Source organism: Ammospiza caudacuta, chromosome 6, assembly GCF_027887145.1.
Source record: "Ammospiza caudacuta isolate bAmmCau1 chromosome 6, bAmmCau1.pri, whole genome shotgun sequence".
Taxonomy (NCBI): Eukaryota; Metazoa; Chordata; class Aves; order Passeriformes; family Passerellidae; genus Ammospiza; species Ammospiza caudacuta.
In genome coordinates, this window is record NC_080598.1 from 8,825,303 (window position 1) to 8,968,776 (window position 143,474).

The 143,474-nt window shown below is 43.9% G+C and overlaps 3 protein-coding genes across 12 annotated transcripts; 1 reads left to right on the forward strand and 2 right to left on the reverse strand.

Moving 5' to 3' along the window:
• Positions 1–19,441: 19,441 nt before the first annotated feature.
• Positions 19,442–72,159, forward strand: BMAL1 (basic helix-loop-helix ARNT like 1). Of its 6 annotated transcripts, none has more exons than XM_058807799.1 (20): positions 43,820–43,986; positions 44,709–44,773; positions 45,664–45,787; positions 46,460–46,607; positions 49,363–49,383; positions 50,270–50,308; positions 50,656–50,697; positions 52,245–52,402; positions 54,149–54,228; positions 55,224–55,316; positions 56,296–56,413; positions 59,173–59,322; positions 61,117–61,363; positions 65,431–65,537; positions 65,879–66,029; positions 66,599–66,687; positions 67,478–67,586; positions 69,245–69,338; positions 70,332–70,434; positions 71,505–72,159. In XM_058807799.1, exons 4-20 carry the CDS (start codon positions 46,468–46,470, stop codon positions 71,663–71,665), a joined length of 1,902 nt encoding a protein of 633 aa, XP_058663782.1. In that variant the 5' UTR covers positions 43,820–43,986; positions 44,709–44,773; positions 45,664–45,787; positions 46,460–46,467; the 3' UTR covers positions 71,666–72,159. The 6 variants fall into 6 exon arrangements, with proteins under 6 accessions (XP_058663783.1, XP_058663782.1, XP_058663787.1 ...); XM_058807804.1 differs by having other exon boundaries at positions 61,117–61,312; XM_058807801.1 differs by having other exon boundaries at positions 61,120–61,363.
• A 299-nt stretch (positions 72,160–72,458) lies between these two features.
• Positions 72,459–102,866, reverse strand: BTBD10 (BTB domain containing 10). Of its 5 annotated transcripts, XM_058806987.1 has the most exons (10): positions 102,688–102,806; positions 102,172–102,205; positions 95,683–95,841; positions 80,754–80,947; positions 79,800–80,085; positions 78,108–78,210; positions 77,282–77,402; positions 76,122–76,319; positions 75,414–75,524; positions 72,459–73,510 (listed from the first exon to the last, which is right to left on the reverse strand). In XM_058806987.1, exons 3-10 carry the CDS (start codon positions 95,781–95,783, stop codon positions 73,200–73,202), a joined length of 1,425 nt encoding a protein of 474 aa, XP_058662970.1. In that variant the 5' UTR covers positions 95,784–95,841; positions 102,172–102,205; positions 102,688–102,806; the 3' UTR covers positions 72,459–73,199. The 5 variants fall into 5 exon arrangements, with proteins under 5 accessions (XP_058662970.1, XP_058662971.1, XP_058662972.1 ...); XM_058806988.1 differs by lacking the exons at positions 95,683–95,841; positions 102,172–102,205 and having other exon boundaries at positions 102,688–102,866; XM_058806989.1 differs by lacking the exons at positions 95,683–95,841; positions 102,172–102,205; positions 102,688–102,806 and adding an exon at positions 90,398–90,538.
• Positions 102,867–107,199: 4,333 nt separating this feature from the next.
• On the reverse strand, positions 107,200–109,244 carry PTH (parathyroid hormone). Its single transcript, XM_058807842.1, has 2 exons — positions 109,159–109,244; positions 107,200–107,449 (listed from the first exon to the last, which is right to left on the reverse strand). The coding sequence occupies exons 1-2, from the start codon at positions 109,242–109,244 to the stop codon at positions 107,200–107,202; spliced, it is 336 nt and encodes a 111-aa protein (XP_058663825.1).
• Between the last annotated feature and the right edge of the window lie 34,230 nt (positions 109,245–143,474).

The following is a 143,474-nucleotide window of genomic DNA, read 5'->3' on the forward strand; positions in this document are numbered from 1 at the left end:
TAAATAATTTTATTATGATTAATATTTTTAACTTTATGTAAAAAAAAAAAAAAGGAGCTGGAATAATACCCTTTTAAATGTTTTAAAATATTGCCACAGAACTGTTTTTCAGTAAATATTACTAATCAGGAATATGCGTGCCAATATTCAAGATTTGCATCTGGCAGTAAAATCAGATGTAGAGGCTGAATACGAAACTTCTGATTTCACAAATCCAATGAGGAATGCTGCTGTCCACATATCTCAAGATAAAATCAGATATTTAAAAACTGCAAACATAGAGCCTTCAGCATAGCAAAGTTTCATATAAAATGCTTACATTAGAAGCAATTCAATACTTCTCTCCAATTTCTAGACCAGAAAAGATTCCCAAGGAGTTAAAAGATTTCACATTATTCTGATTATCACAGATACAATCTTTAAAAATTACAATGTAAATAATACTCATTCAACTTTTAAAATAAAGATCATCAAAAAGCAAAATTAAGGTCATTAATTTTAAAATCATATTTGAATAAGAATGAAAAGCAGAGACAAGGGAACAACTTCAGCAGTTTGGCATCCACCATCCATAAAATACATAATCCAACCTTACAGCAATGATTACATTTGGCTTTTTTAAAGTAGATAACACTTGGTGTAAAAATGCTTGAGAATCCAGATGAAAATTTAATTATTAAAAAGTAATGTAATTATTTATCTTTAAAGAAACATCAAGCTCAGAAAAGTGGTTTGGATATTAAATAGTGTACATACTATATAACTGAGTTTCAGTTTTTATTTTATTCATAGCCTTTAAAAAATGTTTCAACATTACAGTAAACACAAACTGTATGATTCATAGGGAGTTATTGAAATAATTTAAAAATATTGCATAACTATTTCTAAGGTTTGGCCATCCCCAATCAGATGACAACACAACTTGGTTCTACTATTTTACCCTAGTTTGAATGCCTGTACTTTCAAAGAGGAAGAACTGGCTGAAGGAAGTTACCCCAAAATTCAGACAAGAACAACTTGAAGGCAGTTTTATGAAACTATCAATTCTTCAAATACTAGCTCATGGGGATTTTCAGAACAACAAAAAAAAAACTCTTAATAAGAAAACAATTTATATTTTCATGTGACAACAGACAACACCAGCTACTGTCTATTGACTACTTATTTGAACCAGCTCTTGAGCTACTGATTCAGAAAGAAAAATCCACTCTAAATCTAATCTGCATTAGGTTTGAAGCAGTATTCAATGTGATTGCTGTATTTGAGAACAAACCCTGCAATTTCCACTCAGTCAAGAAGCATTTCCGGGCTGTTTTGGAAGAAGTGACTGAAAATTGGGAATTCATAGTCACTAGTAATGAAGTTTTTACCCTAGTGGAGAGACCAATGAGTTTTATAATTCATTGTAGTACAAATCTTGAGAACTTTGAAAGAAACATGTTCTCAGCAAGTTAATTTCTCTAAACTTTATTAGTTTACATGGCAATTTACCTGACAATGGACAGTATGAGAAGAAATGCTTGAGGCAGTTCATAAAATGGCAAAATTCCAAGCAGGTAATGTAAAATGTCCCAGATTACAGGTGAAAGTAAATGGAATAATCTACCACAATTCTTAATGACTTCAAACATTGTTCATTCACTAACCATTAATAGCAGGAGAGCATTTTGAATGAGAGTCATGAATGAAAAGATTTACATAGGGATATCTTTACTTGTATGCTACTAAAATTATAGTCAGACTGAAGGAGACTAAAAAGCCAAGAGAAACTTCTATCTTGTGTTTTTTCTCTAAATAAAGTGAAGCAGAATGTAGAAGATAAGACTCTAAAAAATTAATCAGATTCAATTCTCAAACTAATATTTTTAGGCAATTACAGCCTTGGCTTCATGTGTTGATCCGAATCATCCAGCAAGTTCATCCTGACAAGTAAAGCTTGTATTTATTTGCATTTCAAACAGCTAAAAATTAGCTCAAGATGCTCTATTTATCTGGATCCTTACATGCAGATTTTAGTACAGGGCTATTTTGGCCTTCAGAGCACAATTCCCTGCTGAAAATGTTACACAGGAAGTTGGAAGTTGTGTCAGATGAATTTGCCAAGGAACAGAGTTAATATTAGAAGCACTTTTAGACTTCAGCTCGCTGTTTTTGTTCAAGTGAGTTAAGTGAAAATGAGTGTGGGCACAGGAATAGTGAGGTTTGGGATGCCAAGTTCTCCTGCTGAGAACCAGGGGAGGATGTCCTTTCAAAATGTTTGGCTTGCAGATGCAGAAACACAAATTGCATCAGCTCACACTCAGGTTTTCAAGATTTGTCTCCCACATGGGAACACTGTTGGACTGAGCAGCTGGATCCTGAGGCACAGGAAAATGGGCATTCTGTGCCTGCAATACATGAAATATCTGAATTGTTCCACATCACACAAGTGCTGGGTTTGTGCTTCATAGCCACACATGTTCTGTAATGGGGCTGGTACAAAAACACTGCACAACTATGCGAGTTTATCACCTGAATTCCAACAACAGAGGCCACATCACTCATAAAAAGTCAATTTATATCAGGAGGATGTAAGTCACAATGCTAGCAATCATTTTATACGTGGGAATTCCGGCACTCCTCTAACTCCAAATTATCAGATGGCATCTTATAAAACAGCAAGGCAGTCAGAATTGCTCATATTGCTCATACAGATGGCACAGCAGTGGCCCAAGAGCCCAGACGACGGGCTCTGAACTGAGAACACTTTGAGAGATTCTGGGAGACCAAACTTCCTTGCACCTGGATGAGGAGACAGCTCATGGGCTGAGACAGCCCCCTGTGATCTGCAAAGTGTGCTGCACGTCAAATATTGCATTGTGAGCCACAGCCTCAAACAAACCCCAACCCTCTCTTAGTGCAGACAGAGGCCAATATTGATTATAGTTCCTAAAACAGCCCTTCTGCAATAATATTGGTATTTTTTGCCTGCAAAAAAATAGTTTTGCTTTTACTGTGAATGATTTAACATCCCCCAAATCCTTCTGCCTGCTTACCCCCAGACCATGACGACACCATTTTAGCCATTTCATTTTGATGACATACTGAGCCAATTACACGTTATAAATCTCAAGAACTTGCTTAAGCACACTCCTGTCACCTTTTAAATGAACAAAATAAGGCTCAAACCCAAATTAATTATTAAATTAAATAATTTTTAATTATTACCCAGATTAATTATAAAATAAGGTTTATTACAGCTACTTACCATTAGCATGAATAATTTTTATTGCAGCACAAATATTAATATTATTACCTTAAATAATATTAACATATAATATTATTAATATTACATAGTAATAGTATTTAAATATATAATATTTATATATTATACATATTTATATAATTTATATTTATTTATTATTATAATATTTATATATTATTAATATTTATATAGTATTAATTATATATATTAGTATATAAATAGATAATATTTATATACTAATGTTACAAATATTAATAATTATTTAATACAGTAAATATATTTTATTAAATCGTTAAAATATTAATTATTAAGTATATAAAATTTAATAATAATTATTTTATATATTAGTATTGCCAATATTAATAGATAATATTATTATTAAAATATAATAGTATTATCTTTTATTATATCTTTGACTCTTTAATTATATGTTGGGGAGAAAAAAAAAAAACACAGAAAAGCTAGCAAAAGTCCCTACAATAATAAAGCAAAAACTGTATCCAAACAAACAGTGAGAGTCCCTGTCACCTCAGTTGTCCTTTGCCCCCTCATTGTCCTCTTCCCCAAGTCCTGCTCTGGTTCTGTCCCTTCTCTTTACTCACCTGCAAAATACTGGGGAAGAAAGTTGGCTTTTGTTCTGAAAAAAGCACTTTATCCACAGCCCAGCTTATCCAATGTTCATTGATTCATTTAAATCACTCCAACGGAGTGGACTTTAAATCAGGTTCTCTACAGAAAATAGAATTAATTCTCTCATTCCATTCAGGTTTTCAAGGGAAACATTGGTTTTAATCTGTTTTACACCTAATGTGGCTAATATTTTACAGTAGATATTAAAAATAGGTGCTTTGGGTTAGAACATTTTATTCTAAACTTGAAGAAAGGAAAAATATAATCAAATGATAAACCAGACTATAGTTAGGGGGGGAAAAAGGGGGGGAAAAAGCAAAATAAACTGTATTTACAGTAACAATAGGGAAAATGATAACTCTGTTTCAAGTGGACTCTGAATAACCCAGTTAAATGCTGCAGCTCCCCTCACAGTGCTGTTCATCCCAAAAATTTTTTCCTTCAGAAACATTCCTTGGCATCAGAGCAGCAATGAAGCACTGGTGCAGAAAACACACAATTCCTGAATATCCCAGTAATTGATTTTAGGTGAACATTAAATAACAACTGCCTGCAAAGCTGTTCACAGACCAATTTCAATTTCTCCTTCACCCAAACCCCTGTGTAGTTCTGCCCTCTCCTGGTGCACCCAGCCCATGCAGCAGACACTGCAAACGCACAGAAAAAAATAAATTATTGTGCAGCAGCACCGAGGCAGTCAGGATGAGCCCAGGAGGGGTCACCTGCACTGAACTGTCCTACAATCCCCACCTGGGCTCTCATCCATCACTCCTTAAGAGTTTATGGATAGAAAAGGATCTTTCCCAACACAGGAGAAACTATATAATTTATTTACACAATACAATATAATGCAAATTTGGCTTTGCTCTCACTTCATCTGCAGAAAGATCTCAATGAATGCTTTACTTTAGAATTGCTAAGTATTTTTGCTCTTGAACCAAACTAAGTTTCTCTGTTTTAACAGCTATAAATATTTAGATAATGAGATAGTTTTGAGAGACATGCTCAGGTCTGAGTGGTGTCTCCTGATTGGGTGAGTTAAAAATCTGAAGTTCCACTTAATTTGATATTTTCTTTTATCCCAGCACTATGATACTGCCTTGTCATGTTCTTTATTTTAACACACTTCTTGTACACCCTTGACAAACTCTAGCCTTGCTACCCAAAAGTGCAAACATTCAAACATAAAAACGTTCCTCATTAGTTAAAAATCTTAAAAACTTGCCAGAAACCTCCCTTGTGGCTTCTGTGATGGCTTTTCCACCTTCAGCACCAGAAATGGAACTCTTGGTAAGCACTTCAGGCATTTTTAGGACATTTGTGCAGAGTGATAAGGGAAACTTGCCAAAACATTGCAGAATAACAAGAAAGCTTATCTTTTTAATTTTTTTTTTTTCTGGTAAGAAAATAATTCCTTATTTTCTGCTCCTGCTTCCCCGAAAGTAACCCTGCACAGGGATCATTTCTGGGCCTCGGCCTCTCACAGTGCTCCAAAGGCTGCAGCTGAATTTAGAACCTTAACAAGATTTTACAATAAAATACACATTTGACCCCCCCTAAAAAGTTTGCTTCCCAAACAATAATAGCTGGAAAAGTGAAGAGAGATTAGAACAAATGTTCTTGTGGGCAGCAAAGAACAAATTTCTTCCAATTTGTAATGCAGGCACTCCAGAAAAAGGCTTATAAACAACTAAACAGCTCCTCACGGAGGGACTTGGCCCAAAGTGTTGGTAGAATCAAAAACTGCAAGTCTGTAGAGCCCAGGGAAGGATCAGCTCTAATCTCCCATCCCTAATAGGACTATCTTTGTTTTTCTATAAAATTCTTTTTGTCTTATCCTTGCCAGCACTATGCTAGCATAGTCTAGAAAGGAGTATTTTCTTAAAACCAATTTTTGTCATACAGAAGGGTCAAGGATCTTTCCCAGGCAAATAGCAAAGCTACTGCTCTGAGAGGAAAATGTGTATTTATACATACACATCCACAAGCTGCACACAAGTTCTACTGCAGTCAGTAAGAGTTTTGGAAGCACTGATGTAAGAATGTGGAAATACCAGAATAAAATAAAATGAAATAAAATAAAATAAACAAAAATATATAATCTATATACAAATATATATTTATTTATTTTTATATTTATATATATTTGTATATAAATATATATACAAATATAAAATGTTATATTATATTATATTATATTATATTATATTATATTATATTATATTATATTATATTATATTATATATAAAATAAAATAAAATACCAGAATGCTGTAACCAAACATGAGGATATTCTGGTTTCCTGATACTAAGTTTATAATGATTTCATTTCCCATTGAAATTCCAAAAGGGTGGTTTTCTTATTCTGGAGACAGAAGAATTGGTTTGACATGTAATTTGCATTTATCACGCCATTTTACAGGAACCCAGAACAATTCCACACTAATTATGCATCTACCTAATATTTTCCTTTTCTACCTTTGCCACCTTGGCAATGACTGCCTGGAACACTCTGAGTATCCTGCTCTGCTGCTCTTACAAACTCCCCAAGAGTTTGGAGCAAATCACTCTGTTTCAATAGAAACACAGGCATAGGAAAAGTGAGAGGACATTCTCATTGCTTTGTGACTGCACTGCTAGGAGGAAACTCTGTGATGAAGGGAGCAGCAGCCACCAACTTTAAATTGGAAATTTAAATTGAATTATTACTTGAAAAAGGCCCAAACATACCTTGGGAGCAAGCAAGCTCCTAAGAATTTTAAACCTGCCAGAAAGAAAATCCTGAGGTCCAAGAGCTGCCATGTCCTGGCACCTGATCCCCCTGGAAAAGTCACAGGTGGGTCTGAAATGTGCTGTACTATTAAAATATAATTTTACTCTGTTGCCTGCTCCTTTACCACAGAACAGCTTATGCCTCTACTGGCTTGGACACTTGGCAAATGTAGCACCTCCAGCTGAAAAGAAACCTGCCAAAAAGAAAGGCAAAGGAGGCATCTTCTCCTCTTCAATTAGGAAGATTCTTTTGCTGCGTGCATTGAAGCAGTACCTCTGTAAAGGTGGTAAGAGAGTCTCAGAGCTTTCTTTCACCCTTTCTCCAGTTCCAGCCAGTGCTTCTATCACTGCACAAAACCTTTTCAACAGACAAGATATTCTCTGCCCATTAGAGACTTTTCTCCAGCTTTCCTTTATCACTCCCTCTCACTTGCCTGCCCTCACTGCCCGTTCTGTCCGGGGAAGATGCAGAAACCTCCCTTTGATCTGGAGCCCTTCAGCTCAGGATACCATAACAAATCACAGCTCCCTGAGTCCATTCCACAGAGAAAAACCTGCTACAGGTTCAGTCTGGGAAAGCCTCTCAGGAAAACACTGCTCCTGGCAGCTGCCTGCTCCTGTTAAGGGTTTCTAACAGCTCTTGTCCACTCACAGAAGGTGCAGCTCTCTGCACTTCATTTTCTGGGAAGGATCTAGGCTTTAACAAGCGGTGAGATCAGAAAGTCAGAAGGAACTTTCTGCCAGTCTTTTGTTAGAAAGAAATGCAGCAATTTGAGATCCGAAATGCTGATGTGGATGTGGCTACATCTCTTGGATAATGCTCTTTTCCTGACCCAGAGCTGGGGCAACTGAGAGGCATTTTAAAAACTTTTATTCCATTTTCACTCTCATGAGAAGGGTGAGACAATACAGATGTTAAAATTCATGCCATCACAATCAGAAGCCAATTATTTCCTAATAACAATGCACTAGAAGTGTTTCTGGGCCTGTCAGCTTCTTGTCACACCATGCTGTAAATGCCTTAAAGCCAATCATCTAAAATTACCTCTTGTGGGTCCCACTACAATGCACCTTTCACAGTTCTATCTCTCCAAAGTATCTTGTTTGCAAGGCCATCTTCTGAAACTTTTTTCTATCTCCATTTCTCTCTCAACAGTATCTGTTCTATTCCATGGCATTTCTAAGTCAGAATTTCTTGTCTCAAAGTCTGCACGTGGATGCATACCGTGTGAGCCTTCTGTCAGGCTTTGAGAATTCTCTACAAATCCATTTCCCACATTTCCCCCTCTCTCTTGAACTGAAAAACCTTCTTTGATGGCTTTATTCATCATTCCCTGTGCACAGAGAAGCACACGAGGCACTATCACTAACAATGCCACGATAACTATCAATGCATATAAACCTACTTTGCAAAGCTCCATCCTTCAAACAAGCCGTCTAACCATGACCCATCATTTGTTTTAATTTGATTTGTCAGATCTCAGTTTCTGAAGTTGTTTGTGGATGGACACAGCTCTTTTCCCCTCACAGAAGGTGCAGCTCTCTGCACTTGATTTTCTGGGAAGGACGTGGGCTTTAACAAGAGGTGAGGTCTGAAAAGTCAGAAGGGATTTTCTGCCAGTCTTTTGTTAGAAAGAAATGCAGCAATCTGAGATCTGAAATTCTGATGTGGATGTGGCTGCATCTGTGCTCTTCAGCAAGCTGAAATGCTGCTTCCCTCCACTTGTTCTGCTTTTAACAATCAGCAATAGCACACACAGTGATGGCTAGTGGTCACTGCTGATTATTTAATCACAGCATAGCTCTGAACCTGCATTGTTTGCTCTAAACCCACTGCCTTCAAAATGGGCCGTAAACCCAACCAGAATTAAAAGGGAAAGAAAAAAGAGCCTTCAGGTTTTCACGTAAAAACTCATCTTTACAAAAAGTGTGACGTAGCCATAATTGTGGCAAAAGGCTCCAACACTTCTGGAGCGAGTGAAAATTAAAAGTTTTTATTGAAGTGTCTTAAACAATCTTTTCATAGCAACAGTCTACTTTGTTCATTTTATGCTTATGACAAAAAAAAAAAAAGAGACATAATCACTCTGCCTTTGGGGGTTAACAGAACCCCTGTGACTACTTGTAACCATGGAAATATGAAGAGCTACTCAGAGCCGAACATCAAACTCACAGAGGTGCTGGGAGACAGAAAATAGATATATGAAGAATTTGCTACACATGAAAGCCCATTGAATCTGTACCACCTGCATTAACAACGCAAAAAACAAAGTCAGAAAGCCTTTAAATTGCTTAAAAGCACATGGCATTTACCATGGCTTCTCACAGCAAATGAAGGGAAAGACCTTTAAAGGTTTGCTTTTCAAGCACCGAGCACTCTGAACCAGTTTAAAAGCAGAGACAAGAGGTAAAAATGGTTACTATGCGAATAGCAAGAGCAACAATATTCATGAAAAGACTGGAAAAGGCCCCTTTGGAGAAGCAGGGTTTTCATGGATTGCAGCTGTGGAGATTATGCAAGCCATGGCCAGTGACACCTGAGTTAGTCTGGACCAGCACCATCACAGGTGTTTGCTCATCCTCTGCTGGCAGCCCCAGTGTAACACACACTCAAACACCTCACAGAAGCCAGCACCTGGTGCTTTACTGACCCATCTGCCCTATAATAATCAGGCATGTGCATATTTAACTGCCTTGCCTGGCACAAGCCACAAAACACTGCTTAACCAAGCACAGCGGCAGTCCCCAAACGCAGAACGAGACACCCTTGGGTAAAAAAGGAAAACACAGGCTTTCCTTGAGGCAATCAGCAAAACAGGACCAACAACAGGAAAAAAAATCACTTAAATAATGAATGTAATAGGAAAAAACTCTACAACCTGTGTGCACACTGTGTGCATTACCCAGGTGTACTCAAAGAGTCAAAATTTGCCAGCACAATCAGACAGACACTGTCTCACCCCTGTAGCTTTGGCACCATCAGACAAACTGCTCAGACCTCGCTGTGTGACTCCTTTTCCTTTCCCTTTTCCTTTTCTTTTTCCTTTCCTTTCCTTTCCTTTCCTTTCCTTTCCTTTCCTTTCCTTTCCTTTCCTTTCCTTTCCTTTCCTTTCCGATTAACTTACATTGTTATTTGTGGTGTTTTGGCCTTTTACCCTCTGAACCTCAAGCTAGTACCTAAAATGACAAACAAAAAGATAATGTGAAACATTATCTTTCTTTTCTTTAGCTCACTTCTTCTCTTTATCATGACTCTGATATCTACAGAATCAGAACTGCCTTCCAGCACTAATTGTAGGTCAAAAGTGAGACATTCTGGGTCCATTTAGCTGAATGAATTACACACTTACTGTCTCTCACAGCTATGATTTGTTCATCATGCCACCATCTGTTTTCCCCATTTGCCACAATTGTTTTTCAGGTCTTCACTAAATTTTAAATTCAATTTTTAAAACTAAATTTAAATTTCAGGATCAGGTCAATGCCATGAAAAATGAAGATACCATCTGGACAACATTTTCTTGCAATTTTTTCGTCATTTTATTTGTACTTTTATTTTTGGAGCTACCTTGCATACCTTTGCAGATATGCTGAGTTAGGGTACATTCATTACACAAACCCACAGATTATCACAAAATCCAAATGGATCCCACAGGGTTACATGAGATATGCAGAAAGCATTTTGAGTGTGCCAAGAGAAGCTTGGCTACCCATCATATTTCCAATAAGTGTGTGATTTCTTTTTTTAGTCATGTTTGGGAGCTCAATACTCATGAGAAATACCAAATGCAACAGGTAGAAATGTCTGAATAGAGGCCAAGTATTAGAAGTCTGTGGTTTTTTATTAATGCAAAGTCTTCACATTGGCCAATTAATATAATTACTGATTAACTTACATTGTTATTTGTGGTGTTTTAGCCTTTTACCCTCTGAACCTCAAGCTAGTACCTAAAATCACAAACAAAAAGATAATGTGAAAAAAGAATTAGGTGTACCACAACAGAACCAGCAAAAAGAGCAATGATTTTCATTTTTATCTTGTATTGCAGTGGAGAATCCTGAGAGACTTAAAAAATATTTAAAAGAATGCTTTATGTTGTTTTATGCCATTGACATAATTCAGCATGACACAGCATAAGGGTTATGGAAGCGAACCTAAGGAAACTCAAAATAATTGGCTACCCCAAGCTGCTACTTCCACCTTGGAGTTAGAATTAATTAAAAGATCAAGTGTAAAATAACAGTAGAAAGCCACACACCTAAAAGGGTCACCCTCCTGAGAAGGCAGGAAAGAATTGTAACATAGATTTTCTTTCCACAGAACAAGAGAGCTGCAGGTATCACACCAAGGCTGGGCTCTGGCCGAGCAGCCTGCAGGAGGAGCGGGTGAGGAAGCACAGAGCAGGGCTTTGTTTTGTTGGGTGTTGCATGCTTGTCTGTCATTAAGTTGTTAAGGCTCCTCTGTAATCTCAGGCATCACTTCTCCATCTCTGTTTCAAACATTGGTTTGTAGGACATAAAGCTTATAAATACACAACCTCCAAGGAAGCAAAGGAATGGACAGGGAGGCAAACAGGGTAAGTGCACACACACAGGATCTTAAATTTCATTGGCATTATGTGAAAATCACTGAGGTAATTCTGGACAAGAAGTGCAACTGCCCACTGGCATTTCTTATTGAAAAAAAAATGGATTGTTTTGGTCATTAAAATGTTCCTTTGATGATCATCTTTTTGCTCACCACGCTGAGAACTACTGGGATTTTTTTCTGAAGTAAAAAGAAAAAAGTAATTGCTCACAAAGCATAGAACAATACATCACATGAGTCTAAATCATTGTATAAAGGCCCTAATTTTCATTGCTGTGGTCACAAATGGAAACATAAACATCCCATTGCTATCAAAGAAGTGCAAGAACAGTTCACACCGGTGCCACGCCCAGCGACGTGCATGTAATTAATGAGCAGATTCATGAAGCCATGGGGTGGGTGTGGAGAGGGTGGGACCTGTGTCAGAGGTTGGAGGGAGCTTTGTAGCTTTACTTCAGGCTCCAAGTGTTTGGGCAACCGCAGGAGGAACGAGTGGTGGGTACAGTACAGCACAAAAGCAAAGCTGGAGGACTCCAGTGGTGCAGAACCTCCTGGCCACCACTCATGGGGAACAAGGAGAGGTTAGATCCCCTTATTTTCCTTTGTCAAATCCCTCCCTTCAAACCCAGTCTGGGTGAGAATACATCTAGTGGGACACTGGTGCTTCAGATTTCAAGAAGCAGTTGAAATCTTTAGCTGGCCAAACACACAGAACACAATGGATGCCAGGCTGCTCACCTGGGAAACAAAATGCGTGAAGAAAAGGAGCTTTCCACCTTTCCTAGGCAAGTTTTGCTGCTGAGAAGAGTTAAACCATCCTTCCAGCACCTGAAGCAATCAGTGGGACATGCTGACACCTCCCAGCTGCAGTTTGCAGGGGACAGCCTCCAGAGCACAGCTCTGAGCAGGCAGGGCAGGTGATGGCAGCAGGGTCCAGGGACTGGGGGGCCAAGGGAGGGTGTAAAATGTGTGGGATTCAGGGAAAAACATCACAAGGGAACCCCACTGGGTGAGGGTCCAGTGCCTGCCACCCTCAACAGTGCCTTATTTTGTTCTTTCTCCTCATCAGTCTTGTTCCCAAGCATCTCCAGGAACAGGTAACTTCAGCTTCTCTCAGGACTATTCTGTCATTTGTTTAGAGCTGACTGGGATTTAAAACCCACAAAGATGGAAAAGACTTTTCTTTTTGAATGAACAGATAGATGAAGTCCTAGGACTTCATGGTAAGAGGCAAACTACTTGATAATTGTTGGATTTTGGAATTGGATTGCAACTTGGCATTTGTTTCATCCTTCCACAATGTAAATATTTCCAAGTGAATCTAAATCATGCATGTAGCTCATCTTTGTATTTAATTATTAATACATACCATCTTTTTTGTTATTTGTGCTGGTTGCTGGAATTCATCCCCAACATATGTTACTATGGATTTCTTTTCATTGCCTTTTGCAGTCATCAAAATGGCACATTCATTTTATGACAGATGCTGTATATATATATTTTTGATCACATCACCACAAAACATCCCTTTAATGCTGTTGATACATTGACCATTTTTTAACATGAAATGGACAGAAAATGTCCATGGGGAAAGAGAAGACACTAAGATGAAATATGAGTGACTGAGCACAAATATGAGAATAGGTTTTACAGGATTATGTTAAGTATCATTTCGATTGTAAAGATGTCAGCTAATGTAAAACTCTAATGTGCCAGCTGCTGTCCAAATAGATCACAAAATGAAAGCCCTCATGCTGAGCAGGGCTTAAAATAGAGCAGCTGATGAGTAAGACACTCTCTCTTACATAAACTTCACATTTCATGCACTAAGACATTTCATTGTCAGATATTCGTGGGGTTGCTATTTGCCATGAAAAATCTGCAGCGGAACAAAAGCATCAAACTGTTTCACTTCTCAGGCTCCCAGATTGTTATTTTCATGCCACACAGAAACTCCCTTCTAGTCTGCTTTGTGATTCATGTGTTTGGCTGAATAACTTTCCTGGAACTCGGAACAAGAGGGAAACCTTCCCTAAGTACTTCCTGTCTTTCTACATGTACTAATAACAAGACAGAGTCCTCCCACCTTCCCCATTTACAACACTCCAGGCACACCTACTGCTTGATATACTCATAAGTCTCAGAATTAGTTTGCTTCTGCTCTGGTTTTTAAATAGCAGCTTTTTCTCTAGCAACAAAACTGGTTTTTGTCTAACATTAGTATGTACCAAAGCACTATTAATAGATTGCTTAATTAATAGACAATGGCGAAGTTGTAGCTTAGCATCAAACATGAAAGATTCATTGCTGTTTCCCTTTTCTCCTGGCTCATGGCTTTGAAAGCATCTTAATCTTGGAATCCTGGACAGAAAGGTGCCATGCTGAGGGGAAGAGCAGCCTGTGCCATGTGTTTAACCCTGAGAGCTTGAGCCCCCACTGCAAGCACGAGACCAATGCTGAATTTTGACTGTGTAAGAATGAAGTAAAAATTCCAGAATAGGGTCTAGAACATTTGCAAGATGAAACACCAAAAAAATCAAGTCACTGTCCCACTGTCCTCTTACAGCCTGTGAATCTGGAAATCCATCCTCCCACCATGGATTGTTATGCTCCTATTAGAGTCATCACCACTAACTGAAAAGAGAATCAAGCCCCTAACTTTTATAGTTTGCAAAGCTTCTTTTCAAAATATGCCCTAAGCCTCACAATTTCCATGTGAAAATAAAATCTTTTGTGTAACTGCTATGGAAAACCAAGTGGAGGTGCTGAGTGACTCCCCAGACTGTTCAGAAGGCTGCCATGAGTTGCTCCAGTTCTAATTGTGGTTTAATAGGTGGGTGTAATCCTGACCAACTCATTAATCCCCAGGCCTGTTTTCCCAATCTGCAAAAGGGAGGATACTATACTTATTTAATTAATACAGTGTGTGACTGTTTAGTTAAAAAACACTATTTAAATGACATTTATAATCCCAGCTATATTTTTATTCAACTGTTTCTGCTTCTTATTTACCCCTTAGAACAAGCAAAATTAAGCTGGTTGAAATCCATTCTCTGTTCATTTCAGTACCAAAAGTTTTGGTGTTTAATGGAACTTAGAAAATTTTAAGACCCCTACAAATAAAAGGCAGCAAAACTCTACCGTGAATGTCCTCAGTAAATCCTGAAGAAACACTGTCAGCAATTTTTAAGTGTGTCTTTGGTGCAATCCTCTTCTAACAAAACAGCTTCGGGGATTCCTTATTATTTTTGTGGAGGGAGGGAAGAATCTCACAGCAGCCAACTCTAGGTTTGTGTGTGATGCATTAAAAAAATCAAAGCAATAAATATGGTGTTGACTCAAAATTACTCCATGAATGAACTCTAGGAAACATTTTAACAAAATCCCTAGAAAAACAAAACAAAACAAAAAGTGGTTATTTGAAAAGGTTGTAGCCTTTTAGAATTTTCAACTTAATATTTTATATTCACTAAAATTTTCTTAACATATTTACAGTTTACCATGTCTTCTTCGAGTTCAGCCTTCCAGACTTTGAAACACAAACTCAACTCCATATATTTTTAATGAAGTAGAAACTCTGAAGTGCTTTTAACCTTCATCAAGGCCAAATCCACATAAAGATAGAAATTCTTTGTCCTGAACCTTCTGTAAAGATCGAAAATATAATGCAAAGAAGTACTCAGAACTTCTTAATTCTCTGGCTTTAGCCTCATTTTCCTCCTCAGATTCTTTTTCCTGTTCTGCTATGCTGCCAGGCAGTGGATTGCCAACTCCTGGGAATTCTCATGGAGTCTCTGAATATTAAATGGTCTTCTCATAGATCACAGGGCTGAAATCAATGGTTGGATAAGAATCTTCTCTTTTTGCCTGAAACAAGCTTTTAGCCCTTTAAATTGTGATAAAGGCCAGGAGGAAGAGGGATGGGTTTAAAAAAGCTCAGAAGGAAGCAGGCACATGAAAAAGTCAATATTTATTGCTTTATATTTATGGAATTAATGCTCAAATGTGGAAACATTGTGGTAGGAGGTACACCCTTTAAAGCAGCAAGTGTTTATTCAAACAAAAGCAGGAAAACGTAATATTCCCCTGGCTTAGGTTTTGTAATAACTCAAGAATTTGATGAACTGGGAAAAGAATGAGTCTGCAATAGAATATTTTGATAAAACCTTTATTTTGAAGAGATCTGAGCCAGCCACACAGGAGCTGTGACAGACCACAGTCAACAGATCACCACTCTGTGATTTTTTGCACCAGTCTGCAAACAATCCAAGCCAAAGTTTGCAGCTTCTTCTACCCTCACAACTGGGTTGAAGCAAGGCACCAACTCTGTGTGACAGAGGGTCAGAAATAACCCCAATAATCTCTGGAGTTTTTAATGTACAGACAGAACAAGAGATCCAGAGATTCAAATTAACTCTCGATAATTTTCTGTGAGCTTTGACTTCTCAAAGAAGATACAGGATCATAGCTTGTATGTCTAGAGAGAAATGGAGGAAGAGGTTGGATAAAAGGGTAAGACAGGTTAATTAATCAGTATTAATCAGTATTTTCAGTAATTAGTCAGTATTTCCATGGCTGGAAACCTATAAACAAAGAGCAGCTGGTTAAAATGCTCTGAAGCAGTTGTATCCACAGCTAGGTGCTAAAATAGATATCCTATCTTGCACATATTTTGGAAGACACTAAAAAAACAAACACATATAATTGTATCTTCAAACCACTTCACAAAAATTCACCCTCCAAAGACTCAGAGATCTGTGTCCTCTGTGCCATGAACTGGGGTCATGAATCTTGTTTGAGAGAAAACAAAATAAAAACATCAAAGCACTAATTTGGCTGGTTACTTCTGAACATCTGTGGGTGTTCCAGAGATATATCAAGACTGCCTGAAGACAACCCAAAAAAATCCAAACACAAAAAAATAAAACCTATCAGTTTTTGGGTTATCAGATGAGAAACCAGAATCCTTTTTCTACAGGGAAACAGTTATCTAGATTTAAAAACTTGCAGTTTCTAAAGTGAAACCACTGATATGGCCTTATCATACCTTAGGTAGGCTGCATTTAACGGAGATCATATCTACCACTCTTCTTGACACAAAGTCAAAATCCTAAAACCTGGAAAGCTTTTACTGTAGCATTCAAATGTCAACACATTAATCAGTTGGAACATGAGCTACATTCTCCAATACTCTATTAATAAACCACAATTTGCAGTATAAATGCCACATAGCACACCCTTTTCCTGCTTTTAAATTGTCATTGTAAGCCAAGCATGAGTGTAAATGTTGGTGTTTAAACATGGTGTAACCATTAACATATTAACATAGCTAAGCAGGCAGTTCTGCCTAAGATCTAATGAACTACATTCTTAGAAGGAAAAAGCATAAATTCTGAAAATGAATCAGGTGAGAGCTGCATGGATGAGGAAATGCTTCAGCTCTTGTGTCAGACACACAGTGCACAGTGCCCTGAGCTGAGCACACAGCTGAGCTGGTCTGCCCAGCAGCTCCCACGATTTTTGGGGTGCTCTTCTTCAAGTGCTCCCTCAAGTACCTTGCAAGGAGAAAATGTTCTACCTTTGGTCAAGCCTCACCTCTCCTGTTTGCCTTTTGTCTCTTGAAACGTGTGGTAGAAGGGTGGTGCAAACTTTTTTGGCGTCAGGAGCTGAACTGGGTCTTGTCAAATTTAAAATTGTTGTTTCTTAGCTCCTCACCTTTAAAATTTCAAGGTATAAGATGCCTGATTCACCTGCAGATAGAAACTGCCTGCACTGACCTGACAATCTATTTCAAGGGAAGTCACAGAACACAGGACTGATCATTATATGGTGAAATTGGGAATTTGATGAACCAGATGCTGTTATTTCCTTTAATATCTCATGAGCAGAAACTACGGTGTGAAAACAACTCAAAACAATGGCTCACTGGGAAATCTGACATATGGCCTGCTAAGCTGCTCTCCCTCAGAAATAGCAAAAGATCATTACTCTTGGCATCATTCCCTACAACAGGCACTGGGCTCATTAAAACAGACACTATGTGATTGACTCCATAAGGAAGATTATTTCTACAGATGGGTGGAAACAATGAGCAAAACTACAAAGGCTGAGTTGACAGAAGTAGTCAAGGAGACTTCTCCACCTCCATAACTTCTGTGCGCTGAAACAAATCAAAGCAGCACCATTTTGCTGGAAATAAAAGGATGCATCTTCTCCTCTCTCTTCATGGTGCACATTTCCATCCTGCTCATGTACGGCGTTTCACTTATCTCGCTCTGCTGGAGGGTTTCTCCCGAGTAGGAGTGCCCTGATGTGAACAGTTTGTATCCAGCAGGGGCCACTTGTTGCCTGTGTTTAGTCCCCACTCAGTGAGGTGGAAAGGAGCTGTTGACGCTGTCCCGGCTGAGCCCACATCCCGTGCAGGCGCATTGGGATAACCACAACCACGCCGTGCTGCAATCCACTCTGCCCCGGTGATGTTACCCTGGGAAACGTAAACCAAACCTCTGGGACGTGGCATCACAGCACAGGAAATGTTAAGACAATGAGGATGTGGCAATGACAATCTGATGCAGCGATCACGCAATCACGTTTAGCAAATATTTGCATTTGAAAGCAGCAGCACCGCTGTGATTACGCTCTTGCAACACATCCCCTGCACGCTGCTGTGTGGATTGGCTAAATTTAGACCAGAGCATGGTGAGGTGGATGGCTTTACACACTCGCTGCTGGCCTTTTGCGCACCTGAACAGAACCGATGCCCTGAGCAGCTCCGGCAGAGTGCCCCATCAGTGCCAGCATCACACACCGAGCCCAGCTGGAGGCCGAGGGCTCCAGGGTGCGCTGTGTGAATGGCCTGGGGTGACGTTGTGACGCTTGTATCCCCATTTGTGTGTTCTGTTTGCGCTGGATATCATGTTCTGTGCCTTCAGGACTGGCTCTGAAGAGCGAATGTTTTGTTTTGGTTTTGCTCTCAGCCGCTCCCCTACGGCTGGCAGGACACACACACAGGGCAGTGCATTGTGCTGCTTTTGCTTTTTGCTTCGCTTTTCACTTTGCTCTTGCTCTTTGCTTCTGCTGGTTAGTTTAGCTAAGCAGCCCGAATTTTCCCTGGACTATTTCTCCTTTCCCTTTTTTGGGCCTACCCAACCCTGCTCCGGGCTGGGCCCTGGGAACACCGAGAGTTTGCACCGTGTGGCTGCAGCAGCTGCCCCAGCAAGGATGGACTGATAACAGAGCGACCATCCCCAAGAGAGACTTTCTGAATTTGTCATCTTTTTTAGAGCGGTGACAGAGTGGTGTCACCTGGTATTGTTCATTCTGTGTGCTGGGGGTGCTTTGCCTGCTAAATAAACAGGTTCTTTCCACTTCTATCTAAGGAATTCTTCCCGACCCGGTTGGGGAGAGGGGCTGTGTGGGTTTGCTTTCTGGAGGGGCCCTTTGCGTTTGCTTTCTGGAGGGGCCCCTTCGGGAGGTTTTCTCCCAAATTTGCCCTAAACCAGGCCAGTGACCCAGCACGGCGCCCCGGCAGGGTGCTGTGACCCCGCACACCCCAGGCGGGGCTCGGCAGCACCGGGGACCGGCGGCTGGGCTGAAGGGCCCCAGGGCCACGCTCAGGCAGGGCGGCTCGGGGGCCGGCGAGTCCCAGCACGGCACCGCTCCCCGAGGCACCGGGCCGGTGTCCGGGCCATGTTCCACCGCCGAGGGAAGGAGGGAGCGGAGGCGCGGGCGCGGCAGCCACGCTGGGGCAGCGCCGCCATGACCTTCACACCTCGGCGCGTGACGTCACGGCCGCGGCTGACGTCACGCGGCGGTGACGCAGCGGCACGGGCGAGCCCCTGCGGAGGGGCGGGCAGAGGACGGGCGGCGCCCCCGGGGCAAGCAGCGCGGGCCAGGCCGAGCCCTCCCCGCCGCCCCGGGCACACCCGCCCCGAACCCTCGCCGACCCGGCCGCCACCGCCACATCCGGGTCCCGGCGGCGCCCCCCCGCCGCCCCTCAGCCCCGCCCCCGGCCGGGGGGCGGGACCAGGGCCCGGACAGCGCTCCCCATTGGCCGGGGCCGCGGGGCCGCCCGGGGATTTGCCGGCGCTCGGGGGGGCGGGCGTTGCCCGCTCGGCGGCCGCCCATTGGGCGAGGCGGGCGCGGAGCCGCTCTGCCGTTGGCGGGCGGGCGCGTCCGGTGCGGGGCCGGGGGAGGGTGCCATTGGCTGGAAAGTAGGTTAGTGGTGCGCCGTCGGGTGGCAAGCCAGGCGGAAAGTAGGTCAGGGACGGGGGCTGCCTGCGCCGGGCGTGCGGGGCTGCCGGGGGGCCGCGACCCCCGCCCGCCCTCCCTTCGGCCGGGCGCGGCGCGGCGAGGGGCGCGCGGAGCCGCGGTGAGCGCCAGGGGCGGCGGGCGGGGGGCGCCGGGGGCCGCGGGGGGGGCGGGGGCAGCGCGGCCCCGGCGGAGCCGCCGCCCCCGGGGGCCGCGGGAGTCCCGGGAAGGGCCGGGGGCGGCGCGGGGGGACCCGGCCCGGGGAATGGCGGCGCTGGGACCCCCCGGCGGCCGTGCCGGGCTGTGTCTCCGGGGGCCGGGACCGCGGCGGGGGCCCCGTTACGGAGCGGCCCCGGGGCGGCTGGCCCGGCGCGGTGGCGGCACCGGGGTACGGGGCTGGCGGGCGGGCCCGGGCCCGCACCCGCGGAGGGCAGAGCCGGGCCGGGGTCCCGCTCGGGCAGGAGCGGTCGGGGCGCTGGGGGGGCGTGCCGGGCTGTGCCCCCTCCCGGTGCGAGGCTCGGGCCGCCTCACGGAGGGCACGGAGCCCCTTCCCGGGCCTGCCCAGCGGGGCCGCGGGGTCTCCGCCGCCGCTCCGGGATGGGGAGGCCCCGTGTGGAAGGCGGGAGGATGGCGGTGCTCGGGAATTCCCCGTTGCTGCGGCGCCCTGGCCCGTCCCGGCTGCGGGCAGGTGCCGGCCCGGGGCCGCACGGAGCATCCCGGGGCTGTTGCCGGCGGTCCCGGGCACACCTGTGCGCCCTGCCTGCCGCAAGGGAAGGAACGGTGTCCTCCGGCAGGGAACGGAACACCGGGGCGGCTTCCCGAGAGCGGCGTTTTGCGCTTGGGGAGGCAAGGGAATCACTTCGCGTTTGGAATTGCTGAGGTCTCTGTTACTCCAGTGCCTCGGTGCTGACAGTTTTGGGAAGGTTTTCGTGCTTGAAAAACAAGGGTGAAGGAACAAGTGGGTGTGTTTTCTTGCCTTGGAAGCGAGTATACCTACTGGAATTTTAAAGCATTTCCTTAGTGCGTGAGATAGAAAGGGTCAGCTGCAGAGTGTGATCTAATCTCACAAAATTCAGTCTTTCAGTAGATTTTTTTTTTTTTAAATTCTGGAATTTCAACATTCAAAATACTATGTTTCTTTTTTAACATACTCATATTAAAAGTACCTATCCTGCCTGTTTATATCTTCTTTTATCAAAAGGGCTTTTTTAATGTGAGTGACTGATAATACACAGGCTGCAGCTAAGTCTGTAAGGGAGAAAAGAGTGTTAGTTCCAATTAAGTATTAATTCCAGCTAACTGTCTCCTTAAACGTTCTTGCAGAGGGCTGAGGTTAAACTCTGCCCTCTCCATAATGTATGTTTTGTATCCTGCAGGAATATGCAAATGTAAATAGCTCTTTGAAGCATCAGGAACTCCAGACCTGTCTCTGGTTACTCTAAACCACAGCTGCTTATTAAGGAGAAAGGCTTTACTCCTCCTGACTTCTGTGGCTTTGTGCTTCTCATGACCATTCCTGGGCTTTTACCCCTTCTTGTAGAAATTGAGTGTGTAAAATAATCTACAGCCACAGCATTCCTTTGGGGTTTTATGCTGTTTTATCCCATATCCTCTTCCACACCGTGCATTTCCAGTGTCTCTCTGGATGCCAGCTGTGGAGGATCAAGCTCTGTAAAAGAAGTTCCTTGGGAGAGCAGACAAGTGAGAACATGAGGAAAGCTGCTTGGTTTGGTGTCGGGAAGCTCAGGTGGCTGGAGCTGGGGTTCCACCAAGCCAGAGCTGGAATTGGGGGCTGCTGCCGCGTCCCTGTCACCACGTGCTCCTCTTGGGGAGCCTTGCTAGGGATGTGTTAGGAAGGTGATGTTTGTAGGGGGGCTTTAAAGGAGATTTGTGTTTCTCCTGCTCTCAAGGGTTCTTTTGGGCAAGCGGGAGTGAGAGTAGAGAGCATTCATTGGGTTTGTTTGGTGGAGCTTGGAGTTGCACAGAGTCCTTTGAGGCTGTGCAGGACTGATGGCAAAGCTGAGACTGTGAGAGCTGCAGGTGAGGAAGGCAGGTTTTCCAAGGGAATTGATAATAATTGGTAATTGAAATCCCAGGAGACCTGCAGGTTATTTAGTTTGCATGAGTACAGAAGTGCTGTTCCCATGCTCAAATGTAACATTTGAAGCTGTTTTCAGCACCGGGCCGTTGCCTGTGTTGTTATATTTTGACAGAAGCTACAGAGCTACAGGAAAACCTGAAGGAATACATCATTGTTAAGTGAAACAAAGTAAATTTGGTGCATCCTGTAGTGACTTTCAGTTCTGTAACCTGCATGCTTTTCATTCTTAACCTTTACCCTCAGTTTTCTATTTCTAAAAAAGGGAAGAAAAGTAGCAAAAGGCAGCTGCTTGTGTCCCCAAGTGTCAGGAAGTTCTCTGAAGTTAGTTGTCTTCAATAAAAGCTGTATAAAGGCATATCATGTGCAAATGACTGCAAAGAGAAGCCCAAAATAACTACATATTTTTAATCTTGTGTGGCTTTTTGGTTCTCTCTAAGTTTACAGAATGCAATATTTAAGCTTTCTCTATTTACTTTGATACAGTAAACATGTTTTGAAACTTTAATTTTTGGCTGTCATCATATTTTGAGAGCTTCAGCCTGAAATAATTGATTTTGATAAATGCAGTTGCTGACTGGATGATGCTGACTGGAACTCAGTTACCAACTGTTGAAATTTGGTTATTGAACATTTCTGCTTCTGAACTCACAGAAATTACAATCTGGTGCTCAGGTGTTACATGGTTAAAAGTCAAGACACTGAAGCAGAAAAATTCTGCACTAAAAAAATCAGAAGGCTTTTCTCTCTAAGAGTTGGTGTATTGGGTTATTTAGAAAGCCTGTTTAAGTTTTGAGGGTTTTTTTGTGTGAGGAAGAAATCTCAGTTGTGATTATGCAATTGGTTTTATTCGTATTTAATGCCTCTGAACCTTGTCAGATAAGCTGTGATGTCTGTTACATGGAATGGGCTGGGTATCAAGGTAACTCACTGCCATTAACTGCATATGGCACCTGCCTTTTTAACCTAATTTGTTGGAAATGTGCAGTAAGGCTACTTATCCAAGGCCCAGACTTCATCTCCTTGGAAACCTGATCTTTCACCAGATGTTGAGAAATGGAATTTCTTTTTTAATCCATTCTGCAGAAGAATACAGATCAAAACAGCATCTCTAGGCTTTGTTAGTCTGGAATATTAATTACCTAAAAAAATAGTCTGACATTTCAGTCTCTGCCCCAAAGAAGATTGATAGTTTCTGTTGTGTTTGGTATTATTTCAAATTTATTTTAGCTGATGCTCAAGTTCCTGGTTTATGGTTTAATTTGATTCAAGAGCTGCCTGATAGTGGGTTCTTCATGAGAAAAGTACAGGATTGTTTGAAGAGCCATGCCTGCAAGGTTTGTCTTTCTTCACTCTCTGTTCAGGTCACTTGCAAAAAGATATTTCTTAGGCGGCACATGGAGAATTTGTAACCTTTTCAGTCTGCTGCCATTTGAGAAGCTGTTATTCAATGTGTGCTGTGTCAGATGCACTTGTGGGTCAGCTGCTGATGCCAGAGCAGCTTGCTGGAGCTGTGCTGGAGTTTCCTAGGCTGGCCTGTGCAGGAACGGTGCCAGGAGGCTCTCAGAGAGCAGGAGATCTCCTTGGCAGCATTGGGAGGGGAGAGCTCTCCAGCCACTCTCCCGGGGCCCAGGGTGCTGACGTTCCCTGCTGGCTTTCAGGGGACCCAGTCATGAGTCCAGGCAGCTGGGGCTGATGCTTGGAGTGTTTGGGGTGCTTTGGGTGGGATTTCCTCGTGTTTGGGGTGCTTTGGGTGGGTGGGATTTCCTCGTGTTTGGGGTGGTTTTGGGTGGGATTTCCTTGTGTTTGGGGTGCTTTGGGTGGGATTTCCTTGTGTTTGGGGTGGTTTTGGGTGGGATTTCCTTGTGTTTGGGGTGGTTTTGGGTGGGATTTCCTTGTGTTTGGGGTGGTTTTGGGTGGGATTTCCTCGTGTTTGGGGTGGTTTTGGGTGGGATTTCCTTGTGTTTGGGGTGCTTTTGGTGGGATTTCCTCGTGTTTGGGGTGCTTTTGGTGGGATTTCCTCGTATTTGGGGTGCTTTGGGTGGGATTTCCTTGTGTTTGGGGTGGCTTTGGGTGGGATTTCCTTGTGTTTGGGGTGCTTTGGGTGGGATTTCCTTGTGTTTGGGGTGCTTTGGGTGGGTGGGATTTCCTCGTGTTCGGGGTGGTTTTGGGTGGGATTTCCTTGTGTTTGGGGTGCTTTGGGTGGGATTTCCTTGTGTTTGGGGTGGTTTTGGGTGGGATTTCCTTGTGTTTGGGGTGCTTTGGGTGGGATTTCCTCGTGTTTGGGGTGCTTCGGGTGGGTGGGATTTCCTCGTGTTTGGGGTGGTTTTGGGTGGGATTTCCTTGTGTTTGGGGTGCTTTTGGTGGGATTTCCTTGTGTTTGGGGTGCTTTGGGTGGGATTTCCTCGTGTTTGGGGTGCTTTGGGTGGGATTTCCTTGTGTTTGGGGTGGTTTTGGGTGGGATTTCCTCGTGTTTGGGGTGCTTTGGGTGGGTGGGATTTCCTTGTGTTTGGGGTGGTTTTGGGTGGGATTTCCTTGTGTTTGGGGTGGTTTTGGGTGGGATTTCCTTGTGTTTGGGGTGCTTTGGGTGGGATTTCCTTGTGTTTGGGGTGGTTTTGGGTGGGATTTCCTCGTGTTTGGGGTGCTTCGGGTGGGTGGGATTTCCTCGTGTTTGGGGTGGTTTTGGGTGGGATTTCCTCGTGTTTGGGGTGCTTTGGGTGGGTGGGATTTCCTTGTGTTTGGGGTGCTTTGGGTGGGATTTCCTTGTGTTTGGGGTGGTTTTGGGTGGGATTTCCTTGTGTTTGGGGTGGTTTTGGGTGGGATTTCCTTGTGTTTGGGGTGGTTTTGGGTGGGATTTCCTTGTGTTTGGGGTGGTTTTGGGTGGGATTTCCTTGTGTTTGGGGTGGTTTTGGGTGGGATTTCCTTGTGTTTGGGGTGCTTTGGGTGGGATTTCCTCGTGTTTGGGGTGCTTTGGGTGGGATTTCCTCGTGTTTGGGGTGCTTTGGGTGGGATTTCCTTGTGTTTGGGGTGCTTTGGGTGGGATTTCCTTGTGTTTGGGGGTGTTTTGGGTGGGATTTCCTTGTGTTTGGGGTGCTTTGGGTGGGTGGGATTTCCTTGTGTTTGGGGTGCTTTGGGTGGGATTTCCTTGTGTTTGGGGTGCTTTGGGTGGGATTTCCTTGTGTTTGGGGTGGTTTTGGGTGGGATTTCCTCGTGTTTGGGGTGCTTTGGGTGGGATTTCCTCGTGTTTGGGGTGCTTTGGATGGGATTTCCTTGTGTTTGGGGTGCTTTGGGTGGGATTTCCTTGCAGATGTTGGTGGGCTCTGTTTTCCACAGGTACAGGGCAGGTCAGTGCAGCAGGCACATTGCTGAGCCCTGAGCAGTGTGGCTGGCATGGAAATCCTCCCATGGGCAGTTGTGTAGCACTGGGAAGGGTGTTGGTGATTCCTTGGCAGCATCTTTTGGCACCATGTCTCTGAAATCACTTTCCTAGGGAGGTGCTTTATAGCAATTCTGAGGTGCTCCTTCAGTTGCAGCCTTTTGCCTTAATTCCTTTCTGTGTCAGCTGAAAAATAAGTGAATGGAATCCATGTATTTAAAAGATTGGATGTATTCCTGATACAGGGCTACTCAGACAACTCTAAAATGTTTATTATCCATTTGGGATTGATGCAGGATTTCAAGGGTGAATGAAATAACCAGAGAGCTCAGAAATCACTATTATTCTTGATCTCAAGTTCTTTTTATCTTGGAAACTTCCTTAAAGTGCCTTTACCTTTTATAATTTGCCTGACCAAAATGGACAAAATCAAGAAGACTGGTAGAAATTTTTCAATAATACTGTACTGCAGAATATTTATCAGGTGAAGTGAGAAGGAAAAGTTACTTCCTGGAAAAAACGGGAAAAAATAAAGCTAAGAAACTTTTATTTTAACTTTTTTCCTTTGTAAGAATGTTTTTTCTGTCTTCAAAGCTGTTATTTTATAGTTTCCTTGAACTGGTTTCGTTGGGTTTTCTTTTCCTTAACTTGTTGTGAATGGATTTCTTTGTCATCTGTGCATTTTTTCTTGGAGCATTACACAATTTAGGAGTTCAGTTCCAATTTGAAGCAAAATGATCTATTAAAATATCAAAACTTTCATCCTTTATGTTGTGCAGATGCATTGTAGTCTTTGAGAGTGGCAGCAAGTTGGCTTTGGTTTGAGTGCTACTGATATTTTTGTCTTTCATTCAAGGACTTCTGATAATTATATTTTAAATCTCCTTGAGTTTTGGGCTTTCTGCTGCACTTTGGCTTATTAGTTTTTATATATAACCTTGGAAAATAATATTTATTTTGCCCACAGACTTGAATGACCTGGTCATTTTTCAGGGATAGAATCTGTGGTCTAGAATAGATTGCAAAAAAAAAAAAAAAAATCAGATGTTTGTTTTGGAGGTTTATATTTTTTTAACCTGGTCTTGAGCAGGTTGCAGTTTCCAGTTTGGAGTTGTAGAATTATTGACTAAGAGACAGGAGGCCCATTTATTCCTGTTTCCTTTCCCAATGTGTTGTTGCCAAGGCATTTAATATAATCTTGGCATTTGCAAATTGGTTTTTTTATTGATGAAATTAATTCAATGAGTTAATGGAAAAATGTCAGTGTCAACACTGTGCCCTCAATGTACTTAAGAATATTTTGGTGTTATAGTCAGGCCATGGCCCAAATTCATAAATCCAGAAATTTACATATGTTTGTGATCTTAGAAGGCTCTGATACCTGGAATAGCTTTTTTTCCTTATCAATCTGATAAAGTCCCAGAATATTAGGCAAATTTGGTGCCCTAGAGTAACATTTTACTGTGTTTCTAATCTGTACCAAATTTACTATGGCTTGGAAGTTTCTGTTACAAATAGTGTTGTTTTCTTGCTGTTTTTATAGAGTTTCTTCTTTATTTTTTTTTCTTATTTTAAAATATATTTTAACTGCAATGACCAAAGCAGCCTCTGAATATTGTAATTTATTTTAGAAAGCTGTCAAGTCAGGTTCAGTGACTTCTTAGAGGGGCTTGTCACATAAAACATTAGAATTGCTGGAAATGTGCTGTAATTATAGAACAATCTGTTCAAAATGTTGTCAAATGCTTTCTATGCAGTTTGGGTCCAAATTCTAGAAGTACTAGAAGTGATTTGTGCTTCAGAAATACAAGGCCAGCAATTGGATATTCCTGTTTTAAGTAGAAAGATAAAGAGTTCATGCTAGTTTGGGTTCATGTTGGGATTTTCTGTTTCACTTCTGGTAGAAATTTTAGGAGTTTTATGTAAATACATTTTTCTCCCTCTGAGACATGTAACTTGGTCAGCTTGTCTGGCCAGGAGACAGTCTGAAGAGAGATGGGTATTTCCCTATTAGAGCATTTTAAAATCTAGTTCAGTCTGTTTAAGCTATCCCAGCTGGCAATAATGAGATCTCAATTACTCTACTTGGCTTTATTTGTTGAATGAGGTAATTCCTGTCCTCATTTATCTGACTTGACCATGAGACTCTTCCATAGCAAATGCCTACTTTATTTTCCTGGCTGGAGTGGCTCTTTATTTGTCTTACTCAAATGCTTTTGTCATTATCAAGAATAAGATGATGAGGGGAAAAAGCCCGGCAGAGGAGAAGATTACTGCGGTCAACTATTGGAGAAACTGTTTCTACATTCCCATTCCTGGTGGGGATTATCAGCTCACCATTTTAGAGCAAATTTTAACAATTGGATGCAGCTGATGCCATTGTGCAGCTTTTCTGACTGTCCTTTCTGGGTGTGCTTCTCCCAAGAATTGTGCTCTGACTGATGGATTTTTGCAGGTTTTCAAGGAACATATGGGAAACAGGGCAGGATCATCAGGGCTCTGCTCTGGTACCTTGACAGGACAAAACGCTGGGTTTGGTGCCCAGAAGTTTGGTTTATAATGACACATGAGTCCTTTGCATCATCTGTGGAGAGCTGGGTGAGTTGGGACAGCAGTTTTGGTGCTCATTGGGACTGGGTTGCCATGGTCAGTGCTCCAAGCTGACAATTTCCATCTGTGTATCCTCTGTGGTGACATTTATGTTGGGGCAAATATCCAGGCCTGGGCAATCTGCTGGGTCTCAAAGCTGCGTGTTTGCCCACAAGAGTGATTTGGGATTGCTGATGCCATACAACTTGTGGCTTCATAAACATTTCTGCTTTTGTGGGTTAGGAAACAGCTCACAAAGTGAGGATTCCTGAGGGAGAGGTGGGAGAGGCAGGAAGTGTGAAGAGTGCTGTTTTAAATGTGTTACACTGCAACCTTCATGTGTATTTTTGGATTAAGCTCTGTTGGGTCATTTCTTTCATAAATCTACATAAAAACTTGATGGAAAAAAAATCTGGCTTTGGCACTGAAACCCAGAAGGCAGAAGAATAAGCAGCTTCTTGCTTTCATCTCTCGAGCTATACAGTGGAGCTGTTCAGTACTTATTGTGCCATTTTAAACAAATTCTCTTTTATAACAAGGAAGAGTAACTCAGGCAGACCTCTGACTCTTTTCCCTTTCCCATTGCTGGCCCATGGGTTTCCAGATGGACAAATATAGAAGTGTTTCAGATACACAAATCTCTCAGGAGCTCATTCACCACCATCACCTGACTTTGCCAGAGCTGAACACTTACGTGTCCAAGTTGTTGTCAAACTGATAATTTATGTAAAATTGGCAGAGGCCCAGCAATGTCTCCAGTTAAACTTGCCAGGAAGTCTGGAGGATGTGGAATATAGGAAAGAGACTGAGGGGAGGAAGATTTTTTTTCCAAGACAATACATGGTTTGAACTCCATTAATTGTGCACACCTGTGCTGCCTTTGAGGAGGGGACATGTTTGTGTTAAAAAAAAAAAAAAAAAAATTGCTGTTTAAGAATGATTCTCAAACTTGGCATAGTTTGAGAATCATTCACCTTGCTGCCATTTGGTTTAAATGTCCTTTGTTCAAGAAGCAAAGCTTTCTAAAACCTACCCAGACTTCCATTCAGAGAAATACTGGCACCATAGTTTGTTCTTGATGTTCTTATCAAATAGCTGTTCAGGAGAATTGTTCTTGTGTTCAGTGGCATGAAACACTCTCTAAGACTGTAATGTGCCCTTATGAAAGAGATTTACTAAAAATTTTGAACTTTATTTGGAATATAAATGGAATGTAAGACAAAGTTTAACTCAACAGATAACAGGATAATTCATGCCTTCTACTTGAAGTGATTATAGTTATTTTTTCCCTAGAGCATATGAACATTATTAAAACCAAATAGTTGCACACCTTGGAAAGAAGCAGAACAAAAAAATGTCTTCCATGTAGCAAAAAAGTGAGCAAAAAGTGCCCTATTGGTTTCTCACTAGACCCAGGTAGTGTTGTAGCATATTGATGATCATTATTCCATATTTTAAGATTCTTAAAGTTCCTTTAAGTGCTTCAATTAGTGTTGCAGAGGTCTTGCTGCTTTTTACACCAAATGAACGTGCCTTTTAGAGCAGGATTTGCTCAGGCAAGTGCTTAAGCCTCCATGGATTCATTCATGGTGTGCTGTAACACTTGTGTAATCTACTTTCTTTGGCACACATTTTGGGTGCATACTTCTTATTTGTTAAAACAAATATTTGGTCCCTCATCCAACTTGCCCTCTGCTTTTAGGGTATTTCTGTGGCTTGCTATTTTCCTGTAGCCCCAAAGCCACTGGAATGATGGTGTCCCTTGACAAACCTGGAAAAGTACTGCTTTCTGTTATTTGTCAGTGGAACCTATTTTTCTATGTTTCTGTTGAATTTTGTTTGGTGACTTTGGAAAGCCTGGTAAGTGGTGTCTCAGCTGGCCTCTGACTTTATTTACAGATGCAGGCACTCAAGAATTCACCCTTGGAATTGCCTGTGTGTGGCTCTGTCCTTTTGTCTCAGTTCTGGGAGCTCTGTTTGCTCTTTCGTGCGTGTGTGTTGCGTGGCCGTGACGATGTTTTGGAGTGATGCTGTGCTGGCAACCAGCTCACACAATAACACTGGGGCAGCTTCTCAGGTTTGCCTGGAGGAGTGGCTGCCAAGTGGATTTCAAAGACTTGCAGGAAGCAGAAAAAGAAACTTCCCTGCCCTTTCGACACCTGGAAGACTCTTGGTGCACTAGCTTAAAGGAGAAACATTAGGGATGAGTAGAGCTAACTTTGATTGGCCTTTCTAGCAAACCTCATTGCGTGTGGCAGTGGAGGGTTAGATTTTCACCTCCAAATACAGCCCAGCATAGCCCTGTAACTCCTCCCTGTGACGGAATTTGGCTGAGTCTTTGTTTGGCAGCAGCCCGTGAGTTTCTCTTCAATCATCCCTCACGGTGCAGTTCTGTATTTTCCACACATCCTTCCAGAAGTGGACTCATCCCAATCATTTCCACATGTGAGCTTTTCCTTGTTTTCCACCCTTCAAAGGGCTGCTCACATTGTTCCTGGTGGCTCCTTGTGTTGTGCTCTGCTTTTATCTTCGCAGTGTTCACATTCCCACTGCTCAGGCTGTAGGCATCAATCATCTCAGTGCAGTTGGATTTGACTGTTCCATGTGCCATCCCAACCCAGAGCAATGTTTCTTAATCCTAACTGGAGTCACATTCATCCAGGTTCTTCCTTGACTTGTTGTTGGTGCAGTTGGATTTCACCTGGGTGCTGATTAAACAGCCTTCTACAAAAGGAGCAAATTTATCCAAAGCAGCAGCTCACAAACAAAATAAATACATTTCAGAGTGTTTCTTGAATGCCTCTATTACCCTGGAGGCTTTGTAGGGCTACTTGAGCTGTGATCTGCCTTTGAGCTTGACCTGTGTGCTCCCACAAGGGAAGTTAAATGATGCTCACTGGTGAGCTTGTCATCTCTCCCCTCCACTGCACAGTGCTGGTATCTGTTTGACTTCTGAATCACCAAACTGTCATTACTCAGACTTGTAGCTTTTTAAAAAATTATTTCTTTACAAGATTAGTTTTGATCTATTTTGTATCTCTGAGCAGTTCAGTGTGGGGTTAGGTAAGCACCAGTGCTGTATGGGAGTACCCAGCTGAGTGCTGAAGCCAGGAGGTTAAAAGCTCTAGCAGTTAGAAAGGATTAAAAGGTTAGATTTTCAACTTCTCAACTAATGAAATAGTGTGAATTCTGTCTTCTGAATCTCCCAAAGAGGAGTGTGTGCTGCACTGTAAAAACCCACCTAGCCCTGTATTAAATAAACTATTATCAGACTGATTCATGGTTACTATGTGTGAGCTGAGTAAGGATTAGTCAGGATTAGTTGATTCTGGCAATTTCCACTTGGCTTGCTTGAGAAATACATGTGCCCTTTCTAACTACAGCTGGGCCCTGTTCTGTATGTCACACTTGCAAGAGGAAGTGACTGAGGGTGGAAGGGCTTTATTGACTGGCAGTTCCCAGGGCAACACTAGAGAGGTGCACAAAAGAATCCGTGCCTTGGTAAACAAGGATATCAAGCTGGACTCAAAGGGAGGCTGACCTATGTAGGATGTTATTTATGTCATGGCTTTAATACTTTCTCAGACTTGATAAAGTGTGACTGGAAAACTGAAAGGAGTTCAAGGAATGAACTGTTTTGCAAACATAAATTTAGTGTCAGATCAAAGGAGCACAACTAAACTCATTTAAAGGAGGAAAAAGCAATTCAGTGCATTAATCCTTCAGTCAATGAGCTGATAATGTTATCTGGTAGGAGAAAATGAGATGAGGTTTAATAGCAGATAGGTGACTTAGTGACATTCAGGCTAGAACAGTTGGAAGTTAGGAGCAAGGAGAACTAAGCTTTGGAACAGAAAAGGTGGGAGGCAGGTAAGGGATTCTTACAACACATCAATTCTTCCAGGATATCTTTGTAAAGTAAACTTTGACCTGAATTACAGCATATCGGTGTGTCCCATAAAAGAGTAGATGAGGGTGCCTCCTGTTGCAGCAGAGGAGAGCAGAACACAGGACTGTACAAGGGAACAGATATGAATGAGTCTGGTATCAGTGTTGAGATAAAGCTTGCCTGCTTATCTGTGCTCTGTGTTTGAGTAGAAGGAAGTGCAAGGACATACAGCTTTTAGCAGGCTGAGCAGGACCTGGAGCAGAGAGAAGGGGACTGCAGAGACTCTTGCAGCAAAACAAGTCAAAAGGTTAAAAATACTGCAGGGGGGCTCTGGTGTTGTTATTCTCTAAAGCATGCATGAAATGTAATACCCATGAGTTTTGTTCAGCAAAGCAAGCACCACTTTTGGTCTGTAATCTTAAATGGATCAAAATATAACAGTTTTTTGTTTTGGAGTAAGAATATCAATACCAGTGACAGAATATTAATACCAGTGATTTGCTATAAGGTGAAATTTGGAGCACTGATACTGGAGGGAGACAGAAGTGGGACAGAAACCTGAGGAGCTCATACTCATATGTATGAAAACAGAGATGGAGTGATTTAACATGAAGGTAATGAAAGTGCCTTTGCATTTGTCACTTTAATTGCTCAGGGTAAATATTTTGTGTTTAGTCAGTGACTCCAGAATTTAGAGAATATAAATTTAAGCTTGTACCTTTAGGGATAACAAATAAATTCAATATATGTGGAAGAGGAGACAGAACCTTTGCAGAGAGCTGAAGGGGCTTGAACAGATAAAAAAGCATTTCAGTTGAGCACCAGATGAGTGACTGAAGAAAACATACATACAAAAAGTGTATGTATTGCTCTATTAAAGTCAAGGCACAATAGTGCATGAGATTGAAGTGACCATTTCAGAAAAGTAGGACTTTTAAAAAAAGCCAGAACTCTTTGTATCTATTGTTTAGTCCATGATCCTTTGAAATATGTGATTCTTTTCTGTTCTAAGCGTTTTTGTCTGGTTGGGTTTTTCCCTGTGTGCAATCAAAGGTCAAAGGTTTGCTTGATGATCTTGGAGGTCTTTTCCAACCTTAATGATTCTATGATCAGTAACAGTTTGCCTGCTTTAGTGGCTCTTTGGCCTCTTTTTAAAAGAGAATTAAGAGTTTTACTCAATGATAGGAAAGCTGTGGCACTGTAGGAGAGGTTTGAGGTGAGTGGGGCAGTGTGTAGGCACTGAAGGGAGGCAAGGTGGGGCTCAGGCCTGCCTTTCTGGTGTTTGTTTTGGGTGCTCTGGGCCTGCTGACTTTTATGGGGTTCCTTGCTCTGTGCTGCCGCAGAGGACTTCAGCTGTGAAAACTGGATTTGAAATTCCATTTAGGAGAGCAGACACCGAGCATATAAACCTGGCTTCCTGTATTAGACTGGGGTTTTTCCTGATAAGCTAAGCTTTTACAAACTGCTTTGCTAAACTTGTGATGTCTGTTGATTCAGTTCAAATGTTCCACCTGGTGCTGAGTGGTGGTAGGGTGATAATTGCAGGTGAGTTAACTTAAAACACAGCTGATCTGGAAGGCTTTTTGAGGATGCTGTATATTTCACACTTTCCCTGTCAGCATGCCATGTATATTGTACTTGTAAATAGGAGTTTCTCTGAAAACTTAGAGATGGAGATAATGTTCTTTTACTGATAGCAGATGAAGGCAAGAGAGACCCCTGTGTCTCTTGACAGATGAAGACCCAGTTGCTCTAGAGTTGTGTCTCCAGCAGGGCTGTGAGTGCTCCTGGTGAAGGAGCGGGATTAGGGCTGCAGTTATTTCCAGCTCAGGGACTTCACAGTAACCTTTACTTGTGCTGGTAACGCTCAGCAGAATCCCTGTCCGTGAGCTGCTCCTACCTCTCTGTGCAGACCGCACAAACCACAGGAGCTCCTAGGCCTCCCCTTGCCTGGCAGAGAGTTTCCAGAGCCTTTCCACCTCATGTGAAGGGCGGTGTTGTTATGAGCCTTTCAGCCAGGCTCTGTTTGGTGTCCCCATGGCGTTTGAGGAGTTTGTAGATCTTGGTCCTGCCGCTTTTCTAAGCAGAAGAGAACCAGTTTATTTCATTATTCCTTAAGCAGAACTCATTGCCTCTATTGTTCTGCTGAGTGAAAGTAGAAAGTTTTCCATTTTCTAATAAATTGAATTGCTGGGGATTTGTTGGATGATATCCAAGCCATCCTGTGTTCAGGAGCTGTAAATAATTACAAGCATTTGTAAGTGGTAACTAAGGGACTGCATTATTAATATTTGGCACCAGTCTGCTACTTGCAGAAATAAAATCATCTAAACCTATTGAAGCTTTTTTGAGGAGGAATGTGAGCTGTCCAGTGATCCTTCCTAGGTCCATTGGGATCAGACTGCATGGGTCATGGAATGTTCTCTTTTGGAATTAAAACAATGAGGTGGAGAAACTTCTGGTTGCAACTGTTCATCAGATGTCCCTTTGCTCTGTGTTGCGTCCCTTCTTGATTAGGTGGGGAAGGAGGTTGTTGTGTGGATGGATCTTTGAGTCTAGGATGAGAAATCATTTAAAAAAAAATCAAGCATGCAGCCTTCAGTTGTATGAAGAGTCCATTTTTGGGGTTGGGTGGCTGTGATTTGTTGTGTTGGGTTTTTTCTGAACAGGTTTTCTTCCTCAGTTGCTCATATTTGGTCTTGGCAGGATTTTTTTATCTCTTGGGTTTTTTTATATGTGTGTGTCTATTGCACACTATTCTTCCCAACTTGCATTTCTGTTATTTTTAATGCTTGCAATGGTTGAGATATCTGCATAGCGATAGGGATCCCATGAAGTGAACCGCTGGTGTTTCCTGATCATTCCTTTGCCTTTCTAAAGGCTGTCATGATCTGGGAACTTGAGTCTTTGTTCCAAATACAGCAGCAATTTTAAAACTTCTTCAATTTCAGTTGTAATGTAAAAGTATGTATTCAAACTTGACTGTTGATTTAAATTAGAAATCATGGATTTAAAAGCCTGTCTGGAAAATGCAAAGTCTGAGGCTTGTATCCAGCTGGATCTGTGGCTGCTGAATGTCACAGGTTTGGAAATGTGGTGGTTCTCTACATCAGTGTGAATGTACAAAGGCACAAAAAAGGAGAATATGTTGTATCAGCCATTTCTCTACAGGGCTGTGCTATTGCTGTAGGCCTTTCTCAGGAAAATAAAGCTCATACTCCCACTGCAGCAGCGACTGCAGAGTGCATGGAAATACTCCTCTACTGTGTCTGTATATTAATAACTTGCCATTCACAAAAGAGCAGAGAAAATGTCACAGTGCAGATGTGGATCAGTGGAAAGGTTTCAGCACACCTTGTCTTGCTCAAACCAAGGAGGGATTTGTGTGTTGAAAACAAATCCTGTGGGAGTGCTGAAAATATCTTGAAAGTGCAGGAAGGCTGTAACAGGGATATTTTAACTGCTTACTGTAGTTGGATGGGACATTTCTTCCCTTCCCCTTCTCTGGCACGTCTCCTCCCCTTGCTCTGAGCTGCTTCTGGGTACATCTGCCCTTTCAGCAAGGCACTGGAGATTTCTGAGCCCCCAGAGCACTGTGCTTTCTCTCAAGTTATTGTTCAGCCTGATTAATTCAACACACTGGACATGCAGGCTCTGAGGGTTTCATTAAAGTCTCTGCTGGAGTACTGGAAGGGAAATCTGGGGGAAGAGTGACAAGAGACTAAAAAAGGGATTAAAGCCATGCCTTTGGCACTAAGGTGTTCTGTCAGCTGTTCTGTGAAACTTGCTGTCAGGTTTACAGCAGTATTTGTGCTTATCCTGAGCTAGACAAATACAACTTTTTCCAAGCAATATTCTGATGGCTTTTCCCTAAACTGTCACTTGATTTGCTCCATCAAGTCTTACTTTGAATGCTGTAATTACAAACCCTCAAAACCAAAGCCACTCAAAATGCTGGCTTTAGTGAGGCTCAGGCTGTAGGGTGTTTGGGGCTCACCTTAAACACGTGTCCATTGCACAGACATTCCATCTGATCCAAGGGAGAGAGAAGGAAGCACGAAAAGCAGCTAGGGCTGCAGTAGAAGCCAAGAGCATTCATTTCAGTGTTCAGTACATGGTGCAATGAGACATCTATCTTCACCTTTAATGTCCTGCATTGTGGTTTCCCTGTCCTGCCATCCCTTCCCCTGTTCCACTGCAGTCCTGAGCACAGCTCTGGCTGGGCAGGGAGGTGTCAGCTACAGCAATTCTGCTCCTGATGTGCTGTGTCAATATTAGTGCTGGCCTGGGGGGCCTTGGGAGCTTGCCCTACTTCTCAGTGTTCTCTGTGGCTGTGCTTCCAGCTGCTTTGTGTGGCTCTCTGCGAAGGGCACAGCGTGGGATAGTGCCCACTGGGATCTGTCATGGCTTGGGAAGGAAAGGCTGCCTTTCTCAGCCTTAGCAGCAAATCCTACCTTCACAAAACCTGGATTTCAGGTATGGCTGGTGGTGTTACCTCTGCAGTGTCAGGTTGTGTTCTTTTCTGACCCAGAGGTGGGAAAACTGAGAGGTGTTTTGAAAACTTATATTCCATTTTCAGTCTCATGTGTATTGTCTCACCCTTCCTATACTATAATTCACACCACCACAATGAGAAGCCGACTATTTCCTAATTACAGTACATTATAGGTGTTTCTTGGCCTATCAGCTTTTTTGCCACATCAGCTTTTTACCAGTTTACTTACAATACTATTTCCCACACTGGAGCGTTAACCAAGACTTGAAAATGACATGTGTATCTTTTTTTAATGTGTGTTTCATTACATGTTTTCCATAGAACAGTTTAGGAAGTGCTAAGTTGTTGCAGTGTCAGGGTTTCACTGTTTGATTTGGATTTAACTGGCAGATAGTGTGACTTCAGGAAAGGAAGCTGCTGAGCTTATTCATGTCAGTGTTTGTTGTTGCTCCACCAACAGAGGGACTCCAATTGCAGGTGCATGTGTGGGGAAAAGTTTTCTTAAAACTGGAAATTTGTCAATAATTTTAGGGTTGCAAATTTCTGTTTCCACACAAACTTTATTGCATACAGTAGTTATGCCGTCCTTGTACATTGTCTGGATTTTTTTTTTACCAGATTCTGACTTGTACGCTTAAGGAAAAGCTGTGATGCCCTCTTATCCAAAAAGCACTGGTAGTGCAGGAAAACAAAAATTGAGTCTCTAAGATAGTCTGAAGGAAGAAATGTAGGCATTCACATGGATGTGATTTGACAGCTGATTTTGTGTGAAGCAAAAAAGAGCTTGTAAGAAACCAGTGGGGAAAAATGAGCCTGTGGAGGATATGTGAGCTAGAGGAAATGGTGGAGAGGCAGCCAGGGTGAGGAAACCCCAGCTTGGTTCCAGGCAGGGTGAGAGTTTCTTCCTTTTCCCAGGGCTTGCTTTAGGATGGAAGGGGAAGTGACAGCCTGTTGGCTTTGCTTTGTCAGGCTGGCAGAGTGCTGAGAGCAGGGGTGGCTTCTTCCAGCCAGAGAGGAAATCCAGCAGGACCAGAGGGAATATGCAAAAACTGGAAATGAAAGTATCAGCTATAAATAGAACCACCTGTCTTTGCTCCTTCTGGTGATATTTCTGCCCTCTTGTTCCAATGCTTTGTTCCCTGAAGATATAAAGTATTTCGCTGCAGTTTGGCAGTAGATCTCTGAATGAAAGGTCTGGCACGTGCCAAATGTGTTTGGGTTTGTTGTAGTACTAATATGACTGGAAAACAGCTCTGTGCAATATCTTAAAAAGTATTTGGACCACGTGGTTCAAGTCAAAAGAAAACTAGGATTTTCACCTTAATAGATGCACTTCAGAGGCTGAAAGAAGTGAGTAGTGGTTTAATCTATTCAATGAAAAATAACTAACTTCCCATAATGCATAAGCTTTAAAAGCCAAGCGAGGAAATATTACTTGGGTAGTGTTATTCATGGCTTGAATGTATTGTCTGGTTTGGATGCCTACAGTGCTGCAGCAAGAGGAGGGAAGGAAATGAGGACCTGACAAAAACCCAGAAGGACTTGGTGGCTGGAAGCTGGAGTAACGAATGGAGTACTAGGATGGTGCTGTGCCAGTGAGAAGATGGCTTTAGTTAAAGCTTGTGCTCACTGGAAGTGTTACAGTCAAGAGATCCTGTTGAAGTACAAGCAGTAGTTCTGAGCTTGAGGAAGAAGCTCTGGAAGGGTTTCCATGGTGTGCCAAGTCACTGATCACAGGGTAAAATTCTACTTTTGACACAAATGAGGAAGTGTTTGCCTAGGCTACTGATTCATTTTAAAAACACATTTCTTTGAACTTCCGAGAATTTTGCCTTCCTGCCACTGAAAGACAACTTTTGACTTTATGAACTACAGGAAGAATATTTGCTGGGCTGTGAGGATCCACGAGCTTCACTGAGCTGCAATAAGGAAATTAAATTTGCCCAGATCATATCACATCATAATAACACTTACAGTGTACAGCTGGGCTTTATTCATCATCTCTAGATTAGAAGATGTGCATTTAAACAATATGAAACTTACTTGTTCTCTTTGGCTAATTAAAGTCTTTAAGACCTGTGTCTAAAACATCTGTCTGCTGTAAACTGGCGTTCATATTTAGGAGCTGGATGAAATGTTGAAACAAAAAGCTGCATCTTTTGGACTGCAAGTGCAAAAAGGAGCCAGCTGTGAGTTACAGAGGCACTGATTGTAAATTCCCTCTGTTTGTGTAACATGGGGAGTGAGTTAAGTAGCTTACCTACTTGTTATCTTGTATGCTGCTCCTGCTCCAGAAATGTCAGTCCAGGTTGTGTGCAGTCCTCTTACAGAGAAATTTCAAATCTTCTAAAACTTTTGGCTTTGAAGTCAAATCTGCAGTGAATCTTCTGTTGTTGACTGCTCAGAAGTAATGTGTACAACTTGGGAGACTTCACAGAACCACTGCCTCCTCAGCTGAGAAGGTTTTTGTTGTTTTGTGGGCTTGGGTGTGTGTTTCTGATCAAAGCATGCTGGAAGTACATGAGCTATTAAAGAAATCAACTTTGGTTAGGTTTTTCCTTGAAGCCCATTAATGCTGGGTAATTGATTTACCCACATGGTAGGATGGATTTTCCTGTCGTTCACACACCCTGCTCTGCCTGCCACCCTCTCCAAATCCCTTGGCTGGCTTAGGGTTGGTGAGCAAGGGCTGCATCCTGTGCTTGTGAAACAGCAGGTCCCTCACACATTAGAGGCTGGACCTGGCTTGGAAACTCAGGACTTCAGCTAAGCTTAATTGCAGTAATTGAGGGGGTAGATTTAGTTTATTGTGCCTCAGTCTGTTTCTTTTAACTCTGTCATTACTAAAAGAACAATTGATTTTGATGTCACATGAGCAGATTGAAATAACTGGCCCAAAGGACTTAAAGTTTCTGTTGTCTTTTGATTTTAAATCTTCTCATTCTCCCCAGTCTTGAAAATGCAATACCTTGTTTCTTCTCACACATACACAAAATCTTCTGAAAGACTGGAATAAATAAATATTAAATATCACATCCTAACACAGATTTTTGTGAACTTACTTTACCAACATTTAACAGTAGTGGAACCAATTTTTAATGTTACTTTGTAACACTAAAATTCTGGGGTGCTGTGCTGAAAAGCATTTTTGAAGCATTGTTTTAAAGTATATTGGCTTGGGTGTCTTGGATTGAAATAATTAAAACCTTTCTGACATTGGGCTCAGTCCTTTTTCTACTAGAAGCTGGATTTCTTAGGATGACTGATTTTTATTCTGTTTTATGGAATAATGGCTGTATTCCTTTCCAGTGAAATCAATCTGGATGTTTTCGAGCAGCAGGACCTGTTGAAATTCTAAGACATCCAGAGGTGTGTGCTGACTGAGAGTGGATCTTTCATTGACAGACAGACCTGGGTGTAATTCTCAGTGTAACTTGTTTTACTCTGTTGGAGATCAGCTGTTAGCTTACAGGTGTTGTGTGGCAGCTACACTTTTCTGCTAAAACCCTCCTTAGTGTATCCCTGCTGGCATTTGAGGTGAAATATGAACATGTGCTCCTAGAATATCTGTGGTGATCTCAGTGTGTCTGTGAAATGTCACGAGGCACCCAGTGACACCCAGGGTGTGCAGAGCTCTGGGGCACAATTCAGTGGAGACCCCTGCAGTGCTGGGGCTGAGCTCAGGAATTCCTGCAGCACTCCCAGCCCTGCCCCGTGTCTGCTGATGTGAGCACCAGTACTTCTTGGTTCAGTGGCCTCTGGAGAGGCAACAGTTTGCTTCATGTGTAGAGGTTTCATAAATCCCTTCAAGCCTGGCCTTCCAAGAAAGGCAGGTCCCTTTCTGCTCTCCCTGTGGAAGCAGTTTCTTGGAACCTGAGGAGTGCCTGTGCTGGCAGATGGATTATTGAAGCAAGCCAAATTCCTTTGGTAGCAGCAGCGTGTTAGTGCTGATTTCCAAGAGTGTGCATCACCACCTTTTCACAAGGGCTTGATTAGTTCCCTTGTGATGTTTCTTTTTGATGGCTGCCCAGAATGAAATATGCAAAGAGGGCAGCATAAGCTCACTTCAAAGAATAAGAGCTCAAAGAGTCAAATCTTGGCTGAGGAGAAGCTTACACTAGATCAAGCTTTCAGTAATGGTTGCAAACTGGCAAGCTTTGTTGGAACCCTCTTGCAGCTGGGATTCAATGGGTAGGTAGAGATAGCAGACACTGCTGAGATGTGAGGGGAGATGGAATCTCCAGTGAGGGTCAGCTGGATAATCAGGATGCTGGTTCTGATGGTCTCTCCAGTGAGGGTCAGCTGGATAATCAGGATGCTGGTTCTGATGGTCTCTCCAGTGAGGGTCAGCTGGATAATCAGGATGCTGGTTCTGATGGTCTCTCCAGTGAGGGTCAGCTGGATAATCAGGATGCTGGTTCTGATGGTGTCTCCAGTGAGGGTCAGTGGATAATCAGGATGCTGGTTCTGATGGTGTCTCCAGTGAGGGTCAGTGGATAATCAGGATGCTGGTTCTGATGGTGTCTCCAGTGAGGGTCAGTGGATAATCAGGGTGCTGGTTCTGATGGTGTCTCCAGTGGCTGTTGTGTAGAATTTTAAGCTAGACCTTGAGCTCTGGTACTACAGGTATATCCCAGTCCCCTGTTAAGGAGGGAAATACTTCATGAACAATACCAATACTTAGCACAGCTGGTATAAACAGGTTTGATTCATGGAGGTGACATGGGTTGGCTTTGGTTTTGATCCATTTTTCCTTTCCTGCTTTGAAGGTGATCCATACTTCTATCCACAAGGCCTTCCCATGTGACCACACCACCCTGAAACACATATTTGTCTGCTTCACTGAGGAAAGAGCATGAGCTAGGATTTTTGGAGGTTTTTAAATTCTATTGGGTTCTCTTTCCAGAACCAGCCTGTTTTCCTTTTCTTCCATGCTGTCTGAAATTTTGTACTTAGAGCTTCAGACAAATGCAAGCCTGGGAGGGGTGTCTGAGACACCACATGAGTGTGCTACCACGCAGGGGGATCTCTACAGACCAGAGAAAAGAGTCACCAAAAATCTTAGAAAGAACCTTAGCAAGTTAACAAAGAGAAATGCCAAGTCCTGCACCTGGAGAGAACAAAACCCATGTGTCAGTACAGATTAGGGACTGGATAGCTGGAAAAGAGCTTGGCAGAAAAGATATTGATGGTTCACGAGGCTCCCAGGGTGCCCTTGCAGCAAAGAGGGCCAAGAGCCTCCTGGATTGTGTCAGGAGTTGTGCTGCCAGCAGGCTGGGGAAGTGATCCTTCCCATTTACTGAGTGCTGCTGAGACACTTCTGTGTTCTGGGGCTAGTTTGGAGCTCCCCTGTGCAAGAGGAAGTTATTTTAGTTAGCACTCATTCCTGGTTTTGAGGCAATGAGGAGTCCTTTGTAGGACTGGAAGTAGCTGGAAGTAAAGATTGAAGTACTTTCCCTCATAAAATAGGAACCAAGACCCCTCTTGGTCTGAGAGTCTCAGTGTTGTGGGAACAGGATAAAATGCACTGTTGTGTGTCTCCATCAGCACTGAGAGAGCCTGAAAGGCTGTAGGGGATGCCATGATGGGACCTGCTCTGCCTTGTCTCAGACTCTGCTGATGAGCAGATGCTTTTGGTGTGGGAGTGTACCTGGACAGATTAATCTACTGAGAAACTGCATGTGGAGTTTTTCTTCTGTTTATTAGAGACTTTTTCCTTTCCATGTCAAAATTACTTGTCTTGTAGCTTTGTGGCTGGCTAAAATTCATGGGCTGCTTCCCTCCAGCCTGCTGCTTTTTGCTTAGGAAGTTGGAAAAGGGGTCTCTTGGGCAGCTGAGGGCTGTGCCTCTGCCGCTGTGGTGAGGGGCTGCAGGAGGCTGGAGCAGCTCTGGCTGGGTGGTCAGGCTCCAAACATGATGTCAGGAGGAGTTCCAAAACTCAGATGTGAATCACAGGCTGCCAGGGACCAATGGGTTTCTCTGGGTCTGGACTGAAGGCACTTGAGATGGCATTTCATGTTGGGACTCAGGTGTTTATTATTTCTTATCAGTAAAACAGTCTCACTGCTGTGAGTTCTGCAGCTTTTCATTAGAAGGCACAAAATGGCCAACAATCTCTTGGTACAAGGGCTTTTAAGACTAAACTATCCAATTAAGAACTGACACCTGGATTATTTTCCTTTCTAACCCAAAAACTGATCCCAAAAAGCTGCAATGGGGACTTTTCTGCCCAAATACAAAATGCCACCCAAACCCATGGAGAAGGAAGAAGGTGAAGAACAGCCTGCCTCCACCCCAAAGCCTCCATCTTGCTTCATATTTATTTCTATATTCTAAAATCCCAAACTCTATGTTTTTCACCCTGTGATATTACACACTTCTAACCAACTACACACCCGTAATCCCAGTGCTACCAATCAATTTTGGAAGCCTTCTCCATGGCCTCAGGTCAAATGCAGTGTTCTCTTGTGGGTCTGTGCCTTTCAGCACACAAAGTTTAAAATTCTCAGTGTTCAGTATTCCAACAGAGGGGCATGCTGAGGACTCAGTGGTGAAAGGGTGACCTCAACAAACACAGCAGGGTAAAATCCCTTCTTTGCACCACAGAGTGTGGTGAGATGCATCTGCATGTGAGAGGAAGCCACTTTTTCTGGAAGTGCAGAGTGATTGGAAACGGTGTTAGGGTGCCATTAAAACCAAACAGTATCAACATCTTGGGAAGGTAGGAAATATTCTCACTTGAGTATTCCTCAAGTACTGAGGGCAAAGAGAACTACCCTGCTTTACTTCAGAGATCTTCCTGTGATTCCCATGGAGTATTCCATAATAAAGGCTTGTAGTCATGATATTTTATGAAAAGTCCTTTCTTTAGGATTTTTTCTCCTGAAGCTGAGAGCCCTCAGGAACACAGTGTAAACATTGATTATCTGTTGCTGTGGAATGCAACAGGTGCAGCTGTGATTGGTCTCGTGTGGTTGTTTCTAATTAATGGCCAATCACAGTCAGCTGGCTTGGACTCGCTGACCCAGTCATAAACCTTTGTTATCATTCCTTCTTTTTCTATTCTTAGCCAGCCTTCTGATGAAATAATTTCTTCTATTCTTTTAGTATAGCTTTAATATAATACATATCATAAAACAATAAATCAGCCTTCTGAAACATGGAGTCAGATCCTCGTCTCTTCCCTCATCCTCAGACCCCTGTGAGCACGGGCACAAAGGCTCTGATGTTACTTGCAGCATTGAGCCCATGGATGCTGGTCTGCATCTTGAGATCGTCCTGGGCACCCTTGGAGCCCTCGTGCTGCTGAGCTGAAATCTCCCCAGCACTGAGTGCAAGTGTGAGAGGGCCTCCAGCAGCAGCAAACTGCTGCTAGGGAAGATGAAGAACCTCTTTTTCTTTTTTGTACCACCTTGTGCTGTGACACTTAACTGCAGCAATGGACTGCTGCTGTGAAGGGAAGTGGATGGTTTCCTTTCTGGGGCTGTTTTTGGTTCAGTCATTCCCCACAGGGACAGTGAGTATCTTTTCAATGACTTCTTCGGGAAACCACACCACGGTTTTCCTCTGTCATTGCGAAAGTGCGCTCTGAGATGCGAGGCACTCGTGATTGATGAAGTTATGAATTGCATTTCTTTCAGAACAAATCCCTGCGTGCCTGGGGCACGGCTGCCTCTTGCCTGGGGGACCAGAGCTGGTGGAAAGAGGTGCTGACTCTGGCTGGGGGCTTGGCTCGTGGAGCTGACCTACTTTGGCAGTGACCTTGATTTGCTCAGAGGTGTTTGTGTACTTGTGATCAGCTTTGCTGCGTGATTAAGCTGGTCACATGCCATCTCACTTTTTTTTTTTTAAGGGACTAACAGTAAGATTTATTTTTGCTGTCTCATTAGCCTTGTTTCAAGGGATCAGAGGAAGAGGAAATGCAAGGAAGGGGAATCCCAAGGAGTCCCAAACTACTGTGGAGACAAACTGTCATGGATACAATGACAAAATACCATTTGATTCTCCTCTGTAGGAGAATTCAGTCAGGAAGTAGACTCCATGGCATTTTTATCAAGTAGGTCCTTAGAGTACTTTGGCAACAAGTTTGGCATCATAAATGGAAGATTTGAACTTTGCTTAAATATATGGGTAACTTTTATGGTTCTCCTCAGAGAGAATTTTTTTTAGGCATTGAACATCCAGCAGGTGGAGGCTGAAAAGACAGAAAATATTCAATTTCCTAGAATTTTAAGAAAGCTTTGTGAAAAAACATTTCTCTGAACTGTTCACTGTTTAGTGGGGCATGCTGATTTTTGCTCTGATCATTGAGTTGACATCTTCTTAACTTTAAAACTCATTTCAAGAGACATGCATAGTTCTTAACTCCTGTGATGCTAAAATGTAGGACTGTGATTGTTAGGACTGGGTGAGCATTTGGGACATGGTAGAGAAAGGGCTGGCTGAAAATTAAATTGACAATTCTGCTCTTTATGTATTTTTTTTCTGCTCAAATGGTCAAGACACTTAAAATAGCTGAATGGAACTATCTAATATAGACAGGTATAAAATAGCAAAGCTGAATGGATACTTGATTTAAATTTTTTTATATAAAACTGATATGAAATTTTTGTTTGAGATGAACAACAGTTTGGTTTTTGCATTAGTGCATGGTGACTTGTGCAGTGTTCTGGTTCTGAAGCTAAAATGCTGACTATTGCAGGCATTCTTAAAGAGGGAGAACTGGGGTGAACTTACAAACCCTTTTTCCTCCACCTCTTTTTTCTTTGTTCATTCCAGCTCATCCCAGCCTTCTGTCTGAGGTCATCATAGGTGGTCCATGAAGTTTCCTAATGCAGTGAAGTGTGAGTTCAGCCTGCACCCTCACACAGAGAGGTGTTCAGAAAAACCCTGAGTTTAGCTATAACTAATTTCTGCACATCAACTGAGACTGAAGAGAATGGGTTTGGGTCTGAACCTAGCACAGATAAATAGCCAGTGACTGGTTTTACTGGTAAATTGAGGTGCAGCAACCTCATCCACCACAACAACACCATTGAGTCTGTAGCTGTTGGGGCTAAGAGAGACAAAGCAGACAGCTGGGAAAATAGCTATGGGTCTGAATGAGAGCCTTGCAAAACAAATGTGGTTATGGATTCAATGGCATTTCATTTAATTTGACTTCAATTTGTACTGATTTAGCTTTGGTCAGTTCTGGTGCCAGCTGGCCTCTTACTGTGCCTCTAGCAGGATGTCCACACATTGTCAGAAATGGAAAAGGGGTTGGGTTATTTATCTGGCAAAGGACCAGAAAGGAGTTGTTGGGTGGGATGGACAGTGAGCCCTCAGCAACTGATCCTCCCTTCAGTAGCTGGTGGTACCACGACAATGACTTGCCTGATCTTACAGTGCCGGGAGCAGACATTTAGATAATTTAAGCTTGAGAAATTCTGAATTTGCTGTTCTGGCAGAGCTGAAGAAAATGATAACAAGCAACTTTAGGTTTTTTGGGCTAATAACTTATGTCTACATACATGCTTCAGCAGAATTGGTTACAGTGTGATCATGTTGACAGGATGTTAGGAGAGGGACATCCCAACAGCTAACCTTTGAATGGATGGATAAAGCTTCTGCACCTTGTAAGGAAATGAATATTTGATCCCTGAGTTGGAAAAATCTATTCCTTTTGTAAACTGTGACTACACTGATGTTTTTAAGGGGTTTTTTAAGCTTGCTGGTTTTTCCTCCCATTCAGGTTTTTGAAAGTATTTGACCAACAGAACATGAGGCATGGAAGAGTTCTAAGGTTATCAGCTGCTTTGGGCTGAGCATCATCATCTTTGCCCAAGTGGATTTAGGCTTCCAAGACAGGCCTTCAGGTAAAACCTCCTCTCTTTCACAGCTGATGCTATTTAGCATCTTTCCACAGGGTTTCTTCCAACAGTGTAATTATTTACAGTCTAGTGGATTAAATAGTGAAGGTTTGAATTACTTGCAGTCTAGAGGATTAAAAAGCCAATTAGATTAATTTCTACCTTTAATTAGACTTCTGTGACCACCATTGAGTTCTAATATTTTTATTTGTGGAGTCTGCTATGCAGAGATGTTCATTTCTATGGAAATGTTCTGAATTCAGTGGAAATGGAGCTTTAAAAGTTGGTGAGTTCTTATATGATCTTCAAATGCAGAGACACATTAAAACAAGTGTTCCCTGTCAGAAGTATTCCTGTTAGGAAGAAGCAATTGGCTGGGCAGGTAACATAAGAGTAAGCCAAGATCATTCTGACAAATCTTGAAAAACAATTGTGCTACATAATGTGTTTGGAGAATGGTCATGGTTTGTGTGCAATACTCCATAGAGCAGTAACTGGGAAAGGAGAACTTACCTGTTATTTTTACAGCAAGAGGGAAAAATAGAAACTGATTATTGCAGTTTTTTAAGAATGCTAAGTTTGAGATAACTTTTTTGGTTAAAAATCCATAAGTGTCTGCTTATATTAATGCAGTGCTTTTGGTTGGGGGGTTGTTTTTTATTTCTTCCCTAATGTTAGACAGTCCAATGGCAGACCAAAGGATGGACATATCTTCTACAATTAGTGACTTCATGTCACCAGACCCTGCTGACTTGATCTCCAGTTCCCTTAGCACTTCAGGAATGGACTGTAATAGGAAAAGAAAGGGAAGCTCAACTGATTATCAGTAAGTTGGATTTCTCTTGATTTAGCACTGCTAAAAGGAGGTGGTAACACAACAATACAGATAAAGGGAAGACTTTAGAAATATTTATAGCAGTTTTTAAGTAACCTGTGCTTTACAACCTGCTTTAATGGTTTTAATAAAGAAGAGAGCTACTGTGCACTAAGAGCCAAGTTCATTATTTAATAATAACAATAATAATAATAAAGCTGTCATCTCAGTGCAGCTAGAATTGAGGGCTATTAGATGGGGTGAAGCTGAGGAGAAAAACTTCTGGCTGGTGGGGGAATGGAATGTACTGATGAAATGTACTGTGTGAAGGTTGATTATATATTGACCATTTACATAGGAAGTACAATGTCTGACTAACAGAAGGGGAAGATAATAAATTTATTGAAAAGTGGAAGGAAAACTAGGAATAGTTCCTTTTCACCTATTTTTTGCCTATTTAGTCACTTCCTATCAGTGTGCTGCCAACCTTTACCTGATGAAGCTATTTTGGTCTCTCATTTGAAAATGAATCAGAATAGTCTCTGGTTTGAGGTATTAGAGCTGTCTTCCTTTTAATCATCTGGTTTAATCTTGTAGTGGTTCTGAGCTGTAGAAGGAAATCCCACCACCTCTGCTGTAGAACAGTGAAGGGCACAGCAGAGTTTGCCAAACCCCCAGACCTGTAATGGGAACAGCAAGAGCAACCTACTTAGTGCAAGTGCCTGTGCAAGCCTCCTCTGCACTGTAACTTCACAAAGTGTGGCTGCAGGGGAACTTGTGAGTGGCCACATCCATTATTCATTCATCCAGCCACAGAGTCCATTTTTATGTAGCTTAGCACAGATTTTATTGCTGAGGGCCTTTGGATTATTGGCAGCTCTTTTTACGAGGAGGAGCAGAATTTTTAATCCATGCTGAGCATCACAATTAAGAATTAGATTCTTTTTAGGAGAACTTAGGCACAAAATATTTAAATACCTCTCTGAAGTGCCTTTGGTCTCCCTGAAAAGCACATGTGTCCCTCTAGTCGAATTGACTACTACAAAATTGAGTGAACAGCCTCAGTCCTACCAACTTCCTCTTCTCTAGAAAGGATTTCTCCATTTTTATTCCTCTGGGTAGGAAGTATTACTCAAGTCCTCTTTTCCAGAAGACAGCTTGTTCTTGTAAGATATAATTCTGCCCTTTAGGTTTTGTGTGCATTTTTTAAAATGTGTGAAAACTGTTTCCTTGAATCCTCAGTAAAATAAGTTTACTTATTTTGTAGTCATACACTACATACCACTGCTTGTCACATAGTCATACCATAGTTCATTTTGTGTTGCAAAGTAAATGGTGGCTACTAAATATTCCTCTTGGAAAGCAGAACTTAAGGGGGGCTGCCTTGACCCCTTCTTTTATGTGTATGTATGGGCAAATGTTCAGAAATGCTGCTGTTCAACTTCTGCTACCTGTTAATGATTTTATTACATCAATTATCCAAGTGCCCAGTTTGGTGCTTCCTGTACCAGTGAGGCCAGGGAATAAGGGAGGCAGAACCAGTGGTTTAGGGTGGTTCTTTGATCACCTCTGGAATACAAGCAAGAGGAGTCATCAGCTGCAATTTCAGCTCTCCACAACAGCTTTTCAGATCTTTCTGCTGCAACTGCTCCAGGAAAATCCCTGCCCAGCTTACAGCTGTCAAATGCTGTGGTCCAAGGCATCATGCACAGGACTATGAACAGTGGATTTTGCTTGGGATTCATGCTGTCCATTGAAATATTACATGATGAGAAACTAAACTACCCTGCTGCATTAATAACTTACCTTGTGCCTGTTGTAGATTTGGCTTTCTGGGGGTTTTTACACACAAACATCCCAGAGCTAAAGGTGGTGTCACAAGGGCTGGTAAATGGTGAGCATCAGCAGTCAGTGGCTAAGACAAGAGCTCAGGTGTGCACATTGGGAGATGAAGAAAATATTTAGCATTATTATTAATATTATGTTAAAACTAATCACAAAGATAATTTATATAAGAGTGCAGTGAATAATACTGCACTAAAATGAATAATACTGCGCTAAAACCATGTTTGTTTTTAAGAGGGCTCGTGTCCAGTGTTGAACAGGAATAACTAGTATGTTATTGGCTGAGATGAAAAGACTTTTTCATAAGGCTTTTATAAAACATAGCCTCTTATCATGCTAAAGCTCAGTGGTATTTCAGGTCACTTTACAGTCTTGAAGTGATGCCAGCAGTTAGTTCGCATGTAGAAATTCTGTTTAATTTCCTTGTGATATCATAAAGTCTGTATAAAGTTCACCTTGGGACTTTAGACTAAAGCAAAATTGTCCATCTATCCTGCTGGGTAAGAATCAAAACCTGAGAAACTTGGGATACTTTATTTTTATTTTTATGTTTTATTTCTGGCCTTAGAGTCCTCTGAAATCCCATTTATCTAACCACAAGGAGAACACACATAAAGCACAGATCTTTCCTTTCTGAAGATGAAACAATGTCAATGATTTGCATAACATAATTTAGGTTAGTTATTTTATTAGTTTTTCACATTAAGGGTCATGAACTATGCTCTCTTTTCTTAAAAAGCAGAATTATTCTTTCAGAAAGTAGATTAATTTGAACGAGCTTGTTTCTTTAGAAAGTGCTCACTGCTATTGTCCTGTTTTCATTTCAAGTAGAATCTGAATTAGCTTGGGAATTTCAGCAGAAAATGTAAGACATTGTTCTTATTTCCTATATATGGTGTACTTTATTTTTCTTTCTTTTCAGACTCGATGGCTTTCCTTTTGAGTAAGTATAAATATTTTAGTCATTGGTTTCGCTTGAAAAAGATGCCCAGTGTTTTTTTCCTTTCCTTTTGCTTCCATAGACCTAAAATTCACAGGTAGAAATTAAACCAGAATGAGCAGGCCTAGGAATGTCCATGTGAGCACAGTTTATGTAAACCAAAACATTCTCTTCCTAATTATTTTGTCTAAAAAAAGATGTGTAGTCATGAGCATTTAGCTTTTTCTACCAAGTGCAGCTATGAAAACTTTTATACTCCCCTCTTCTGTACACATGTGGCTACAATATTGAATGTAATGAGGGGGATAGCTTCTATTCTTCATGCCTCTCTCCTTCTTTCCTTTATGTTGAAACAGAAGCAAACCATGTACCTGCACTGAAAGTTGTACTAATTTCCAGTGTGCCTGGTTATTTCACACAGACTTTTATTCTCTCCTTGCATTTGGCATCTCCAGTGGTGTGTTAATTTAGGTTATTACCATTTTGTACCCCAAAATCAACTACTATAAGGCAAACTGAGCTATAGAACATAAAGGCATAATTCTGAGACCATCTGCACAAGGTTGGGTTTTTTCCCCCTCCTGTAGTTAACTGAAAAACATTTTTGTAACAGATGTCTTTGAACTGCAGCATGTTTTACTGTCAAACACATCAAACTGTGCCATTTAGTGAGTTCTGAAGGAGACACAACTAATTTAAGAAAATGTTTTAATGTTACAAAAACCACACAGCTTCCTTAGTCCTTCCAGGTTGTTGTTTTTATACTCCTGTTTTTGTATTTGTGATTTAGAGGTGGCAGGAATACTTGATTCTGACTTTATGGTGGTTGGATAACAGTTCTGCCAGTCCTGCTGAATTTGTGATGTGTTGCTTTGTTCTGTTTCTGCAGGGAAGGTATGGATACAGATAAAGATGACCAACATGGAAGGTACTGTTGATACAGTCACTGAATTCTCAGTTCCACAGTTCTGACACAGGATCCTGACTGTGGATGCCTGTTCTCAGTGTCACTGTGGTCCCAAATTATTGCTTTGTTGGGATGAAGCAATAATCTAAACAACCTTAGTTTAAACGACATGGAGCAGACAAGCTAAAACACCCCCAAGTCTGAGGTGCAATGTTACAGATACTGATCTTTGCTGTAGAAAGGTTAAGTAAACATTCAAATTCTAAAAAAACCTGATGTTAATGAGGATCAGTAGGATGTGAGATGCAGTAAAAGAGTTGGGTTGAGTGCTTTCAACACTTTAACTTTATGATGTCATTTCTCTACAGATTGGAGTATGCAGACCAACAAGGCAGGATAAAAAATGCAAGGTAATGCTCTAAATAAATATATTTAAAATAATTGTCTCTTTCTTTTTGCCATGTATGAATTATTTGTGCATGTTTCTTCTGCAAATATCTTTTTCTAGCTTTGACCTTCCCTTATTTTTCCATATCTTTGCACTGTTGACATTTTTCATTAAGTTTGCATAGAGCGAAACAACTAATCTGGTGATTAACTTGGTTTTAGTCACCTCATTGCTGTTGAAATTGAAGCCAGATATGTTTCTGGTAAAGTTGCATTCTTCATCATTCTTCTTTCAGACTCCATAGTGGGTTGTGAAATTGTTAGCAGTGAATCTTAACATGGGAAAATATAAACCTGACCAGCACTGGATGTGTTTTCTGGCAAACCACAAGCTTGTGCTGCAACCTTTCCCATTGCTTATAACTGTTCTTTACTCAAAGAATTCACAACAAATATCTGAAGAGTGTCTCAAATATCTGAAGAGTGTCTGCTGTCCTTTCCATGAGGATAACAGAGTGGCTCCCTCATCCTGAGGAGGTTGCTTTGGGCATTGCCCCTTGTATTTCACATACATTAAATATCTGAAAAGTGTCTGCTGTCCTTTCCATGAGGATAACAGGGTGGCTCCCTCACCCTGAGGAGGTTGCTTTGGCCATTGCTCCTTGTGCTTCATGTACATCAAATATCTGAAGAGTGTTTTGCAGAGATAAACAAAACTCTACAACTTTTGTGAAAGTTGTAAAGCCGGTATGTTTATCACATCACTGGACGCATGTGGAGATTGCTCTCCTTAAAAGACACGTGTACCTCTGGGAAGTTCAGGTCCCTTTTTATCCCCCTCTCAGATACATATGCAAACAATTTCACAATAGGTTCATACATATTCATTTTCACAAATTTCACATGACATTTGCTGCTAGATCTTCTTCATCAGAAAGAATTCCTAGGTCAGGTTGACCTGCTCTCACAGCAGTTTCTGTCTCAGTCTATCACCCTCTTCTCCCCCTCCTTATCTCTGTCTTTCACTGAAGCAGTTTCTCTGAGCCTAGGCTTTTTGCAGCTAGACTACACAGCAAGCTACATACTTAAAGATGTACATTCTACCAAAATCAAAATAGATTTCTACGTTGGAAAATTTCTACTCTGCCTCAAGAGTGTCTGCTGTCCTTTCCATGAGGATAACAGAGTGGCTCCCTCACCCTGAGGAGGTTGCTTTGGGCATTGCCCCTTGCGTTTCACGTACATCAGATACCTGAAGAGTGTCTGCTGTCCTTTCCATGAGGATAAGGGTGGCTCCCTCACCCTGAGGAGGTTGCTTTGGGCATTGCTCCTTGTGTTTCACGTACATCAGATACCTGAAGAGTGTCTGCTGTCCTTTCCATGAGGATAACAGAGTGGCTCCCTCACTCTGAGGAGGTTGCTTTGGGCATTGCTCCTTGTGTTTCACATACATCAAATGTCTGAAGAGTGTCTGCTGTCCTTTCCATGAGGATAAGGGTGGCTCCCTCACCCTGAGGAGGTTGCTTTGGGTGTTGGTGCCTGACGTGCCCTGCTGTGTGTGTGTGTGCAGGGAGGCTCACAGCCAGATCGAGAAGCGGCGCAGGGATAAGATGAACAGCTTCATCGACGAGCTGGCCTCGCTGGTGCCCACGTGCAACGCCATGTCCCGCAAGCTGGACAAGCTCACCGTGCTCAGGATGGCTGTCCAGCACATGAAAACACTTCGTGGTGAGTTGCCTGGGGCTGCAGGGCCATTCCAAGTGGCATTTCCCCAAAGCCACGCTTTTCCTCTCCCTTTTTTGCCCAGTAACTTAATTTGTCACATTCGCATTCTCCCTTCGCCCAGGATTTTACTCCTGGGAAGCTGAGAAGCCTCAGAGAAAAGGAAAACAATAATTATCTGATTGCTTCTCCTGTGTTTTGCTCATGTGGAATGTGTTTGGAGATTGTTTACCACAGGTGATTGTTTCATTGAATTCTGCTGTGAGTTGTTTTGACTCTGGCCAATGAGTGCTGAACTGTGTCAGGGCTCTGGAAAATTCTTTCTATAGTCTTAATATAGTAAATTTTAGTATTCTTTAATATAATATAGTATCACAAAATAATAAATTAGCCTTCTGAGAACATGGAGTCAGATTCATCATTCCTCCCTGCCACAAGGGTCCCTACAAATACAATATTAAATCATTTTGGAAGATTCCTCCCTTCTCTTAGGATCTGATGCTCAGTGTTCATTCACAGCTTACTAGTTCATGGTCCAGTAAATACCCTGACGTGGCTGGGGGAACCTGGGCATGAGAAAAGAATAATTTTCCATCCATTGCTCACTACTGCCAGATTCCACAGCACCAAGGCAGCTGGGGCAGGTGGGGAGAGGGAACAAAGAGCTTAAGGGCAGTGCACAGTTGATTCTGGTGAAGTGCTAAGCAGGCAATGTACCAGGTTGTTGGATAGAGAGGTTAGATTTTAGGTATGATGTTCCCACAGGACTTGTAAAGGGTTTTGTGTTTGCACGTTTAGCTCTGTGTGAAAAAATAGAGAGTACTTTGAAAAATTAATTTTGGTCTTTTTGACCGGTTTCTGTTGCAAGCACTTGAAGGGAACACACAGGTTTGGAAGAGTTGAGGTTGTGAGAAATCGCTGTGTGTTCCTAAAGTTTCACATGACTGAATCAGTACAATTGGTGCTGATGTTAAAAGCTTTAAGCCTTCAAGAAATGCATTAGTGAGAAGAAAAAAGGGATGCAGCTAATGGTAAAAAAGATCCTGGTGATTGTTGTATTTCTAGGAGAGCTGGTGCCTTCAGTCATATCTAGCCTCACAGTTATTGGAAGGCTTAACTTTCCTGCCACTGTCATTTGATGAGGTTAATACTTTATAACACTTCAGTGGTTACTAATTTGACTCTCCTCTGCCTTTATGAGGAGAACAGAATGAGAAGAATTACTCCTTAATAAATAGCTGCCTCGTTTGTTGCCAATTTTGGGGTTTTGGCATTGTAAGATGATGTCATTGTAATGCCGGGTTTTATCTTTGGCTTGGAATGAGAGAATTGATTTGTAAATTCCTCAGTCATGATTTGTTTACATAACCTTGTCATGTTTTACTGAGTTATAAGGAGAATAAATAGTTTGAATATTTTTATTCTATGGTATCTTATTGTTATAATTTCTAATTCTGAGACCAGGCCGTAAATCAAGGACAGCCTTTGGGTTCAAAAATATGTCAAGGAATACTTTTATATTTCAGAGGCATTTGATTTGCATTTCTAATGCAGTACTTGTGTCTTAGCAAAAAAAGCTTCATCCTTTTTTAAGTTAATACCAACAGAGCTCATGTTGATAGTAAAACCAAAAAAAAATTCATTTTAAAGAACTCCTGCAATGAACAGCAGCCTAAGAAGGAGCCAAAGGAAGATTGCTCATTTAAGTGTGTAATGTTGGTGATGTGGGAATTGTTTGTTTGTTTTCTTTAGGTGCTACAAACCCATATACAGAAGCAAACTACAAGCCTGCCTTTCTATCAGATGATGAATTAAAACACCTTATTCTCAGGGTATGTTCCAACTTTTAATTAAGAGATATTAATATCTGTGACTGTAGCTCTCCCAAAGCCCACCACCAGTATTTTTCTGCCTTGTCTGTCAGCTTAAAAATGTTTTGATTATGGAGGATAATTAAGAAATCTGGAGCCTACTTCACAGAGTCAGTGAGTTTAATGATGACTAGCATTTCTTAATTTAAGCAGGAAGGTTGAAGAGGGGGATTTAGATGGGAACCATTGGAATATTCAGTTATTTACATGTACAAACCACATGAATAGTTTTCTTGCAGACTTGCTGCCCTGGGTTACCTTGCCATGATTTTCAGTGTACAGTGATTCAATGAACACCTTTTTATTGAGGTTACTGATGGAACATGACTTGGTGTGTCTGGCTGCCTGCTGTTACACTGCTTTTATAGTGTGGAGAGCTTCTCTCTTCTCTCATTAGTTAGTAGTTCAGCTTTTCTAGTGGCTCTGTAATTGCTGAAGCACTGCAGTGTCCAGGTGCAGTATATGTAGAATTTATTTTCTGCAGCATTGTGACTCTGAAGATACATAATTGGGGCCTATTCCTGCATGCTTGTGTGTGACTAAAAGACAGTACTTTGCAAATAGGAATTACTTGCCTCCAGGCACAGAAATAAACATCCAGGTTATGGTTGGTTTCTAAAAGAGGAGCTTTTTTAAGTACAGTTAAAATAACATTTTAATTTGAAGGCATTATTAAACTTAATCATAATATTATTGGGCAAGACATGGGTTCTTTCTTCTCCTAAAAGTTATTTTACATTCTGGGCACAATGCCCAGAATCGTGCCAAAAAATGTTTGCAGATGCAAAAAACCCCTTCATTGTAATTCACATTTTTTCCTGTTGACTCAGTTACCTCTAAATGTTAAGACAGCTCTCCTAGTGTAGAATTTCTACTGTACACAAAGTGCTTTTAAAGGTTATAGCAATGCAATGTAGATGTATAACTTGGGATTTCACTTTCCCCCCCCCAATTAGGCAGCAGATGGATTCCTCTTTGTGGTGGGCTGTGACAGAGGAAAGATACTGTTTGTTTCAGAATCTGTCTTCAAGATCCTCAACTACAGTCAGGTATTCCTTTCCATTTTAAGTACATTAGGGCTTAAAAGATGTGAGAGCTTTTTGATGGTTATGCCTTTATCTGGGGGGTAGGTATGAGAAGAGTCTGTCTTGAAAGCTGAGAGGTGTTGCAAAGAGAGAGCTTTTCTCTGCCATGTCATTAGAGAAGATTTTCTGGTTTCCATTCAAAGCAAGAGGTGAAAAGGAACTAAATTTAATTCACTTATTGAGACATTCTGCTCAAGGATTTACCCTCAGGCTTGCAAAAGCATTACCTAATTGGGAGTGCAAGCAAATATTGAAACATCAGTCTGGGGTTTTTCCAGTAGCATCACATGGATTTTTCAGCTTAGTTTTCTTTCTATCTGTTCTGGTTTTGCTTGCATGCTTACTGATGGAAACTGGAAAGCAGTTATATCAAAGCCAGGTTTTTAATATATGCTCAACAGAAGGCTTAATTTGGACCATATATTGTGTAAATAATCTTCTTTCTTTCTGTCATCTGCACTCCTCATCAAATTTAAACCTGTATTTGCTTCAAAAGTTTTCCTCAGCCAGCATTTAGTTAGGTATATACTAAAGTCATATGTAAATAATGAAAGAGAACATTTGCAATTAGGATTTTTTTTTTCATTCAAATGTGTGGTAGAAGAAGTAAGACTTAATAGAAACAAGAATATTTGGTGGGGGGGAATTGAGCATGCCAATTCTGCAAAACTCTTACTGAAAATGATGACAGGAATTACTGTGTAATGTAGTCATAACTTCAATACACAGAGAAAACCTTCCATCAAATCATAGAATAATAAAATTGTTTGGAAGGGACCCTTTAAAGGTCATCCAGTCCAAACCCCTGCAATGAGGGGATCTGGATGTGTGGTATTCCTTGGTTACACCTATGTGTAAAAGGATTGTTCATACTGGATGCTAAAATGAAGAAAACATACTGAGCCATTATTTTACTTTTTGACTGGATGTTCAATCTCTACAGAATGATTTGATTGGTCAAAGTTTATTTGATTATCTCCATCCTAAAGACATTGCCAAAGTGAAGGAGCAGCTCTCTTCTTCTGACACCGCGCCACGAGAAAGACTTATAGATGCAAAAAGTGAGTGTTCCCAGCTTGGGGAAAATGTCATCCAGAGTCACTGCTGCTGGGGCACATGGGGATGTGGGGGATGCTGCCTGGATTGCCTCATGCCAAGGAAGGTGTAGCTTAAAGACAGCAAGAAACAAAAAAAGAAAAAACAAAGTGTGAAACAAGTTCCTGGAAGCTGTTGGGTTTGGCATGCACTGTGGCACAGAGGCATTACTGGAACTGGCTTCACCTGTGAGGTGTCCTCTCTCTTCCAGGCATCAAACCTTTAACTTTTTCCATTAGAACACATGCAGCATTTCTTCTAATCCATCATTCTAAATGGTCAGAATACACTCAGTATTATCTTGGTAGTCCTTAGCTGTCAGCCAAGATAGAGGATTCATTTTATTTATCTACTTATTTATTGCTTACTGCCATCAATGACCCAGCCTTTCTCTCAGAAGGTTTTTAACTTTGGAATAATTTCCTGCCATGTCTCTTAGCTCTGTTCCATTCTGGTATTTTCAAGTAGTTCTGAATCTCTGCTGCTCTTGCGGTGAGTGGGTGTTTAATTCCCTCTCACAACAGGAGTCTGCACTGCTTAAGTGGAAGGTGGTATCTTACAACTGCAGATTTGCAGGCCATTAAGTCTCATGCTTGTCAGGAGCAGAAATCTCCTGGATCTCAGCTCACAGAAGCCACCAGCTCAACTTCAGAAACTGAAGTTGGGAGAGATCATTTGAGGGCAGGGAGCCTGGAGGCTTCAGCAGAATCAGCTGAAGTTTTTTTCTGGCTCCTGGTTTCATCGGTTGTCAAGCATGAATATCCAGTGCTGCCTCCTGGTTTTTTGTTGGGTTTTTTTGTATGGCTCTGACAAAGTTAGGGCAAAAATAAATACTATGAATTACAGTCTTCCCATCTGCTATGATAGACGGATTGGTAGAGTTTCAAGAACTCATACTGGTGAAGAGTATGAGGATGTATGCATGTATTTATTTTTGTCTTGGCATGAGTAACTCAGCACAGCTTGTACTCACACCACGGTGCAGCAGTTTGGAGGCCATGTGGTGCAGGGCAGCCTGACCTCGTGGAGATCATCTCACTCCAGTGGAATTGTAAGGGAAGCACACTTTCCACTAAAATAGTGGAATTACTGGGATTCCTCCTTATGTTAAAAGCCCACAAGGCCTGAGAAGTTTTTGTTCATGTTGACAGCTACTTGATTTTACCATGCCGTCATGGTTGGAGTGGATGGCAGGCTGTGGAAAAGCTGCTGTGTGATTTAAATCCTCCAGCAGCCCTTGGTGATACCTGTGCTACTGATGCATGCCATGGAAGCATTCCATGGCTTCTCAGATGTTGAGAAAGATTAAAGTTTGACAAGAAAGTCTCACAGATATGGATGCTTAGCAGAAAGATTTTTAAATGTAGAGTCTGATGAAGGAATAGAGATCGAAGCAAGTTTTGATGTAGAAGAAAAGAATTGCTGGGCCAGTCTTACTGGATAACTAAGGAGGCAAAGGGTGTGTTAGTTAGAAGGGTATTTATGGCTTATAGCAAAGGATAAACCCACCCCAAACAAGAAGATGTTTTTACCAAGCAGAAAAATAGCACAGGCAAACAAGTCAACAAAGTTGCAAGTAGAAAAAAAGGTCTCAGAATTTTCCACTGCAAGAAAATTGAATAACAACTGTATTTTTTGCAGTTCCTGTGTGGGTCCCTGCTACCCTTTCTCCTCCATCTCTCCCTGGAGTGTCATTTGGACTCTTCTGCTCCATATGCACACATGTTTTCTGGGAGGGTGTTGTGATAGAAAAGTGCCAGTCTGAAGGGTCAGGAGCCTCCTCAGTGACTGTGTATGGAATTCTGCTCTGCCTGGGGAAGAGTAATCTCTCTATTTTTAACCAGTTCAGAGAAGTTGCAGTGTTTATCACAGGACTTGTGTGGATTTGTCCAATCTCTTGCTGATCTTTGCACTCAGAACCCCGTGTTCTCCAGCCTCAGTGCTCTAACAGCCGAAAGCAGAGTCAGAAGTTGCAGTGTTGGTATTGATGCCTTAAGGAGCTGGAACAGAGGCAAGACAGAGTTATTGGGAATAAAGTGGATATTTATTGAAGAGCCTTCAAAGGCCACACCCTGGCAGTACCCACATGGCTCTAAGATGGAAGCAAAGGAGGGCTTGGTCACAAGAGCTCACTTTTTTACAAGTTTTGGTCCATTAGCATATTGGAGCTAATTGTCCAACCACAGCTCCAGCTCACGCAGTCCCATCATTCTTGGTTTTCCTCTCTTCAGTCCACGCTGTTTATGCTCTTGGGCCTGAGATGGGGATTGGCTGTCCTTGGGTGCCCAGCTAGAGAAGGAATTGTTGTGTCTGCCTACTCTGCAAAGAGAGCTTACCATCCCCCTATATGAAACGCAGACCCACACCTTACTACCCCTTATATGAAACGCAGACCCACACCTTACTACCCCTTATATGAAACCCAGACCCACACCTTACTACCCCTGATATGACAACCTACACCTTACTATCCCCTTAAATGAAAACCCACACACCTTACTATCTCCTTATATGAAAACTCACACCTTACTGCCCCTTATATGAAACTCACACCAAAGCAGCACAAAATCGAAAAACATAAAGAGGAGGTATCAGTATGGCCAGCTGGGTCCTGCACAGTCACACACATCAAAGCCCCAAAAGCAGGAGAGGCAGTGCCCAGTGGGGTGGAGCCCTGTGGAGTGGGTTTGGGTGCTTCCCTCTGACCCTGCTCCCTCGCTCGCAGCCGGGCTCCCGGTCAAGACGGACATCACGCCCGGGCCCTCGCGCCTCTGCTCCGGGGCACGGCGCTCCTTCTTCTGCAGGATGAAGTGCAACAGGCCCTCTGTCAAGGTAGAAGACAAGGATTTCCCTTCAACCTGCTCCAAGAAGAAAGGTAACCATCATGCTTTTGTTGCCAAGGCTGTCGGGATTTTTTTTAATGCTGCTCGTTCGCAGTGGTTGAATTTTTTACGTTTGTCGATGTTTCTTATTAACATTCTGAGCTATGTCTTGGTCTGTTACTTCTTCAAACTCCCTCTTGCCCCCCTCCAGTATCTCTTACACACCTGTATTAGCATTTAGAGCCAAATTCTCCACTCTGATTTCTCGAAACTTTTTCAGGCAGTGTGTGCCAGCAGCTCTGGGGGTTATTGCATCATCTTCAGACATTGGTCAGATCACGTTCACTCTTGACCACCTGGCCAGTGTATCCAGTAACGGGGAGCTGTTCCTTGTTCTCTGCCCAGGGATGTGTGGATGGACATCCACCTCAAAAAATGAGTGTAATTCTAAGTTCATCTGTGGGTGTGGTACATTCTGAGTACTGGGAACGTGGCATTTCTACACCTTGTGGCCTTAGCAGTGTTGGTAGTATTTTCTCCTCTGCAGGCTATTATTCTAGGTATGTTGGAATATATATTTAGCCCAAATGGGAAGGTTTCTTCTTTGAGTACTGTGAATGATACATTTGGTTTAGTTAAAGTGAAAAGACAAACAGCAAGAGAACAGAGGTAATTTTGGTGCATCTTTGGCTGTGGCAGCTGCCCCAACTCCCTGTGAGGTTCAGGCTCAACCTTGGATGCTGCTTTTGTGCTCTCTGCTGAGGGAGCCAGTTTGAGTGGTTGGCATAAGCCTTTTACTCCACCTATGAAAATCATCTTCCTTGGAGTTTTCAGGCCTGCTCAGTGCTGAGGAACAGGAATTCTTTTGGATACAGACTTTTACTGGCCATTGCAAATCTTCATAACCCCTGTGTGCCCTATGTACCCCAGAGAGAGTATGTTCTGCCAAACATGGGTTTTGTAGGAGCCTCAGGTTAATATGAAAGAGGCATCTTATTTATTAATCTACTCATTTCTTCATACGTTCCTTTAGGTTATTTGCCTCTTCTGCTGAAATAATAAAATGTGGTGCAATTTCTGCTCAAAATTACCAAAAGCAACCTTGGTCTGAACTATGTGATGTTTCAGCATAAACAGTGGTTTTTCCAGGATAAATTGTTAATTGGATTATCTCAGGTTAGCTACATTACAGCAGGAGTGCTGAAAAATCCCTTGCAATCACAGAGCCATTAAGGTTGGAAAAGGTTTCCAAGATCATTGAGTCCCAGCCTTTGAGCAAACATCCCCCTGTCAGCCAGAGCGTGGCTCTGAGTGCTCTGTCACTTCTGGGACGCCTCAGGGATGGGGACTCCACCACCTCCCTGGGCAATGCTGGACAATCCTTTCTGTGGAGCAATTCCTGCTGATGTCCAACCTGACCCTGCCCTGATGCAGCTTGAGGCCGTGTCCTCTCATCCCGTCCCTGGTTACCTGGGAGGAGAGGCCGATCCCCACCTGGCTCCACCCTCCTGTCAGGCACTTCCAGAGAGTGACAAAGTCACACTCAAGTGATTTTATCACTGGTAAAGTCTCTAACTTTATCTGACTGATAAAGACTCCAAAGTCACCCCTGAGCCTCCTTTGCTCCAGGCTGAACACTCCCAGCCCCTCCTTAGTGAAGAGTATCCCAAATTTCCTGCATGACAGAGGAGGTGCATTATTAGCAGAATTCAGTTGAAGTTCTCCAAAGCTGTACCCACAACCTAACTGCTTTCTTGGGTTTTGTTGGTTTGTTTTTTTTTTTGTTTGTTTGTTTGCTTTTTGTTTTGTTTGTTTTTTTTTTGTTTTGTTTTGTTTTCTTTTCACAGCAGACCGCAAAAGCTTTTGCACTATTCATAGCACAGGCTACTTAAAAAGCTGGCCTCCCACAAAGATGGGCCTGGACGAAGATAACGAGCCCGATAACGAGGGCTGCAACCTGAGCTGCCTTGTCGCCATCGGGAGGCTCCATCCCCACGTGGTGCCGCAGCCGGTGAACGGCGAGATCCGGGTGAAGCCCACCGAGTACGTGTCCCGGCACGCCATCGACGGCAAGTTCGTCTTTGTAGATCAGAGGTGAGAGCCCCCCTGAACAGCTTCCAGCCCAGCCCAGAGCCCGGCACTGCCTCTGCCACGGCGTGCCCTGCAGCACCGTGTCAATGCCAGAGCCCCGAGCAGCTGCCAGCACTGCCTCTGCCACAGCCCAGCACTGTGTGAATGCCGCTAGCAAAAGGATTGCTGCCCTTTGGAGCTTTATGCGCTGGGTTGGCTTTGGGGTGCAGCTCAGAGCTGTTGCTGTTATAAATGAGAAGCATGACTAGGCCAATATTCAAACAGCAATCAGTTTATCAATTAATATGGTAAAGCGTGAGCAATTCAGCGCTGGGTACAGTGGGGGAAGTTTTCAAGTTTTCCCTCCCACCGCACACCCATAGTTGAGGCTTACAGGTATTTATCGGGGTACTCATCAGCTTTCTCAGCAGTTTCTGTTCCCAGTTTTTACTCATGAGCAGTTTCTATTCCCAATTTTTACATCACAATTCTATACACTATTGTGATTTAGTTTTTCTCAGGATGTATCCCAAAAGGAGTATCCCCAGATGGTGGTGGTTGGTTTCCAAAAGAAGAAACACGAATCCCATCTGGTGAGGTCCAGCTCCCCAGATGTGGGTCAAACCCTTTAACTGCAAGGACTATAAATCTCATAACAGTGATGTCCAGCTTCCCTTGGTCGAAACTATAAATCCTTGATTGATGTTCATCTTCCTTTCTCAAGCTGCTTTTCTCTGTTTTGTTAAGGCCTGAGATAAGCATATTTCCTTTATATATATTCCAAAGCTATAGTTTCAAGGATACAAGCAATATTCTAAAATTATACTTCAAAAGGTTATTATTGCAGAGCTCTTTAAGGCTTAACTACAAGCAAAGAGCAACATCCTTAACACTTTAATTCAAATGCTCCTAAATCAACCAAGGTTAATTGTGAACAACAGATAGGTTCAAAGGCCTTCTTCCATGCTTTACTTTCCTCAGGTATTATCAGAATTTGTCTTTATAACTGTCCCATGGTTGGTTTCCACACATATCACAATCCCAAATACACACATTGCCTGTATGTAGCTGACACGAAACACAGCTTTGTATTTCACATGAATGCCATTGGGAAGAGGAATTACTGCCCTTTTGCGCTTTTTTACTGGGTTGGCTTTTGAGATGGAGCTCAGAGCTGTTACTATGCATTAATTCAGCATGGCTGATGAAATTTTTATAAAAAACCCCTAAACCTCAAAAAATGTGCCAGAGTAAGGCCAGGATCTTTTCTGCCAATTCATTAGGGGAGTATGTATTATGTATGTGTGTAATCTTCAGAAGAAAATGTTTTGAAACTGGACCCTAATTGCTCACTCTGTTACATGAAACCTCTTGCAAACAGCAGGCAGTTGAGAGGCTGCAGAGCTGGGTTAGGCTTTGCTAGCATGTACACTTACATAACTGTCTACTAGGACACATTCTGCTGGATTAATGCTTCTCTCTGGGACCCTTTGTGTTTTTAGAAAGGAAAGCTTTTCATAAGGGTTTTCTCCAGGAAATGGTTGTGCCCGTGTGGTATCTGCTTTCAAACATCAATTTATTGTCTAAAAGGGTAATTCTTTCCTTTTCCAAAAGAAAGGGATTGAATTTTCTTCAGTAGCAGGTACATATGACCTGAATCTTCCTTGAAAATCACTGGATGGTGGAGGGAAAAGTAGGAGGTTGAAGGATGTTGATGGAGAGGTTGTGCTGGGCTGGTTGGAGAGGGCTTGCTTGGTTCCCTTCCTGGTCAAGAGGGATTGAGACTGCCCACATGAGGCTGCTCCAGTTTCCCTGTGGCTTTGGCTCAGCTGCCTGAGACACAGAAAAGCCCAAACTCCAAACTCTGACAGGATCTGCCTGCTGGAACTGGGTTCAGGGCAGACCCAGCTGATCTTTAGTGCCCTTGGAGAGGAAGCAGGGGATAGTCATGGGAGGGATTCAAGTGCAGAGAATATTTATGTTTTATATTACTTACCTGTTTAGGAGTGGTTGGGTTTGTGGGTTTTGGTTAGGTTGGGTGGTTTGGGGTTTTTTTTATTTGATAGAAAGCTTATGAAAATACCAACTCCTGAATGCTCAGAGCTGGTGCTCACTCTGGGAGCTGTGGGAGCATTCAGAGCTTTCTGTTGCTCAGAAAATGCCATTCTGTCTTGTTTATAGACCAGTTTTATTTTCAAAAGATCAGGCTTATTCCCCTGATGTGTAGTTTGAAGGCATTTTTAAAATAATGAGACTCAGAAAATATTGATCCATTGGATTTAAGCACATATGCTTTTATTGAATTGCTTTCCAGCTGTTGTTTACAGTCCTTGGGATGTCTGTGCTACTTGAAAGAACTCTTTGAAAGGGAATTTATGTAGATGAAAGCCTCAGGTGTAGGCCTGAAGCTGACATCCAATGATCCTTGCTTTTCCTGGAGAATATTTAGGCACCTGTAAAAGTTGAAAACAATTTCTTTCCAAGTCAGGTTGTTTTGTTCATATAGACTTGCACTGTTCATTTATTATCTGCCCAAGGAACTCAGGAAAGAAACACTTCCTAAACTCCCTGTGACCTTTTGTGTCTTCATGGATTTGATGGTCCCTGGGGAAGCACAGCAATGGATTGGGTTCCAATTAGCTGGGCTGCCTCAGCTGCTTCACAATTCTCTGTTCAATGGCAGCTACACTGAGCAGAGTTTCTTATTCAGGACTTCTGATTGGTCTGCAGGCTGAATTTGAGAGTAAAATTAAGTTTATTACCTATGCAGATGTCATCAGATACAGCTTCAGGATTCAGAGCTGCCTTGTTAAGTGGGAGAAGCGAGCTGAGGAGAAAAGTAAATACAGGCTGAAATTCCAGAAGGACACAAACAATTTCCTTCCTTGCATAACAGAGCACGGTCAGATATTGAATGCACTCAGTCTGTTGGTGGCTGTAATTTGGTGCAGATTCTCCTTTCCACAGCCCCTGCTGTGAAAGGAAAAGGCTTGACAGATTCCCCCTCTGTGTGGGGTGTCCCACCACAGCAGTGCTGTGAAAGCCCTGCTTACTAAAGTTCTTGGAAATACACTGGAATGAGCTTGACTGGGTTCCCAGCTCTTCCATGTTAAAGATAGGCTTGGTTTTGCTGCTTTGTGGTTCTCTTGGAGATTGCTTTGATGAGTTTCCTTGGAGTTCTAAGTGGCCTGGCACAAGGCTCACCCTGCAGAAGTCACTTTGAATTCCTGTTTCCTTCTCCAAGGCTGAGGGCATTGATCTCCCTGTCAAGGAGGGCTTGAGGTGTCCTCAACCTGTGCTGAAATCTCTTGTGTTTGGGAATGTACAAAAATGCCCCACATTGAAATATATGGATTTGGTGCTTCAGCTTCTTTCCCCTCTGTTCTTATTCATGATTGTTAATATGTACTAATTTCTGCATTTTATATTGCTTAATTTGGGCTTTTTCGAGATTGCAGACGAGATGTTAATCTACCTGGGTTTGTTCCTTTTTGCCCTTCATGTTAAATTTGAATTGGAATGGTTTGGAATTGTGGCACTTATTTCAGCTTCTGCAAGGAACCTTCACTTCTCCCTCAGTAATTTTCTCCGAAGAAACGCAGATTTTTTTTTTCCTAAGAAAATTCTTCTAGAGAATTCTTCTAAGAATTTTCCTCTAAGAAATGTACAAAATCCAAGTCAAGTTTGGTGTGGTGTTATTCTGTGCCACCCTTGAGTTCTCCACACCTTTGAGGAGCTCTTTGTGCACAAAGCTTTGTGTTATCTCGTGGCTGCTGCAAGGCAGCTTTTTTCAGGCTTAAATTCCCAAAATTACAGCAAATCTTCGAAGCTATTTAGAAAGCCTTACATCCCCTCCGGTGATGGTGGGTCAAATGTAATACCTCAGGGCTCTGGATGTTAGGTACTTTTTTAATTACCTGAGAATTAAAAATAGTGTTCTTAAGGAATTTTTTTTACCTTCTAAGTCGAAAATTCCTTTCCACATTACTTGAGCCTTTCCCAGCCTCAGTGTGAGCTTTAGGAATCTCTGACTAATGCTTCAAATTGAAAAGAATTTTTATTTTTTTTCTTCCTCTCCCTCCCTTCCCCAGGGCAACAGCCATCCTGGCATACTTACCCCAGGAGCTTCTAGGTACTTCGTGTTATGAATATTTCCATCAAGATGATATAGCACATCTTGCAGAATGTCACAGACAAGGTATGGCTCTTAATAATTCAGGAAAGATGTTTGCTTCAAAATATTGGCACCAGTAGTTGTGTGTTAAGGAAACCAAACACTTGAGAAGATTTGGGTATTGCTGTTTGCAAGTGCTTTAGTCAGGAGCAATGTGCTGTATGTGCCAAGCACTGTGATTGCCTCAGACTGGCATGGATTTGTTGGGAATATTTGAGGTTCAGGATGGGTGAGGGGGGTGAGGCAGGAATAGCATTTTTCCTGAGGGATGTGGGGAGGAATTAACTGGGTTTTCCCTGAAAAGGGCTCTGTTTATGTTGTGGTGCCTGCTTGACGCTAATGACTTGCTTTCTGCCTGTCTTCAGTTTTGCAGACAAGAGAAAAAATTACAACTAACTGCTACAAGTTTAAAATAAAAGATGGCTCTTTTATTACGTTGCGGAGTCGCTGGTTCAGTTTCATGAACCCTTGGACCAAAGAAGTAGAATACATTGTCTCCACAAACACAGTGGTTTCGTAAGTGCTTTTCCCCCAGCAGGTGCCTGGGAGTGCCCATTGCTTTGCCCTTTTCTCATGTGAGGTTTGACCTAAATCTGTGCACACCTTCTGTATGGCAATAGCTGTCTTCTCCAGACAACACCACAGGGAGTTAAAACAACCCCAGGTTTAGTTTAAAAATTGCAGTAATTTAATTTCTGGTCATTAAAGCTGCAGAAAATAGAAATATGTTCTTTCTTTGGGAAAAGATGGGATTTGGTCTTTGTAGGAACTTAAGGGCGTGCATTTCTTTGCTTTGGCAGGTATTTCCCTCCCTTTTCCTTTCTCTTGGGGTGACTTCTCAGCAGAATACTTCCTGCAGAGGAGTTCTGTGCTGAGAGAGGCTGTTGGGGTCTGGCACTGCACACGTGGAGGTGGAGCAGGGAGGTTGATCCCTTATGTTTCTCCATCTCTGGTGTCAGTCTCAGAGGTGACACTGCTGAAGCCCTGAAGCATTCCATGCTGAAACCCTGGGCTGTAATCCTGGGAGGGTTTTGTGCCTCTGCAGGGTTTCCCGTGCCTGATTTTGTCATGCTTGCCCTCCGCAGCACCGCGGGCCTGGAGAGCGGGGACGCGGCGTTCCCGCAGCTGGCGGCGTCCCCACACAGCATGGACAGCGTGCTCCAGGCTGGAGAAGGTAACTCAGCCCCAGCCAGCCCTGCCTCTCCTGCCTGGGCAGCAGCTCAGCCTCCTGCACACGTCTGCTGCCCTTCTGCTCTGACATTTGTTCGTGTCCTGAGGAAAATGGGGTTTAGCTTTGGGTCTGAGCCGCGCCTGCTGTGGGTGGCTGTTGGTAAATCTGCATTATCCATTCCGGGCGAGCAATGCTGAGGCCTTTCCTGCCCTCTCAGTGGGGGCTTTGCTCTGCTTGGAGTGTATCAGGCTCTTTGCAGGTGGAGGTGTTCTTTCCAGCCTCCCAAGTGCTGTGCAGGTGTGAAATCACATTACAGAACAGCTCCGAACTGCTCACACCTCCCTTTTCCCTTCACTTTTACATTCCTGCAGTTACCTGCAGTCATCAGCTCCCTTGGGTTTATCTCCTATTGAGTGGAGTATGCCCTGGCAAGTTCTTCACAGAAAGCAGAGAACAATGTTTGGAGCAGGGCCTGTTTGGGCACAGGGTCTGACGAGGCCATGCTGTACCAGCTCTGGGTGAGAGGTAGCACCAGATGCTCAATTCTGAAAGGGAACAGCCAGATTCTGAAAGAGTCGAGGTCTGTCCTGTCCCTGCTGGCACAGAGGGACACCTGAGACCCAGCACAGCTCAGTGCAAGCCATTTCATGCATTTGGAGGCACTCAGCAGTTGGTGGAACTGTCAATAAATCCTGTTCAGAAGGTCCTGCAGCCACTCAAAGCCTAAGCACAGTTGCCCTGTGGAGAAAGTTTGCAAGCTTTTCTCTGACCTTAACCTTTCTGCTCATTTCAGGTGGCCCCAAAAGGACCCATCCCACTGTGCCTGGAATTCCAGGTGGAACAAGAGCTGGGGCAGGTAAAATAGGGAGGATGATTGCTGAAGAAATCATGGAGATTCACAGGTGAGAGAAAATGGTGTGGGGTTGAATTGTTTTATTCCTGTTCTTTAGGAGGAGTTAGACTTCCCTAATTTCCTCTGAAAGAACAACTGATTCAAAGTGAATAAGGAATGATCCAACCTTACTAAGACACTACAAATTCCTGTTCAGCCTCCCTGAGGCAGTCAGCCCACAGGGAAAGCATGAAGAGTTACAGCCTTCAGCTCCCTGCTGCAAGAGACTGATTTCTGATTTCACTACTGACATTTCTTTGCAGTGGTGGTGATGATGGCCTGTTCACCAGAAACAGGAGATAAAAAGAGCAGCTACCTAGAAACAAATCCATTCCAGACTGCTCTTTTCCCAGTGACTTGGGGCTGTGAGTGGCACAACCTCCAAATGCCAAAGCTGTTGACTGTGTGCCAGAACAGCAGTGTTTGTTTTGTGCAGTCCATTTGCTCAGATGCTTTTGGGGCTGTCATATGTGCATGATGAGCTTTGCAGTTCCCCTGCAGCCCCTGGGGCAAGGACACAGTGCTGGGGCCCTCCCATGGCAGTCAGCCAAGCCCAGGGTCACTGAGGGGCTGTGGGGATCCACAGCTGCTTGTGGTGTTCTCACCTGTGTGAGCAGCTGCTTTCGGGGGGTACCACTTCATTTCTGTTGGCTAAAATTCCCTGTTCCTCACTGATTTCCTCTTGGGAACTGTTTCCCTTCCTATAAAAGGGGTCTCGCCCAGCAGGTGTTCAGTGGTAGCAATGTAAGCAGGCTGAGCTGCAGTCCAGGCACACATTCAGTCTGTTTCCCATAGTTTTGTTCTTGCTGCAGGCAGAACTCCCTCTGTGCTCACCTCAGGCAGCTGCAGACCTATTGCTAAGGCTGCATTCCTCTCTGTAGGAATAGGAAAAGAAGGAAAACATGGCTGAATCATTACTTTGAAGCTTAACCATCCCTTTTAGTAGCTGTAAAACATTTAATTAGCCCAAGTGAGTGTAGTAGTGCAGTTACCACCCATGTTTGCACTTCAGCTCGGACCCTGGGTTAGTTCCAGTCCTTTTTCAGCAGCTGTTACTATTTTCCAAAGCTGCCTTCTGTTCAGCTTTCCCAGGGGAACTCTGCCAAGGAGAAGAATCCCATTTCCATTGCTTTTCTCTGTAACTGCCCCTCCTCCCTTTAGTCTGGGGATTTGTTGGTGCTGCAATCAATACATTATTCATTATTAATGATGTTTGATCAGGCTATGGAAAATGGGAGTGAACAATGTGGCTTTGAGCAGTTACAAACAATCCAGTGTCCAATGGGCTTCTGGAGCAGGAGCTCACTGGAGGAGTGTGGGTTACTGTGACTGAGGCAGCTGGAACTCTTAGCTGCTGGAAACTGAAGTAAAATACTCAAAGATGAGGCTTTCCTTAGCAGCCAGGACCTTTTCCTTCTGACTCTGTGAAAAAACAGGCAGGAGGTAAAGCTTGCAGATCAGGCAGGCTGGATTTACACAGGACTGTTGGTCTGGCTGCAAATAACAGCATTGCTGCTCCTGCTGGCGTGAGGAACATAAAAAAGGGAGGTGACAAAAATGAAACTCAAGCTTTTAGCACCTTATAGCACCTGATACTGAAGTCAGTATTTAAAACCCCAAGTCTCTGAGTAGCTTGTAATTGCATGCCCTGTTTTATGGATGTTTTAGGATAAGAGGATCATCCCCTTCCAGCTGTGGCTCAAGTCCCCTGAACATCACCAGCACGCCCCCGCCCGACACGTCCTCGCCAGGAGGGAAGAAGGTAAGAGTGAGGAGGGAAGGAGGTAAGAACCAGCAGGGAGCTGTGCTCAGGGAGCAGCTCCTGCTGCTGGGCTGCAAAGGGGCCCAGCCACAGACTGAGGGGTCCCAGCCCCTGTTCCGAGCCAGCCAGCAGCACGTCCCAAACTCCAGCAGTGTTTGACACTCACCTGCCCCTCAGGTTGGATGTAAGGAACAGCTCTGCTCATCTGCAGCCTCCAGAAACTCTCTGACACCCCGTGCTGGTGAAGGCTGGCAGTGCTGGCCCTGCCAGCAGTGAGCACAAGCCAGCACAGCTCAGTGCTTGCTTGGGCACTCAGGTTATTTTTAAGTCAACACCGTGCACCTGCCTTGCTCTGAGATTGCTGGAAGCAGCCAGGACAAGAGTTCAGGTGGCTCAGTGCTGGTAATGGCACCTGAGTGCTACTCAAGCAATCTCTAAATGCTTATGGAAGTTTTATCCAAAGCATATCCAGATCCTTATGTTCCACTTCAGACTTACTTAACCTTTTTTCTCAGAAATGATGACTTGCTTGTAAGAATTGCTTGTACTGGAACAGACAGTAAATATTTCTGTCTATTCCCAGCTCTCTTTGTTCTTGAAGTAAAACTCCAGGTTGGAACAGTGTTACAATTCTGGTAATAGTTATTCTTTCTTCTTGTGCCCTACAGTATTCAACATGCCCACAGAACAGGGGCTGCTGGCATGGCATAAAGGAAAATGCAGGTGGAGGGTTGGGTGTTCTCAGCACCCCCTTGATATTTCTCCTTGTTTAGAAGATTGTTTTAAACCACAGGGTTATTTTGGGAAGTCCATCTATCTTATATTAAAAATTCCAGTATAGGACAACTTGATTTGGTTAGCTGCATATAGCTTGTAATACTTGTATATTTTGGATTCTGTTGTTTGAATTTTTTTAAAAATCACTTTAAATCACTGTTTAAGACTTAATGCTCCATTTCATGCTGCTTTAGAGCTTGTGTTTTGTCTTTCAAGATCTTGAATGGTGGCACTCCAGACATTTCTTCAGCTGGGCTGCTGTCTGGGCAAATCCAGGATAATTCTGGGTATCCATATTCTGACAACTCCTCTATCCTGGGTAAGTGGAGTCACACATGAGCACCCTCAGTGCCAGCTGAACACACTTGCACACTGGTTGCCTTTAGCAGTAAGTTGCTTTTACCAGCTGAGGCACAAAGCCCACAGCCGAGCACTCTGTGCCCCAGGAGGCTCCTGGCAGCCTGTTCTGTAAAGTTCCTTCATACTGGAATGTCCTTGGGCAGCGCTGGGAAGCCTCTTTCCCTGAGTCAGTGGGAAGTATTTCAGATGCTGCTGCAGTGCTGTGTGTGCCCTCTGGCACTCAGGCTGTCCCTGAGCCGTGGTGGCCCTGGCTGGGGAGTGACCCAGCTACCAGGGGTGTCCCCAGAGCCCTGGCTGTGCCCAGAGCAGCAGTGCAGGGAGCGGAGCACCAGTGCAGGCAGGGGAGCAGCCCCAAAGCCCCGGCTGTGCCCAGAGCAGCAGTGCAGGCAGGGGAGCAGGCCCAGGGCCCGGGCTGTGCCCAGAGCAGCAGTGCAGGGAGCGGAGCACCAGTGCAGGCAGGGGAGCAGCCCCAAAGCCCCGGCTGTGCCCAGAGCAGCAGTGCAGGCAGGGGAGCAGCCCCAGGGCCCCGGCTGTGACCCAGAGGAGCGGAGCAGACCCCAAAGCCCAGGCTGTGCCCAGAGCAGCAGTGCAGGCAGGGGAGCAGCCCCAAAGCCCCGGCTGTTCCCAGAGCAGCAGTGCAGGCAGGGGAGCAGCCCCAAGGCCCCGGCTGTTCCCAGAGCAGCAGTGCAGGCAGGGGAGCAGCCCCAAGGCCCCGGCTGTTCCCAGAGCAGCAGTGCAGGCAGGGGAGCAGCCCCAAGGCCCCGGCTGTTCCCAGAGCAGCAGTGCAGGCAGGGGAGCAGCCCCAAGGCCCCGGCTGTTCCCAGAGCAGCAGTGCAGGCAGGGGAGCAGCCCCAAAGCCCAGGCTGTGCCCAGAGCAGCAGTGCAGGCAGGGGAGCAGCCCCAGGGCCCCGGCTGTTCCCAGAGCAGCAGTGCAGGCAGGGGAGCAGCCCCAAAGCCCAGGCTGTGCCCAGAGCAGCAGTGCAGGCAGGGGAGCAGCCCCTGAGGCGCTGCCATGCTGTGTTCCTGCAGGGGAGAACTCCCACATCGGCATGGACATGATCGACACGGAGCAGGGCTCCAGCAGCCCCAGCAACGACGAGGCGGCCATGGCGGTCATCATGAGCCTGCTGGAGGCCGACGCGGGGCTCGGCGGCCCCGTGGACTTCAGCGACCTGCCCTGGCCCCTGTGAGGAGCCAGCAGCCAAGTGCATTTACTGCTGGGGCTCTGCGGAACCCGTGGGACTGAGAGGCTTTTATGTGGGAACTTCATAAAAGCTGCGTCAGAACGCAACTCATCCTACCATGTGTAACTTCAGACAAAGTGGAATAACCTGCTACAGTGTTCTGTGTTGATTTGGTTAGCTGTGTATAGCTTGCAATACTTGTATATTTTGGATTCTGTTGTTTGAAATTTTTTTTAAATCACTGTGCGACTCACTGGCATCAGTGGTAGCTTTTATATGCAAATGACCATTTCAGATGTATGGTGTGTTTTTACACTGCAAAACAGTCCCCATGTGGATATTTCTTATACTAATTGTACCATAAAGCCGTTTATTCTTTCTTGTAAGAATCCTTTACTATAAATATTGTTAAAGTGTAATGTATTAGACAGTTAAATATTTTTAAAATAAATGTTTCCCTTGTTCTAAGATGGAGCATTTACTTTGATAAATAAATTTGATAAAACCCTGCTGAAGGTGCATGCTAGAAGCACTTGGTATTTATCATTTCTTTAGCCTTGGGAGAAAAGGGAGGAAAGCCAGTGCCTTACCTACACTTACATGCCTTTGTCATTACAATATTCCCAGAGAAGCTATTGTTACTCCTAGATCCATGTTGATCCTGAGAAAAGCACAACAGGCAGCTGTGTTGAAATGGGCTGATTATCTTCAAGAAACACTTGTTTTTCGCTTAAACATCCTTCCCCTGAGGAAAGAAAAGCAACTACTTGCAAAATTCATAATTCACAGATAATTCAAGCCCATTAAAATAATGGAAACTTTATTTGCATGAAAAACTTGTTTACAATCATTAATAAATGAAGAATGAACCATTTGCATTTTCCTATTTCATGACACTTATGAAAAATGTATTAAATAAATATTTGTGAACAGCTTAAGGTAAGGCAAAATTTAAGATAAAGCCCCTGTCCGTTGTTCACAATTTTTGAACATGGCTCACGCTGCAAACAAGTGAAAAAATTCACTAAAGAACTTGAACAAGATGTTACATGGGTCATTGAATCACGTCCTCAATCCAAAAACCCAAGAGTAAGTCGTTTTGTGCTCAACCATATACAATAACTTCAAAAGGGTCAATCTATTCGGAGCAAAACTATGTACAGTTAATACCTTTGATAGAAGCACTTTGTTAGTATTGTGCAATACATTTATAAAAAATGGCTTCAAATTCCACTTCTCAACCATTTGTAAAGTGCTACTATCAATTCCCACTCTGCCTCCTAAGGCCGTGCCACGGCGGGGCCGCGGAGCGGGGCCAGGCCAGCTCAGGGTCACCAACGTCACAAACCCACGGTAAACACAGACACGAACGTCACCGCCCCAGCGCCGGCCGCGCTGCTCCCGAGCCGCCGGGCATGCCCGGGGCCGTGCCAGGGCCCTGCTGCAGCACCCTACACACGGGACACAATGGAAAGCTGGCGTTGCGGTGCGGGATGGGCTGGGTGCAGTCACCGTGCAGCATGCGTGCGGGGCGGCGCGCTCACAGCGGCGGGTTCGGGCCCTCGGGCTCGGGCTCGCTGCTGCTGGGCGCCGGGTGCATGGGCAGGATGTCCAGCTCATCCACCTGCGGCGTGGGGTGCATCACCACCAGCTGGTCCTGCGGGATGTCCGCTGCTGCCGCCGCCAGGTTGGTGATGGATTTGCTCTTCACGCACTGGAAGTCAACGTGCCGGCTCTTGCCCTCCTCCTTCTCCCAGGACATGCGGATGAACGGCCTCTGCACGTAGTTGTAGATCACCTCCGGCCGCCCGCCCGGCCGCTTCTTCACCTTCTCCTTGTACGTGGGGTAACCTGGCAAAGGCAGGGGCACAGCAACATCAGCCCTGGCTGCACAGCACAGCAACATCAGGCCTGACAGTACAGAGCACAGCAACGTCAGCCCTGGCTGTACAGAGCACAGCAACGTCAGCCCTGGCTGTACAGAGCACAGCAACATCAGGCCTGAGAGTACAGAGCACAGCAACATCAGCCCTGGCTGTACAGAGCACAGCAACATCAGCCCTGGCTGTACAGAGCACAGCAACATCAGGCCTGAGAGTACAGAGCACAGCAACATCAGCCCTGGCTGTACAGAGCACAGCAACATCAGCCCTGGCTGTACAGAGCACAGCAACATCAGCACAGCCCTTACAGAGCACAGCAACGTCAGCCCTGGCTGTACAGAGCACAGCAACATCAGCCCTGGCTGTACAGAGCACAGCAACATCAGGCCTGAGAGTACAGAGCACAGCAACATCAGCCCTGGCTGTACAGAGCACAGCAACATCAGCCCTGGCTGTACAGAGCACAGCAACATCAGGCCTGAGAGTACAGAGCACAGCAACATCAGCCCTGGCTGTACAGAGCACAGCAACATCAGCCCTGGCTGTACAGAGCACAGCAACATCAGCCCTGGCTGTACAGAGCACAGCAACATCAGCACAGCCCTTACAGAGCACAGCAACGTCAGCCCTGGCTGTACAGAGCACAGCCCTACAGAGCACAGCCCTACAGAGCACAGCCCCTCAGCCCTGACTGTACAGGGCACAGCCCTACAGAGCACAGCCCCTCAGCCCTGACTGTACAGAGCACAGCCCTACAGAGCACAGCCCTACAGAGCACAGCCCTACAGAGCACAGCCCCTCAGCCCTGACTGTACAGAGCACAGCCCTACAGAGCACAGCCCCTCAGCCCTGACTGTACAGAGCACAGCCCTACAGAGCACAGCCCCTCAGCCCTGCTGGGACACAGCACAGCAGCCACTGGCACTGCCAGTGCAGATGGCTGTGCTGTGTTCGAGTCACCTCTCCCTGTGCCCCAACAACAATGTCCATTTTGCACATTACTGCAGGGCACCAGCATCACAGCTTGGTGCCACAGCTGTTCCTTGTCAAACCAAGAAATGCCAGCAGAAATAATCTGCTATTAGCCAGCATTACAGGCAGGGCCAGCTCTTGTTTAGCTGAAAGGCTCCCACCTTGTTCAGCTGAAATTAGTTATTTTAGGGCTCACCAGTCAAAAGCATTTGCTTTTTCTTGGCAAATTACAAATGTAACTATGACAACTTGGTGAGTGAATGATAGAAATCCTGCTAATTATAAAGGCTGGATTCTAAAATATCTGGGTCAACAATCAAAAGAAAAATGTAATGCAAAGAAACCCAGTTCTTACATTCACGATAAAAATCAGATTACTCAGTCAGATATTACAGAGCAGCCTCCTAACATACATGATGTTTATTTCAGATCAGTATTTCTTTGCACTTCACCGATCCACTGGATAGTTTTGTACTTCCTGAAAGAAAATGTCTGCCTGCCACTTTAACACAACATTTTTCATTTCACACCCTGGAAAGGACACAGCCTAAGAACACAATATCCAGAGCTGTACAAATTCCTTGTTACTTCAGACAAAGCACAGAGAAGATTTTGTGTGGAAACTGAAGGGCAAAGGGCATGAGATGCAAGTCATGAAGGCAATAGAAGCACCTAAGCTGTCTGCACAGAGCCCTCAGCTCGGACACCACTCTGGAGCCCACAGTCAGGTTTTCCAGCTGGGTACCATTCCCCTCTGGCCATTCTGTCACCCAGCCTCAGCAGGAAAAGCAACACTGAGCCCTTGCTTTTCCAGGCACAGAGAAAGCCACAGAGCAGAGAAGGGCAGCAGACCCTGAAGGCCAAAGAGGGAAGGAGAGCACAAGCAATGCTTCCCTTACCTTCAATGCCCAGTCGGATCTTCTTGAGCCCCCTTTCCTTCAGAACCGATTTGGCCACGTCTCTGTTTTCAATGTACTTGAAGAATCTGTACAACTTTGTGCTGTAAATAACTAAAATTACATTTTAATGAGAAAAAAATCCCTGTATTCAAATATTAACCTTCTAGCCTTAAAACATAAAAGTTTATCTTTTCCATTGCTTTGCTTTACTGCAGTATTTTTATTTCAGAAGAGGGGAAGAAATTCAAGAACTCCAGAGAAAAACAGCTGAAGATACTGGGGAATGGGTTGGGTGCACATCTTGCAGGGAAGTACAGCCCATTTACAGGTGCTTAAACTCATCAATCACACAACTGTAATACTCCAAAAATAGTAACACTTGGTTTTTTCCTCAAAAAAAACTCTAGTTGCTCTTCCACAGTAAACATGACCCCAACCCATTTCCCACCTCAAGCTCTTTCTAAAGAAGTATTTTCTTCCTCCTCACTGGCTAACAATACCTTAATAATAAAAATTAGCTTCTCTTTTTAATTAATTTTGTTCAATTACACTTGAACAGAACAAGCATAATATGCTTCTGTGAAACAAAATATTAAGCAGAACTAGTCAAACTAAGAGGTTTATTTCTGTACAACAACTTTAAATCAGCACATTCACTGCTACCTCTACCATGGCATGGCTTGGTGGGAACAATGGGGATAAACTTACTTTGTGAGTACTCCTCTCCCATTTGGGGGGGATACTCTTCATCCCAGTCAACAACATCATCATCTGTCAGCACAACAATGTGGCACTCCCTCTCCCCACTCTGGGCACTGGCTACCATTAATGGCAGGATCATTTCTTCCAGGTAAAACTCAAATTGCTTTCGAGCACCATCATTTGATAGTTCATGCATGAGAGCACCTAGAAGAAAATTTTAAGCATAGGCACATTTGAGAGCTTGGTAAAGAGATGAAGGCAGCAACAAGAAAGACTAGATCTGTTTATCATGTAGTATTTCTGCAGACAGGTGTAAGGACACTTAGTCTATGAGCTTATGTAGGTTCAGACCTTGTTTGAATATTTACCAGCCTGTCCTGCAGATATTAACATAGTGTTGGGCACTTTGAGACCTCCTGTGCATTTCACTACTGATAAATATTGGTAATTGTGCAAGGCTGCTCTTGGTTTTCCAAAAGAAACATCATATAAGCCAGTTGCTGGGAGAGCAGAGCACACAACCCACGTTTCATAAGCAGCAGCTTAAAGCCAAAGCTTCTCAAAGCCCCCAGGCAGGAGCTGCTAAATCCCTGCAAGGACAGAGAGCTGGGGCATGGGGCAGGGGGGTGGCCCTGCAGGGAAGGCCCTGGGGTGCATTCCCAGCAGGAATGCCACAGGCTGGCCCTGCACTGCACACACAGCAAGCAGAGGCACGGGCTGTGCTCAGGGCTGAGGCAGCTGGAGAGAACAGCACGAGCTGGGAATCCTGGAGCAGCCCCCTCCACAGCAAAGCTGTGCTACTGCCACCAGGGAGACAGCCCCATTCTCCTAGCAAGGAGCTGGAAAATGATCCTCCCTGTCCTCTGCAAAAAAAGGTACCACTCAATGTTACTGTATCTGCACTGCAAATGCAATCATAGAGCTAATATTCCACAGGGTGACCATGGCACAGAATCAGATGCTGAGATATCAGACATTATTTTTCAAAGAACATAAATCCATTGATTTTAAGGCTTTATTACATAAGAGATAAAAAGGGATGGATTTTATTCATGTACTGCCAGCCATCTTCCTTATCTCAAATAAAGGACATGATTTAGAATTAACACACACACTCTTAAGTCAATTTGTGTAACTCAAATTATTGTAATAAACTCTGTACTTACTCAGATCTCTGCATTTGATAGTACTATACTCAAAGGAGATACAGAGATAGTCACATGCTTCCCTCAGCTCAGGAATAGAAATCCCATCAGGACAGCGTATCACCCCAGTCTTGTAGTAATCCTGCAGGAGGCACCAAGAAAAAGCACAATGCACAACATCCACCAAGAGAAACATTGCATCATTTCATTCACGTTCCTTCTCCACACAGACAGCCCCCAAAATGTAGGACAGCAACAAATGTTAAACTTTGTGAATCTTTCTGTCCTCAAATTTATCAGTTTTCAGAGCTGCATTCAGAGCAGTGAGTTCTGGTTAAAAATGTTATTGAAGTGATAACTATTAATACTGATAATTTTGCTGTCTTTTATCTGTACTTCACTGAGCTCTTCCCATTCCAAGGCTGCTGACAAAGCAGTCCAGCAGCTCTGCTTCCTTGTGTGGATCTTAAATAAGGGGCCATTTCCATGTCAACCTGAAGTTTGTTTGACTCCTGTTAGCTGCCTGAAGCTCACTTCCAGTATTCTGTTTCACCTAATTTCAGCTCTAGAAGGGCAGAAAATACTTGAATTTGGTCAACTACATGCATAGGAAAAGGTGAACTGTAACTTTTGGTTTCTTCCATGAGTACTTTCTCTCTCCCTGACTGTCACATGTCCATGTCTAAGAAAAGGGGGTTCATAGCAATCATCTTCTCCCCTCTACTAAACAATATAAAGAGCAGTATCTATGCCATCCACAACATCTAGATATGCAAGGTGGGTTAAACCAAGAGGTTTTACTTCTTATCAGTGCTCGTCCTAACAGTATTTGCCCCTAAAAACTCACCAGAATAGCACGAAACACAGTAGAACCAATTCCTTCAGCAACTTCATACTCTCCTTTTTCATTGGGCCGTGTAAAGTTGTGTTCTCTGCCTGATCCAAACATCCTGCTCAAGAATGAAAGTAATTTGGGTTAGAATTCCTCACTATGGTTTTCTTGTTTGTAGGTAAGAAAAATAAAATGCGAGAAATTGTGAAGAAACTGCAGGGAAAAGCAGTGCACTCTGTTCAGTTGGGTTATAGTTTCACCTCATGATCTGACGTGCCTTTCCTGACCACTCTACAAGAAATAATATTTAGAAAATCACAGTCTAACAGGATACAGGCTTAAGGCAAACAGTACATTCTTATTATAGCTACTTTTACCTCCCAAGCTGCTCCTGCTTACTGTCCTGCAGACTGGCATTGAGGGAAAGTGGGTTTATAAATACCCTGCGTGTTAGAGCGCTATTTCTGTATCTTTATTAACCTACTTTTCAATTAGCAAAAGATAAAATAAGCTTGTTCCTTGAACCAACCCCAAAGGGAGAATAACTCAGCATCACACATGCACAAAAAATCCAGTGCATTAGGCAGCACTTCTTACTCTGAGGCTGGGCATGGAAAAGGAAACTCTTTCATTGCTTCTTTTCAGCTGATACACTTCCAGCCTGTCTGGATATTTATATGGATGCATGTATTGTAGAATATACAAGTGCTTTAAATCAATTATTTAATTCTGTTGATTCTTACTTCCATTTATTCCTTTTGACAGTTTAGACAGAGAAGCATTTCTTGCTTCCTCTGTGACTCAGCCAACTTTTCACAAAAGAGGGATCCAAGGTACTATTTATCCCACATTGCAGTGATTTAAACAGAGCAGAAATTGTGTAATCACATTTGTTGCCTGTAATGTGGCAAAGAGATTTATATACATGTATTTTAAATACAATTATATCCTTGTGTGCTGAGAAATAGCTGTATTTTAATGAAAAAGCCAAATCCAAAGTGACACAGAAAAACCCTTCTTTTCTTTCTTGAAGCAAGATTTTAAGTGATGCCCTCTGCACTTGGACAAGACAAAACCAACCAGAATTTGAGCCAGTCAAGTGTTGAATCTTTTCCCACCAAGCAAACATGTTAAATATGTTGCTCATTATAGTTTCTACAGAAAGCATTACACACATATTGCAGACTTGCATTCAAGTGTTGATCATTTTGAGTATTCAGCCTCTCTGTTGAGTGGCTCAGGGCTGTTACACTGATTATTTGACATTTCAGAAGATAAATGGGCTGAGCTTGAACATTTTCAGGGTAGGCCCACTAAGCAAAATAAATTCCTTCAAGATTTTCCTCCTTGCTGTTTTGAAAGAGACTGTCTACACTTACTATGCCACCTTGTTTTATGAAGCACATAGCTTGAAAAATGAGGAAGAGTGAGGCAGACTGAACATAGAAGCAATGCCCAGGAAGATGAAATGGTGATTTATTTATCAGCTGTCATCTCTAGGTAATAGACATCTCTTGGCTTTCCTGCCAAAACCAGAGAACTTGCATTCAATTTTTACTTAAAGACATTTGTAAACTGGTAATATTTGACATTAGCAAGATCAGCCGCAGCAATATGAGTCCAACAGCTAATCAAACAGTTTAAATATCCAGCTCTCTATAACAGTTGGGGGCTAAGGAAAAAACCAAAACCCAAAGAGATACAAACCTGCCCAACATTGTGTTAGGTTGTGCAGTGAAGATGGAAGGATCTACAACAAATCTGGTGTTGTCCACGATGAGCGTCACTCGCTCGGAAGTTCTGACGTTCCGGGCTCCCTCTTTGCCATTCTCGTACACAAACACCATTTCCCCAGCAGCCTTGCAGCTGCCATCTGAGCTGGACTGGCTGCTGTTCCTGCTGCTGGTGCCCATGCTGACAACAGAACCATTGGGGGACGTCTTCTGGGGCCGGGGGCTGCTGGGCCGAGAGGAGCTGTGATCCTTCTCGCGATCTTCGGTGGAGACGAGGGGAAGGAGAAAAAACAGGAAATGAAATTAGAGATTTAGAGGAGTCCTATGTAGCTTGTGTCCTTCTGGGCACAAAACACACCCATTTCAGAAGTTAAGTACAAATTATTTTGGTTAAATCTATTCTGGTTAAAGAAACCTTCAAAAATAACTGGTCATTTATGAGATTCCAAAGTCTGCATCACCTAGACATCAAACCCACCTCACCCTCCCCAAAAGTCTTTACAAAGAAAATTTACTACTCTAGTAGTGAAAAAGGAACTCAACATGACAACAGAAGCCATTGCATCAACAGTTGGTGCTACAGCTCAAAGAAACAAACCATATTTTGTCACTTGAAAAAATACCTATTTCCTCTATTTCCAAATACCTAGACTCTACAGAGTAAAGGGGATGTTTTCAGTCAATTATCTATAAAAATTAGATTGTTCTTGTGATTTGAACTAAATAAGAGCATCATGTAGGAATACACACAGCAGACTGCAAAAAAAGTTACAGCCTATTCAAAGAATGGTATTCCCAGCTCAGGGCACATGTAAGAAATCTGTATGTTGTGCCATCACCAAATAACACTTTTTATTGTATTCCTTTAACAAAAGAGTACTCAAATTTGGAGAACTGTAGTCCTGCAATGGCAGAGAGCTGCACACACCAGAATGATACTGCCTTGTTGGTGAAGTGACATTCCTGATGCACGGGGTGAGCTGAGACTCTGCTCTTTCGTGGGACGAGTCCCGGGATCTGTCACTGGACCTGCGCCTGTCCCTGGATCTCTCGTGTCCCCCACTGGCCCCGTGCAGGCTCATCTTGCTGCAGTCGAGTCCTTTAGCTACACGGGATGAGGTGCTGAAAGCAGAAATAAGGCACAACTTCAGCATTTCAAAGTTGCAGAGACATTACACATCTAGATTTTCAAGGCATTCACACTCCATGGAGATGTTTCCAAGATAATCCAGCTCCATTTTCTTTGTTGCCCTCATGTTTGTATTTACAATTGCTTGGAACATTGAATGGGCAGCAGGAATTACCTGTTTGCTGCTGTGTGATTTACAGAGACAGCAACTGCTCAGCTGAGCCTGCCTGTGAAGATACATTCACACAAATCTCTTTCAGAATGGGTAGGTCAAATACAAATGAGCATTTTATTTTGATTCTTACTGTTAAATTAAATGTTCTCATCAAAGAATAAAATTAGAAGTTAGGGATCTTTTTTTTTTTTTTCCCAATGCAACCTGTTTTGGCAAAACCTGCTCAGGCCACAGGCTGAATTTACACTCCTCCTGCAACCTGCCCTTTGCAAAGGTAGTCAGTCTTAAATGAGGGGGACACATCAAGACACACCAGACAAGAGTTTGCTTCTGCACATTGTTTTAAATTTTCACTTATTCTTAAAAAGAACAATAGTAAGCCATACAACCTAGACATGAACTGACATAACCTGCCAGCCTGTCAGTAAAAAGTAGCATATTTGTTCCAAACCAGCAAATTTAATATAATAGTTTAATATGTTTTAGACTGTGATTAAGTTACACTATTCAATTTAAGATATCAATTCATTTTACAATTATTAAACCAACTAACAAAACTAATCAAGTTTTGAGATCCCACAACTTGGGGAAATTCCCAAGGAATTTTCCTACTCATCTGAACCCATCCCCTATTCAGCAACAATCAAATGGAGGACAAAAACCATCTAAAAATTAAAAATCAACGTGCAACAGCTATTGTTGAATTTACTAAAAATCCTTTTGTTTTCTATTTATACTCTTTAAAAGAGACAAATTTATGTGTGGACAGCACAGACATGTCTGTGTCCTTGCATCCCACCAGAATTCTTAGAGCAGATCTTTGCTGTTTACCTTTCAAGTGTGGGCATGACAACACTCTTTATTTATGGGTTTAACTGAAGAAATTCCCAAAGCCTCAGGTAGTGGATAACCCAGACAGACACCTGCACAGCTACAAGGTCTGCCAGACAAAGCAGAGTCATGATTTCCCAGAGGAACCTCAATGCCCCACTTGCTTGCAGCCCGCAGATCCCATAACTCCTGCCAAGAGACCTGAAATCACGACTGCAGGGATGCTGCAGGAGAACACAGAGAGCTGAGAATGATGGCTTGCCTGAGACAAGCACAACCAACAGAAAAGCATTCACTGGACAAGCACACTGAGCAGCGTCTTCTTTTTAGCTTGCTTAGAAGTAATGATAAAAAAAATAATCAAGGCTTCCTACTAGCATGAGATGTTGCAGTTTCAGGTTTCAGAGATTGATAAGAGGAGCTGAACTGAGAACAAAGAGGCTGTGACAGATGAGTGTTTAGCACAAGGCAAGCAGTCAGAAATGCACCTCTCACTATGGCACACGAGCTTCTCCCTGCCCTGCTGGAGCGAGGGCAGGATCTCCTGTTGACAAAGCACAAGGTTGGTGCAGAGGGAATCTACTGCAATCCTGTTTTCTGCCAAGCTTAAAATATGCTGCAGTAAGAAATGCATCTTTGGGATGTGGAGTCAGCCAAAGGTCTATTGAATAAGGGAAAAGAACTGCAAGCCTTGCTTCTGGCTGAAAACGCTCACAGTCCAAGAATAATGATCCAAGCACTTCCATTAAAAGGAAATTTCCTGAGGACTTCCAGTGCAGTTCTGAAGATATTAAAATTTATAACATTTCAGCACAGCTAATACATCTCCTTACTTGTTTTACCTCTCTATTAGAGAAAGGCAAATTCTTTATTTTGAAAGTGAAATGTGCAAAAGTTTGCAAGAGTCAGATCGGCAAACCTCCAAAAAAACCCAAAACCAGTATCAATATCAACAATTTAGGAAAACCTTTGCACCTTTCCTTTGAGACAGGTATACACATACCTAATGTGACCACTTTAATAGATACAAAATATGCCCATAAATTATTAGAAACATGGATTACAGTCTTGAATTCAAGGCCAAAGTCTAGCCTCAGTTTAAACATGACAATATTCATTACTACTACAGCTAAACTTCCAAAAAATTGTGACTTTTTTTTTTTTTTAAGAAGCTCTGTATCTCATCTATGAATCTTTATATTTGTATGCTATGTATAATCAGGGGTGCCACAAAAGCGGGTGTGTATGTGTGGAATACTCAAACACCTACATAGCAGCCTGGTGACAAAACATCTCTGCAAATCCCAATAAAGCCTCATACGACCAGGCCTCTGTTGAGGCACAGCTTTGATCCTAGACCTGATAACATTTCCAACCATGCTGTGAGAAAACAGAGTTTTGCAGGTGTCACATTTTATAGTATCAAAATGCATGACTCACTGTTTCTCAGCAACTAAAGAGCTCTGTTTGCTTTAAATAAGGGAAACGCGCTAGAAAATGAAACAACCACTGTAATGGGATGCAGGCTTATCACACATTTTGGCAGAGCAAACACAAATTCCCCTTTAACAGAGAAGGCAATTAAAATGTGATTCTTAATCCAGAAAACCATCTAAAGCCCCATTAGGCTCCCAGCAGTGACTCAGAGCTGCCGGTGAAGCAGGGCAAAGCCCAGTTAATAATCTCTTCCAGGAGCTGATAAGAACAGGTGCTACAGGAAGCGACACTGACTCAGCTTCCTCCCGAGCCTGCCCCAAGGAAGGGCCATGGCTCAGCTCTACCTCCCTGAATGGCAACTGGGGCTGCTTCTGCTTTGCTGCCAGCAGCCAGCAAGCCTGGAGGAGAGGGGCAGAGTCAGAGATTATCTATCTGCTCCTGCTGCCAGCCACAGCCATCCCTGGGGAGCCCGGGCCATCAATTCAGCTCAGCACAGCACACTGGAGAGAGGCAGAGGCTGCCAGCTGGAGGAGGACACCATCCTTGAATAAATCAACTGCTTCTGGAACAGACAGCCTGGTGGGTGCAGGAAAGGCTGTGGATGTGTCTATCTGGGCTCCAGCAAGGCCTTTGGCACTGTCTCCCACAGCTCCCTCCTGGAGAAGCTGCAGCCATGGCTGGGACAGGAGCACTCAGTGCCGGGCTCAGAGAGTGATGGGGATGGTGCTGCACCCAGCTGGGGCCAGGCACCAGGGGTGTCCCTCAGGGCTCTGGGCTGGGGCCAGCTCTGTTCAATATTTTTATTGATGACATGGATGAGGGCATCGAGTCCTTCATGAGTAAATTTGCAGAGGACACTAAGCTGGGAGCTTGTGTTGATCTATTGGAATGAAGGAGGGCTCTGCAGAGAGACTTAGATTTGGTTGGATGCATGGGCAGAGTCCAACAGCACGAAGTTTAATCAGTCCAAGTGCTGAGTTCCACATTTTGGCCACAAAAATCCCCGACATTACAAGCTGGGGACAGTGTGGCAGGACAGTGCTCAGGCACAAAGGGGCCTGGGGGTGCTCGTGCACAACTGGTTGAACACGAGCCAGCACAGTGCCCTGGTGGCCAAGAAGGCCAATGGCATCCTGGCCTGGATCAGGAATGGTGTGGCCAGCAGGAGCAGGGAGCTCATTCTGCCCCTGTGCTCAGCACTGCTGAGGCTGCACCCTGAGTGCTGTGTCCAGCTCTGTGTCTCAGTTTGGGAAGGATGTTGAGATGCTCGAGCACATCCAGAGGAGGAAATGAGGACAGAGAGGGGCTGGGAACACAAACCTTGTAAAGAACCCCTGAGGGAGCTGAGGGTGTTTAGCCTGGAGAGGAGGAGGCTCAGAGGTGACCTTATTGCTCTCTACACCTTCCTGAAGGGAGGCTGCAGACAGGTGGGGTTGGTCTGACAGAACCAGAGGACACAGGCTCAAGCTACAGCAGGGAAGGGATAGGTTGGATATTAGGAAAAAAATTTTCACCAAAAGAATAATAAAATACTGGAATGCTCTTCCCAGGGAGGTGGTAGAACCACCATCTCTGGATGTGTTTAAAAAAAGCCTGGACATGGCACTTGGTGCCATGTCTCTAGTTGAGGTGTTAGGGCACAGGTTGGACTCAATGATCTTAGAGGTCTCTTCCAACCTCATTATTCTGTGATCCTGTGAATCTTTATTCATCTTAGTAACAGCCATCTAAAATGTCACTCTTAAATCCCATCACTGTTGAGTCACAGGTCACAAAAAATAGTTCTTTGATCTGTTGGATATGCAGCCAACAAACGAAGTTCCATGTGTTCAACAGCATGAGCACTCAGATCAATGCTACCCTTAAATACAACTTTGCTCTACCATGAACAAGAAAACTAACATGAGCTTCAATCTGAACAAAGAGAAAATGCAGAAGTGGAGCTTAGCCTGTCAAAATAGACAGGCATATCACTGGCTGTACCCTGTGTTACCTGACCAGAAAAGCTCTGTCCCTGAGCTGCTCTATTGTTACTCTGAAAAAGGAACTCACTTGTGGCCAGTACATATGAAAGAAGACCTGTGACTTTTATTTTCCTGTAAAGAGGCTTTAGAAGAAGTTGCAAGTGCTCAAAGAAACAGGAAGACATCAGAACTACAAGTAATTTTGATTTACTTGATAGAAGGACTTGGTCACCTCCTCTCCTCTTCTCCCCCTCTAACAAAGCCAGTGGGTCAGAGGTTGTTTCTGCAGGGAGCACACAAAGCCCTCACTGCACACCAGCAATGTGAGGGACTAAGGACAAACCTGGCCCCAGTGAGGAAGGCATGACAAACTGGCATTTACTGGGAGTTCCACAGCCGTGCTGTTGCAGCTTCCTTCCCATCTACACCAGGGGACATGGGATGGACCAAAGCAGAGCTGCCCCCTTTGAAGAAGAGGCAGACAGGAACTCCTGTGCTCCACAGAAGCACCACACACACCAGACACACACCAGGACTCCTCCAACAGCAGTGGAACACTGCAGGTTCCAAGTGCCAGGGAGCCACGGCTGCCAGGCTGTATTCACCCCAAATCCCAGCCACAGCACCCAGGGGAGCCTGTTAAAATAGAAACTGCTATGTAGGATACTTTTTTTAAAGACTTGCAGTGAGATAGCAGCCACAGGACACCTGAATCTTTCAGAGCCTGACTTCAAGCCTCCAAGAAAGAGATCTGAAGCTACCTGAAGGGCCATCTCACCCTGAAAAGAAGTGTTTGCAAAGTCAGCTTTCAAGGGATTCCTCAGCTGATGACCACCAGCTGCACTCTGGGCTGTGGAAGCCGTAAGGCACAGCCCCAACCCATAAGCAGAATTTTCTCCTGCGTGCTAAAGGACACATTGCATTTAAATTAAAAGTGTAAGAGAGGAAAAAGAACAAAGAAAACACCATTTCAAACCCTCATCCCTTCATTCACTAAAGCTGGAAAAAGCCCCACATATGTAAGGCCACCTAGTATTCAAAAGTTTATGAAAGGGAAGAACATCTTGTTTTATCAATTACTTTTCTACAGGGAAAAAAGAAACAAACCCCCCCACTCCCCCCCAATAAACAAACCCAAACCAAAACAACTAAACAGCCTCATGAATATTCATGTCTTTTGGCAATATTCACAAATTCAATACTCATTTTTCCCTGGTTTCAAAGGAACATTGGAACATGTGCACTACACCCATTCAAGAACTTTAAGGCAGCCACAGAAATTATTTTCCCCCTCAGACAGGGATCAAGGAAGCTCTGTCTTTGTAAGGGAATGAGGCATTTTCTTTAAAAGCAGTTGCCTCATGAAGAAAACCAAATAAGCTCAAGGTTTTATTTAAGCAAATCTATTTAATATGATGTGAAGGAGGGAAAAAAAAGTATCATGAAAATGGCAACTTGTCATACTGGTAATGCTTCCTATTTTTGTAGTTAAGGGAAGAGCTGTTTTTAAAAAATGTAAATGCTCTTCAATTTAATGATGCTTTGGAGTCATCTGTGGAAGGAGAGCTTCAATTTGTCTTTACACATAACAACAGATTGCTTTGAATATATTACTAATTATTAGAAGAAGTCATTAGACCGAATTAATCCTACTGCCAAAACAATTAGCTTGTATTCCAACATAAAAGCTCCATGTGCATCCTACTGAATACTGCCAATAAATAGACTTCTTTTATACAACCAGCTCGTGTCTACACAGAATTATGGTGCTTAACCAATATATTTATTACTCCCAAACCCACCCTAAAACCTTAAGCAAATGAAAAGAACACAGCAGTGGAAAATTAACCAAGACTTTTACCATTTCTCCCCGCCCCCCATCTATTTCTAAAACTTATATTAACTCACCTTAAAATATAAACTTAGATCCATCCTTTTCTAGGGTGATTCCCATAATCAACACTTGTAGAATCAGGCTATAGAGCTTTATCTGTGCACTAAGTTACAGCTGCCATGCTCCGAGGCTTTAGAAGAAATCCCTTCTGCTCATCCTGCCAGGACTTACACAACGACAGCGCTTATGCCCCTCTTCCTCCCCCTCAAGCCTGTTCTTTGTCGGCAGACATTTCAATTGACCTGTGCACACAAAGGACAGTACTTCGCCTTTTCCTCATTCTTCTCCCGAATAATGCCCACGCGTTATCCCTGTTAACAAATACGCACCTTCCTCTCGTGTCTATCAGGGAGGAAACACAGAAGCACGGGAACAATTTCGGAATCAGAGCACAAAGGAATTCCGTTCCTTCCAAAAAGGCAGCTTTGAAATCCAGATCAGCATCCTTTGGCATTACTTATTAAGTTCAGCATATTTGATATTTCCATCATATTTCTTCACCGTCAGCGAGCCTTACTTTTCCCTGCATCACAGCCGCTCCAGGATGCGCGCCCGCAGCTCCCAGCGCACGGAGCGCACCGAGCCGGGCGCGCTGGCTGCGGAGCGGGATTGTGGCGGAGCCTGACTCAGCCGTGCGTGCTGCGCGATCGGCTGACGTGTGACCCCGCGGCTCCGGGGCCCGCAGCCATTGGGCCGCACCGGCACGGAGGGAGGCAGCGCCGGGGCCGCAGCCGTGCCGGTCACAGCCGTGCCGGTCACAGCCAGGCCGGGGCCGCAGCAGTGCCGGGGCCGCAGCCGTGCCGGTCACAGCCGGGCCGGTCACAGCCGGGCCGGGGCCGCAGCCGGGCCGGGGCCGCAGCCGGGCCGGTCACAGCCAGGCCAGTCACAGCCAGGCCAGTCACAGCCGTGCCGGTCACAGCCAGGCCGGTCACAGCCAGGCCGGTCACAGCCGGGCCGGTCACAGCCGTGCCGGTCACAGCCAGGCCGGTCACAGCCAGGCCGGTCACAGCCAGGCCGGTCACAGCCAGGCCGGTCACAGCCAGGCCGGGGCCGCAGCCAGGCCGGGGCCGCAGCCGGGCCGGTCACAGCCGGGCCGGTCACAGCCGGGCCGGTCACAGCCGGGCCGGTCACAGCCGGGCCGGTCACAGCCGGGCCGGTCACAGCCGGGCCGGTCACAGCCGGGCCGGTCACAGCCGGGCCGGTCACAGCCAGGCCGGTCACAGCCAGGCCGGGGCCGCAGCCGGGCCGGTCACAGCCGGGCCGGTCACAGCCGGGCCGGTCACAGCCGGGCCGGTCACAGCCGTGCCGAGGCCGCAGCCATGCCGGTCACAGCCGGGCCGGTCACAGCCGGGCCGGTCCTCGCCCCGGCCCCCGGCCAGCGCCGCTGCCCCGGGATCGGCCCCACAGCAAAGCCACGCTCCGACCGCTCCCGCACCGTCTGCCCGCATTAACACTGACAATGAATTCACCTGACACCAAGGTCATAGGCGGGTACAGCAAGAGCATTTTGAGAACCACACAGCACGAGCTCCATTTTTTAACTACAAGCACCCCTTTCCCAGCTAGGGAAAAATCACTCTCCTTTGTAATAACTTAAAGATCATTAGTGTGAAAAATGCATGTATTTTATGATTGCATTTTTGCAAATATTAAAATGAATATTATACGTGTTGTGTTAGAAAGTGATGCTGTATTAATTCTCTTAAGTAGTGTGGTAAATATAGTTTTAGGTTATAACATAATGTTAAAATAGAAACTGCTATGTAGGATACTTTTTTTAAAGACTTGCAGTGAGATAGCAGCCACAGGACACCTGAATCTTTCAGAGAAAGAATTTATTGCTACATTATCAGAACAAACGAACTTCTTCCCATCTCGAAGACGCTGTTAAGATTTGGAGGAAGAAGCTGACACTGCCCAGACAGAATCCTGTGTTTGCATGGAATTTACGCATCATGTATGAGGTGTATGAATATGCAACAGGATGTTGCTGTTAAGGGTTAATCCTCTGTTAACGAGGGTCCTTTTTTGTGCTACCCAGAAAAAGGTACTGGCCTTCCGTAACTCTTTGTCTCTATTGTCTCATATTGTCCTAATTCAAATTGTCCAAATTATTATTACTCTAATTGTATTATTATTTTTATAACCATTTTATTACTATTAAACTTTTAAAATTTTAAAAACAAGTGATCGGCGTTTTCACAATTAGTATATAATTATATTAATCAGTACATTTACCCATCAGAAACCATTGTGCATTTTCACACCAAGAGGTCATCAAGGTGGGCCCACCAAGCACAAAAAGCAACACAGCAAATTAATACATGAGTCTGTAAAATTTTCTAAAGATTTTTTGGCAGGATGAGACAGCTTTCTTTAAATGATTCTTTTTAGAATGTCTGCAGGCTGTTTTAAGGAGTCAAAATACACTGGAGGAATAGCTTAAAACTAAGTCCTACAATAAATAACAATCAAGATGTCACAGGGTGGAAATTAAAACATGATGCAAGCTGAAGAAATGAGGAGGATTGTTCAGCAAATGAGTGCTGTAATAAAGAGGGAAGTCAGTAGGAAAAACAAGAGACTTGTGATTAGAAAGGCAGGAGAACACTGGCACTCCAGGCTGAAGGGTCAGCTCTTTACACATGGAAGGAAGATTTCTGCTCATGCAATTTCAATTACCCGAACCAGTGAATTTTCTCCTGGTTTTAGGGTCTTGTGATGGTTCACACAAGCACCCTCCCCATGCCCCAGGGGAAGAATAACCACCAACCTTGTAAGGCCTTTCTTCCCTTCAATATAAGCCAAGGAAGACATGGCTATAATAAGCTGCATGAAAAGCATGCTGAAAAAACCTCTCTCAGCCACTTTTTGCCTCTGATACAAAAGTCCCCCAGCAGCAAGAGAAAATACCCTGGTTCCCTAAATGGGGTCTCTTCTCCACAGCAGAATTAGGATGTGTTTTCTTCTTTACTCCTACATCAGGCAGAAAAAACATGCCATGGATGGACTGGCTCCCAAATCCCACAACACCAACCCCTCAGGACAGGACACACACCCATGCAAATCTCACAGACACCCAGCCCAGAAGCCACACTGACTTGGGGCTCCATGGAAGGAAGCCCCAAGAAAGAATTCTCACTGCTTAATTTGGGGGCTGCCACGGGATCTTCCCTGAGCTCGAAGCAGAAACTCTGTCAACACTTTCCACCCTCAAAATTCTTTAATATTCACATAATTCTGGTCTTCAGTGGGTTCTCTCAGCCATGAGTAATGTACTTCTTAGTAATGCAGTTCCATTTCAGGAAAGGATCTCATGAGCAGAGTGTTCAGTTGCCAAAGGGATTTCTTAAAGCAGCAAGGACTTAACCTTTAGGAGGGAACACATTCACACCTTATGACTTCTGCCATGCTCCCAAACACAAGACTTCCATAAAAGAATCTTATACCAATTTCTGCTGCATTGTCAACATGGAAGTTAAATAAAAATCAAACTAAGAAACTCAGAGCAATATTATCCTCCTTAGAACTGGAAAGGGCCTCCATTTGTTAAAAAACAGCTTTAGAAGTTCAAATTCAAAAGAACTGGAACCAAACACAAACTATGTAGCCATTACAGTTTCTGGTCTCAGAGGTACAAACAATGAAGTATTGTCCATAAAAAAATTCTAGTTCTGAGCATAATCACCCCTAAAGTGCTTTGTGTCCCAATTAAATGTGCCAAAGTCCACCACAAATAATATCTGACAACATTTGGGAAAGGCAGTTTGGGTGCTGAAGAAGCTCAGGAGGATTTAGTGTGTGCTTTAGCCCTGGAAGTCACTAAGTTTCCCTTCTCAGCAGTGTCAATAAGCTGTCATGCAGACATGAAGGACGTCAAAAGGAAATCAAAAGCCCAGTCCTCACAACTCTAAGATCACTCACTATACACTGGGTACCTTGCAGAAGATGAACACAGTGGTGTTTTGGAAAGATCTCACTGAGTGCAGCCCATTTTTCTGCATTCCAAGACCAGCTCTTCCCAGCCCACCTCAGTTTCTCCTGAGGGTTTTCCATGCTGGTGCCTACAAAGGCTGGATGAGGAGATTTTGCTCTGCCAGTGCCAGGCTGCAATTAGGCATGTTTGCAGAGACTGAAAGCAGGGGATGCACAGTATGACCCGAGCCCCTGGTAAATCAGGCCTCATTATTTTCATGCCCTGCCTTGTGCAGGCCTACCCCATGCTGCAAAATGTTCAACTGCAGAAATCACAGCAAGAGAAATAAAACCTGTCCCACAGTGGAAAACAGATTATACATTCTGATATTCTTCCACAGATGAGAAAGGAACTCTTCTGGTGATGCTTCATGTACTTTACAAAATGCTGAGACACGTGGTACTTCCATTCACAACCCATGAATGCATCCTCCCAGCAGGCATAAACAATACTGGGGCAAAAAATCCCAGCATTTAGCATCTGCACAACAACTTCTCATCTATTTACAAGATTTAAAAAGCAACTGAAGATCCAAGAGTCATGGCAACAGAATCAAAGCAGAATCACATTTTGTTCATAAATGCAGTAGTGCAGGCAAGACTTTGGATCTAATAATGTCTAAACAGAATGAACAAATAAGAAACTGTCAAAAGAGACTAAAACAGAAGCAGACTTAGAAAAATCAAGGACAAATCTTGAAGAGGCAAATTTAAGCCAAAGGTTTTGCACTGCAACTCTAGAAAAAGCACTCAGTGCAAGAGAATTAGAAGTAAAGTCTTCCAACAACAAAAACTCCAACACTACAGAGAAATCACATGTGTGAAACTAATAACTGATGAAAATTAGAATAAAACATACAGAAAAGCAACATCTAATAATGAAAATATGAATTCAGAGACCATTTATTTAAACCTTCACCACTATCAATTCAATGTATGGCTCCTGCACATTTTCTTCCATCTTATTCAGGTACTTAACTAAAAAGCATCTGCAAGAATTTTCTGTAATAGCTTAGACAAACAAGACTGTTTGTATGATTATTTAGTCATCTCTAACAACATATAAATTCATCCTGACAGGCTCTGCAGATTTATACCAGGGATCATATGCATTATATTTTTAGTCCTAATTTTCCACATCTCTCCCTTCTGAATTTTCCATTCCATTGCCCATCTCAGAACAAGTAAGAAGCAGGAGGAGAGAAAACAACAGTACAAAACACTGGACACTCTCTAAACTAGAAAGAACAGGAGATAATGCTGACCTGTTCAAGGATTCAGTCCATTCTCCTTTGGACAGTTCTGCCCCTCGTCCTTGGCCCCAAACAGACCGGTGGCTTTCCTTGCTGCCACACAAACCCCACACACAGGGCTGCTCACAGCCCTAGATTATGTTTTCTATGAGTCAAGAAAATTATCTAAGCTATTTTAAGAATGTTAAGGCTGAAGGAGTAAACACTCCAAAGCACCAAGAAGTGACAAGCTAAGAATCTCCCATATTACTCCTTTGTTGAGATTATTTACTACAAAGCTCTTATTTCACCATTATGTTTTCCAAACCAGAAATATTCTTTCTTGATGATAACAAAGTGTATTTTGAGTAAGACAAACAAGACTGGAGCACTCAAACCTTTTAACATAACAGTTGTAGTTATACTATTACAACTTATGCTTCCAGATGCATTTTTGCCCTCACACTGAATTTTTTACATAGATTTTCGCTTGTCTGGATGAAAAAGTCTCAAGTCAGAAACTACAGTAATATATCCATATTCAGCCACACAAAACCCAATTATTTTGTTCAGGCTTTGAAATTAAGTACACCATTTTCCAATAATGAGATTCTCTGAAGTAATCCAGTATCTCAAAGGAATAAGGTAACACAATATTTATCCTTTTTTATCCCTTATTCCATTACAATGTCAAACTATTATTTAGATTCTCATTCTCAAAGACTTCCAAAACCACTTTATTTGGGGAAAAAAATTTAAATGATCAGATGTTAGCTTGAGTACTATATCCCTAGCATACAGCTTCCATAAAAATGCTGTTCACCATTGGAAACAAATTGTGTTTTGCCAGAAATATGTGCAATAGCTGCAATTACTTTGAGGCATAGACTTCCTACCTTTTGATGTGTGACCCTTGAATTGAGATTGCATGAAAAGATCAGCAGTAGGATTTCTGCAAAGCACAGGCCACAGAGTTAACTCCTATCTGCATCAAATAATCTTTGCAGAAAGCTGCAGAGCTTTTTATCGAAACATTTCCCCAACATAGATAATCCACCCCAGACCACACATGGTCAGACATGTGTCCTGTTCCTCTGGCTTGGATTTACCCAGCTGCAGCTCCCACACTTTATTTCAAACTTGCCTGCTGACTACAGCTCATCACCCTAATTTCTGTGACTGATCAAGAAGTCATTCTTTAATCTTTGGGTTCTCCCTGTCTCACAAGATACTCAGTAGCTTCTGGACCTTCAGGGAAGTTGTTGATTAGAAGTAATTCTGAACTGCTGACACCAGACTTGCAGTAACTCCACTGCCCACATGTTGCTGGAGACTTGTGATCCCTGCTCTCCCTGCGGTGGCAGTGCCATGTCCTTGGCAGGTGACAAACACAGCCATGTCCTTGGCAGGTGACAAACACAGCCATGTCCTTGGCTCCCTGCTGAACTGGGTCACACAGAGCACCCAGGGGTTTGCAGCTGTCAGACCCCTCAGCCCTCGCTGCCCCTTCCAGCTCCCAACAGCCCCCTCAGGCTCGTCTGTCCCAGAACAGTTTTAGGTTCTGTTCCAATCCCTGGCCACCACCTGGCCTGGGCTCAGCAGGAACCATGGGGGCACTGCCCAGCCCTCACTCCACACAAAGCCCATCCCACACACACTGCTCACTGCTGAGGCTGTGCCCACTGGAATCCTAAAAACACAGCTGCATCAGCCACCCCCAGACACAGCACCTGAATAAAAACATCAGCTGCACAAAGCTACACCCCTCAAACCCACCCTGAATAAAAACATCAGCTGCATAAAGCTACACCCCTCAAACCCACCCTGAATAAAAACATCAGCTGCATAAAGCTACACCCCTCAAACCTTCCCTGAATAAAAACAGCAGCCCTATAAAGCTACACCCCTCAAACCTTCCCTGAATAAAAACAGCAGCCCTATAAAGCTACACCCCTCAAACCTTCCCTGAATAAAAACAGCAGCCCTATAAAGCTACACCCCTCAAACCTTCCCTGAATAAAAACAGCAGCCCTATAAAGCTACACCCCTCAAACCTTCCCTGAATAAAAACAGCAGCCCTATAAAGCTACACCCCTCAAACCTTCCCTGAATAAAAACAGCAGCCCTATAAAGCTACACCCCTCAAACCTTCCCTGAATAAAAACAGCAGCCCTATAAAGCTACACCCCTCAAACCTTCCCTGACCTGCAGCACCAGCCACCCTCCTCGGGTCTGCCTTAACCACTCCATTATTCACAGCATAGGCCTCTAATTACATGGGTCTCCCTGTGAGCCTTTTAATTACTGCTGCATTCTTTTGTCCTGCCCTCTTGAATTTCTCACAATCATTGAAGAATTAATGGCAGGAAAATAACCCACAGTATTAATTGCTTAGAGAATTCTTTGGACAACACTTGAGTCCAGTTTATCTGCATCCATACAAGTAAAATGTGGAATGGTATTGAATATGCTCCTTAGCTCTTTCCCTATCATCTTGCCAGTAGGAAAGCTTGAATAACGAACAATTTTAGCTCGTTTACAGAGATGTTTCAGTTATATTTAGCACTTCTAAAAGGGCAAAGTACTTGAAAGATACACACTTATTTGGATGCTTAAATATCTTTCCAGCAATATGTTTCTTCTCATATATTTGCAAGGTGACTAACTGCTTCGCTTAGTTCATTTTTGAACACTGTACACTGGAAAAACACTAATTAATTTCATCATTTTGTCAAATCAAGAAGCATTTAAAAAAAACTTTCTTACTGTGAGGGATGCAGGCAAAAGCAAGATATGACACACAGTTTAACAAAGAAAGTGCTACAGAAAGTGATACTGGCATGCAAGCAACTATTAGCTCTCACCATGGACTAGTTGCACATATTTTTAGGGATGTAACTCCTAGCAAGCACCCCCAAAAAATTCATGTATTTAATCACTCAACCGGTGTTTTGCTATGCACACAAGGCATTTAGGTTTGCTTTTTTTGTTGGTTTTTTGTTTAAGGACTAAAATGCAACCCATGGCAAAACAGATCTAAGCACAGATTGGGGAAGCTGACAAATCAGGCCAGAAAACACCTTTGAAAATAATTAAGAAGCATTTTTTGAAGAAGAATTACAACGTTTATGACAGGACTTGCCACAACCAGATACAGTAGCCTTTAGGATGGACTTTGAGTGCAGATTTTGAGATGCAATAGATGGGACACAGCACCTACCTTGAGTGTTTACAAAGTTTACGAGGTCTATTATGCAATTTCCGATCCCAATTCTCTGGATCACTGGAGTTACTGTCATAAGGATGAGGCCGTCCTGCCATTCCACTGCCAGCTTCCTCACACTACTGCTCTGAAAAGCACACATGCAGCACTCACAACCTACATTAAGAGAGCAGTGTTTACCTTTAAGTAATGCCACACAGGAAAGAAAAGTCAGACATGCAGAATTTAGTGTTGTTAGGTTTTGATTTTTTAAATGCAGATTACAGAAAAACAGGATACGCTGAAGCAGAAATTGCATGACAATAATATTTTACATGTTTTGCTGATACCTGCACTAAAAAGAGTCTTTTGTTATAAAAAAATATAGTTCTGTAAATGCTGGCAGGCAAATTCAATTTTGCAACAATTAAATTCACTGTGTCCAAACAGAAAAGTCACTGGTTATAAAACACAAGACAAACATATCATGATTTTCTTTCAAATGTATAAAGTTAATTCAAAGGAGGATCCCAAGTACAGAACAGAGATCAACAGTTTTACACTTTGAATGGCTGACCAAGAAGGAAACAGAATTAACATTTACATCTGAGTCCTCACTACAAAATGGAATTAACAGCAATCCTTAGAGACACTCAATGTGGTCCAGTTTCACTGACTTGTGCAGAGAAGTCATAAAAACTTAATAAAAAGAGATATAATAACTACCCTTCCTTAAGTGAGGTCTGATGTTATGTTCAACTCCCTTCAGAATTCTCTCCTAGCTCAAACCACCCAGTGACTGTCAGCAGAGACAGCCAATCTCCAATCTCTGCTGTTCAATCACAGCTCTCAGTGACACTTGTGGCAACACAGTCGGATAATTCTCAATGACCTGGTTACAAAAACTATAAAGCAGCCACAAGTGAGCAGCTGATGATTGCACAACATCTGGGAAAAAACTGAATTACAGACAGATAAACCCTCCTAGCAATGGGAAGTCTACTATGCTTCTTTACAATTTTAAGCTACATATTGTAGAAACATTGTGTCTCTACCTCACCCCACCCTTAACAGACTTGCATTACATTCTATAAAACATCCTACATGGAAGTGAGTCCCAAAGCAACTGAGATCTCTTTAAAACAAAGTTACTTCTCAAATAAACTGTCCTTTAAGTCATGGAAAATGAAATAGCTCTCCTGGCAAATATAGATTCTCCTAGCTAAATTTAGACCCAAAAGTTTTTATTACAGGGGAAGAAGAGAACAAGCTTCTTAAAAGTGTTGGTTGCATCCAAGTTTTGCCTTCATGTTCAGTTTTACCCAAGCAAACAGGTTTAATACAAAGACCCACAGGGTTGGGTCTTTTTCCTGTTACAGCTTCTATAATTAAATGCACTTTGATGGGAAGACTCCTATGATCAGGTGTCCATACAGAGTCAGGAAGAGGAAAAAACATTTTATTTAAAATTACAGGAAATACTCAACTTTTGCATTAAAAAAAAAAATCCTGATAAGCATTTCATTGTGTATTACCTGCAAAGTCAGGTTAGCAAAGCACAGTCAATAAGTGAGGGTATTACACAGAGAAGGTTGTAGGATCTGCACACATTAATCAGGAGAAACAGGGAGAAACCTACAACCTGTGTCAGAACAGAAAAAGCATTATTAAGGAGACCGGGGGAAGGAAGGCTGGCTCTGAACCCAGGGGCCGTGGTTCCCAGCCGGGGTGCAACACCAGGCACACAACCACGGGAGAATAAAGCCACTTTGTATCCCCAGCTGAAACAAACTGTGTTCATTAGATTGAGCTCGGCAGGCAGGTACAGCGAGCCTGGCTGCCCACGGCAACAGCCGCGTGTGCACACCGAGCCGGGAGCAGCGATGGCAGGGACAGCACAGCGCCCACCGGGCCGTACAGAGCCAGCCTGGCTGAGCACACCGAGCCTGGCTGAGCACACACCGAGCCGGGAGCAGCGATGGCAGGGACACCACAGCGCCCACCGGGCCGTACAGAGCCAGCCTGGCTGAGCGCACACCGAGCCGGGAGCAGCGATGGCAGGGACACCACAGCGCCCACCGGGCCGTACAGAGCCAGCCTGGCTGAGCGCACCCCGAGCCGGGAGCAGCGATGGCAGGGACACCACAGCTGCCACCGGGCCATCCCCTCCTCTGCTGGGCCTGCTCCCACTGCAGCCTTTGCCACAGCACCACAGGTTCCCTTACAAGCTTTCCTTTCTTTCCACAAACCCTCTCTTCCCTTTCAAGGCATCCAAGAGCTTTAGAGACACCCGACCCTCTCAGGTACACACCAAGGCAGGTGCCAAAGAGGCACCCAGCACCCAGTTCTGATTCTCTGCATAGAGGCCAATATTTGAATTTAGCTTTTGTACTCAGCAGATGTGCAAAAGCAGCTGGTAGTGCAGCTGAAAGGCCAATTTAAAGCTACTTCCTTAAATTGTCTCACACTTCTGCCTTCTCCCCTTCTTTCTTACAATGAAAGTTCAACAGGAAGATGCAGGTCCACGCACACTTCAATCAAAAGCCCGTTCAGAGCAGGATCAGCTCCTCCCCTTGGCTCTGCAGCCCCACGCTGGAGGCTCACAAACGAGAGATGGCACAGAGGGACAGAACCAACAGAAGGAACTGCTTCCCATCAAAGCAGCACTCCCAGCACATGGGAGCCCCAGCAGTGCCACTGAGGGTGCCAGGCTGGCACCCAGCTCAGAACCAGGCACACCAATGGAAACAAGGGAAACGATCCCAAGTGCCCAAAGCTACAGCTTGTGAAACTTCTTGTTTAGTTCCAAGCATGCCACACTATGAACATGTTCCCTCCATCCTAGGCCCTCAACAATTAACATTACTCTAAAAAACAATTTGCTGGAACACAGCCGATTTTTTCTCCTTGACCACTGCTGATAGTGCTTTTGTTAAAGAGTTTCTTTTTCCAATGAGAAAATGCTGTATAAACTCTGAAGTAACTAACCAGTCATCCTGATTAATATTTAAACACTTCTGCAAACCCACATTTTCCTGCAGCAAAAAATAATGTTTCAGCTGTGGTTTGTTTTTTGGGCTTTTTTTTTTTTGTTTGCGTGGATTCACAAGGCAGGTAATAAACAAAGCATGTTTTGAGGAACATTCTGACCTTGTGTACAAGAAAAAAACAAAAACAATCCCTGCAAGAGTACCTGGCCCCAAACACTATTTTAATCCTTCCATGAAAACAAGGAACCACATCTGAAACGCTGGTGAAGGTGAAAAGACACTGGGAGCACATGAAATAAAGAATCAAATCCAAATACCCTCAGCAGATCACACAACACTGGTGTACTGGCCAAGGTGGCTGGCATTCTGATTAGCTAATTAGCAATTAGTAATTCTCCAGGTGTAAAGAATGATTTCATACCTTTCTGCAGAAAGCAAATACTCCAGAGAATCATCACAGGGAATAATAGGAAATCAGGAAGCAGACTTTAATTTTCAAAGCTTTCAGCACAGACAGCTAGAACACTTCAGATTTACTAACATCAACTTGAAGCCAGAATCATCACTAATTTATGAAAGTTGCAGGCTACTGAAATCCAAGGGAATTTTAGAGACCCAGCGGGTTTGACAAGAGAAAAGTCAATGTAGTAGAGCCACCCCAGCCACTGCAAAACACAGTAATTAATGTGTTTACAGCACTCCTAAAGGAGCTCATGAAAGGATGGATCATACACTAATTTGTGATAGATGTTGCACAGATTATTTTTAATAACACTTAAAGCATATTCAGCTCTGTGCCATGACCAAATAGAATGCACAAAGGTTGCTGAGCAGATCAAGGGAGATTCAGCCATCAGGTGCTGGACAGAGGTGGGCATGCACTTCTGTGAGATGCAGGACCTGCATTTTTCAAGGTGCACTTCTGTGAGATGCAGGACCTGCATTTTTCAGGGTGCACTTCTGTGAGATGCAGGACCTGCATTTTTCAAGGCACTGCAGGCCAGGAGGGGGTAGAAAATGCTCTCTGGAAATCTTTCAGCAAAGAAGGAAAGCTAATCAAAACCAACATCAATGCATTTCCAGCCAGCCAGTCACTCTGTAATTGCTGAGAATACCTGTAGGCTGCAAAAATCTGGAGTCTTGCTAAAAATGATGATTACAGTACCCTGCAATCTTGAGGCAGAAAGCCAAGATGTCTTCTGGCCACCAGCTCATCAGGTAGAACAAAGATCTGATGGCTCCTGCTGTCAGTACTGAGGAACACATTCAAATAACTACCATGTAATACTTCAGGCATCTACTCAGCTCTGAGCCTTGGTCAGAAGCATTTCCAAAAGTAGGACAGGTTTCAGAAGTTCCTCTGCTCTAACCTGCTCCCTGGAAAGGTGAGCCAGGATAATCAGGAAGCTCCAACACACAAGTCACCAGCAAGGACAAAACTGGGCATGAGCTGTGACAAGGAAACTTCAAGGCTCACATTAAATATTTAGACTTTCTGTGAGGGGTGACAGTCTGCTGCTCACTGCCTCTACTCATCAAAGCACAAAAGCAGCAGCAACAAAAAGGAACTTCCAAGTCAGATTCACTGGGAATGCAAGCACGGTGACATTACATCCTAATTAAGAAATCCAGTTCAAAGGACACATGCTCATAATGCAAACACCACATACCATGGAAATCCATACCTGCCAAGTGAGTTTCTGCAAACTAGTGCAGACATCAGTCACAATTCAGCCACATAAAACAGCTTTATACATCATCATCACTGAAATGTTATCAAACTGACACTGATTAAAGCACAGCTCAGACACATCCTTTGCAATACAGGATCAACATCCACACAGCAGGTCAGGATTGAAGCTCCTCTTAATGAGCAAGTGGGGAGAAAAAAAAAAGGAAAAACAACCCTGAGCAGTCACAGGAAGCTGCTGGTATTCCCATCTAGAGCAGCATAAACAACAGATAGTAGTGAGTAGCCTGCAAGCTGTTTAACTCCTAAAGGGAGCACGATGACAGAGCAGCTGTTTGACACTGGAAGCCCAAAGAGCAAGAGGCAGATGACTGCCAGCTCCCCCTGTGTACTGGGATCATTGTGGAAACCTGCCCAGCTCCCCCTGTAAAAGCCCAGTGGATGGAGCAGCTTCTCCCTCCAGAGCAGAATCGTGGCTCTCAGTGCAGCAGAAGGAGCAGAACCCAACTCCCTGCACTGCCCTGGTGGCCCCCAACACAGGCAGGCACAGGGCTCCACCACACCTGGCACCAGATGAGATGCAGGGCACCAGAGCAGCAACCACATCTCCTGAAGGAACAAGCAAGGTCTGTACCCATGGCTGCACCCAGCAGGGACAGCACATCTCAGCGAGCAAGAAAATTCATGCACACAGTTTTTCCCAGCTGAAATGAAGTCCAAATTAGCTTTTGTACATATTTTAAAGAGATACATACTTTCATGGATAAGCAACGCTGCTAAAGGAAAGCTGGGCTGAAAGGAACTGGCACAGAAGGAGGTTCTGGTCTTTGGGTATGAACCAGGACAAAGCAGCCCCAGCCCGGAGCACACAAGCTGCAAAAACACACAGTTTATAACAAAGTGACAGAAAACCCAACAGGGATGACATCTGTTACTAATTTAACACACAATGTCATCCACACATCAGCTGTTACCATTTCCAAATGCAATTGTGCCTAAAAGGAAAAGTGGGCTTTAGGAAGGAATTTAATGTGGATGTGAAAGCTGCTTTAGCTTGTTGTCTTTTTTAACCCCTGGGTTCCCTGGCACTAACACACAAACACCAACATGCTGAAAACACCTCCCAGAGCAGCCTCACACAGCACCACCTGCACAGGGGGCAATGGCAAGCACAGGCAGGATGCATGACGAGGTCTGGAGACAGAAATGGTACAAATCCAGGGTAATACTCAAAGGCTTTTGGCAATCTTAACAGGAAAAGAAAATAAAATCTCTGATGTTTTGCAAGAGACTCAGTCCAAGACACGCTGACAGACCTGCCAAACACAGTGCAACAGACTGCCCTAACTACAGGGCAATGGATAAAACAAAAAAGGAAAAAAAATCATCCAGTTCCTTTTGACTGTACTTGTGTTCAAGCTACAGAAATTCCAACACCAGATGATGCAGAGACACGTGTTTCAGCTCAGAAAAAAGATAACAAGTATGCACCACCTGGTTATGGACTCTGAATAGTGAGGCTGATAATTTGAATTGCTTCTCTGGCAAACCTAGGAGGAAAAGAAAGTATCTTCCAGGGAAAGGATCAACAAAGGTGAAGCAACAACAGAGCTAAGTGCTCTTTAAATGAATCACTGAAGGTGATCCATGAAGAATACAGGCAAACAGAAGTAAGGAGAACAGTGTCAACAGTCAAAAGGCTACTGAGAAGCCAGATTTTAAGCATGTATTCGAATTTGTAAGAGGCAGCCAACAATAAAGAACAAAAAGACACAAGGCTCAACAACTCCTTTGGACAAAGAAGCCAGACAAGTGACAGGAACAAACCTGGGAGAGGTCTATGATGAGCTCGATCCAAATTCTGAAAGAAAAGGGTTCTAAAGTGATACACTGGATGGGACCAGAGACGAAGAGGGAAAAGATGCAGACATGGCAGCTACAGACAGAAGTGAATGTAAAGAAAAAAACCTTATGACAGGCAACTGCAACAAGTAATTGTACTATGGCAGATTTATCATATAAACAGCTGATATTTTCTACAAATAAAATATGGTAACACAGAAAAAAGAATCACAAAGATACTGGACTCATGATGAAATCGTTTGAGAGGGTAAATGACTGCTCAGGAATTACACGACGGCTGTCAGGCAATACCACTGTCCCTGTACAGGCCCCGCAGGTGCTACCGATAAACAACACGAGATGGAAGCCGGGGATGGCAGCCGAGCCCAGCCCGCTCACGGCACACAGCAGCCGAGGCACGGGGCCGGTGTGCCTGCGGGCTCCGGGTGCGAACCCCGCGGCAGCGCCGGGAGCCCCTCCTCAGAGACACCCCCGACCCACCTGCTCCGCGGGGCTCACTGCGGATCTCCGGCGATGCCTTCCGATCCAGAGGCTCTGCGGCAGGGGAAGCGGCGCCGGTGCGGCCGGCGGGAGCCCCGGGATGCCGGGCTGAATGGGGCTGAATGGTGCCGAAGCGTGCCACAGGCCCGCCAGCCGCGCCCGCCCGCACTCACTCACCGGCTCGGCGCGGCCGCCTCCCGCCGCCGCTCCGCCAGGCCCGGCACCGCCGCCAGCTCTCGCGAGAGCCGCCCCCGCGCCGCGGAGGAGGCGGTGGCAGCGCCCGCATCTCGCGAGACTCGCGGGGCGGGGCGGGGCGCGCCCGCGACGCCGTTGCCAGGGAGCGGCCGGGGGCGCCCTGAGGGGGGTGAGGAAGCTGCAGCCTGTGAATAAAAACCCGGCGGAAAAATACCGCGGGGAGTGAAATGAATTAACAAAACCGAAATGGCGGCAAGTCACGTAGAAACAAGCTACATCCCCCGCGCAACCCTCCGCCGAGAGGGGCCGGGGCGGTGCTGGAGAGCGAGCGCCGCCCGACGGCCGTGGGGAACGGCGGGGCGGGGAACCGGGATGTCCTGTGGGGAGCCGGGATTCCTCCTGAGGTGCCGGGATTCCTCTTGAGGAGCCGGGATCTCCTCTGTGGAGCTGAGATCCCGCCTGAGGAGCCGGGATCTCCCCTCCGGAGCCGGGATTTCCCTGAAAAGCCGGGATCTCCCTTGTAGAGCCGGGCTCTCCCTGCGGAGCCGGGATTTCCCTGAAAAGCCGGGATCTCCCTCTGAGGAGCCGGGATCTCCCTCTGAGGAGCCGGGATCTCCTCTGTGGAGCCGGGATCTCCCCTCCAGAGCCGGGATTTCCCTGAAAAGCCGGGATCTCCCTTGTAGAGCCGGGCTCTCCCTGTGGAGCCGGCATATCCCCTGAAGAGCAGCGCTCAGGGGATGATGGCGGGCCAGCTGCCATATAATACACTTTATATCTAGGAGAGCTGGCGTCTCTGATATCTCAACTTTCATGCAAAAACTGATTCCTGGTTTTAGTTACAACTCTATGTTTGTACAGCCCTAGAGGAAATACGGAGTTTAATCTGCAGTCTGTTTAGAATACAATCAGTAGACGTGGCTGTCGTTCCATAAGACCCCAGCAGAACTATCCTGTCCTGCAGTTCAGGCACCCTCAATGTACTGAAGTGTCACAGGTGCCGCTAAACCCTTCCCACTCCTCATGGCACAGAGGAGGGAGGATAACTCAATTACTGAGCCCCAAATAGATTCAAATCTAAAGAAAACATTTGTCTTTTTTCTAAAACAGTCTCTGATGCATTGTTATTAAATACAAGGAGGTTTGATTTCCATACCAGGGGAAAGGACTTTAGAAATCCTCATGCACATTGGGGACAGGAGGGGAAGAGGGGACAAGAAAGCAAAGACTTGTGCCATATCCAAACACCCCATAAAGGATGGCAGCTTTGCTACAACAGACAGCAAACCATGAATCTGTTGAATGAATTCTCTTTTCTATCCTTCAACAATGGCCAGAGAAACAAACCCCCCAGTTCTAGAAAGCCAGCAGCAGAACAATGAGGGGCAAGCAGCTGGCACAAAATCTGTCAGAATGTGCAAACAAGGCAAGGAGTCAGATGCCACACGCCCAGTGGTGAATAAGCAACACCAAACACAAGCATTTACAGCAGGCAAGGTCAGGAGCATCTTAGACAGCCAAATCAGTCAAATAGCCAGCAGGAGGTTTCACCTACAGATCTCGCAGTCTGTCTTGTTTCTGTTTGACTTCTTGTGATTTTGGCCTTGCTAAATTTTCATGAGCTCGTTGGGGTTTTTATCCATGTGCTACTGTTTAGCTCCCCCTGAGGATCAGTATTGATATTGGTGGGGTTTTTTTTCAACGAGTCACCAGTGAGAGACCAGACTGATTTTCACTGAGAATTCTGTAAAAAACAGGTGTGCACAGTCAGTATGCATGTGCACAGGATAGGCCAAAAAAGCCCTTTGTCACATTACAGAGCAAGGTGATCCTTCCCCTCTCCTGACACCAGTGAGGCCACATCTGGACTTGTTATTTGATCTACATTTATCATGCCTCTTTTATTTCTTTTCTGACTGCTGTTGTTACAATTTATTATTATGAGATTTATATAAGTGTTTCAGTGGCCTAATAATTTCTCACCATCCTCTTTCTGGTCCCCTCAGTCTATGAAAGGAGATGACCAAAATTGCACATTTGTTCAGGTGAAAATGAATCTTTGCATTTTTTTGGTATTAAAATGTTTTTGATAACATCCTCTGCCCCACACTGAACCTTTTGCTGTTGCAACTACTGCTACACTGATCAGAAGTTTAAGCTGAAAATCCATAACAAATGTACTTTCTAGATAATTAGTAAGTAATTATATTAATTTTTTAATGGGCATTACCTAGCACTAGGACTAGACAATACTATGTTGTCTCTAGTCCTGAAAAGTCATACTGCAAGTGTACAGAAAGCTTAAATATTTCTGTAGTCATCATTCATCTATTGGGTAGCTGAAGATTAGGAGGAATTGTGGTTTGGAGAATAGAATTTTTTTTTTTAGATCAAAATGGAACAGGTTTTGATTTTGGCACTTGAAGATTATATAGTTTATGTGTGTGTCATTATTGCAAGGGGACATCAATAGGTTTGTGCTAGGTAAACACTTTTTATTTAACCACCGTTGTGATTTTGTATGCTGGAAGAATGGAAAATAAAAATTACTCTCATCATAACTTTTGTGCTTATTTTGCTGTCATAAAATTAAATGGCTTCATAGTCTTACCCCAAATTGTAAATTACATCCAAACAGTCACAGGCCAGTCAGTTCTTATGCTTTAAAATAATGTCCAAGAGCTTTTGGTCCACTTTATTTGGTAATATATAAGTGAGACATAGGTACAAAAACGCAATTTCATTTATTGAAGTTAGCACAGATGCCTGATTAAAGAATAAATAGAAAGTGCACCTTAAGGCCTCGCTCCTACAAGCAGACAGTTGGCACAGAGCCCTGGTACCTCTGCTCCCAGCACCAGGGCCTTTGCATTGCTGCAAGGATGGCCAGGAGCATGGGCAGGTCTCTGCTTACAAACACATCTGCAGCCCTCAGCAGGCTGCATCTATATCTGTGGGGAGTTAGAGGGGTTTGTGAGGCTCCCCAAGGCGTGCCAGACATCAAACAAACAAATAAGAGCCAGCCTGGGAACATCCACCTGGGCTTAGAGCAGCAATTCCTCTGGCTCTGAGCTCTGCCAGTGGCAAATGGGGAGGCAGCCACCAGTGTTCCTGCTGGGAATTGCTTCTTATTCATCAGAATAATGATGAATTATTCTGGGGGGGCTCCTGAGCACACGTGTGCACAGCCCATCAAAGCCATTTTGTATTTGCTGCCTTTTAAAATCATTGCCATAATTGATTTTTCCCTATACGATTCTTTCTGAGTCCTGCTTGGAGTTGGAATGTATTGCAGCTAATGGTTCCTCTCCCAGGTTGGTTTCTGCATGTTAATGATTCTCCTTCTGGAGGTCTGGAAAACTGAGATCTCAATTCTACAATCAATTGGTTAAGGAAATGAGTAATTTTATTCATGAGAGCCACTGGTCTCACAAATAAATGACACATGAGGCCTAGCACAACATACAGATGTTCAAAGACAGATAGTTTATAGAGAAAATGAGGGGAAAAAGTATAATTCACAAGATTTTTGTTTCAGTTGTAATTGTCTGGTGTAGAATCCTTTCCCAGTTCTATAGTTAGGGCCAGACTTACATATGTGCTACCATCTCTGCTCCCACTGTTTCTGCACTTAATTATAGGGTTTCATCTTTTGGAGGAGGAGAAGGTAATCAAACCTTCCCTTTGTTTCTGTATTTTGCAAAATTCTTCAGAATTTGTTTTAATTTTATCCCTTTGTGCTTTAATCTTAAGCTTTGCCTTCCTATCCTATTTCTTTTCTGTTTGCAGTCTTTAATCCTAAATTATTATCATGCAGCTTTTGCTATGTAATTAATGTTCATCTGATTTTAGGCCTTCTTCTGAAAATAGATGTGGGTTTAATTTATGTATTTCCATTAGTACAAAGTTAAACAAAGTTTAACCCTAGGCCCTTTTCTGGAGACAGGCTCCCCTGCATTTATTCCTTCCTGGTTAACAGCACAAGCAGGCCTGGTGATTACACACAAATACTGCCCATGGAAGAGTTGTAGAACTGGCCTTAAATGGTTTTCCAGCTTGCTTACTGATTTGGGTTTCTTTTTCCTTTTATGCTGGCAATTTATAAAATACATCAGCCAAAATGTACCCAGCAGCGCTCCTGGGTAGACTGTAAATACATTTTATTATTTGGTTGTGAAATGTCTCACTCGGCGGGGCTACAGCCTTGAACAGAGCCTTTAATCCTCACTGCAGCTGGAATAAATATGAACGAAATGCCCTACTTGATCAATGCTACACAGACACGTGCTCACGTGGACAGACACGCTCTGGCTGCTCTCACTACGGCTTGGCTTTGAAGAGGACGTCCATGTAAGCCTTGTCCAGATCCAGGGATTTCTTCTGCGCCGCTGCCGGGAGCAGCCTCCGGCCCAGCACCACGTCGTCCTTGCTGCGAGGCCTCTGGGTGCGCGCGTCCTCCAGGGCGCTGTGCACGTCCTGCAGCTTCATCTGCAGCCAGTCCTGCCGCTCCACCGCGTGCCGGTGCTCGCCCAGGTTGTGCATCAGCTGCATCTCGCTCACCGACCTTCTCCTGCACAAACGAGAGCAAAGACAGGCCCGTGGGAGCCCTTCTTGGGCTCCAGAACTCGGCCCAAAGGCCCAGCTTTGGGAACTTCTGTAAGGAATGACAATACATAGCTGTAGGAGCTGCCTGGCTGGTGTGTAAGGCACAGAATGACATCTGGGGAAGAGAGGGATGTAGTAATTATATATCTGTCATGATCTCTACCTTGTCAGAGTGACCCCGAGATGGGTTAGAAAGTCTCTTTTCCCAGCCTGGTGCTTGAAGAAGGAGTCAGGGCTCTTCATTTCTCAGTCTCGAGGTGGTTTATTGTATCTCATGTATAAAATTCTTTCTCCTGGCCTGCTGAGGTCAGCTCAGCAAGACAGCCCAAGGCACTCTGCCTCCCCCAGGGCGGTGTTATGTCTTTATACTAAAAACTACCTGTATAATGTTTACAATTACTTCCCAATACCTATCACCTGTGTTAGACAGTGAGATTCTACTCTAAACCAATCCCAAAGTGCCAACATCACAGCAGAAGATGGAGGCCAAGAAGAAGAAGAAAGAGAAAGGCTGGACACAGCCAGATCATCCACAACCATCTTGCCCCCCTGAATTCCCATTCTAAAAACCTCAAAATCTACTTTTTCGCCTTGTGGTAAATTCACTATCATTCTACTTAATTTGTCATGGCTTGCAGATCTTCATCTAAGGTTGGTAACTTGCTCCACGGGTCATAATCAAACCCACAGGGGCATTTTGGGCTCTGTGCCAGGGTCTCTGAGACCCCTGGTCTTGGCTGCTCAGGACAGCCAGAGGGATGTCCTGGGTCCTGACACATATCCTCTGATCAGAGAGACATGATTCTCCCAGGAAAATCCTGGGAAGCTTTGCAGAAGCTGTGGGAAACTTCAATGAAAGAATTCAAACAACTATTATTTCTCTTTCTGTAACCTTTGTTTATAGATATGGTTCTCCAGAGTGTGCTATTCATAGTTCACCACTAGTGTAAGAGAAGATTCCTAAAGGCCAATCAGGTCTTAGGGCCACCATTGTTTCCATAAGAACTGTAGATTTCTAATAATAAAGTGCCTTTTCATGCCTCCTGATGATGGAGTCTCTGTGTCACCTTTGGCTGTCCCCAGTACCCCTTTGGTGACAGAGGGAGAGTGGGGGGTGATTTGTTATTGTTAATGGATATATCAGTGAGAAGGCTTCACAAGTGGGAAGTAGTTCAGTTTTGTGACAATGTTGTTCCTATAATTTAGTTCAGCTATTGCAGAGGAGCTTAGGGCTTTTATAACATTAGGTAAGTGATCAATGAAGCTATGGGATTTATTCAGTGGTAGTTTTCTGTGATTGCTAGAGCTAAGGAGGTATGATTCCCTGTGGCTTTGTGTCTCGGCTGGTGGGTGTTAGTGTCTGAGTTACAGCTAGATTCTTACAGTACAAAAGATGTTCCCCTGTGTAGACCCCCAAGGCATGGAGCTTATCCAATTTGAATAATAAGAGAAGACTTACATGATTTTTATCTCTCTACTCAGCTGCCTATTTTCACTATTTATATATATACACACTCAGAGTGTCTGAGATCTCTAGAGCTGTTTCTAGAGGACAGAGCTTGGCCAGCTCTCGAGGGGTTCAAAAGCAAGGACAGAACTCACAAACACAGGACAGACAAACCATCACGTTCTCAGGAGCAGCAAAAGCCATCCAGTGTGACATAATGTACTTACACCATTGGTCTTCCATCAGAGGTTGTAATGAAGCACATGGCACATAAAATGATTGCAGCCTGGGCCAGGTTTCTTATAGAAGTCATTTTGTCTGCAAAGGTAGAAATGAATACACGTAAAGTCTGTAGTTCAAGTTATTTCTGTTTGTTCCAAACAAATTTAAATTAGGTAAAAAAAAGTTGAGAAACATCAGACAAGAGTTTTTGGAAAACATTTCTTTGTGAAACTGGCTAGAGCAAGGAATGTAAATGAAGGATTTGTTTCTAATACTAATTTTGTGAGCAACTCATTGCTACTCCCTGGGAACTCCATGAATTTTGGTCAGCTTTAGCTGCCCTGCATCATTATCATCATCACCATCATTACCATCATCTAGGTACCTACCTCTTGCATAATTGGGTGAAAAGCATCATGTTCTTCCATTATTACTATTATTATTATTATTGTCATCATCATCATCATTATGACTTTGTAGCCTTCAAGTCCAGTGAAATACTTGTGTATAGATATTCAAATGAAAAAAAAATCACAGAATAAAGCTTTCTGTTTCTCTATTTCTTTTGCATATTCTTTAGAATGAAGAGGCTGACACTTTCCCCAACAATTTTGCACAGAGGCATAACTCTACTGAGTTATCCCAGCCACTGTTGAGTTACAGAAGAAAAATTAAAATTATGCCCTTCATTTTATCAGGGATAATCCTGCATTTCTTGTATGAATTCCCCTCTGATTTTTACATCATCATCAGAACTGCCATTTGGAATATATTTAGAAAATATTTACCACTGATGATGCTACAGCAACCCAGTTCCAATATCAGTTTCTAGTCTGAATTTTCAGTATTGGCAGGCAGAAAAAGCATCTTTTTGTTGCCACTTAAGAAATTTGATACAGAGTAACTGAAACCTAAGAGATAGAAAACTCCACAATGCCATTTTTTGCAATAGTGTCTGCAGCTTTGCTCTAGGTCAGAAAAGCATTTGTAACACAGTCTCTTACATGACAGTATCAATGAGGTCCTGGCAGTCCATCTAACCCAGGATTAGAAATTCAGGACTTGAATTCACTTCAAGATATTTTTCACTCACTGTCTCTCTCTGACTTTTCCATTTCACAGATTTAGTTCAGATAACAGAACAGTTTGACCTTACTAAGATTCACTTCTTTTTTAAGATAGTCTGAAGAGAAACTAACACAAAAATGGGCAAAGAATCAATGATAAAATATTCTAATAAATCTTCCAGAGAACTTGGTAAAAAGTAGAGTATACTTACCAGATAGAATGTTTAAGAGATTTCTGGCTTGGGTATGTCAGCAGATGGCTGTCTCTTGATGTCAAGTATATTTAAAGACCACTGAATTGGTTTAGTGGACCCCTTAAATGTAACTTTAAAATAGAGCTTCTAAGTAACTTGGAAGCCCTTTTATTGTCTCAGTTGATGTCACTGTCACACACACCCTCCTGACCCTCATGTACCCACCCTCAGATGCTTTCGTTGATTTGACATTTCATTTACAGGGTAAAGAGGCCTCAGCAGAAAGTCAGTCCTGGGAAGCTGGGAGGAAGTTTGACTTTTAAATTCAGAGTTGTGCCCAAGATAACTCTGTGAGCTCTGAAGCTGTTGGAAGGAATTGCAAAGAAAATTTTGAGTTGTTAAATGCAGGCAGGTAAAACTTAAATGAGACAGTAAGTGATCTACAAGTGAAAGATTACAACTAAATATTTTTATAAAATACTGAAAAGATAATCCTTTTAATATTTGTGGGAAATAAGAACAGTCACTCAGGGTCAGATATAAAGTTTATTTACTAGTAAGGAGCAGAAGCCTCCAGAATGAAAGAGGATCAAGTTTTTAATGAGCTGGTACCACTGAAAAGTTGCTGAAATGCTGTTAGACCCTCACTGCTCTGTTTTACCTATATCTCTGAATAGCCCTGAATATCCCCAATGTGCTAAGTGGAATGAAGGCATTTGAACCAGCTGAGATAAAAAATAGGACTTTATAAATGTTGGGAAAGAAATACAGAATTCTGCCTGCTTTCTAAGAAGTGAAATGTGTAAATCAGCAGTATTTTCCCATATGCATGAAGAAAAATTATTTTTGCTGCAAAATGTTTTTCCTGTGTTAGATTCTACTTCTGATTTCCAGTGTATTTCTCCCTAAAAAACTCAAGCAAGCATCCACAACCATAAAACAGTTTGCACTTGCACATTGTAACCCAGAATTTGTAAGATATTATTGCTTTTACCATGAATGCTTTTTGCTTATGCTATGGTCCTGTTGTATCTCATAAAGAGTTGTAAAATTACATGGGGAAAGGGAGGGAAGAACCAGAAACTCCAAAAAGCTCTAGAGATCTCATGGTTCCCTCAGTCTATAGATTAGTGAGTAAAGTGAGAATTAATGAAGCAATTCACTTGAACAAGTCCAAGAAAACAGAGTTAAGATATTGTCAGCTGGCAATATCCTTCCCTTAAATCAGGGATTCCTGGGAATGTGTTTTATTAGGAGATTTGGATCTCCTGGAAACACCAGGATACTAACCTGTAGGTTAAAACATGACTAAACTATTACTAAAGGATATTCCTAGGCATAATGTGACTAAAAAATGTCCAGTGGAATGGCATAACAGGCAAGGATTTTAAAATCTCCACACAGCTGGCAATGGAAAAATCTCTTTTTTAGGTTTTACTGTAACATATGCAAAACCTTTGATGAAACTCTCAAGGTCATTTTTTAACAGAGGCCTGGCATTCATATGGAACCTTTAGCATGTGACAGCAAAGGCTGAAGTAAAGGACAAGTGGTAGAAAATTTAGTGACATTTTTATTCAAAGGTAGTGATGGGTTGTACCTAAAATTTCAAACAAAGATGGCTTAACTTGATACCTTGAAAAAGATGCAGTTTATTTCAGGAGAGTGAAGACACAAAAAGAAAAATATTCAGTATGTGCCCATTATTTCTAGACAAATAGAGTCTGTGATGGTAATTAAAGAAATTTTGCTCAAAATGGACATTGCTTTACATGCAGAAAAAATAACTTACTTGATTTGGATTATTGTCCCTCATAGCCAGAAATTATGTTATTTGAAAATACAGCTGCTAGTAAGTTATGCAATGTCATCCCTGTTTGCTAAACTTGGCATATCAAATGTGGGAATGGCAGATAATGGACCAAGTGAATGCAGTTTTTTACCACACACTGTAATTGCTTGCACTTTTGTTTGGACACAGTGTATCCAGTGTTTAATAAGGAGCTGAAAATGGTATTGAGCTCTTTCAATGTTTCAGTCAGAGGATGATTCATGTTCAGATTCAAATTTTTCCCTGTCTTAAGCATCCTTTTAATAATTCAGATCTGTTTTGGGCACTACTGAACTGATCCCAGGAAACCAGGGCTAGCAACTGCTGAACTGCTGTTCAGTAAGAGGCTTAAAACTACCCACATTTATAGACACTGCCACAAAAAAGAAACAACAGACAGAATAAATAAATATTATCTTTTCAATTGAAAGGCATTTCAAGATATTTTGTAGGTACAAGACTGTGCACATAAATACAAAGGCAAAGTATGGATGAAAAAATCTGGAGGTTCTTAGGAATTTTTTGTGCCTACAAATGAGACCTGACCTATGGAAGACAATTTTTGCTTCTCTTGGAATAAGAAGAGGGAAAACACGGTGGATTCTGAGTTTCCAGAGGGAGCATGGGCACCTTTTTAGGCTGAAATACAAAGATATGTAGAAGACTTTAGTTCACATATGTGACTGTTTCTTCATGCACAACAGCAAACTTTCTCAGGCTAGATCCAAGCTTGATAGGGTGTTCTCTTCTACCTTCACATAAACTCACAAAATGCTCTATGGAGATGAGACAATATAATAATACATTCTCTAAAGTTTATTACAGGAAAGGTTTCTCCATGCCAGGTGGCATTGCAGACACCAGGCACTTCTGAGGATGAGGGAGAGGCTGAAAACCCAAAGTGCTGGAACCACAGTGTGGAGGGAAGAGCTGACCACAGCCTTTTCCTCTGACAAGAGTTTTTCTTGAGCAGCCAGCAACCTACCCTTCCCTGACCTTCCCTTATAGATTGTACAGATACCTGAACCAATTGGGCATGAAGAAATCTGGGTTGTTTATTTGCAGCTGCTGTGCCACTGACGTTGAATTTGTGCCATTGGATGAAATCAGACTCCAGGGCTGAAAACAAGGGGAAAGCAATGAGACAGATTTTACAGCCAGGTAGATGAACAATGACCATATTGCAAAAATCCTGAATTATTTTTTAAATGTTTTTTGCATATTCTATTCATTTTGTCATGGGAAAATATTATACTACATCTTGAAATTAAACCCATCCTGAGGTACATCACTGGAATATGCTTAAAGGACACAAAACTTTCTACAATTCTACTGTTCAGTGATTAAAGCACATTTTCAAAAATTATTGATGTAATCTGGTGCATTAATATTCCTACAGAAGTCTCCATTCTCTAGATTTGAGGCTTCAGTGCTGCAGGGAGATTGCTGCAGTGCTATTTCCACCAGCAGGCTTCTCCCACACTGCTTGTTGCAGAGGGCAGCTCCAGATAAAATGCTTTCTAACTGCACCTATGGCTTAAAGAATATTAGCAGTTCATTGAGCAGGGGAGCAAAGTAATTGATGACACACTGGATGATTGGTGAGGCAAATTTCTAAATGTGTCCAAGGAATGCTTGTGTCTTGACACAATGAAGAGCCAAAGTGACAGTCAGTAAACTCCTTAGAACTTCATTTGATTGACAAGATTTGTGGCTTTTCAAATACCACAGCAGCATGTTCAGTAATTTATGTAAGCAATGTTGGGCATCTTCAGGTGGGTTTTGGGTTCATGCAGCCAGATGAAGCTTCAAGCCCATGAGAGTTTCTAACTGGATAAAAAACAGCACAAGGATTTCTCAAAAGATCACCTATCACAGTTCGAGTTTGTGTCCAGTCCTCATACAATTTGGTTTTAGCAGCTACTGGCAACTGTGCATTTGGACAGAATTGTTTACCAGTATGTCTTCTCTCCAGTTACATAAAATCTTTCACTTGAGAATCACAGTATTCCTGAATTTCCCTGTTTCCTTTCTGGTTAAAGTATATACTGATGATGCTTTTTTCCTAGTCTGTGGACATTTAGACCAAGATGGATTAATTGCAAACATCTTAATTGCAAACTGAAAGATCAGAGAGGGAACAGAAGCTGGTAGATTCTAGTCCCAGACACCTGACTTCAAGTTCCCTTACCTGGGGAGATGTCTGACTGTCATGATAACTGCGACCCAAACTATTCCTAGAGTTAAATAATTCAATGGAACTCACGCAATGAATGGACACTTCCTTTTGCCCTCAGTGTAACTCAGCCATGTCCAGTTTATCCCAGAATTTCCCTGTTGACCTCTCATGGGCATGGCAGGCCTTGCTGGAGAGATCAGGAATGCAGGAGAGCTCGCTCTCTGCATGCCACCCTGGAGGATGGCTGCCTGGAATGTCACAGAGCATTATGTGAATCTTTTGAAGACCAGATGGGGGCTCCTGCTTACCTCATCTCCCTCTCATGAGAAGAATCTGAAGCTTGGTGAAGCAGCCCAGAGCAGCCTGGAGGAATGCTGAAATGGCTGTCAAAGGAAGCCATGAAGGAGAGCTACCTCTGACTCTCTGCATATTTCACTGGTCAGTAACAAAAATGCTGTTGTGCATCCTGAACAATGAGAAAAGCCATAGGTAGTTTCAATGAGTACATATTGGCACATTTTTAAAGTTCTATTAGTGAATTGTACACTAAATATGTAAGTATTTATAGAAGTTCTATTAGTGAATTGTACACTAAGTATTTATAGTATTTATAGAATTGCCAGTGTAAGTCTAGGTTTTGATTTGGATTTTAAAGTTCTGGTAAGTTATTTTACAGTCAGTAATCAATAAATATATATTTATGACACTGAAACACCATGCTGTCAATGCCCAGCTGAATGCAATGCTATAATGAACAATACAGTACTTTGTGACCTTTTCCAGAGGGCAGGAAGCTGGTACAACACTCAGAACTGCTGTTGGATCATTGGATTTTAGGGATAATAGCAAACTGGATTATGCACATGCCTACTCACACACATTTATACATAGGCCAGAATATTTCCAGGCCCTTGCTGGCTCTGAGAGCTTTGGGCAGGCCTGAGCTCCCTTCCAGTGCCATGCAGGGCACTCAGGGTTCCAATGAGGGCTCAGGTTCTTCTGTGTCATCCCTGAACCTACCATGGCATCCCTGACAAGCCACACAAGGACAGCACATCTTGGAGCACAAGGAATCCCAGAGGGAAATGCATCTAATATTGAAACAGGGATGAGTCTAAAATCCACTCCCGTTCCTTGGCCAGTCTCAAGCACTTCACTCAAGGCTTTGGGATTCAGGAAGGGAAAAATGTGTAAAAATTCTTCTTAAGTAAAAATCTGCACACATAATCACATACATGCACATTCTATAAAAATCAACATTTAAAAAGCATTTAGGACATCTGCTAAAAAAGGTTTGAATAGTCAATATCACAAACAGCAGATTCCTGCAAGTGTCAGGTTTGACCTGGCAAAACTAGCGTAAGAATGATTGTGCCAGCTCTGCATAAAAGAACCATGAAGACTCAGGATGATAGAGGATAAACCAGAGAAGGACTGCAGGTTTTATGCAGGTAGCCATGTATTTTTCTATCCTCCCTCCTGAAGAGATAGCTCAAGTTCATATTCCCCTTTTTTTGCAGCCACTGCAGATGAGCAGATAGCGCCCAAGCAAGCACCCTGATGAAATCTCATGGCAATGACGAGTGCAATTCACAAAAGAAGGATGACATTTCAGACCTTTCCTGCAATCCAGTGACTATCCTGAAACAATCTCAGTCCACAGGCTACTGAAAAACTCATAAACATACAGAACTGGCATAAATCATTGTTTGGGTTTTGAAAGAAAACAAGAAAACAAGAAAACAAGAAAACAAGAAAACAAGAAAACAAGAAAATATCTCCTGTGCTATGCAGGAGATACAAGGAGATGCAGACCCTCTAATAATGGTGATACTAAGAATGAAAAATATGTGGTATTTAATGCAAAGCTTTTCATTATTTGAGCAATAATTTGCAGCAAATAAAATGCTTTATGTTATATTTTAAGGACCTTGTCCCAGAAATAAACCCCTTTAAATGAAAACTTCTAGGTGAATACTTATCAAAAATTAACTCCAAAGATATAAATGTTGACCTGAAGTTTCTTTGTGATAATCTCTTAACGTACTTTTACATATATTTGTATTATTTACTAACACATAACACATTTTCTGTATTTTTCCTGCTCTATTTAATACAGCCTCTTCATAAAATATTGCCTGGACTATTAATATTTGTCAAAATCAAATTCTTCAACTAATCATTTTCTTAATTTTAAATCCATGCATATTATTTTCATTATATCTTTAAAACATATTCCTGTGTTGATCAGAAATTTTCTCAAAACTAATTTTTTTCCCTAACATCTCCTGAAATATCACTACTAACATGAAAATCTCACAGTAATTTTGACAATCTAGTTCACCAAGATTAGCACCTTATATGAATGCTACACAGACTATCTCAGTTTAAAAGTTTTCATCCTTAACTGTTTTTTCTTTGCTTAACCTCCACTGAAATCTAATCATAGGTTTTGTCTCCTTCCATGTGACGTTCAGGCTCTTCATCTTAATTTTCTCTGCTTTTATAACGGGCCTAGATCATCACTTGCATGCACTGCACATTGTCATTTTAATTTCTGCAGTTTGGACTAGGTAAAAAATCCAAATTTGCACAGCTTGCACTGGGCATGAATGACAAACTAGAATGATGAGTAATTGAGGACCTAACCATGTATTTCTGCCCTCATTTTCTGTTATTCTTTTTTTTTTTTCCCTGTGATCTCCCTGTCTCATGGGATAGGCTACTGAGAGTAAGAATTAACCAGTTCTGCCCAAGCAATCACTTCATTTTCCATGGTTCCTGACCATTATTAAAATGGTGAACCCTATGAAATCCAGTCCTTATATCAATTTTTTCTGGGTAAATCTCTCTTAGGAACAGGCTTTTCACCATTACCCAGATAACTTTCCTCCTATTGTCTCCTCTGCCCTTTTCTCACTGCCCACTACCTAAACAAATGTCTGGTTCTCACCATTTAAGAAAAGATAACAATTACTATATGTGCACAAATATTTATATCTAAAAAGCAGAATCCATAAGAAGCAGACCAAGCCTGTACAATCCTTCTATAAACTGTTCCTTCTTATCTTGCAATTTGTACAATTTTGTATGAGTTCAAGATTGAGGACCCTGAGTACAGACTGTAGTTTTTCATTAATTCTGCACAATTATAATCCTGTAGCAGTAACAGTGGGCTTCATACTTTTGCAGTGATCCTATAAATGCAGCTTAGAAACAGAATCATGTGAAAAAGAAGGATCCTAAGCCAGCTTCCATAGCAGCCTTGTGAAATTACAGAGCAGAATAATTCAGATAATTGCTGCATTAGTTTTCCCAAGACTAGTGTCCCTTCTCCTCTTTCCTACACCAGGAAACCTGAAAGGGATCTTTGTGCGTGTCTGTAATAGAAATGACCTGAAAAGCCAAGGCATGGTCAGAAGCTGATAGGAAATAGGGCATGCTAATGTGCAACAGATGCTGAGGTGGGAGTGCATCCTGGACCCCTGAATCTCTTTGTGTCTGGGAGATCTGTAGACATTTGTGAGGTATAAATTCACCTGGGGCACAGAGAGGGTGGCTTGAGCTGAGTTGTTGTTCTGTGCTGTAACTGCAGGAGCAGACTCTATAAATAGCCCAACCCAGTTACCTTTTCCAGAACTTGGGGGATGGCTGATCCCCAAAATAGATGAATTACATAACCCTGTTCTCTAAACAGCCTCATTCACTCTGCACATTGGGTTCTTTGCCCACCACTTTAAAATTAGTGCATCCCTCTGGTTTACACTCAGCACTTGCTGGAATAGCTGTTAGGCTGACACCGACTCAGAGGAGCAAATGCTCATTTTCAGCATCCCAGGATTTGGGCGTTGGTTGCAGATATTTATGAAAGAACATTTAAAAAGAACAGCAGGTATGAAATATCAGAGTATAGGGTCAAAAAGGGACATTTTTGACGCACTAGGCTGGATGCACATGGCTGAGTTAGGGAGCAGATATCCAAGCAGAATGGTGCACCTTTGCAAGGCTGGCCTTGAACTTCAGGTTGCCTGGGAAGCCAGTGAAGTGTTTTTTCCTCTGGAAACCATTAGTATTTAGCAAGCATCACACACTTAAAAGGAAGATTTCACTCTGGAGCTCTGAAATCTGTCCTTAAAGGAGCCACTGGACCTAGAATATGCTGAGTGGAAAAGATGTGCTTGAATCAAATCCCAACTCTCTGAAACTCTTAGGCCTTCTACAGTGGAGCTGTGTGTTGGGAGTGCTTGCAAAGAGAACACCCCAGGAGTCCTTAATGCCCACAAAGGTGAGTCCAGCTCCTGCCTCCTCAGGCTGAGCAATCAGGGTGCCCCAGCACCTTGGGTAATGTAAGGAGAGGACAGTGCACTGGAATGGACTGATCTGTGGACATGCTCAAATATGACCTCATCACACTGAGGACATACTTAGAGAACAGGATCCTTCTGGAAAGGGTGCCCTACAGCTGTGTTGTCACTAATGCCACAACAGGTCTCTTGCTCGTGGTAACTCTCATCTGAAATCTCCCTGCAATAATAGGAAATATCACCCAAGGGTCCCTGCATCACTCCTGTGGGTGGAGATACCTTTCCATGGCATCATGGAAAGTGGTGGAGACCAAAAGCTGACCTGGTTTGGGTGGAGAGGTGGCATTCCAGCCATGGGGCTGCCAGGCTATTGCTGCTCTGCTGTGTAACGTGCACCAGCTTTGGCACAAGGGATCTGACTCCTGCAGGAGCACAGATTCCCCACTCTGCCAGGGCTGCAACCTCATCTTGTCTTCCCTGTATGGATCTTCACAGGGGAGTTACACAAAATTTGCAGGCTGGATTTTTAAGCTTCTTGGGTGTTACTAGGTTTTCACTCTTCATGTGTGTCAATGTTTTGTGCTCTCCAGACACACTTATTTTCTTTCCATTAGCCTTCACTGTTTTATCCATCTCTGCTGGGGTTCTCTCTGGGATTCCTAATTTATAATCAGCCCTCTGGCACACTACATACCATATTTCTGAAGAAATATGAATAGATATTGTTCTGCTTAGTTTATAACTCTGCTCTTTTGAAGCCTGATATAAAAGCGCTTTGCAAAACTACAAACACTGATTGGAATGATTGCAATTTTTTTGGATTTCTGGAGAGTCTCTCACTGACAGCTGTTATTTCTGGTGCCAATCACACCTCCATGTAATAAAACACTTCTCTGTATTATCTCATTGCACAAGCATGATAAATACTTTGTCACAGGCATTTACTTGCATCCTAGTCCTCCAGTGATGGTGAGACACAGGTGTTAGCTCAGCTTCTATGCCTGCATTGCAAATAGCATTAGACTAACTAGGCGATGATATCACATCAATATTTTGCATTTCCACATAAATAACTCACATTCTATTTATTTGAGTATAAACCATGAAAAAATGCAAAGGGCATTTAAAATTTATCAGTGTTCAGAAGAGAACACAATCTATGTAGCATCTTTAAAAGAGGAGGCTTTCAACTATCTCATGTTTCCAGAAACACTTAAATACTCAAATGTCCTGTAGTACAAATGCCTGCCCAAAGCAGGCATTTGACAATTAATCCAGAACCAGCATGCTTTATTCAGTTGGGTCTTGAAAACCTGCAAAGAAAAAAATCCTGCAAGCTCTCTGGGCATCCTGGTTAATTGTGTAACACTTTTTTCCTTAATCAGAATCTCCCATATATCAAGCAGCAGTGATCTCTCCTGCCACTCCTTGCCCAGCCATTGCTATGGCAAGGTGAATATCTTGCACTAGTCCAGCCCAAGCTGTGATTGCATAGGAACACTGAAAATGTTTGACCTGCACCTTCTGGGCCCATCCTTCTTGAAGTGAAGGGAAAAAACTTGTGAAAGACATGCAAACAACTCAGATCACGGTTTTCACCGTGTCTCTGAAGCAATTGTTGTGTTTTTTAAAGGATTCTAGGCTGAGGTAGTTACATAGCAGCTTCCAATTAAAAAATAAAAAGCAAGGAGGAAAATAAAGCAAATATCATGTTTAAAGATATATAGAGTGAGGTTGATTGAAAATGATAAAGATTTAGCTGAACAAAGGAAACTGAATTAGGCATTTCAAACGCCACTTGATTATAAGCCAAGTAGTGCAGTAACTAGGGAAAGAAACAAGTTATGCAAGGTAGCTAGAGGATCTTCAGTATTTAGTTTGGTTTACACTAAGCAAAACATAGAATAGAAATAACCTCTGTTCCAGGGGACAGTGAGCAGGTTGCATCTCTCTTTGAAAAAAGCTCTTTGGGTAATCTGGTGTGTTATACAGCACTAAGATTTATTTAGATACATTGGTTGCCTGAATAATTAAAATGGAAACCACTGCAAGAATAACCATCGTAAACAAAGGAGTTTCTGCCTCACTCATCTCTCAGAATTATTTGAACATGCTAATAAGTGGCAGACAGAGAAGAAGGATCTTGAATATGACCTGATTTATAAATTTCTGTATTCCTAAGAATATCACATGTCAAGAGGTATCATCCACCCGTGCATGAGTTTCCCTCAGGGATTTTGTTCCCTCACTTTCTGTTTTCACCAGAAAAGGAATCCAGACATGGAAAAAAAATATGGGGAAGTATTTATGTAAAGAACACTTGTGCATTTAAACAGCTTTTCCATCAATGTGTTTTACCCCATTTAGGATTTTTATCATGTATTACTTTGGCTGTAAGTTGGCTTTGGCAAGTTTCATAGAAAACTATTGCAGCTCAAGGAGTTTCAGCAAGCACTGGCAAAACATTTGGACACAAAAGCTTTTGAAAATCTGATGTATTAGCAGCATCTCAACAACAAGTGCTCCATTATAATTAAAATAATGCCATTAGTCATGAATATTTGCAGTCAAGGGCGAATCTGATTAGGTGGAGGTATCACAAAGGTCTTTTTTTGCCTGCCATGCCCTTTTCTTGCCTCATCTTATCATTACATCTGTACATCTAATTGATTTTTCCAGATATCTCCTTCAGAACCAGAAAAACAAAGCAAAAGGACAAAAGATTATGCGGGAGGAGGTGCAGTTTGAATTTATCACACCAAATCACACACGCAACAAGGAGAAGCAGCCCTTTGTAATGCTTCTCTCTTTGCTCAGTGTATGCACACAGTGCCTGAAATGTTCAATAATTGTTTGCTGACCCAAAACAACTGTGACAACACTTCCAAGAGCTCAGTGGCAGTGGCTTCCTTCAGTGTACATTCAATGGACCAGATTTTCCAGGGTGGTTCTTGAAACCAGACTGCCAGGGTGTTGGGGTTTTTTATTGGTACAGTTTTAAACAGACTCTTGTGTGAGGTTCCACTGCTCCCACAAGCCAAACGTTCTTGCTGGGAAATGTTCTCTGTGCCAGTGATCTCAGAAGGAGAATCTGGCCCACAGATCAAATTCCCCAGCTCCCAGCTTTCTGTTTTGGGAGCAGAGCAGGCATTCCCTAGTAAAGACAGTTCTTTAAATGCTGCAGAGGCAGGGGTGCACAGCAGGAGCTCAGCCTCAGCAAAGGAAGTTTTTTATTAAATCCTGATATCTGCTGTGAGTGTATTGACGTCGTCAATGGACTCACATTGTTCAAAACCACACAAGTTTAAATTTAATAAAAGGCCTGTAAATTGTGTCCCTGAGGAGCTGGTGACATTTTAGGGAGGACACGGGTTTCTAAGAAACTTCCTCTAACTCTTATATCTATAAAGTTCTGGAACTGTTTAACTGATGTTTGGCCTAGGGACCTTCTTTTCAATGGTTGTTTCTTTTGATGACATCCACAATAAAAGTTACAAGAATCCCATCCTAGCAAAAAGGATAGGGGTTTACTTGCTGTGGAAATGAGGAAGAATGGTAAGAATCTTGAGGGGAAATTGCCTATCAGCTTTACATGGGTATTTGTCAATTCTTGAATACATTACAAAGATATTTTTCTATCGCTGCTGCCCTCTCCTGGGCACGGGGGACCAGCAGGTGCACAATGAATGGGTTTGCTTCTGCTGCTGAAAACTGGTAATATTGGGTTCCTTATTCATGCCTTATTCATTGAGAAACAAATCTCTCACATTTCTGAGAACAAAACAGCCCAAAACCCTATTCCTAAGAAAAAAAGAATCTGAGCAATCTGCTCAAATAATACAGAATACAGAATTATAGAATCGTAGTATGGGTTGGGTTGGAAGGGACTTGTACAGGTCTCTAATCCAAGAGCCCAGCCAAGACAGTGACACTTTCTACTATCACAGGTTGCTCTGTGCCCCATCCAACCTGGCCCTGAGCACTTCCAAGGATGGGCAGCACCAGCTTCTGTGGGGAACCTGTGCCAGTGCCTCACCACCCTCACAGGCAGGAATTTCTCCCTAACATGCAATCAAACCCTGCCCTTTTCCAGTTTGAAGCCATTCCCTGTGTCCTGTAAATATTCTTTCCCCACCTTTCTTGCAGGCTCCCTTCAGGTACTGGAGCAGCCCTGCAGGCGGGGTCACCTCTCAGCCTGGGAGCCCAGATTTAAGGCTTGATTTTTGGATGCAGCCCTGCAGGTGGGGTCACCTCTCAAAGCTGGAGCAGCCCTGCAGTGGGGTCACCTCTCAGCCTGGGAGCCCAGATTTAAGGCTTGATTTTTGGATGCAGCCCTGCAGGCGGGGTCACCTCTCAGAGCTGGAGCAGCCCAGATTTAAGGCTTGATTTATGGATGCAGCCCTGCAGGTGGGGTCACCTCTCAGCCTGGGAGCCCAGATTTAAGGCTTGATTTTTGGATGCAGCCCTGCAGGCGGGGTCACCTCTCAGAGCTGGAGCAGCCCAGATTTAAGGCTTGATTTTTGGATGCAGCCCTGCAGGCGGGGTCACCTCTCAGCCTGCTGCTCTCGCTGCCTGTGGTGCAGCCCAGGTGTGACAGAACCTTCCCACAGTCACTGTGACAACAAAGGGAAACTGGGCCAGGTTCACCCTGCAGGAATCCTGATGGAGCCAATGAGCTGTGGTTGCACAAAGGCTCAATCTGGACTGAGATGTGGCTGATCTCTTGTTCAATTGAAGGGTTGACAGGTGAACTCCTATGGATTTAGAAAGAGTGCTTCGGGATGTTACCACCTTCCTGTTGATTTCTCCTCCCATACCACAAATACTGAGCTGCACTAATCAGGCACAGGAGTATTTCTAATCAGCTGCAGAGCAAAGACTGACAGATTCCTGGACAGAAAAATCCAGCAGAAACTGGGCCTGTATGAAAATTGTGTAAGTGTTTGAGAGAAATCAGATGTAAGGAGCAAGATGCAGTGGTAGTGATTCACACAGTGCCTTACACAATAGCACTTACATCAGGATTCTGATGCGGTAGTGAAGCCTTAACCTCAGAAATCAGCAAAAGATCTGTTCAGTCTGAAACAGATTGTGCCAAACTGTTCCTAATTCACAACTGTCACATGGTTTTTGTGAAAATATAACTTTTAATACTTTTAAAGAATACAATTTACAAGCTTTTGAAAATGTTTTTTTCTCCACTTTCTCATTACTTGAGCTATATAATTTGATGCAATGTAGAAAACTTGAGAGCCACTGATCTATGTTAAAGTAATTTTCCCAATTTCTTCTTAGTTCTTCCTTAGTTCCAGTAGAAAAACCATCCCCTAAAACCCAAGGCATGCAGAAAACAAATACCCTGACAGTTTTTTGTTTCCCAGTAAGAATAAAATTTTAGTTCAGCTGGAGTAGAGTTAATGTTCTTTGCAGTGGCTGCTGTGGGGCTGTGTTTGGATTTGTGCTGAACACAGGGCTGGTCACACCGAGATGGTTTTGTTGTGGTTGTTGCACAGAGCCAAGGCCTTCTCTGCTGTCTGTGAGCCCCATGGTGAGGGAGCTGGGGGTGCCTGGGAGGGGACACAGCCAGGACAGGGGACCCCACTGACCACAGGGACATTCCAGACCATGTGGTGTCATGGGCAGTGGATAAAGTGGGGGGAAGAGTAAGGACAAGGGGGACATTTGCAGTGATGGTGTTTGTCCTTCCCAAGTCACCTTTACTCATGACAGAGTCTTTGCTTTGCTTTGTGTGCATGGCTGCTCCTTTCCCCATTAAAGTGTCCTTATCTCAGCCCATGATTTTTGTAGCTTTTACCCTTCTGATTTACCCCCCAGTCCCACTGGTGTGGGAGTGAGCAAGGAGCTGTGTGGGGCTGGGCTGCCAGCTGGGCTTAAACCATGACAAACTTTTATGTTGGTTTCCCTGTGGAGAGCCACAGAGATCCTCAGGGATAAAATCTGATCCTTGGAAAATCACAGAGTGTCCTGGGTTGGAATGGGCCTTAAAGATCATCCAGTTCCACCTTCCACCAGACCAGGCTGCTCAGAGCCCCATCCAGCCTGGCCTTGAACATTTCCAGGGATGAGGCAGCACCAACTCCTCTGGGCAGCCTGTGCCAGTGCCTCACCACCCTCCCAGCAAGGAATTCTTTGTAATATCTAATCAGAACCTACTCTCTTTCAGTTTGAAGCCACCCCTCCTTGTTCTGTCACTGCATGCTCTTGAAACAGTCCCTTCCAATCTGTTTTGTACTGGAGACCCTTGGTTTCAGTGATCTTCTGGTATCCTCAGACCTGGAATTATCCTTCAAATCTGGAATTATCCTTCAAGTAAATTGCAACTGCCATCCCAGAAAATGCCTAAATCTCCTGCAACAGTCAAAGTTAATTTTGTTCTCTGCTGGAATTACCAGGAGTGGGGACAAGTGCATGTTGTGACATTTGTCAGGTGATGTTTGTTCCTAGCACAGGAAGTTAAATCCAGTTTAGCCACATATCGAGCTACATCTTCAATCCTCTGCAGGTACTGTGTGCAGGTCACAGGATTTCCAGGCACAAAACCTAAGAGAAAAAGAAATCCATGACCACTTAGATCTTATCCTCCTTAGCAAACACTAAGGAAGCACTAGAAGTACAAAGTGTAAATAATTTAATAATCGTATTAAGACCTTTCCTACCTTAGGATTCCTACATTACTTTGTGATGGCAGAAAAGGAGATACTGACATGCAGAGGATGGAAACAAGAGGCTCAATAGTTCATCCTCCTGATTTAGAGAAATCTTCAAAACCACTGAGAAATGCTGTATCAGTGTCAGTGGGAACACTGAGTTTATAAAGCAGACTGTAATACCATAAAATGTATATCTAAGGCATCTCTGCACAGCTAGGTGAAGCTGCAAAAGCAAAAAAGCTTCATTAAATAATCCAGCTACTGAATAAAGAGGCATGGTGAAGGCCTTGTGGCACGAGCTTTACCATGCTGACAGCTAAAAAAAAGATCTCCTCAGATGTTCCTATTGATGCCAGGATGGCTTGGGCCAATCATTCTAGCTGGTGTGGATGAACATACCAAGCTGAAATGATCCTTTCTCTGCCTGGATAGCTGTAGGTAACTGGCTAACTGCAAACCTCAAACAGCATTGTAATGGCTTGAGAGTGATTTTCAATTTGGGATTATTTATTAAAAGCTTATTGAACATAATTCTGAAAATCCCTAGAATTCTGGAGGAAAACATAATTACCTAAGGAATTAGTACAGATTTATGCTACAGTTTACGTAATTTGCCTCTAGATGGTGCTGTCACGTTGACATGAAACAGCTTTTTATCACAACTCTCAAAATTAATGAATAATAGCTAAAGATTTCTCTCAAAGTCAAAACGGCTTTTCAAAAGAGCAAGGAAACAAAACTTGCTGGAATGCATATGAGTGTGCCATATGGTAGTTTCAGATCACTGGTGTCCCCCACATGGCTTGAGGAAGGGTTTTTAATTCTAGGAAAATCAGCACTAAAGCCACACAATACTTCATAAAAAATGTAAAAATTCTAAAAAAAATTAAAGCATTTGTCAAATAATACCTTTATGGTTAAATACCATCATTCCAAATGGGTGATCATCCAGCGTTACAAACTGGAAAATAAAGGCAAAGGGGTTTAGCTGTGAAGCTCAATGTTTTACTGTAAGGACAAAGCCCACTGTTCCCTGTGTGGTTTGTGCATATTTCTACTCAACATTGCCCTTCACATGATGCAAGCATTATGGCAGAAAGTAGAGGTGATTTATGTGTCTCAGAGATTTCTCACCATGCCCATTGTGTTTGAGCAGGAGGCAAGGTTTTACATCATTTATAAATGATGAGGATTCTTCTGGACCCTTTTCTATTTTCAACAAGCAAGTCACCTCACTCGTGCACATTCCTTTCCAGGTGTCCTTCACCAGTAAGAGGCTCTCTCAGTTCCACCATTTGCTCCCTAATTCCTCTGCCACGTGTAGCTGTGACACACACAGGAGCATTTTGGTTAACATTGAAACAGAGGAACATTTTGGAGGCCAACACTGTCTTGCTGATGACTCTGAAATTGAAATGACTCTTACAGAGTGAGAAGTTTTGCATGCTTTTTGTAGTTACTTAGTATCCACCCTAAACTTTTTTTTGCCCTCCCAGCCCTGTATAGACAATTATGCAGGGCTCCTCTGGTTCCTTTCCTTGCAGATTTCATCTGGTTCCTTTCCTTCTAGGTCCACATTAGACTAAGCCCTATTGAGACACACCATTCTTTATTCCTTTGCTTCTTTTCCTGGATTTTAAGCTTCTGTTCATACCTGTGGTTTAAGTTCTACGTAAAATGGAGCACTCAATTGCTAATGATGAGGACCAGGATATAGCTGTCACTGTTCCAAGACATAAAGAGTCTGTTTGCACCCAGGCAGCATGAGATCAGAGCTGTAAATTATACAAAGCCAGCACTACTGTGCCCTTTAACACACCCAGGCATTGAACAAAAGCAGCAGAGATTCCAGTCTCAGCAGGCAGACAACCACTCAGGGCCACAGACGGTGAACAACAATGCTGGCCTTTTCCCTGGGAAACAAAACTCAGCATGCCAGGCTCCTGAGGGCAGATTGCAGGAGGTACATGGCACTGCCAAAGCAGCCTGAGTTGACAGTGGTGGCAGCTGGGGTCTTCCTTAAAAGCAGCTGTTCATTCTTCTCATGACTTGGATTGCACAGGGCACACGGGGAGCACTCAGATGTCCCCTTTTCCCAAGAGGTTTCTTCAGCTGAAGTTGCTGACAGGGAGCAGACTTGACTCACCGCAATGGGCTTGTTGTTGTTTTATTTCTCGGGCCCTCAGTCCTGCGTGGGATTCTGGAAGTGGGTGCTACAGAGGCTCCAGCAAGGCGTCAAAAACGCCTGCCCCGCACCCAAGGGTGGCACAAGATCTCCTCCAAGTGCGGCCTGTAAGCGGGGTGCTTGGCCAAGCACCAGCGGATCAGGTGCTGGCACTCTGCGGAGAGAAGGCAGACAGCGCCGGTCACTGGCAGAAGGCTCCTGCCCGGCTGCCCCCGGCGCCCGCGGGGCCCGGGCCGCGCTGCGTGAGCTCGGGGCTGCGCCGGCCTCCCGAGTGACCGTGCCCCGCGGGCAGAGAGCGGCACGGCGGGACACGGCCGCCTCCTTCGGCCGCGGGGCCGCGCTGACCCCGTGGGCACGGGCACCTCCTGCGGCCGGCCCTGGGGGCAGATGGACGGTGCCCGGAGCCGCGTGAGGGCCGCGCCGGGCCGCGCGCCGCCGGCTGCCAAAGCCGCCCGCTCGGGGCTGGACACCAACCTCGAGAGACCTGCTGCCAGAAGAAGGGCTGCCCCAGCACGATGGCACGGTCGTCCTCGAAGGGGAGGCTGCCGCAGACCATGACGTACAGCAGCACGCCCAGGGACCAGACCGTGGCCTCGTGGCCGTCGTAGCAGCCAAGGCAGACCCACTCGGGCGGGCTGTAGGCGTGCGTTCCTAGGGGAGACGGGCGGCGCTGTCCAGGCGCGGGCTGCTGCCTTCCAGAGCCCAGCGCCAGGCTCCTGGCTGAGGCAGGGGCTGCACCCGCGGCCACAGCTTCCCCCCCGAGGCCACCCCGCGTCCCCCAGCCAGCTGGCCAAAGCCAAGGGACCCTGCTGCCAGGCAAAGGAGGCCAGCGGAGCGGCCCAGGCCCTTGTGGGCCTGCCGAGCCGGGAGGCCCGGAGCCGGCTTTGGCCGCCCCCTCTGCGGGCAGGGCCGGCAGCCGGGTCCCCGGGCACGGCGTCTGCCCCGGGCCAAAGGGCAGCCGGCTGAAGGCCGCAGCCCGCAGCCCAGGAGGGAGCGGGGCCCTGCAGTGCCTGGCACCGGGAGCGGGGCCCGGGCCCTGGGCTCACCGGCAAACTGCGTGTAGGCCCGCTCCTGGAGGAAGGTGCCGCAACCGAAGTCGATGAGCTTCAGGTCGCCGCTCTCCGGGTCCACGAGGAGGTTCTCCGGCTTGATGTCCCGGTGCAGGACGCCGCAAGCGGTGCAGTGCCGCACGGCCTCCAGCACCTGGACGAAAAGCCAGCGTGCCATCTCCTCGCACAGGAACCCCTGCTCCCGCAGGAACTGCAGGAGATCCTGCCATGCCTCCGGACGCTCCAGCACCAGCACGAAGCTGTCAGGCAGCTCGAACCAGTCGAGGAGCTGGATGATGTTGCAGCAGCCGGAGCCCACCTTCTCCATCAGCACGACCTCCATGGGCACGCGGGTGCCGTCGGGCTGCGAGCAGGAGAAAATCAGTGCCTGCGGCAGGCCTGATGCTGCCCTGGGGCTGCTGCGCTGCGCCCTGCCTGCGATGCCCCCGTGCCCCCTGGCGCAGCCTCCCCGGTGCTGGGGCCTCCTCCCGCCCAGGGGATGCTTGGGGGGCGCCCCTGCCCGGCCCCGCCGCCGCTGTTTGGCACGGCCGGGCCCGCGATGCTGCGGCTGCACGCTGAGCCCGCGCCCGCCGCCCCCGCCGTCCCCCGGCTCCCGCTGCCAGTCGGCGCCCCGGGATTCTCCCTGCCCGCCCCGGCCCGCTCTGTCCCGCCGGCCCCGCTCCCTCACCAGCTCGTCCCACTGCAGGACGCTCTCCCGGGCCACGCGTTTGATGGCCACCTGCAAGCCACGGAGAGAGGAGGGCTGAGCTCCGGCCCTGCCCCTCCCCAGCGCTGCCCCTCGTCCCACGGCCGGCCGTCGCGGCCACTCACCGGGCTCCCGTCGGAGAGGCGGATGCCCGAGGAAACGGTGCCGAAGCCACCGCTGCCCAGCCGCGGGCCCAGCTGGTACAGCTGCTGCAGCTCCTTCCTTTGCCCTGCAAAAGGCCGAGAGCAGCCATCAGCCCTGCGCCCAGGAGCCCCCCAGTGCCCGCGGGTGCAGCGGGCCGGGCCCCGCGGGCCGCGCCGCTCTCACCTGCTCCCTGCTGCGCGCCGGGCAGCGGCCCCTGCCCCGCAGCCGCCGGGCTGGCGAGCGGCAGAGCCGGGCCCGGGCAGCGCGCACCGGCGGCTGCGGGAGCCCCGGGGCAGCGGGGCACGGCGGCACCGTCGCTGGCCCCGGCCTCGTGGGCTGGACTCTGCCATTGACCGCGGCCGGGGCTGCAGCCCGAGGCTTCTTCTCCCAGGGAGGTGCCAGGAGCAGCTGCAAAGCAAGCGGGGCTTTCTGAAGCCGTGCCGTCACAGGCACTGGAAAGAGCCAGCGACCAGGCTGCTCCCAGGGGCCCTGGCCAGGCCTGACTGTGTCCCTTAAGAGCCCTGGGGGAGCCTCAGACAGCTCCTCAGGAGATCTCACCTGCTCTTAGAGAGCCCTTTGTGGCCTTCGAGGGCTGTCTTGGGACAGCTTCCTGGAGATGGAGGAGCCTCCTTGGTGTCTCCAGGCTGGTCTCCACCACCAGGCTCGGGCTGGCACTGGCTGGCACAAGCGGCACAGCGTCCTGGCAGCTGTGGGATGGCCACTGCTGGCTCCAGGACGCTTGCTGCTCGGCCAGCTTCTCCCGAGAAGGCTCCTCTGGGTCGGGCTGGGCTCCCATTTGGACTTCTGGGCATTCCCCGGCCACGTCAGGGGTCAGGGTTGCGCGCGCGTTGTTGAAGCCCGTGAGTCCAAGGGAGCTGTGAGACCTGTCCATGGGCTCTGCATCTTCTGCAGGCTGACAGGTCTCACTGAGCCTCTGCCAGGGATGGAGGCTGCCAGAGATAGCAGAGGCTCCTGGCAGGATGCAGGGTCTCTGACAGCCTGAAGTTCCTGCACGGATGGCTCTTCCCTGCTGTGCCATCCTTGCAGGCCTTGAGGCTCTCCCAGGGATGGAGAATCTTGCTGGGAGCAGCCTCTTGAAGGGATGGAGGCTTCGGGAGGAGCTGGAGGGGCCACAGCAGGGCAGGTGGCCTCGCTTCACCAGCTCCTCCAGCTGTTTCCACAGCGCCTGCCACATCCCCGAGTAGAGCGGCGCACGCGTCCCGCTGGGATCCCAGAGCAGCCGCATCAGCTCCTGCAGCTCCCGGGCCAGAGCCACGCAGGGGCCGCAGCTGCAGGGCCCGCCCGGGGGGCTGCCGGGAGCACGTGGCCGCTTGCGCCGAGCCGCCCGAGGCCTGGGGGCCCTGGGAGCCACAGGGGCTCCTCGGTTCCTCCGTGGGCCTCGGGGCCGCACCCCGGGGCGCTCGCTCCTCTTTGCTGTCCGTGCCCGCCGGCCCGGTGGCTGCCGGTGGCCAAGGGCCCACCAGACAGCCCCAGCGGCCAGCAGCAGGACAAGCACCGTCACCAGGACGCCGCCGTCACTCGTGGCTCCGGCACGTCCCATCGCAACTGCACTGGTGGCCGTGGGCGCTGGCCCGGCTTATCCAGCGGCAGCGCGGTGATGTCACAGTGCTGCGGCCAGCACAGCCCGGGGACATCACAGCCCTGGACATCACAGCCCGGGGACATCACAGCCCTGGGACATCACAGCCCTGGACATCACAGCCCGGGGACATCACAGCCCGGGGACATCACAGCTCTGGGACATCACAGTCCTGGGACATCACTGCCCTGGGACATCACAGCCCTGGGGACATCACAGCCCTGGACATCACAGACCTGGGGACATCACAGCCCTGGGGACATCACAGCCCTGGACATCACAGACCTGGGGACATCACAGCCCTGGGACATCACAGCCCTGGACATTACAGCCCTGGACATCACAGCCCTGGGACATCACAGCCCTGGGACATCACAGCCCTGGGGACATCACAGCCCTGGACATCACAGACCTGGGGACATCACAGCCCTGGGGACATCACAGCCCTGGACATCACAGACCTGGGGACATCACAGCCCTGGGACATCACAGCCCAGGGACATCACAGCCCCGGGACATCACAGCCCTGGGACATCACAGCCCTGGGACATCACAGCCCTGCCCCATGGCAGCGCTCAGCCCCTCTGTGCCCTCAGAGCCCAGCCCGCCCCGGGGGCAGCAGAACAGGCTCGTGGCTGGAGATGGACATGGCCAGAGAAAGCTGCTGGCAGGGAGATCGGGAGCTCAGCCTGTGGCCAGGTGTCGTTCCCTGGAGTGAGGGGCGCACTGGAAGAGCGCTACCCTCATTCAGTTTAAAGACATTCCCTCTTTGGCGGTGCTCTTGCAATTGCACATTCTTGTAAACTTCTCCATCTCTCTTGTGTGTATTACAGGAAAGGGGTTTCAGGTCTCTCTGGGCTCTTCTCTAGGTTGAACAAGCCCAACTCTCTCAACCTGTCTCTGTACTAGAGGTGCTTCAGCTCTCTGAGGGTCTCCATGGCTCCCCTGGACTCTCCAACAGGTCTGTCCTTCTCATGTTGGGCCCAGCGCTGTGCACAGGGCTCCTTCTGGGGTGTCACAAGAGCAGAGGGAAGGGACAGCCACCTCCCCCGACCTCCTCCTCACACTGCTCCTCATGCAGCCCAGGCTGTGGTTGGCTTTCCAGGCTGCAGGTGCACATTGCTGGCTCACGGTGAGCTCTTCACAGCCATGGCCTTCTCCTGAGGACCCTCAATCCATCTTTTGTCCAGCTTGTGTTTGTGCTTGGGACTGCCCTGACCCATATGCAGCACCTTGCCACCTCTGTGGCCTCCCTGCTACTGAAAACCAAGCCATGCAAAACCAATACAATAATACAGTCAGAAAGTTGTTTATTGAGAAGTAGCAGAAACATGACAACAATTTTCTGTGTCCGAGGGCCTATTTGTTAGGGGATTTCAAGGGTGACGATTTTTTGCTGAAGCTTTAACCTTTCAGTGAAGTCACTTGGACTGAGGTCCTTTAATAGGTAGTTATTTTTGGGATTGCACAGTACCTTAATGGTAATAGAAGTGGGGAGGGAGTTTGCTTATTTTAGTGCTTTGAGTGCATTTTTGTCTACTCCTCCCACCCTGCTAATAAGATTGTAAGGATATAACACATTAGTTGTGCAATTAAATTTAAAAACTGCCTGCTTAACACAGTCCTTAATAGTAGTAGCTTTGCTTTTAAATTGGGCAGCTAGGCAGATTGGTTTGGATTTTTATTCATCTGATTAATTATGTTTAATGAGTTTTGAATATTTGATTTAAGAAAAAATATGTATTGAAAATGTCTGTGACCTCTCTGCAGGGTTTTGGGAGTGCGTTAGAAGATCTGAAAATTTGTTACTGATTAATTTTAACAGTTTAGTGATGCTGACATTTGTGCAAGACTAGTCCTGAGTTGTGCCATAATCTGACTTTTATAAATGTTGTTTACTATCTGCCTCTTATCTTCTTGATATCCAGCAGGTGGTACTGTTGACACAAAAATATCCTGTATGCTCCAAATTGATAATCACACCTTCAATTTCCTGTTTTGGTTTGATATTCCCAGCAGTTGTATTATTGCTATTGCATGTAAATCTGGAGAGAGAAACCAGTTCTGCCTGATAGTTTATAAAGTGACCATGCCAATTTAATTATATAAAATAAAACTCATTCATGATTAAATTATAGTTGGGTTTTAACATGGAACTGTTCAGTTACTTATCATACCTTGTAGTTATTTGAATTTTAAAATTTAGGACTCTTTATTCAAGAGAAGACAAGTGCCTCTAAGAGTGGCCATGACAAGGACTTGGTGAGATGGTCAAAGAATCTGATTTTATTGTGGGATACAAATGCTTACATGATATTTTAGGAGGCTAGTAATGTATTACTACAATGATTGGGTTAAAAATCACATAAACAAACTTATGCATTTTACAACATTTTGTCGTGGTTTGATGCTGACACAATGCCAGTGCCCCCCATGAAAATATATTCCCCCTTGCTTGCAGAGTTTGATGTAATTCTCTTTTTACAGTAAACCCGTTTGATTTAATCTTTTTGCAAATTTGATGTACAGGCAGTTCTTAAAGCAATAAAGACACGGACTGCTTTGCAGGAAAAGCAAAGGAACAGCTTAGTGCCAGCCAGGCCTTCTGCTGGAAAAGCAACTGCAGCATCTGTGGGTGCTTATGCACATCTTTGTGGCCCTGGTGTTACTCACAGTCACTAGGCACCAGTTTTAATGTCAGTAGGAAGCAAGTGAGTCAATGGTGTCACGGTTCCATGGGAGCAGGAGCAGCCCTGACGGACAGGGATGTGTGCCTGCTGTCTGTCTGGTTGGCTCAGCAGGGCTCCAGGGCTGGCACTCCCCACAGCAGCTCCACTCCGTCAGTCCAACTTTGCTGTTCTTCTCTGGCTCTAGGGGTGCATGCCACCATCCTTGCAGAGTGGCAAATTAAAGGGGACAATCAATTTCTGTCTGTACAAGAGCTCCTGTATCTCTGTAAATGCCACCTCCAATACAGGGGAGTATACTTGTGCAGTCCTGTTGGTTACAGAGCAGCAGGTCAGGCTGGAGGGGAGCGATTCCACCTCTGCACTGGCCTCTTCAGGACCATTTAGGTACTTGCACTGGTTTTGCACAGCCTGGTTTTCAGTAGCAGGGGGGTCACAGAGGTGGCTCCTGTGAGAAGCTGCTGGAAGCTTCCACCATGTCCAGCAGAGCCAATGGCTGATGGCTCTGAAGATGGACAGGCTGCTGGCCCAATTAGAGAGGTTGGTAATGCCTCTGTCATGACAGATTTAAGAGGAAAATCAAAACAAAGTCACACAGTTTTTGCTTCTAGTTAGAAAAGAGGAGGAGTAGGGGAGAACATGTGAGGGAAACACTACGGAGACACCAAGGTCGGTGGGGAAGGAGGGGCAGGAGGTGAGAACATGTGAGGGAAACACCGTGGAGACACCAAGGTCGGTGGGGAAGGAGGGGCAGGAGGTGAGAACATGTGAGGGAAACACCGTGGAGACACCAAGGTCGGTGGGGAAGGAGGGGCAGGAGGTGAGAACATGTGAGGGAAACACCGTGGAGACACCAAGGTCGGTGGGGAAGGAGGGGCAGGAGGTGAGAACATGTGAGGGAAACACCGTGAAGACACCAAGGTCGGTGGGGAAGGAGGGGCAGGAGGTGAGAACATGTGAGGGAAACACCATGGAGACACCAAGGTCGGTGGGGAAGGAGGGGCAGGAGGTGCTGCAGGGCCCAGAGCTGAGATTCCTCTGCAGGCCATGGTGATGGCCATGGTGAGGCAGCTGTGGCCCTGCAGCCCCTGGGGATCCACGGGGGATGCAGAGATTGATCCACCCACAGGGAATGGGGATCCACAGGGATGCAGAGATTGATCCACCCACAGGGAATGGGGATCCACAGGGATGCAGAGATTGATCCACCCACAGGGAATGGGGATCCACAGGGATGCAGAGATTGATCCACCCCCAGGGAATGGGGATCCACAGGGATGCAGAGATTGATCCACCCACAGGGAATGGGGATCCACAGGGATGCAGAGATTGATCCACCCACAGGGAATGGGGATCCAGAGATTGATCCACCCACAGGGAATGGGGATGTCAGACGGCAATCCAAGCTCCATAAGGTCTCTGAAAGTACAAATTGTGTTGAGATCCATGAAAACTGAGCTTTTTTTAAAGCTATACCTTAACTTGCTTTGTAAGCTTTGAGCTTTCAGCTAATCTTCATAGATTTCCTTCATCAGCAATGAATCCCTTTTTGTTAGCTTCACGTCTTTCTTCACAGATTGTCTCAAGTGCTCCACAGAAACAAGACAGCTTTACAGGTTAAGGATATTGCTAGTTGGTGACTAAAAACATGCACATTAAATACAAGCCTTTTGTTTATATATTTTCCTTATGTGCAAAAAAGCATATGTATGAAGCACTGGAAAGTCTGGAAAAATTCAGTGTAAAACTCAGTAGCATCACGTCCTTGAATAAAATCTGCATATAATGATAAACTCTGAATTCTTGTGAAGCTCCCTCCCAATTTCTAACTAAACCAAAGAACAGCTTATAGGTACTGATCATGTTGATAAGATGCTTTTGTCAGTCCAGGATACCTCAGTTAGACAGTAATTAAGGACTGCAAAAAGAACATCTGTTTACAGTCACCATGTCTAAGCATAAATGTGCTTCATAAACGAGCTTCTGTTTGAGTACCAGGGCAGTTAAAACTGAGAGGAAGATTTCACTGCTTTTCAAGGTCAGTTTGAGCTCTGCTTGCCTTTGTGCTGCTACAGAATCTGAAAAATCACTGTGTGTGCACCAGCCTCCCTTCCAAGCCATGCAGCAATGCATCTGCTTCCTCCCTCTGCATGTTAGCAGAGGTAGACTTGGGGTTATTTGCCATAAAATGAATTCTAAAACAAATAATTTTTTTCCCCTGGATGAGAATGGGAGCAGATATTCTTGGCTTTTATAGATTCTGCTTGGTTTCTGCAGGCACCTGATATTCTCTAGCCCTGCCTGGGGCACCACTTTCATATCTTGGATATGGAAAGGAATTAAGCTCTTGCACATATTGCTTCTGCATGTCAAATAACCCTTGCCAGTCTGACACTGCTTTACAGGGTGTTCCCTGCTATCAAGTCTGGATTCCAAGAGACTAGTACAGCTATAAAGCTGTACATTACAAAATATATTCTGTCTGAAGTTTTGTCCTGCTCAAAACTGGCTTGAAACTGCTGCTCTAACACTTTCTGGTTCTTTTTCTACTGGTTGACCACTCACTAATATGGGTCACTCTGTCGAGTTGCATCTTTAGACTTGAGAAATGCTTTGACCCTGGCCAAACAGAGTGGCATGGAAAAAGGGGGCTGTGAGAGCAGGGGCATCTTACAAAATCTTCTACGAGGCTCTTGTATTTTAATACATAACTGTACTGTGTGCATTTGTATTGTTGGGGTTTTTATTAAAAACTCATTAATTTCCTTATCGGGGAACACTCACATGTTTTAAATAAGTGTTGCAGGGATAAGGGGAAATGCAATTTTAGGTTTTCATTTACAGTGAAATGCTGCATCAAAGTCAAATAAATAGAGAACAGGAACTGGAAAACTAAAGGTAAAACTCAATTATATAACATGATAATGAAGTTCTAGGAATTAAATTGCCAGAGTTATATGGAAAAGAAAGAACATTTGACACACTGGTAGAAAAAAATACAGTTCTCATATGTTGGTTGACAATAAGTGAACCATGCAATATCTTCATTTTTCAATTTGAAATAGCATGATTTGAAGAAGAATGTCACAAAATTATATAAAACTTCTGCTTTCCTTGCAACTGACTATATTTAGTGAAGGCTCTAGGAATAACTGAACAGAAATCATCACACTGGCCATATAGGTTTCATCCCAGTAACCATAGTGAAAATCAGGAAATAAATAAAGATGTGGTTAATTTTCAGAATTTTGCTGTATTGTGTTGCAAATAAATCTTGTTGCTGTGAATTATCTTTATTCAGTAGTGTTTCCAAAAATGGTTACCATATATTCCAGGGCACATCAGCGTCTGAGAATGTTAATGTTTTAATCCCATACTAGAAGAGAATGGCAATGAGAAGAGGATTTCATGTTCCCAGGCTTTTATTGTCTCTGATACCCATTCATGGTGAACCAAATGTGCTCTTGTTCATTACCAACTTTAAAACAACAAATTTGATGACAAATCAGCAGACACTGAGCCTTTCCAGGGGAACACTGGACTTGTGCAGCGATGGAGATGCCATCAGTTCCTGGCAGCTCCTGGCCAGCACTGGGAGCACCTGGGAGATTTTGTGACTGGTTGAGGAGAAAAAGCTGTGCAGGTGGAAAAAGTGGAAGAGCAAGTGCCAAGCATAATTGCCTCAGGCTGAGTCCTTAAAAAAGCCAAAAATTCCTGAACAAACCAGGATTTCCCACAGGACTCAGTAGGTGTGTTGGTAGATGTGTATCCCTTCCATAGGACTTGCATGTTAATGACTTCCAAATAAGTTGTGTGAAAAAGGCATAAATATATATATATATGTATCTCCAATATTTATTAAATATATATTTTATAATTCAGATAATACAGTTATTATATATTGTATATTATATATTATATAGATTGTATATATATATATGTAATTTATTATATATTGTATGTATTTTACATAGATATATATGTATTTCATATATATAATATATAAATTATATTTTATATATAAATATATATAAAATATATAATATAAAAAGTATAGATTATGCATAATATATATAAAATAATGTATATATTATATATAATATATAATGTATAATATAATCTAGAATTAATAATTTTAATAAAATTTAATTGGAAATTTTAATTGGAATAGAAATGGTCATATTGTTCTTCAAATATATAACTAGTTGTCTTGAGATAAGTTTTTTTGTTGTTTTAAAAGAGATGATAATTTTAGAAAGTTTTTTGGGGGGGAGTTGTAGTTTAGTTTATTTAGTTTTTTATTAGTTTTTTTGGTGTTGGAAATGTTGTGGCTTAGGCTTGGTTTGGTGGGTTGTAGGTGTGAGTTGTTGGTGTTTTTTGATTAATTAACCCAAAACACATGACCTTAGTGTTTGCATCCTTTTAAATGCTGGGACTGCACACAGTCTTGCTTCTGTACTGCCCTTTGCTTCCCTGTCCTGTAATTATTTTGGCAATTCTAGCACTGTAAGGGAGAGAGGACTTGGTCCTTTATGGACTGGAGTAAGTCCCCAGTGCTTTGAAAAAAGGCTCAAGAGCTGTATCCTAAAGGTTACAGCTGTAACACTGGATAAACACACATACAGACATGTATCACTAAACCAGGAATTTGAAAAATTCCCAGTGCTTCAGGCTTCTTTGAGCCAAAGATTAATTCTTTTCAGAGTATATCTAATTTCCTACTTGAATCTACATGGGGGCAGTCAATCAAGGTAGGCTACACTGCTTCACAGCTGAATTACTTCATTTTAATGGAAATCACCCGTGACTGCAGAGGCAAGGTGTTTGCTTAGCATTTAGTATTTCTGAATATTTTGGCCTTTTACTGTGTTCATCTCTTGCTCTCCCCCACAAAAGGTAAGAACAGATGAAAGGACTCCTTTGTTCTGGGTGTCTGTGGGAGCTCTCTGGATGGTGCACATTAGCCCTCACTTCTCACACATGCCTGGCTGATGGCATTAGCTATATAGGTTTGTGAGTGATATTCCACTCTAGCAAATTTTTGCCCCATGCAGATTTTCTAAATGTACAGCCCCAGCAGCATGTCTTTCCCTATTCATCAGTTTCTTCTGTAACTGTTCTTGCTGTTATTCAACCTTCCACTATTATAACCTTCATTTTTATGTGAGGAGAAAAGAAAAAGGCTTCTCTTCCTCTGTCTAGCAGAAACCTTTGGAATAGTCTGTTCCTTATGTAACTGTGCCTGACAGCTGCTGGGTTTCTATCCTCCTTTGCTGGGGCACAGTTAATCAGTTTTAAAGGTTGGTGGTGATATGGTTCTATTAAGAGTGTGGAGTTCTGAGTTGGCATATGGTTTTTGAGAGACTGTGGTAAGCCTTGATGGGATTATTTCTTTCAGCATCTCATTTCTTGGTTATCTTTGTGGAATTATTTGTCATACTTCAAGAAACCCCACAATTCCTGGACAAGAAAGGTGAGTCTTACAGTGAATGTGGAGACTTGCTTTTCCAAACATAGCACTAAAACACATGCTGAAATTATTTCTCTGTGCCCGTGTATGGTGTAGATATGTCCCACATTTTCCTGTGAATCCAATGTTATAGTTCAGTTTGTTCTGTCAGAAATACCTGAAACAGCTATGTTGGTGTGCTGTCTCATGCTGATAAACTTCAGCTAGAAGTTTAGAACTTCAGGTAACAGAAACAGGGTTTGCATTCAGAAGTCAGAGCAAGTATAACTACAAAGCTCTGTGATATTTTGCTCCATTGCATGTTGATTTTTTGAATGATGCTGCTGTTGCGTTGAACAATACAAGCTTTCAATCATTGCTGGTCTGTGCATTGTGTGCCTGCAGAATAAATTTTCACATGTGGAAGGTTTTCTCTATGCATCTTGTGCTCATGCAGATTTTCAATCTTTTTCTGGTTTCAGGCAGGTAAGTCCTATAAAATAACCTTATGCTTAAATGTGAAGGCCAAATCCTGGAACTGTCTTTTAGCTAAAATCAGTAAGGCAAAACCTGTAGCCCTCATTCACTGAAAGACTTGCTTATTTGAGTCTGGATTCAGCTCTCTGTTAGTTATTTTCATTCAGCGGATGCACACCCCCTCCTTTCTTCCTCCCAAAGGAAATTTGACAGCTTGTCTGTTCCAGAGGCTGCGAAATATTGGCAGGTTTCAAAACTAAATGTGTTAGCCTTTCTGACAAAGTCAGTCAAAGGGCAGATGTATTTCTGTAGCATTCTCTGAAACCAGCCAGCTCTGTGCCACAAAATCTGCCTTCATGAAATAAAGGCTGCACTGGGATATTTCCCCAAGTGCCACCTGTGAATGTGCATTGATGCTGGTGACTGCAGAGCCTGCACCTCAGGCTTATTCATTTCCAGCAAAGCAAAGGAAATATCAGACCTGTGGGGCTGCAAGACTTTCCTTTCTGCTACGAATCCCATGCTGGTGGTCATCCCTGATGTGACTCTTGGGGTTGCCCTGTGTAGGACCAGGACTTTGGTCATCTCTGTGGATCCTTTCCAACAGAGGATATCCTGTGATTTTCTGGAAAGAGAAAGGAACTATGGTGGGAAGGACCCTCTTGTACCTGACTCTGTGTTGGTTCTGGAGGAACACATGCATCCAGTTTTAAAGTTTTGATGGAGGATTTGGACCTGGTGATCAAAAAAGCAGGAATTTTATTTTGAGAGGAAAAAATGGAGTGTGGTCATTACATGCTTGACATCACTGAGATGCCTGTATGTAACACAGAATTGTTTAGGTTGGAAGGGACTTTAAAGCTGATGTGGTTTCATCCTTCTGCTCTGGCCAGGGACACCTGCTACTAGGACAGGTTGCTCAGTGGTAACTTTTGTGTGTGAACTGTAAATCCAGGCTTGTGGTGATGTGGGGAGGACACAGAGATTTTACCTTGTGAGCCTTGCCCTTAGCTGTGGCACCTGGACACCTCAAGCATTTTAAGCTGCTCTGAGATTAAATCAGTTGCAAGCTGAAGATCTGCAAGTGCTAATATCTGCTGTCTTATCTTTGGCCAGCTGCTACTACTTCATCTATAAGCAAATTAACTCATCATATTACAGCCGTTTTGGTAACTTTGTTGAGACTATATACCCTCCACTATTGTAACCTTCCAGTGCTGCAGTAGTGGTAAGTGACATAATTTAATCGTGCAGCCCCTGGCTGATCCATTGCATTTTCAAAGCTGGCAAAACAGCATCATTTTGTAGATTCCCTACGTCAGCCCTAAAATTACTTAATTCACTTGCACTGCCCTAGCTGCCTTTAAAAGACTAGGGCTGGTGTTTCCATTAGGAGGGGAAATTCTGCCAGAAAATATTGTAACTCTGCTGGTGAATGAACAGTTCATTTAACTTTGAAATTATTTAAAGCATTCAAGAGCCTGGGGCTATCAGAATAGTTGAGGTTGCAAATGGCCTCCATCTCTACAGAATACTTCCTATTATTTAGAAGGAGTACTGCTTGCAACTTTGCAAGATGAGGGGTTTAGTTTTTAAATCATCCTTTGGTGATGATTTTTTTTAATGAAAACTGATCTAATTGAGGGCCTGTTCTTTTTGCCATTTTGGTATTTTTAAGGCACATCTTGATTTTTAGAGTTCCATCTGTGTTTGGATGCATGGTCATTGGAATTGTGAAGGAAGCATGTAATACTTTTGGAGCATTTTACACTAAAAATACATTTATAATGATGGAGTATGTGGACATAGATAATAAGGAATATAAAAAGCAGGGGTCTTGGAAGTAATACAGCTGAGATTATTGTGATAGCCCCCTGAAGAAATTCGCTCACATTGAGATCAAATTCAGTGAGCCATGTATATCTGTGCTTAGACTGATGCTGTGTCTCCTGCTCTCTGGGATGGCATCTTCTTTGCTTCATAGAAAAGAAACTTTGAGCATGTCTAAGGAATCCTGCTCAATATTTGGCCAATGTAAATACGGCATAAGCCTGCAACAAGATCAAGGACAACAGCAGGGGTGTCATGAACAAGTCTTGCCAGTGTTAACTACTGTGATTGCTAAGTATCAAAACTGGATTTAGAGAATTCCATTATGCACAAGATGTTTGCAAAGACTGTCAGAGAACAGCATTTTTCACTAAAGAAAGGGGAAAAAAGGTGATATGTATTTTAATAAGGAATGGGAGTGTGTTATGAAAGAAGTATTATTGTCTGTTAACATCAGGGAAAAAAGTAAGAATTTTTTTTCTAATGAATTTTGAAGGAGGGCAAATTTGACACCATGCTTCATGATCCCACTGTCAGAACCTTTGAACCTCACTGGTGAGTAGGCATTTGTTACATCTTTCATGCTTCACTTCTGGAGAAGTCTCAGTGCATAAAACCCCATCAGGTTATCACTATAAATTCATATTTAGCAGATGATGAAATGATCTTGTTTCTTCCATTATTCTGATACAGGAGATTAGCTTTGCTGTTGAAAAAAAAATTATTCTTGAATGTTCTATCTTTACATGTCAAGTTCCTTAAATCTGAAAGGACCGTGGGGTAACAGTATGGGAGGAACAGATGATGTGCTGTGACAGAACAAGGTGAGATTGCTCTACAGATGGGTGAATAAGGGAGTACTAAATAAGAGCAAGAAAGTAATTTGTCTTTTCACAGCACGAGCAAGAATGATGATAGTGGTATATGGAGCTGAATTTTCAGTAACTTCTTTTAAGGCTGTGACACAACTAATGCTCTAAAAAGGGGAAAAAAGGTCCAACGGTTTTGAAGGCAGATGAAAATTCATTGTAGTGGGAGAAGGATCAGGCTGTTTAATGCTTTTAAGATCCAAGAAGAAAGGAAAGAAGTGAAATGTGACAAAAATAGGTATAAATCAAACAGGAGGAGAAAGAATAAAAACTGAACAGCCACACAATGTTCACCAGACCAGTGGTACCCAGCAGCTGGAAGCTGAAGTTTGACATGTTTGTCTTGGAATTGGATCTTTTTGTGTTTTCCTCCCACCCATTCTCCATTGTAATGTGGTGGTCAAATAATGGACCTAATTACCAGGGAAGCTGTAATTCTTTCCATTATGTTACTGTTGTTTTAAATCAAGACTATCTGCATTCCTGGAAGACAAAGTTCTGCAAATGCACATTAGTGGATTCAATGCAGGAGCAACTGTGTGAAAGACTAAAGTGCCTTTGATCCTACAGGAGCTCAGGGTAATTGAGGAAACCCAGGGCACCACTGGGAATATTTCTCTGTCTGCTCTGGGTGCCCTGACCCCCAGGGCAGCACTGACTCTGACCCTCATCCATGGAGAAAGTTTCCCAGACTTCAGGACAGACTGGAATCCACAAAAATGTGAAATAGATTGTAGAGAGCAGTGTGGGTGTATCACTGGGTGAGAAATTGAGGTTTGGGGGTTTTTAGTACATTGTGGATGGAAGCAAAATGGAGGGCACAGGGTGTCATCCTGGGTTTCTTCTTCATGCTTCTTCTTCCTCCTTCTCCATGGGTTTGGGTGGCATTTTGTGATTGGGCAGAAAAGTCCCCATTGCAGCTCTTTGGGATCAGTTATTGGGTTAAAAGGGAAAATAATCCAGGTGTCAGTTCTTAACTGGATAGTTTAGTCTTAAAAGCCCTTGTACCAAGAGATTGTTGGCCATTTTGTGCCTTCTAATGAAAAGCTGCTGAGCTCACAGCAGTGAGACTGTTTCAC

Coding starts and splice junctions, on each gene's coding strand:
- BMAL1 (XM_058807800.1), top strand. CDS start 46,468: ATGGCAGACCAAAGGATGGACATATCTTCTACAATTAGTGACTTCATG. Junction 52,403..54,148: donor GCACATGAAAACACTTCGTG/GTGAGTTGCCTG, acceptor TGTTTTCTTTAG/GTGCTACAAACCCATATACA. Junction 55,317..56,295: donor AGATCCTCAACTACAGTCAG/GTATTCCTTTCC, acceptor CAATCTCTACAG/AATGATTTGATTGGTCAAAG.
- BTBD10 (XM_058806986.1), bottom strand. CDS start 87,709: ATGCCAAAGGATGCTGATCTGGATTTCAAAGCTGCCTTTTTGGAAGGA. Junction 80,086..80,753: donor AACAAGGCAGTATCATTCTG/GTGTGTGCAGCT, acceptor TCTCCACCGAAG/ATCGCGAGAAGGATCACAGC. Junction 78,211..79,799: donor CCTAACACAATGTTGGGCAG/GTTTGTATCTCT, acceptor ATTCTTGAGCAG/GATGTTTGGATCAGGCAGAG.
- PTH (XM_058807842.1), bottom strand. CDS start 109,244: ATGACTTCTATAAGAAACCTGGCCCAGGCTGCAATCATTTTATGTGCC. Junction 107,450..109,158: donor TCTGATGGAAGACCAATGGT/GTAAGTACATTA, acceptor TCGTTTGTGCAG/GAGAAGGTCGGTGAGCGAGA.